Below are 144,179 nucleotides of genomic sequence, written 5' to 3'. Positions count from 1 at the left end.
CAGTTTGCAGCGATTTTCCCTTGCGAGTCATGTAAACAGGATTAGGGTTGCGGAAATCCTTATTCACTAGACTTAAAATCATTTTATGGCATTTGGATTCAATACACGTACGCGCAGAAGTCTAGGAATAAGGGAGGAAATTAAATTTTAAGGTTCACGTTAGATTTTACGTTACGAAAGAGGAAGAAAAATTGATTAAAGTAAAGCTGGTTTTGTAAAACGACGAAAACAGTTCGGCACATTTACGTGTGAAGACAGTCATAGGAATTGAATGAGGATGCTTCAGATATAAGTTAATGAGTCGTTAACCAGTTAAAGGCACAAAAGACTTTGAATTGCATTGGGCTCCTGATTGGAGTAGAGCAGGAAGATGGTGTGGTTTTTTCCTTAATTAATTAATTAATTCAAGTCAGAGTGTGGCATTTTAATTTTAACGATATTGGAATTAATATTAAATTAATGAAATAAATTAAAAACCAAAGTGCAATTACTATACAATCATTAAATATTTTCTGTTCTACCCGAAAATAGAACTTAGTACCTGACAAATGGTACGAAAATGGATGATTGTGCGTAAAAAGTGTTTCACCGTTTCGCTGAAGGAAGGTTCGTTCAAAGGTTTAAGTACCTGTGTTGTTGGTACCTGAGTTTTACAATGATTTTTATCAGGGGTTCGATAAGCCCATGCGTGTCGTAGAGATGCTGAGCGAGCGCGTTGTGGATAGAGAGACCGTGGCGACGTGGTTAAAGGAAAGCGCTGCAGAGATATGCTAAGCAACTTTTTTTGGCAGTGCCTTGAAGAACTGTGGTGTGCCATGGTTTTGGGGAAACGCTGCACACGTCGGCCATCAAACGACGTTTCTTGTTCCTAGTTCGTGTAACACTGTGTAAGAAATAAAACCTGGGCTTGGTTAATATTTTGCGAATGGACAGGTTTGAAAACCCGGGCACAAAACACTAATTGATAGAAAGAAAAGGAGGAGTTCGTCAAACACTCAAAAAGGCAAAAGCGCTAATTATTTATATACACAAGGTGGCGCTGTTTGGAAGATATATAATTTTTGTATATGGCGCCGTGCGTCAGTCATATTTGACGCTGGTGAACTAGACAGCTACAGTATACAAACAGACGGAAACGATGGAGCGCACAGAAATAAAAAAAAAAGATGCTCATCACTCAAAGTTACCTTTTTTATTTAGTAAAAAAGTTATTCTAGAGTAAAAAAGCGTTAAAATATGCCCCGGTGGAAAATATGGTGAAAACTTATAGCTGTACGAAATGGAGGATTATACAATACAATTTCGTGGAAGATTTTGACTTATTAGTTTCCATCCAAGAGGGCCTTTTTCACCCTTATTTCAAGAAAGCCCTCTATTCAGAGCGCCGTCGCATAGTTAGGTGGCATCACCTAGTAAATATTTTAGTTTTGCCTATGTATATGTCTTTTATGTTACATTTTACTTACACCAAAAAAAATAAAGCTCATCTACATATAATTTTGTTTGTTTTTTCTTACTATTCTTCGCTTGTGGTTTGGGCGCAAAAATTTTTGCCCGACGACTACACGCACAAAAAAATGAAAACAAATATGGAAAGTAGTTACAGGCTCAAAATGTTCTATCAAATTATTCTTTGGAAGATATTATTAGTGGCCTTCTCAGGTAAAATCTACATGCCACCAACGTCAAGCTGCCACGTTCAATAAACTATAAACTACTACCTTAAATCACCTCTTTCTTCACTCCCCATTTGTCACCAAGCAATAAAGTTCCTCCTTCAAGCCTCCCTACAATCGCCCCAACGGGCAGCGCATTCCAATCGACCTCAACTATACGATCTCCTCCACATGCGCCCAATATAGCACCGCATTTATTGGTTACTAAATCACTTGCGCCTTCAAATAATTTCTAGTCACCATATTTTTATGCGTTCACATTTCTTTGCTACGTTCTGGGTCATAACCAGCGTCATGGCACATATACCACTCTTTTTCAGACAAAATGGCAGGAGATTGAACTTGTTCTAACCACAGCTTAGGTTATATCTTATGGAAAGAGTAGGCAATGCAGTAATAATGCCATAGTACCAATGGCAATTACATACATACGCATACATACATACGCATGCGACAGTCTACATGGTGATTTTGGCGTCACATTTTTATTACAACCACACATCAGCTGTCGGATGAAGTCGCGCATATATTACTTATACATATTTTATATCGTTCGTTGGTTTTATCTGCTCAGCGAGCAACTGCTTACCATTAAAAGCTCTCGATTACTTGAACTCTATGTGAAATATGACCACAAGTTCAACTAGTGTAAAAATGCAATATTGCATTTATTTAAGTACATATTAGGGATGCCAATCTCGTGGAAATCCTGGAATGAGTTCGTATAAATTTCGGGATCCCGAAAGATTGAAATATCGAACTGAATGAAGTGGAAACTTGTTTATTGAAGTGAAACTTCTTAGGCGTCGTTGGACGAGCGAGAAGGGAGAGTAAAATTTCAAGGCCATGCAACGTTTTGGGCATTTTCCTTCCGCGAGAGAGAAAGAAGGTATAACGTAGAGGAAAAGGAGAGACAGAGCTGTACCTTATATATGTAGCGAACGCGTGTGGGCTCTTCGATGTGTCGTCTGAGAAGGTTGCTTTCACATTGCTTTGCCTATCAATAGTTACAATAAATGTCGAGACTCGATAGCGGTAGATCTAATGGAAATATTGAGAGAGCTTTTCTCTCTGTATCATATGATAGTGGCAGGGGGTTGCCACATATATATCTTAGATACACTTTAGGCTATTTTTCATGAGTTTTTCCTTGTGGTTGCTAATTTATACTGAGAAATAACACTGCCTACTTTTTGGCGCTTGTTTGTTGGTGCAAAGTTGTAGGAAATATAGTTTTGGTGCCTATTTTTTGGCGTTATATTTCCTTGGTGCCTACTCTATGGGGCGTTTTTTGCCCCAATTTTTATGGCGTTTTCTTGGTGCCTACTTTTTGGCGCTTTTTTCCGCTTCATGACTAGTGCTTGTGCGTACTATAAAGTGCTATCCACCGGCGGTAATTTCTGCCGTTTCTGCGGTCCTGGAATCGCTGCGTTTGTGCGGGTGGTAGTGCGCGTTGTTACCACGGTTTGTGTCCGGCGTTTACCTACACCGGTCGACCCTTCTCCGTTTTTTGTAAATTTTGTCTATTTGTTTTCTCTGCAAATGTTGTGAATTTATTTAGATTTATATTCTTTCTCTCATTCTCTCTCGGGTCTCTCCCTCTTTCTTTGTCTGCATTGAAAGTTTCACTTCTGTTATGTGTACTACGCTACACGCACTTTTTGATAGAAAATTTTATTACAATAAAAGATTTCAAATTTCTAAGAAAATTTGTTTTAATCTCGTGATCCCGAAATTTTTTTTTAATGGAAAATTTGATTATATTAAAAGGTTTTAAATTTCTAGCAAAATTGGTTTAATCTCGGGATCCGGAAAGTTTTAAGCATCGATCTGAATGAAGTGAAAACTTGTTTGTTAGAAGCTCTGATTATAATAAAAGTTTATACATTTCTAAAAGAACTGTTTTACCCTCGGGAGACCGAAAAGTGGAAATACTGAACTGAATTAAGTGAAAACCGTTTATTATAAAATGTTATTACAATAAAAGGGTTTAAATTTCTAAGAATATTATTATAGTCTCTGGATCCCGAAACTTTTTTCAGGAAGAAAACTTTATTATAATAAAAGGTTTTGTATTTCTATCAAAATTGTTTAAATCTCCGGATCCCGAAATTTTTTTTAATAGAAAATATTATAACTTTGAAAGGTTTTAAATTTCTATGAAAAATTTTTTAATTTCGGGATCCCGAAAAATTGAAATACCGAACTGAAAGAGGTGGAAACTTGTTTATTTGAAAAAAATTTACAATAAAAAAAAAAACGGAAAACGATATTTAAATTTCTTAGGCTTTTTATTTAATTTCTTTGTCATACAGAAATGAAAAAAAAATTTTAATTTTAATAATTTTAAAAATGCCGCTGGAATTGACCCTCCCGAAAAATTGGACCTGGACGGGGTCCATTTTGGCTCTTCTATTTATCTGAAAAAAATTTAACAAAATGGCACGGTTTTGAATTTGACACTCTAAAAAATTACGAAATTATTGAAATAATAATATAATTATAGTACGGCCGATAGCCATTGTGAACAACATCTTAAAATTTCAGACGATTGGGTTGAAAGTTTTTTTTTGACAACACCAGGCCGAAAAAAGTAGTTTTGAGATAATTAAATTTAAAGTTTTGAGAGTGGATAATGCGACCATTGACGCCAGCGCCAGACGAATCGAACTCTACCTGCTAAAACTTCTGTAGAATCGAAAATCATTGGAATATCCATCCAAAAATTTGACAGTATATTTTCAAAGTCCTGTACTTTCGAAATATCAAAAAAATCGATTTTTGAATATTCTATACCATCGTGACCAATTGGCTTAAATTTTGAAAATTGGTTTTTGTTATAGAGTGAAATATATTTTTATAAAAAAGGGATTAAAATTTGTTTGAAAAATAAAATGGGGACAGAATTTATTAATGTTATACCACTCCCCTTATAAACAAAATTTGTTTTGAACTAAATTTGCTCATTCATGCTTAATTTTTCACAAAAATTTAACTTTAAAATATTTTTTAAATTGAAAACAAAATTTTGTTTTGATAAAAATATGAAAAATTTCGAAGTACACATATAGTAAGAAATTTATAAGAAAACTATTTTCAAAAAAAGTTTTTTTCTAATTTCTTAAACCTAATCGAACTGTTAACAAATTTTAAAGATATAAGAAATTTGCCTTTTTTGCTTTCATACAAAACAGATGCCTCGAAAACTACATTGCCAGAAAAAAATTGGTTTAATCTCGGGATCCGGAAAGTTTTAAGCATCGATCTGAATGAAGTGAAAACTTGTTTGTTAGAAGCTCTGATTATAATAAAAGTTTATACATTTCTAAAAGAACTGTTTTACCCTCGGGAGACCGAAAAGTGGAAATACTGAACTGAATTAAGTGAAAACCGTTTATTATAAAATGTTATTACAATAAAAGGGTTTAAATTTCTAAGAATATTATTATAGTCTCTGGATCCCGAAACTTTTTTCAGGAAGAAAACTTTATTATAATAAAAGGTTTTGTATTTCTATCAAAATTGTTTAAATCTCCGGATCCCGAAATTTTTTTTAATAGAAAATATTATAACTTTGAAAGGTTTTAAATTTCTATGAAAAATTTTTTAATTTCGGGATCCCGAAAAATTGAAATACCGAACTGAAAGAGGTGGAAACTTGTTTATTTGAAAAAAATTTACAATAAAAAAAAAAACGGAAAACGATATTTAAATTTCTTAGGCTTTTTATTTAATTTCTTTGTCATACAGAAATGAAAAAAAAATTTTAATTTTAATAATTTTAAAAATGCCGCTGGAATTGACCCTCCCGAAAAATTGGACCTGGACGGGGTCCATTTTGGCTCTTCTATTTATCTGAAAAAAATTTAACAAAATGGCACGGTTTTGAATTTGACACTCTAAAAAATTACGAAATTATTGAAATAATAATATAATTATAGTACGGCCGATAGCCATTGTGAACAACATCTTAAAATTTCAGACGATTGGGTTGAAAGTTTTTTTTTGACAACACCAGGCCGAAAAAAGTAGTTTTGAGATAATTAAATTTAAAGTTTTGAGAGTGGATAATGCGACCATTGACGCCAGCGCCAGACGAATCGAACTCTACCTGCTAAAACTTCTGTAGAATCGAAAATCATTGGAATATCCATCCAAAAATTTGACAGTATATTTTCAAAGTCCTGTACTTTCGAAATATCAAAAAAATCGATTTTTGAATATTCTATACCATCGTGACCAATTGGCTTAAATTTTGAAAATTGGTTTTTGTTATAGAGTGAAATATATTTTTATAAAAAAGGGATTAAAATTTGTTTGAAAAATAAAATGGGGACAGAATTTATTAATGTTATACCACTCCCCTTATAAACAAAATTTGTTTTGAACTAAATTTGCTCATTCATGCTTAATTTTTCACAAAAATTTAACTTTAAAATATTTTTTAAATTGAAAACAAAATTTTGTTTTGATAAAAATATGAAAAATTTCGAAGTACACATATAGTAAGAAATTTATAAGAAAACTATTTTCAAAAAAAGTTTTTTTCTAATTTCTTAAACCTAATCGAACTGTTAACAAATTTTAAAGATATAAGAAATTTGCCTTTTTTGCTTTCATACAAAACAGATGCCTCGAAAACTACATTGCCAGAAAAAAATTAACTAAATTTTTGGATTTATGTATTGATTATACTAAGATATTGAGTGGTCTGGTTCTTGTTTTTTTTATTGTAATGTCTTATTCGGAATACATCGCATTTTAGTTGAATGTATCAAAAAGACGGGAAGTATAAAAAGGCGGGTCTTGGCCCCAAAAAGTGAGCGATTCTAATGAAAGGGAGTTCAAAATTGAAGCTTACAAAGGAAAACAGTCTGACGTAAATGAAAGGACACTTTTTTTAAATAAAGCCTCACAGTCAAGAAAAAATTGTTTAAATATACTTGCAGAAGAAGAGAATAACCAGGTGGCGCCTAACGATTTTGTGATTTTTGTGACGTCACACTAGCTCAATTGGTAATCAGTGTGACCAGATACCATTTTCGTAAATTAATTTAGCATTTTTTTTGTACTGTAGCCTCAAAGTTTTAATTTTTTCTTCCTAACATTTTTCTCGCCTCTTCTTATTAAAATGCATTGTTTATAATTATGTAAAATATAAATTTAAAAAACAAAATGAATTCAATAGTTACTCCAGGACGATAATATTTAGCTTTACTTATTTTTTTGTCATCTGTTCACACTATCGGCGATTGCGATTATTTATTTGGAATTGGTGAAACAAATTGAACCAATCGGTTGAAAATTTGAACTTGAATTTGCAACGATTTTAATTTCATATTACCCGAATGAAATGCAATATAAGAGTTTAGAATGTCTCTCGGGGTTATAGCTTCAGAGCTTATTACAAGAAGCCTATTACAAGGAAACGTAAGGAGCCAGGCCAACCTAATCTAACCTAACCTAATTTCACATTTCTGTCCTTACATTTATCACTCTTAGTTTTCTAGAATTATGGCTGGCAAATATTTAAGTTCTTCAATAAATGGCCATTTTGAATGTTAAGAAGTGTTGTAGAACTTCGTTATTTTTGCAGAACTTCAAGAGGAGCAAAAAATGAGATTTTTATTTTCAAAACATCAAATTTTATAAGAATCAACAAAATTTTAATAGCTCTGAAATATTCTCAGCATAAATTAAATTTACAATTGGTGGCTTCAAAATGAAAAAAAGAAGCAAACACCAAACTCAAAAATGTTTGCATTTCTTAGAAAATACGTTATATATAAAATTAACACATCCATAAGTATGTATTCACCATCCCATTGAGTTGTTGCGCTCTCATAATTTGATTGTATAATTAATTACTGCCTCGCCACAACGAATCAATTAATTAGATCGGTAAACTCTTGTGTTCATTGCACATTTGATAGCTGCTCGCAACACCTAAAATGTCTTGTATGATCAACAAATTGTGTAGGAAAATTTGCTATTTAATCAATTTGCGGAATGTATGTTTACATAATTGGAACAATGAACGCACAAGCCCAAAGAAAATTGAGTGACTATGTCACAGCTAATTAAAAGGAGTGCAAGTAATGTAGCCTCAGAATAGTCCTGCATGTGTGTGTGTATGCTCTTATGACTACACTCATATGTATGTGTGCGTGCATCTCCTGCTATATCAAATATTCTATATGGAAAAATACACACAGCTGGTTGTTGGTTAAGGCACAAAACCTTTCAACAGCTCTGAAGGAAAGTGAAGGCGTGAATAGCAGAAATGGGTATTTGAATATGTTGTAATTGTGTGTTCACAGGACATTTATGGCCACAAAAGGCATATCAGCAACTTGTCATACTTGCATACATGCACACACACGTGCTTAATATACATCCATGGCAACGTATTTGTGTTTGCATTATATGTATGTATGGATGTATGTATGTGCATTTGTAGGAATTTGTATTAAATTTCTTGCCTACTTATGTGAATTGCCATTGAAAACCCCGATAAGAGCTAGCAACAGGAAATTACGAACTGTTTGCTCAGGCAATTAGAAGCACCAATGTGGGTGGGCGTGTGGATGAAGTGTGCTTTAAGGGGTTATGCGAAATACTACTCCTATTTGTGTGAGCGACTAAGCATTAGCTGATGCTTACGAATAAAGGGTGATAAATTTAGAGGTGTCCGATTTTAAATTCAAATAAAACAATGGAAATTGGAATTGATTGGGCGATCTCTGTTATTTTTGTGTACAACCATTCGTGGCATTTATTTTTTAAAGATAATCGCTTACAAATATTGGCCGCAACTGTGCCGAAATTCGGCTATCCGTAAATACGAATTTTGAATGACTAGCAGGAGGACTTCGGTCGGTATCTCGTGAACAAGTTTAGTAATGTTGGCTTCCAATGCCTCAATCGAAGCTGGTTTATCCACAAAGCATTTACACTTTAAATGCCGTAAAATAAAAGTCCAAAGGTGTGATATCACACGATCTTGGTAGTCAACCCATTAGTCCAAGACGAGAGATAAATTTGCTCGCCTAACCTACGACACAGTAAATCCATTGCTTCACGGTCTGTATGGCAGGCAGCGCAGTCCGCCGTCTTGTTGGAAGCAAATGTTGTGGAGATTATGGGCTTTAATTTTCGGCAACTGCCCGCAAAAAAATATTTATCATGGCGCGATAGCATTTGCCATTCCCTCGCCATTACACTGGCGACAGCCTTATCTGAAGAAATATGGGACTATGGTTCTTCCAGCCCATAGGCCGCATCAAACTATGGTTTTCAATGGATGTAATGTCTGTGCTTGAATGGCTTCGAGTTGATCTTCAGCCCAAATATGGCAGTTTTACTTATTGACGTAGCCATTAAGCCAAAAATGGGTCTCATCGCTGAACGAAATTCGAGTCCCAAAATGCGGATTTTCGGCAAGTTTTTCAAGAGCCCGACGAATTGAAATTATGACGCTTTGGTACATCAGCCAGTTTTAAATTTTGGACTAACTGTATTTGATACGCTTTCAAATCAAGATATTTGCGTAAAAGTGCCCTAAAATGTGCCAGGTTGTTGAGATCGACGCCGAATCGATTCTTCTGCGTCCTCGGCAAAACTCCCATTTACAGCCGTAATACTCTCTTCACTTCGGGCTGTAATGTAAAATTATCTTTAATTTCTCGCGATGGTTTACCGAAAAATGCATTCGGTAGGACAGTTATGTGCGCCATAAGTTGGTCTGAGGGCGTGATGAACACTCTTCACAGAGCGCCGATTTTGTCGATTAAATATGATAGCCCGTTACATACATTTGTAAATTCTTTTGTAAAGGGAAACTGTCCGACCTGGTATTAGGCGTTGATTACGTGCATGCTTGTGCTGTGTGGCAAGAAAATCGCTGTGAAACTACAGACTAATCCACATATGGAGGCTTTCACGCGGACAACAATGCATTGCGAGATCTTTGTAAGGGACTGACCTGAATATTTGAGCAGAGTGTGAGACAGTCAGTGCACTCGATGCTGATGGCAGTAAAAGACGTAATAAACGCACAATTCAGTTACCTGCATACTCTGTCGAATAGGTGGCAGTTCTGAGTTCGATAAACTACTGCAGCTGCATTGAAAATTCGTGCTACTGGTGTTTAGTTTTTGTTAGTTGATGGCATTGTTCTGCAGAGGTATTATGCTGCACTAATCTTACTGTTAATTTTTCCGTTTATGTTTATTAATATTTTTGAGTAAGTGGAGTTTCAATAGGATCGCCTTCTATGTGTATTGAAAATATATCGAAAATTTAAATTTGTGAATGAGGTGGTAAGTGAAACAGAATATAATAAGACTACTTTTTAAAAAAAATTTAGTCCCGTGTCTGTTTGTAATCATTAAACTCCGGAACGGAAGAACCAAATTTGATGGGACTTTTACTAGGACTTAGTTTAATATTTACGGCAGGTAATAGGCTACTTTTATTCTTAAAAATATTACTCGCCATTGAGGCGATGGTGACGAAATATTTCTAAAAAACCTATGAAAGGTCCAGTTTGCCTCTCATTTTAAACATGTAAACGTTATATTAAAAAGGTAAAAACAAAAAAAAAAAAACAAAATTACTCGCTAGCTGGCTCTCAGATCGAGTTAGTTCGAAAAATCCTAATTTTTCGCCCTTTTTATTTAAAATTCAAGTTATAGAAAAAACCTTGTTTATGACTGGTTGCGTGTGGACTTCCGAAAGGTAGTCACGCACCAATCCATTCGACTACCGGGGCTCTCTTTTAAAAACTAGAACTTTAGGTTCTTTCTTATCTGTAATCCAAATGTGATCTTGCAGTGCTCGTTTCAATAAGGGTTAGGGGTAGTCACAATTTTCAAGAAATTTGACTTTTTTCGAATTTTCTTAAAGTATAATATCTTAAAAATATTGTGTGAAAATTCGAAGTGAGTCCTACAAATACTTTTCGAGCTAGTCAATAATTAACAAAGGGTGCTCGGGCATTCCGGAACATTCGATTTTAAACAATTAATTGCCGGTGTTTTTCTCAAAAATCTGAAAAATGTTTCCTGAGGCCGTCGTATTGTTAATATTGGAAAAAAGCTGCGATCAGGCGCAAGATTATCTCCAAAGACTTGTGATGATCACCGCAAGGGGCTTCTGAAGAAACGGAGTCCACACAAACAACCATAACTTTTACTATTATCAATTTTGTTTTCTTAAATTTTGCTAAAGTCAAGTCGAAATATGATGTATGTATTAATGCTAAGTTTTTATTTTTGTAAAATAAAGCAATTGACTAGGAAACAAAAATTATTCAAAATCATATTTTTTTCGGGCCTCTGACTACCCCTAAAAAAAAAATTATTTTAAAGAAACCAGGTGCTCCAAAACGATTTTTCTCATTTCCACTTTACCTGAGTTAGACTTTTAATTGCATTAATGTATTGTAATATAATGTTTTAATGTTTTATTACTGACTTTTACCATCAGTCATGTAACTTATTTAACAGAATGTACCTACAAGCGCATTATAAGTACAAAGTAACATTTATCATTATTGCCCAAGAGCTCAGAGGCCGCCCGCGTGTTGGTTATAAACATGAAAATACTGCCTACATCGGAATACTGGACCCTGAGGTGTTGTCCATTTGGCGGCTCATATTTCTTTGCTCAATTTGCAGTACGACGTGGCATAGGAAAAATTATACAAAAACACAAACACCGCAAGCATCCTGCAGGAGTATCTATGGTGGATTTATATATCAGCAGGTCGGAGTAGCGCAAAGGAAGGAAGGAGAAACGTAATAATAATGAGCAACACCTCAAACCTCGTGTTGACTACTTAGAGTCAGACACATTGAGGTTACTCGGCATGTGCCAGGCTGCTGATGGCGCTCTATGACTGCAGAAAACGTATACGTATGCACATGTGTTAGTTTATGTAATCACTTTACTTTTATCATTTTCGGCCATTATTACACTCACATATTGTTACAATATGGCTAAATACATTTAATGCTTTCTCTATAGCCACTTTACACCATTTGTAGGCTTTTCTTACTCCCCCTATTTTGTACTTGTCTGCAATCTGTGCCATATGGCCGGCGGGTGTACAAGCAAACACACATACACTACTTAACACGTGCAAATCGTATCGTCACCTAAAGGAATCTACTTGTGGATGACCATCTGCTCGCTTGGAGGCGTTGGTACAGCAGCGGCTTGTTGCTGCTGGAGGGCTGGCTGCTGGTATTCGAGAATGGTTTATTGTTCGCCTGCGTGCATATCTGGTTGGTATTTTTTTATTTTCTGTTGATGTTGTTTTAATACAGTTTAAGCTGAATGGAGCAATTCTTGTTGCATGATAAGAACCGCCGTACAGCAGGCCTCCTTCACGCCATTCGGAAATCGATCGATGACACCTGCTGGTGATGCCTAATAACACAGAGCTATAGCCAAAAAAGACAAGAATACGATATGGCAATTATGAAGGAGCAAACCCGTAGAATTAGAATATTGGAACATCTGTAGTTTTTTTTTCCTAAACGGTATAATGTGTTTTGGATATGGTTACTACAGATGATATTGCTGCGCAGCTGGTACGAAGTGTATAGTGATGGGCTATATAAATTTATGTGTTATTTTATATAAAATAAATTTGTTTTCAAATTGATTATCATCAAGCTACTGCTCACCACCGCCACTGCTACGCTCTGCATTTCTAATCAAATATGCCTCACCAGCTATCTCGATTAACACTACATGGTAAGGCAGGACTTCTTTTCTTTTTGATTGGCGCGATAACCGCTTATGCGATTTTGGCCGGGTTCAACAAAGCACACCAGTCGTTTCTTTCTCGTGCTAACCGTCGCCAGATGGACGCACCAAGTGAAGCCAAGTCTTTCTCTACCGGGTCTTTCCAACATAGAAAAGGTTTTGAGCAGCGCTTTGTCCATTCGGACGACATTGCCTAACCAACGTAGCTGCTGGATCTTTATTCGCTGCACTATGTCTACGTCGTCGTAAAGCTCATCCAGCTCATTGCTCCATCGCCTGCGATATTCGCCGTTGCCAACGTGCAAAGGTCCAAAAATCTTGTACAGAATTTTTCTCTCAAACACTCCAAGGAACGTCTCAATGGATATCGTCTCCGTCCAGACTTTTACGCCATACGACGGTCATAATGAGAGCCTTATAAAGTGTGTGTTTTGTTCGTCGAGAGAGGATTTTACTACTCAACTGCCTATTTAGTCCAAAGTAGTACTTGTTGGCAAGAGAGGTTCTACATTGGATTTAAAGATTGACATCGTTATCGGTGATAATGCTGGTTCCTAAAAACTCTGGTTCCTAATGCCTCCGCATTATCTGTAAAATATTTTGGCCGAACACCATTAATAGCGATGCGCTGTGGAGGGATACGGTGCACTAGACAGGGCTAGTTTATTGGGGCGGCAGCCCTTGGTCGGGAAAAACCCGAGTCATTCCGGTAATGTAGAATGTTGATTGCCTATGCTCCAAGGTAAACGATTACCTCGCCTGCCTTTCTCAATTCTTCACTGCTAGGAATTTACAACTCTCCCCACTAAATCCACGGCTACCCTTTTCACCACCTGGACAAAGGAGGCCAAGCTACAACTCAAGGTGAAAGTCGATGATACACAAATTCCGACGGTTCACAACCGCTATTGCAACTAAAGTACAGAATCGCAACAAGGTTCTCAAGTCGCTTGCCGGCAGCACTTGGAGCAAGGACAAGAAAATGTTTTTTTTTACAGATTATTATTCTTTATAGCTTTTGGCGTATTTCTGTGGAAGTCGACTGTATTGTAAAAATTCCCCATAGATACAAAGTTATGGTAGAAAATGTAACTGCTCGACGAGAGTTTAATGCGCACAGGCAGCAAAATTAGACTCGTTTTTCTCGAAACTACTTTTTCCGGCACGGTCTGCATGATAACTCATAATATGTGTAATATTGTTTTGATGCGGGGTTTTTTTTTAATATTCGAAAGCGTTTTCTATATATTCTGTCGAGTCGGATTTTTGATATTTTTATTAAAAAATTTTATAAACATAATTAAAGAGTCAGATTTATGACGGAACACGCACTTTTTTTTTAAAATGCCGTAAATTGCAAAATTTTCCAAATTCAAAAATCCGTCTTGACAGAATATAACGACAACTTTATTTTACAAGAAGGAGATGGTTGGTTGGTTGGTTTAAGTGGTGATTCTTTCAAAATCCAACTATCGCTTTCGCACCATTTTGTTGCCACTCTCTCGTTACCAACTTGCTTACCATTATTTACAGCATGACTATATCCAGTACTAGCAAACCCGGCCCCCTTCGCTGGGCACACTAAAATATAATAGATATGGTTTAGAACAGAAAATATATGGTTTTCATATTATTTATTTCTTTACTCTTTATTCAAGCGCTTTGGCATAAACAATATTATTTGTTTTTCTATTTGTTTTTGAGTAAATATAAAATATAAATTGAAAATCAGGAAAAAAGAAGATTGTTTTTAAATTTCAAATCAACGCATATGAATAACTAAGACACAATCGTCTTTTTTCCTGATCATCCATGAATTTTTCGTTTCAATTTATATGTTTTATTAAACATTGGAGCTTTTTTAACCATTATCCATTTATATTTTTCAAAAAAAAAACGAAAAAAAATTTTTTCCCCACGAACACATAATTTCATTCGGATTTCACATTAAATTCTCAAATTTCGTAAGAAATTATTCACTGTTCCGAAATCCACTCCAAAAAAAATCACAAACAATTTTTACATGTTGCACTTACGTTTTTTCCTTATGGCATCCAAATCAGAAAGAAATATTGACACATTGTAACTCACACTGTCAATTTGACAGTTCAGGTCCGCCCCAAGCGTTAAAAAAGTAAGCGACATTATGGCTGGCTCAAAAGAACGCTGTACCCGTTGCCAGTGCTCCGAATTACAACCAAACTTTACGAAACCCATTTTCAATACTTACTTAACAATGTGCGTAAGTTTGGTTTAATTCGGTGCAAAGACACGGCGGGTCCACGTTTTGGCATATATTTCGAGACCCTAGTCATCAATAGGTATGAAAATTACCCTGTATTAAAGCACTTATCAACAGCTTTCATTTGATATCGATATTGTACAAACACATTCTAGGGTCCACGTTTTGGTCTCTATCTCGAGATCCTAGTCACGGAGCGTATGGAAATACTCTGAACTAAAGCATTCACCAACAGCTTCCATTTGATACCCATATTGTACATACACATCCGAAGGTTACCCGGGTCCACGTTTTGACCTATATCCCGAGACCCTATCTACCAATAGGTATCCAAACTATACGGAAACCATCTTCAATACCTCCTTAACAATGTGTGTAAGTTTGGTTTAATTCGGTGCAAAGACACGACGGGTCCACGTTTTGGCATATATTTCCAGACCCTAGTCATCAATAGCTATGAAAATTACCCCGTATTAAAGCACTTATCAACAGCTTTCATTTGATACCCATATTGTACATACACAACCAAAGGTTATCCGGGTCCACGTTTTGACCTATATCTCGAGACCCCAGTCACGGAGCGGCATGAAAAATACTCTGTACTAAAGCATTCACCAACAGCTTCAATTTGATATCCATATTGTACAAACACATTCTAGGGTCCACGTTTTGGTCTCTATCTCGAGACCCTAGTCACGGAGCGGATGGAAATACTCTGAACTAAAGCATTCACCAACAGCTTCCATTTGATACCCATATTGTACATACACATCCGAAGGTTACCCGGGTCCACGTTTTGACCTATATCTCGAGCCCTATCCACCAATAGATATCCAAACTATACGAAAACCATCTTCAATACCTCCTTAACAATGTGTGTAAGTTTGGTTTAATTCGGTGCAAAGACACGGCGGGTCCACGTTTTGGCATATATTTCGAGACCCTAGTCATCAAAGGGTATGAAAATTACCCCGTATTAAAGCACTTATCAACAGCTTTCATTTGATACCCATATTGTACATACACAACCAAAGGTTACCCGGGTCCACGTTTTGACCTATATCTCGAGACCCCAGTCACGGAGCGGCATGAAAAATACTTTGGCCTAAAGCATTCACCAACAGCTTCAATTTGATACCCATATTGTACATACACATCCGAAGGTTACCCGGGTCCACGTTTTGACCTATATCTCGAGCCCTATCCACCAATATGTATCCAAACTATACGGAAACCATCTTCAATACCTTCTTAACAATGTGTGTAAGTTTGGTTTAAGTCGGTGCAGACACGGCCGGTTAGCGAACACACACAAAAAGTTGACTTTATTTTATAATATATATAAGATTTTTTTCAGTTTGTGTCCTAAAAATCCAAATATCTTACGGAACCCTATTTTTTTCCAAAATAAAATGTAATCCATGTTACTCGTGGATAATGTAGTTTTCGAATGGTGAAAGAATTTTTAAAATCGGTCCAGTAGTTTTTGAGCCTATTCGTTACAAACAAACAAACAAACAAAGTTTTCCTCTTTATAATATTAGTATAGATGTGCGGTTCAGGAACCTTATCAGGTTGTTGACATCTCCAGATTCTCGAACAGCAGTTTACCCAGGGTTAACATTTGTCCTTCCATAGGGCAGGGTATTCGCAGAGGAAATGGAAGATTGTTTCCTTTTTCTCCGGTTGTTTACAACTGTGACAGTATGTGTTGCGAGGGATGCCCATTTTGGCTGATTGTTCTCCCACAGACCAAAATCCAGTTATGACTGCCGTTAGTCGCCAGGCGTCCCGTCGTTTTATGTTTATCAATGTTGACGATTGCTTAAGGTTGTAGGTGGGTCATAACGTTCTGCTAATTTTGCATTTCGTCTGGTCTCTCCATCTACAATCTGCGATTCGGAGGTATTTTAGGGAAATTGCACTCTTGACTGCACTTAATGGTGTGAATACCGATTCTGCAAGAGCGTTATTCATGGCAGTTCCCTTTCTTGCCAGTTCATCTGCCTTTTCATTACCTTCGATGCTCCGATGTCCCGGAACCCAGATTAAGGAAACTTTATGGTTTTCGCTCAAGGTGGTAGGACAAGAAGGAGAAATGGAGCAAATTTTTTTTCATTGTACTTTGAGACACGTGATATTTTATAATAAATGAAATTACACTTTTTTTAAATTCTGAATAAATAAAAACAAATAATTTAATTTAAATTATAGATCGACTATAATTGCATTTTTTTATTAGCTCTACAAAATAAATGACACGCTAATTTTTTGTTAGTCTCCATTTTTATGTTTCATCTAAAAACACTTTGCATAATTTTCAATGCAATTTTATATAATTACAACACCGTTAACGAGCTTCCCACAAAAAGTTACTAATTGCCGAAAAAGTGAAAAAACAAAACAAAAACAACAAAAGAAATATAATAATTGGGTTTTCGTCGTTTTCAGGCACATCACTTATCATAAATTACATAAATATGTAAATGAAAAATTAAGTGTAACAAAATTTTCCACAAAGAGAGAAGGAAGACAATTTAATTGTCGGCTTAACCACAAAATGTATTAAAGCAAAAGGAGAACAGGATAAAAATAATTAGTATACATTTTAATGAGCAAGCATCTTGAAAGTGCGCGCATACGATGAGCTTCATACAACCAACAACAGGAATTATATATCATCGGGACGTGCGTGTGTGTGTATGCGTATGCATATGGCTAATAAACGCATGGCGTGGCTTAATATTTGTAAATAACAGCGCGTGTACAATTATACAAGTACGAAAACAAATATGGTTAATTCTAAATATATATTTGCGTGGCAGTTCGTGCGAAAGTATTGCTTTGCTGTATTTCCATTCATCTGATTAGCACGCGAAAAAACATACCAATGCGTACACGCATACGCACTCATTACTACTCTTAATCTGCAGTAAAACGACAAACGCCAAAGAAGTGGTATTTTTTGTGGAAAATGAAACTAGTTCGATAGCGACTAGAATTGGACCAGCTACAAAACTTCCAGTTAGAGCAAATATAGGCATAATAAAAATGTTTATGCTTTTAAATGAAAATATTTAATAACTACCTTATTTCAAATACCTAATTAATCGAAAATCATAATCATATTAAGCCGAATAAAAAATTTAAGGATAACACAGAATTTATTGCAATATTTTAATTCAAACGTCACACGGCTAAAGCAGCACTCCAGTTAAAGAACTGGTATTTTTTTGGAAAAAGTAAGATTAGTTCTAAAACGACTAGAATTGGACCAGTTACAAAATCATCAATTAGAGCAAATATGGGCATACAAATATTTTTGTGCTCTTAAATAATAATATTTAGTAATTTTATATTTGAAATTGTCTTATTTCAAATACCTAATTAAAAAAAAAACAAGGTCATGTTAAGCCGAATAAAAAATTTTAAGGATAACACAGACATTTTCGCAATATTTTAATTCAAACGTCAAAGGGCTCAAGCAGGACTCTAGTTAAAGAACTGGTATTTTTTTTTGGAAAAAGTGAAACTAGTTCTAAAACGACTAGAATTGGACCAGTTACAATACTAACAATTAGAGTAAATGTAGGCATAATAAATATTTTTGTTCTTGTACTGCATCAGTTGCAACATAGCCAATTAGAGATAAATTCGCACCATAACTCTCGACTGCAGCATCGAACTTACTTTAAGGTTAATAAGCGACGCCTTTAAAAACACAACCTGCTGCATGAAATTCGCTTGCAAGGCAAAATAGTCCAGAAACCGAGACTCAAAAATATATTTTATAAATTAATATATAAAGTATAAGGAAAGCCAATAATTTTCAATTATGTTGCCATTTTTATCGTTTTTATGATTCTAAATGGCAAATTTTAATAGTTCTTTTTTTTTTGCTTTTATATTATTTAGATGCAATAATATTTTCAATTATCAAATGAAGTAAGAGATGTTACGATGAGATGTTTGCAATAGTTTAATTCATAATAAAATTTTTCTGTAACACTCATTTAACAATTTAAGTTTCTTCAACTGGTCCGAAACTGGTGGATTTTGTCAAAAGTTGGACGAGAATTGTTACGCACTAATAACGTTCTTCTTGATGTGTTTCCACAAAATGGAGAGACCCACAGTTTTAGGCCGCCTCCGAGCGACAGATGAATTTTCATAAGGAGCTTTTTCATGGTAGAAATACACTCGGAGGCTTAACACCGCTTGGCGAGGAGCATGGCTAATATAAAAAAACTAAAACATGATTTTGGACGAGGTGATAGTCATTTTTGTTGGGCTCCCTCTTAAAAATATTTTTTTGAGGTGAACATCACAACTTTGTGCTGGTGCCTCTAACAAAAATCAAATATTCAAATTTCTTTAGCTCAAAAGTAAGGTAAAGTATTTAATTAAAAATTAAAATTGAAACGTTAAATTGAAAATGAGCAAAACGGCGACTTTTAAAAGGTGAGCAACCGAATTCCCAAGGAAAACATCATAATTTATTGTTTAGAAAATTCAAAAGTTTCAACAAACACAAAAACCCTTCGATCATCTTCATGATAGTCTTATTTTATGTGTTCAATAAAAAATAAAATAAATAATTGGCGCGTACACTTCTGTTAGGTGTTTGGCCGAGCTCCTCCTCCTATTTGTGGTGTGCGTCTTGATGTTGTTCTACAAATGGAGGGACCTACAGTTTTAAGCCGATTCCGAACGGCAGATATTTTTATGAGGAGCTTTTTCATGGCAGAAATACACTCGGAGGTTCGCCAATAATAATAAGCCAATTCAATAAGCTGCATAAATTTCATTTAAATCTATAGAGTAGTACTTCGTCCCTCCTTCAAAATCATTGTTTTTCTTCTCATTTGGCGCTACAACTGTTTCGAGAAAAATGCGCTTAAGCCAAGATCAACTATCGAGGGTTAGAGCGCTGCAAACTAATTGTCGTATATCTCAGAAACTCTTCCTTCAATGCGCTTGACATTTCCAGCGAATATATTTGAAATATTTCTGAATAATCTGACATACTTAGACTCTTAACGACTGCTTTCTTTCTTGCAATTAATTTGAGTTTTATTTCATGTGGTTGGCAAAAGTTTATAAAATAAGCATAATTTTGCAGAATGTGTTAATAGTCAACGACTAAGTTCAAAGTAATTTTCACATTTTACATGCATGCATGGAAAAATGTTGTATCGAATTAAAAAATAAAATAGCCCTACTCAAAGCAGAAAACCAAAATCTGAAATAAAACAATTTCCAAAAAACACGAAATAAATATAGCGTACAAAACAGATGAAGATGAATTTGCCCGCGAAACGGACTGGATATTAAAAAAGAGACCCAGTAAGAAAAGGAAGGCTGAACTATCACCGGAATTATTACCTGGAGCCCTAGGGCCTACTATCTCGAAGGATCTACCTGACGCGCTCGGCGATCAACCAGAAAAGAGGGTTCCACGGCCCCCACCAATAATGATATCGGAAGAATGCGAATACCAAAAAATCTATAGTATTGCCAAAAAAGAGACAAAAAAATCGTTCTCTATTAAACTTCTCAACAATAACGTATACAAAATTAATGCATCAGACTCCGATAATTATAGAAAATTAACAAAAACGTTATCTACCATGAATCTTTCATGGTACTCATACGAAAATAAGCAATCTCGACCTATTAAAGTGATGGTGAAAAATTTACATCACTCAAACGATGCCAAAGTAATAGCCGCTGATCTGCAAAACCAAGGATTAAAGGTCACAAACGCCGTCAATAAATTAAAGTGGAAATCAAAAGAAACTTTAGATATGTTTCATCTCACCTTTGATGAAAGTGAAAGCATTAAAAAAATTTATGAAATAAAAACTATTCTGCACTCCGTAGTTAAGATTGAGGCTGTGAAACAATCGAAACTAATTCCTCAATGTAAATCATGCCAGTCTTATGGTCATACGCAAAATTATTGCGGCAAAACACAAAACAATTGATTGCAATAAGCCTGAAGAAGTACAACCAAAATGCTGCAATTGTGGTGAAGCTCACCCTGCTAGTTATAGAGGCTGTGTTGTTGCTAAGGAGTTGCAAAAGATACGCGATCAAAGATCCGGTAGCAAAAAAAGCGATATCAAAAATAATGATAGTAATGCAAAAAAGCCAGTTATAAAACCCACAGAAAACAATCCAAAATATCTGCACGTAATCCCATTCTTCAAAAAACTGCATCAACAACTAATCGACCAACATACCGCCAAATAGTAAAAGGGAATGATCATTCGGAAGATACAAATATTTTGCATCCAATCCTAGAGAAACTAACAAAACAAAATGAGTTCACGCTAGCACTTGAAAAGCGGCTACTAAAACTTGAAAAAATTTTTGCTCAAGCCCAATGACCAAACTTTTTAAAATTATGCTATGGAATGCAAACGGCTTAATGAAGCATCAAAATGATCTTGAAATAATACTCAATTCTGAAAAAATCGACATCTGTTTGATTTCGGAAACTCATTTTACCAAGGAATCATATTTTAGTTTACCAAATTTTGTGACATACCATACAATACATCCAAATAACTGCACACGTGGAGGTGCTGCAATCATTATAAAAAAAGCATAAAACATTTTGAAGACGGTAGACTCTCTACAAATGAATTTCAAGCGATAACCATTTCGATTAATTGCGGTAAAAATTTATCACTTACAGCAGTCTATAGCCCTCCCAGACATAAGATCACATGTGATCAATACCTGCGGCTAATCAATAACCATAAACATGGATTCATAATGGGCGGGGATTTTAACGCTAAGCATACCCACAGAAGCAGAATTATCACAACAAAAGGCAGAGAATTATACAAGGCGCTCCAAAGTACTGGATGCAGCACACTTTCTACTGGAGCACCAACGTATTAGCCAACAGATCCACAGAAGATTCCTGATCTTATAGACTTCTTCATAACCAGAAATTTTTCTTCAGAATATATGCGCATAGAAAGTGGACTAGATTTAAACTCGGACCATTCTCCAATATACTTAACAGAGTATTGAACTTGTCAAACAGCATACAACGCGCAGCGTGGCGCAGTACCCCAGCTACAAGAACTATCTCAGCGGGACATAAGTACACTAGAGAAATAAAAGAAATGGTTAGAGAAAAACGCAAAGCACGCCGACGTTGGCAGCAATCCAGATCCCCACCTGATAAAATAACTTTAAATAAAATAACAAAAGAACTCTCTAAAAAGATACAGGCTTTTAAAAACCGCTCTCATAGTGACTACCTAAAAAGGCTAACAAATGAACACAGCACCGATTACTCACTTTGGAAATGCGTGAAAAGATTTTCACAATCAGCTATACAATATCCACCAATAAGAAAAACAGATACCACATGGGCAAAAACCAATTTAGAGAAAGCTAATACCTTCTCTGAATACCTTGAAAATATCTTCAAGCCATACGACGTATCAAGAGCGGCTGAAATGGAATCATGTTACTTCAACGATCACGACGAAATTCCTCCAGCAATGGATTCTGAACTATGTGATGAAATAAAAAAAATAAAATCCAAAAAGGCACCTGGCTTTGGCCTCATCACCGGGGAAATCTTAAAACAACTCCCACCAATTACTCTAATTAAATTAACCAAAATTATGAATGCTATCTTCAGATTGATACACATCCCTATATACTGGAAAACTGCCGAGGTGATCATGGTCAACAAGCCAGCACACGACGTCTCATCGTATCGGCCTATATCCCTCCTACTCATTTTGTCAAAACTATTGGAAAAACTACTTGCCAAACGCCTTAACAATATTATTGAGCAGAGGAATCTGATACCAGCGCTTCAATTTGGCTTTCGCCCAAAACATTTGACAATCGATCAAGTTCACAGGCTAACTCATGTTATAGAAAATGCCTTCGAAAAGAAAAAAGGGTGCTCTGCTGTCTTCCTAGATGTATCTAAGGCTTTCGATAAGGTATGTCACGATGGCCTTCTCAACAAAATAAGAGAGCTATTACCAATTCAATATTATAGCATTTTAAAATCCTATCTATCCGATCGTTTCTTTCGAATTAAATACGACGACACGTATTCTGACTTAAAAGAAATTAAAGCTGGTGTCCCACAGGGTAGCGTTCTGGGGCCCATCCTTTTTCTAGTTTTCACATCCGATTTGCCTACCAATCAGAACTGCGTCATAGCAACGTTTGCAGACGACACCGCTATCTTGTCAGTTGGAAATACACAAATTGAGTCAACTGCAAATCTTCAAAAACATTTAAACAGAATCTATGAGTGGACAGTTACTTGGCGAATAAAACTAAATGAAACCAAATCCGTTCATATTGATTTTACTTACAATAAAATCAGATATCTCCCACTATATATAAATGGAGTGCAAATCCCATATCATAACACGGCTAAATACCTGGGTATGACTCTTGACACTAAACTGAGATGGAGTTCTCACGTAAAGAAGAAAAGAGAAGAACTCGATATTAAATTCAGAAACATGTATTGGCTTATGGGTAAAACATCTGCTTTATCCATGTACAATAAAGTACTTCTCTACAAGCAAATACTAAAACCAATTTGGACGTATGGGATAACCAAATTCAAAGGTTCCAGAATAAAATTTTGCGATGCGCTACTAACGCGCCCTGGTATGTACGCATCAGTGATCTCGAACGCGATCTCGGCATAGAACCAGTTCCCGTCGTAATTTAAAAAAGTGCCCTATCTCATATAAATAGGCTATCTCATCATGTCAACAGTGAAGCCTCAGCCCTCACTGACCAACATAAATGGTTTGTAAGGCTGAAACGCAAAAAGCCGCACCACCTCGTGCAGTAGTCAACTCCTTTGCAAATTTGCACCATCATATTAATTGTATTATACAAAAACCGAAGAAAATTTTTCGTTAGTTTAGTTTTGTTAACTAGTTACAATAAAAATGAATACAAAAAAAAAAAAAAAAAAAAAAAAAAAAAAAAAAAAAACATTTTACTGCAATCTGAGTAAACAACATTTTCGCACTAAAGTATTACGAATTCCACTGTATGACTCGTAAAACCATTAAAGGAGGTAATAACCACTCAGAAACTCATTTTTGTATGAGCAGCTAACTAAGCATCGTCAAAGTGGCAGGTGTGGCAGTAGCATTAAACACAAATTATAATGAGTAAAATGTTGTTGTGAAATTCGCACAAAAACTTGTTAACTACGTTTTTATAAATTATCATGAAATTTTCAGATTTTACAAAATGAAATGGAAATAAAGTCGCCAGTTTAATTTGGATTTTAAGATGTAAGATTTCTGCTGGCAGCGCTGTGATGAAACTTGAAGAAAGAATTGGAGTTTGGGAGAATAGGAGTTGGAGGATGGCTGTGTGTGCGAAAGTTCACACAATTGGTGAAAGTTTTTGGCTGCCATTCACCTGGGAAACAATACTTTTTTATACTTTTTAGGGAGCTCGCAACACCCTACCGCGGTGAAATATTCTCTGGTTATCAGTCAACACACGTTTGTGTGACAAGACAAAAGCTGGGGGAGCCACTCCGATGCATACGAGCTCTTCGGGTATGCAGAGTAGAGATTATCGGTAGTTAATTAATTTATTTTAATAATGTGCAGTACAAACATATCTGATGCCTATATGGTTTCCTCCCTTTCTCCTTACTTTCTAGCTGTGTTCAATCGTTTTCCAAGTACAACTACACAGCGATACTTTTAAAAGATTTATTTACTCCATAATATCTAGAACTTCTTTATCCGCTCTATAACTTGCGATTATGCCTTTTACACCAGACCCACATCTTACACCCTGTTGAGTAAAAGGACTATGGTAATCAAATTAGTCGGCGATGAACTACATGCCATTACCTGTTCTATGGCTTTTTGACAATGCTACCCTGGACTCTATGTGGTCTTCTATCATAAGTTGAGGATAAGAAGGGTTGCCCACTAGGCGGTATACTCTCTCCCCTACTTTGGTGCTTTATTTTGGACTCTCTTCTTAGTGATCTGCAGGAAATTGGACACATCCAAGCCTACGAAGACGATGTGTGCGTATTAATCTCAGGACGATCACTTGAAGCTATATGCAATAAAATGCAGGAAGCTCTAAATAAGATTGAGTATTGGTGCGAATGGCATGGTCTTGCGGTGAATCCTACAAAAGGCACCTTAGTGATTTTCACTAGGAAACGCAATATGGAAGGCCTGTTACTACCCACATGGAAACCTGCAACTTCTAGGTCTTCAAATGCGAAAGGAAGCGATGAAGGTGGCGTACAGGCTCAAGTTAAACGGGAGTGATGAAAGCACTGGCCATTGTCAGATATACTACCAGTTGTCGGAGCGGTGCACACTGTTCTCGATGCCAGTGGACAATCGGGTGCCTGTCGTTAGGTTCGGTAGAGAACCTATTAACGGGATATCAGCACACTTTCTACACCGACGGATTTAAAACTAGTGATGGTAGCGGATCTGCATGGTACTTAGACGAAGACACTAAGTACTCCTATGCCACAGGAGAGATGTCCACGTTATTCCTTACGGAAGTCTATGCCATCTTAAATGTGGCATCCTGGTTAATTGAGAAAAAGTGGTGGGATAGCAGTATTGGCATTTGTAGTGACAGTCAAGCTGCACTGAAAACACTTGCTCACCCACGCTGCTCTTCGAAGTTAGTCGGTGAATGTAAGACAAAACTGAACAGTGTTGCAAAACACAACAAAGTAGTCTTATTAGGATGCCTGGACACTGTGGTATTAGCGTGTGTGGTCAGTATATGACTGCCATGGGGGTCGTAGACAGCTCGACATGCCTATCTTGTCTTGAGAATGACGACACTGCGGAGCATTTTCTCAGACTTGGAATATTGGTTTGCGATATACTGACTACGGATAAAGTTTATATTCTTCCTCTTCCGGATCTCTTAAGGTTCATCAACGAATCGAAAAGATTTGTGGAAGAGTGACTTCAAACTAATTTATTCGCCTTACCACCCACTTTTTATCTTTGCTATCTATCTATCCGGGTGTAGTACAATGGTCCCCTGATTGAGCGCTTGGACTTGTCCAACCCCCCACAAATTTAATCTAATTTAACCTGTTCTATGGCTAAGGATAAAGGTTTGTACCTCCCAGCTATCGCACGCCAGTTCAGCGCTACTTCATATATTGCCACAAAGGAATTTAATTTGAAAACTTTCTGATCTATGCATGCCAATAATTTGCTTTTATGCCATTTAAGAACTGACTTTCTTAAAATTATTATCAAGCGAAAAGAGATGCCTGCATTACACCGCAGCAAAATCACATATTTTGCCTACAATTTCATATATTACATACTTCCTGCATGGGCCAAAGCACGTCGTATGCCCGGAAAAACCGGAAAGTTGGTGCGCTCACTTGAGTTTGTTGCATACTTTATGGCGCTAAAATGTAAATACCACACAATCGCTCCGGCCTTAAGCTCACTTGCACTATTTTCCAGCAACCAGCTAAACGACAAACTTTTTCTATTTAAGTATTTACTAACATTCCCACTTACTCCTTCACGCCGTGCCGTGTCTTCAGTGTCGCCGTGCCGCCAGTTCATTGATAGCCAAGAAAATGGTCATGATTATCGTGTGTAAAGTAGCAAAATTCCAATTCTTGATTATTATTGTTTGGAATTTTTGTAAAAGTTTGCAAAGTTTACCAGCCAGAAGCGAGTCGAAGTTGCTAACGAAACTAGCGTACGGAGATGTGTATATATATGTGTGTGCGGGTGCAAGTAAATTAGTTTCGATGGCGGAAATATAAATATTGATTTTATTGCTGCATAAAAAATGAATTGCATTTTCGACTGCGAATGCAGGTATATAACGGATAAGCAAGTGTGTATGTGTGCGTGCAAGCAGATGTTGAAAGATGAAAAGTTTTCAAATAACATTAAATATTCTTCAGTTAAAAATTGTGATTTCTCTGGAAAAGCATACGAAATGGAGAGAGTGCAACATGAAAACTTCTTAAAGTGCTTTTTACTTAAGTCTAAAGTAATATATTTTCACTTTTTAACTTGAGTTTAGATGGTAAACAGTTTTCAAAAGTAAAAAATTAATTTTTGTAAATCTGAAATGAGTTTCCCCCAAAACTACAAATAATGCGGCATTCGGAAATAACAAAGCGGCATGAAATATTACAAAACTTGTTTCATTTCCCGCCGTTTAGCCTTTTTAGTGTATAACTGAAATCTAGTAACTGAAACCTAATTAAGCGCCTTTACTACTTTCACGGCGGGTGTGCTTTTGTGCAAAATAACAGAGCAATGGGCGTAATTGCTACTAAGCTTCTGAAAAATAGAAATTCGACCGATTTGAGTGAAGTTTGTAATTGAATTTGTATATATTTTCATTATTATTTAGTTTTAGTAGTCTGAAATTATGTTTTCTTCAGTTCTTCAAATAAAATAAATAAATAAAATCTATTGCCGTGGAAATGTTCAATATTTTTGGAACTTAATGCTAGGAAGATGCAGCACTTCTTGATCACTTCTGCCTCTTCGCACTAATACTACCAATATGAGTGGCGATATCATCAAAAAGTTCTGCAACTTTAGCTTAGCTATTGGCCCCACTCTTTCTGGGGTTGAATCGTGACAGTCGTTAACGAAACGACAATCGTTCGAACACAAATTACGTGAGTCGATAATCGAATGAGCGAGTTGGGATCATAACAGTCGAAAGAAGACGTATCGTAATTGTAACTTTGTTTATCGATTATTTTTCTCATCTTCTTTTTTTAAGTCACAATAGAATTTGAAGTGTCAAAATAAACCGCAGAAAGTAACGAAAATATAAAAAGTTTAAATGGATCCGAGTATTTTCTTTTATTTAAGTTCCAGCGATGAAGAAAATAATGAAAGAGTTGTGCGAAAACAACTTCGAGACAAAAGCAATGCGCTAGCATTATCAAACAATGCGTAAGTACTTTATATATGACGAAAAATAGGTAATAAAATATCCTTCGCTTACAGGTTTATCAAAAGGTTTCGCTTAAGCAAAGAAGCATTTAATTATGTTTTAAATAACATAAATATAAATTGCCAAGACACAAAAGCTGTTCCGGCGGTGCTCCAACTGGCTGCGTGTCTCAGCCTACTCGCAAGTGGTGGCTATCAGCATGCAATAGGCAATGACTATTTGATAGGAATGTGCCAGAGCACTGTCTCGAAATTAACGGGCAATGTTTTGGAAGAAATTGAAGCCAAATTGTGTCCTAAACATATTAAATTTGAGCCAGATGATTCGAGAAGGTGCAAAGAGTGGTTTGTTGAGAACTATCAAATTCCAGGGGGTAAATTCAATCCATGTTTTAGCTGTGAAAAATTTATTTAATGTTCGTTTTTTAATAATAGTGGTTGGATGCATTGATGGCACCCACATTGGACTACAAAAGCCCACGGTCAACGAGCATATGTATTGTATTTCAACAGGAAGGGTTTTCATAGCATAAATGCGATGTTGGTGAGTTTTTTAATAAAGAGATGGAATGTTACTTTAAGGTTGTTTCTGTTAGATTTGCGACCACACTACGAAAATTCTCGCAATAAACTGCCAATATGGGGGTGCAGCCCACGACTCATTCATATGGAAGCATTCAAACGAACGAATGGTTATAGAACATCGTTTTTTGCACAATAGGAGTGACAATGCCTGGCTGCTAGGTATGTGTTATACATATATAATTACAATTGATTTAGATTGTGCTAAATAACGTGTTGTTTGTTTTTAATAGGGGACTCTGGATATCCACTTGAGCCGTGGTGCATAACACCGTACAGAAATCCATCGGACGGATCAGGTGAAGCAAGTTTCAATGAAATTCATTCCAAGGCACGGTGCATCATTGAACGAACTAATGGTGTACTGAAAGGTCGGTGGAGAATCCTAGAACACAACAAAAGAGGAAGATATGATCCTATAAAAGAGGCTAGGTTTGCGAATGTGTGTGCAGCGCTTCACAACATTTGTATACAATTTAATGTGAGCTTTACAGCAACAAATTCAGAGAGTCAAACCGCATCTGACATAGTGTCTGGAGAAGGCCAGTATACTAGAATCGGCCAAACAATCAGAGATCAAATTAAAATCTCGTTGATGAACTCGACATAACCATCTTGCTTTCATATTGTACTATTATGCTTTTGAAGTATAATGCTAACCGACCTAAATAAAATAAAATAACTCGAAACACTAATGGATACTTATTCAAAATCAATTTCATTTAATGCTTTTTTTTACTCCACTTAAAAACGTAAAATTTAGTTAATTTAAACTTGAACAAAACTTCAGGTATAGTTATTTAAAAATAACTGAAATAAATATTCAAATGCATATATACATATTTACAAAAACCTTAAATAAAACTTAAATATATACATACTTACAAAAACTTAAACAAAACTTCAATTACATATATACATATTTACATAAAACTTGAATAAAAATTTGGAATATATACATATTTACAAAGAGGATTTTAATTCAGAAGGAGGGACACTATTTTTTTCTTTTTCATTGACCTTCAATTGGTTTAATTCAATACTCTTTATTTTCAAATCAAGTTCTTTTACAGCTATTATAACTCGGTGCTTCTCCTCCTTCATCGCCAAAATCCTCCTAGAGACAGCTAGCTGTCGTTCACTTATTTCAAGCTGCCTCTCGTCAATCTCTAGTTGCCTCTCCTTAATTTGAAGCAGCCTATCGATTTTCTGCCCCATAGCTTTATGGTGATCTGCTGTCAATTTTATGTTTTCTTGCAGCAGCGAAGCTTTATTTATTGTTCTTCTTCGTGGAGTTGGAGTGACTGGACGAGAAGGCGTACAGGAAGCAGGGCTGTTGGAGGAGGAACGACTTGGAACACTACTAGTTGAATGGTTCGAATTACGTCCACTGCTCCTGCTTGAGGCCGAAGCACTTGATGCTGGTCTTGAAGCAACTGCGACTGGTGCAGGTTGTGAACTACAATGTGTTTGCACCATGCTGTTTCCTGAAACAGATGCTTCAAGACCAGCAGCTTCAACTATTACCTCCTCAGCTGGAGTTAAAGCCCTCTGCTGGTAAGGTCCTCCGCCTGTTTGCCTTTTTGAAATTTTGTTGAAGGACAACTTTCTTTTCGCATTGTACTTCTGATCTGTGTATACCTAGAAAGAAACTAATAAGTTTCATTTTGATAACATGATTATAATATATGTACTAACTTTTTTCCATAACTTTGCATTTTTTATTGGCGGTACTTCCGCATTTAACTGCTTGCTGAGCTCTTCCCAAAGTCGGTTGGCAGTCGACCTTCCTTGTGCACAATTCGGCAAGGAATTTTTGGCCAAATCTGTGTGCTCACTCATGAAATGTGCCATTATATCCTTCTGCTTCTTGTTTAATTTATTACAGTTTGTCCTGAAATTATAAAACTTCATTTAAAGTTACACAATTTACATATATTTTAGTTATTCTTACATTTTTCGTTAATACTTTGAAATTCTGCGCAATTACGTTTATAAATAACCGATCGAATGACAATTCGAACGAACCAGTTGTTCGATTACTCGATGACGTTTGTCATCATACCGAATTACGATAGCGATAACACGTTCACGATAGTTATAATCCGATTTGCGTTCTTTTACGTGACGAATTGCTCCTTCACGACTGTCACGATTCGACCCCTGATCTCCTGTTAAGGAATAACAGAAAATGACGAGGGTGAATTTATAAGTGTTTTTTTAAATTTTGAAAAAAATTTTCCAGCAGTTTATTATTGGCAAGAAAGTACGGCATTTAAAATGTTTGTACTCTATAAAAATGTTATGAAAGCGTTAAACAACTCAAATATTTTTTCTCTGCGAATATAGAAAAATACTCATTTTGCTGCTCACATTTAAATTTCTCTTTACTCTCAATTTCTCTTCATTTAAATTTTTTGCTGCATCTTTTCTCTACACTCACACACGTTTAGTTGTTTTCAAGTATGCTTATCACTGTCCACCATCGATAGCGCTTAACAACTTCCCACATCTGTCTGAATGTTAGAAATTGATAACAGCTGTTATAGGCAACGCCCTACCCATAGCTGCCCACATTTCCTCTACAGTTGTTGTTATCTTTTTTACACAAACAACCGGCGCGCAATGTTCGGCTATATGTGAAAAATAACCTGTTGGTTTTTGTTTGTTGTTATTTTCGTAAATGCATATACCTATATAGCTTGTAGCGCAGGCCCCCTAAAGAGGCAGATAAATGTTAGTTAACAGCGGCAGAGAAATGTTAAAATATTAATGAGTAATTACTGTGAGTTCACGAACGAATTGTAGCATATGTGGCAGGCGCCTCTGTTGCCATGAAGAATACTTGAGTTAAGATATCTACTTGTATGTAGGTTTTCAATTATGTGAAATAAATAATTTAATGGTGAAAATTGAATATATTTAGCATGCTAATTTCATATTTTACTTAGTAGTGGTAGTAATAATTTTTCTTTATTTATTTAGAAATATTGCATCTTACATTTCAGTAATTTATGCAATAATTCATTTAAATATATTATATAATATAAGTAAATACACAAAGAAGTAAATAATAAACTTGTGGCAAATACCGGCTACAATAACAAATGTAAACATGTTTTTGATAGCTCCATCTTTTTAACAAGTTAGTTAGAAGTTACAGCGAGTGCGTTAGAAGTTACAGCCCTAGTTGACTTCCAGTGAAAGCTTGGTAACATTTGGTTCAGTGCAAGCGAAGTTATTGCGTCTAAATTGTCAGTATGCTTGCGTCATAGGTACAAAAATGAGTTCCGAACAAAGTGCTAATATCAAATTTTGTTTTAAAATCGGTACAATGTTTACCGAAATGTTTGAATTGATGAAAAAAGTTTATGGTGATGATTGTCTATCTCGCGCCAGAGTGCATGAGTGGTTGAGTTTCAGAAATGGTTGTGAGGACATAAATGAAAATGAATATACGGGTCTCATAAAATCAATAATCTCCGAAAACTTTATCGAAATTGTTTGTAAATTTATCAAAAATCAACCGAAATCATCGTTGAAATTCATGGAGTCGGAGTTTAATATCTCCGAAACATCGATTTATCGCATTTTAACTGATCATTTGGGCTCACGAAAGGTCTGTGCACGTTTCATTGCATTCGTCGAATTCGCCCTGAACACCGTGAAGGAGGAAACTGGCGCTTATTGCATGATAATGCTCCAACTCTTCGATCCACTCTTGTGACTGATTTTTCGACTAGAAATCGCATTTTACCCAGTAATCACTCACCGTATTCGCCTGATATGGCTCCCTGTGACTTCTACCTATTCGGAAAATTGCTTTTGGCCATGAAAGGAAAACGTTTTGTGGCCGTAGAGGACATTCAAAAGGCTTGCACCGACATTCTGAAGGACATTTCAGTCAATGACCTGAAACACTCTTTCAAAAAGCTTTTAGATCGCGCAAAACAGTGTATCGAGGCCAGAGGGGGCTGTTTTGAATAAATAAACTAGAAGTTATCAGAACAAAGCTACTGCCATTTCTATTTTGGCTCAGTCTTGTTTATTTTGAACTTCACCTTGTGTATCTATTATTTCCACTTTATTAAGCTTCACCGCGTTTAGGTATCTTGTTCTGATTCCCTTCAGTACCGGACTAAGTGCTGCATGTTTCTTCTTCGTTTAAATTGCTAAGGGCATACATTTTCTAAGCATTTCCATACGTAGTTGCATTTAACCTTAGTAAGCCACATCTTGCCTTGAAAATTCTGTATTTGATTCACCTTTTGAGTAGTCTAAGTATTTGTAAATTCGGGTCGCGCTTGACTTTTTGCCTTGCCATGTTCAGATCTTTTAACTGCAGGAAGAAGAAGAAGCTGGTAAGAAGCTGCACACAGCGATTTTGCCTGACTGTAGCGGTGATGTTTTCTTTAAACTTCAGGTCGAACTCCATTCCCATCTCGTTCAGATGCTTAAGCCAAAATACATTTTTATTTAAGATGCTTTGTATTAGTTTGCGTGGGATTTTGTTTTATTTAATATAAGGGAACAATGAGAGTTAAAGTAAACGCAAATTATGTTTTTGATATATAAATAATTTTAACATTTTTTTAAAGAAGAAGAGTTGATTAAAATTGAAAATATGAGTGCCGTTTGAAAAGTCCGTGCAAAGTCAGAGAGGCACTACTGGCGCGTTTCGAGGTTATGTTTAGTTAGTAGCATCTCTTGGAAGAACACACACCAAATATCGGCCAGATTGGTCTATTTCTTTGGGTTTAGCATTCGTTTCAATTGAGGTAGTCGAGTGCCTTTAATTTTCCATCACTACAACGCACTAGCTCACGCCCTAGCACTTGTGGTCGCAAAACTAATGGAAATAGGGTGCCAACTCGTTTTACATCACCCCTATTATTAATTAAACATGACTCCCTTCGATCTCTCGAACTACTATTTGTTTCTCAACTTGAGGAAATGCCTGGCGGGAAGAAGATTTTATTCGAACGAGGAGGTGATTGCAAAAAACGAAATTAGTCTTGTTAACTAAACACAGATTTTTGTCTTAACTGTTAAGCTAATTTAGAATCTTTCATTGTCATTATAAATGTGGCACAAGTAAAATAAATTGATTTATTACACCATCAACAACCGATGAAAATGTTGACAAAGTTAAAAAAATTGTTATTGGAGAATCGTCGATTCACAATTAGAGAAGCTGCTGAGGATGTTAGTATATGAATTAGCTCAGGCCATGCAATCTTTTCGGAAGTTTTCGGCATGAAGCGTGTGGCAGCGCAGTTCGTTCCAAAATTCCTGAATTTCGACCAAAAAAAACGTTGCGTGAGCATCGCTCAGGAATTGTTGAATGACGTCAACGGTGATCCAGATTTGCTTAAAAGGGTCATAACTGGCGACGACTCATGGGTATATGGTTATGATATCGAAACCAAAGCCCAATCGTCCCAATGGAAGAGTCAAGGAGAACGAAAACCAAAAAAAAAAAAAAAATACCAGTCTAACGGTTAGACGCGATAGAAGTGAAACCTTCCGTAAAACAAACTGAGAGAGAATAAGACGAAAGCAGCATTAGGAGCGGTATAATTATAGGTTCATTATAATATTGCTATAAAGTTCATATTTTATCTTCTTCATTTTATTATTATTCATCCTCAATGTTTTCAATTTCAACAAATGATACGAGTGGCTTATGATAGATAAAATATGATACAAATGCTTTGGTTTCGGATGTTGTCAAAAAAAAAAATACCCAAACGGACCGAAGAAACAGACTTACAAATTTCTTCCATTTTCGTCTACTTGTATTCATATAAAAATTTATGTCTCTTCCCACCAAAGCTAAATGTATTAGTATATTTCTTCTTGTATTTATTCAAGGCCAAAATCCCGGCGGTACTGTAATACCGGGCCAACCCGTGGCAGAGGTGGAGCAAGCGCCTAAAACACTCCGCCCATTTCCAAAAATCAGTTTAAGGGGGGAAGCTGGTCTAGAGCGCAAAAAATGGGCATATTTTATGAATTTATTTTGACTCAACAAAGGAATCAATCGAAAATCTGTGAAATAGGTTTAATAATATAGTTTTCATGGTACAAATACAAAATTTTTCGTCTGAATTAATTTCAAAATGGCCGCTGTCCAGCAGTTCTCCTAAGGCGCCTTTTTTTCTAGTGGGTCCATTGCCGAAGACGTAAACTCCTTAATTTTTGTCCTGGATCAAAAAATAAAATTTTTTTAGTTTCTATATAACAACAGAAAGAGACGTACGTAGGATTTTTTCGATATTTTGTTTTTTCGCGAAATGGTGCACGTTTGAACAAAAAGTTACAATTTTCACTATAAAGAACGACATAAAATTGTTGATTAAAAAAAAAACTATGTAATATAAATAAAAAATCCTACGTACGTCTCCGGAGAAAGGTATTTCGAATGTATTGTCAAAATTTCGTAAGAATCGGTAAAGATTTGTTCGAGTTATGTCTTCGGCCAGTTTAAAAAAAGTGATTTCGAGAAAAACGCGTTTAAAGTTGTAAATAGCGTTCGGGGCATACCTGCGAGGCACTGCCGTCGAATGAAAAATTTGGGCATTTAGACATTTTTGCTGGCATCCCTCATTTGGTATATTATTTCTAAGACCCTAAAGCACCTTTTAAGACAAAAAAAAATTTTTCGATTTTTTCAAAATTCTAGACCAGCTTCCCCCCTTAACATTTGTTGTCCTCGGATGGAGGATCTATCAGATGTTAAGCTGATAAGAACAGATACCACACTTTGATCTTAGCCATAAGGCCGAGAAGCGATAACCATACACAACCAACAAACTACCTTGTCAATACATTTTCTAATAAACCTTTTGAGAATTATACGCTCACAAAAATTAATGTACGAAATATTTATACCGATTCACTTAAACTGACTTTCATTATCTAAACCAAAAATAGAAAAGCCAAAAACCTGTTTTCAATAAATAATCAGAAATGTCCTAGAATGCAAATTTCAAAAAAAAAAAATTTTTTTTTTTTTCTTGTGATTCGAACCAAGAATTTTGGATCGGAAGCTCACATTGCCAGCCGCTCGGCTATCGCGCCATGCTGTCGGCGCTGGCCTAAAAGTTATTTAGTTCGTCGCTACGTTTATATCAACATATAATATAACGCTTCGTAACTAAATAACTTTTAGGCCAGCACCGACAGCATGGCGCGGTAGCCGAGCGACTAGCAATGTGAGCTTCCGATCCAAAATCCTTGGTTCGAAGCACAAGAAAATATATAAGCTATTTAGTTCATCGCTACGTTTATATCAACATATAATATAACGCTTCGTAGCCAAGAGGGTCGCTTTTTCGTTTCACTTTTTCTCAAATCACTCCCAACGATTCTAAAGAAGTTTTCACTTCAAAAAAAAAATACGCCAAGTTCGATCAAATGTCAAGGTTTTGCTCACTCTTTTCTTCGATTACCATGGCGTAGTGCATCAACAGTTCTTACTGCAGGGTCGTACGGTAAATAAGGAGTATGCCATTGAAGTTATGCGCCTTTTGCGTGAAGCAATAGGCAAAAACGCCCGGAATTGTGAAAAAAAAATCATGACTTTTGCATAATGATAATGCACCTGCTCACCGATCTTTGCTTGTGAGGGACTATTTGGCCAAAACCACACTGTGACGATGCCTCAGTCAACGTATTCATCAGATTTCGCCTTCTGCGATCTTTTCCTGTTCCCAAGATTGAAGATACCCATGAAAGAACGGCGTTTTGCGACGATTGAGGAGATAAAAACCGAATCGCTGAGAGAGCTCAAGGACATACCAAAAAGTGCATATCAGAACTGCTTCGAGTATTGCAAAAAACGTTATCAAAAGTGTTTAATATCTGAGAGGGACTACTTTCAAAGAGATTATATTAAATACAAATTCATGAATAAATATATATTTTTTGAGAAAAATGAAAGTTCACTTTATTTTTTAAACACACCTCGTATTATGCCATTATACTCCTATTAACAAATAAATTACTAATTTCCTCGTCACTGCTCATTTTGTTACCTTTTCTTTAGTTTCTTCCCTTTCGTAATGAGCAAATAAATGATAGTAAAAGCCCTATATGTATATATAAATATCAGTTGCTTATGGCTATGGCAGTAACAAGAAATGACAATAAATATAGTTATGGTTAAGACAACGGTTATGGCATTATGATATAACCTTTAATTTAACCATTACTCTGGTCTGCATTATCCAAAAGTTGAATGAATTATATAAGTAATTTACGCAATTTTCAATTCCAAATAAGCTTAATTAATTTTCATGATTAACTACTAATAATTATCTTTCCCTTACGATCTAGTAATTTTTCGTTGACTTATTCTTCTAGTGACATCAGTTGTTGACATCTGAATTGGAAGCATCTCAAAGCACATCAATAATTTTTGCCAAATATTATAGGTATAATATAATTCTAGAAACTTTGCTGTAACAATTTTTGCCAAAAAGTACATATATATAATATAATTCGCTGTTAACTCAATGCAAACGTTTTCACCCCATTTCCTCATTACCCGGCATTCTGTAGGAGTTTTACAGTGAATAATACCAGAGAATGTTAATGAAATGTTAATGCAATGGCAATACTGCTACCCCTAGCCTTAATGGTGTTCTGTTATCAATAGCTACTGCTACGAGAAAATGTTAATAAGAATGTAAACGCTCTGCTGCTACTGTGTAGAGGCACTGCTGTAAATAGGTGTTATAGTGAATAAGCACTGCTGCTAATAGGTACTGTTGTAAATACGTTCTACTGTTAACATTTTCAGTTATTGCATTGCTGTTATATTTCTGTGCTGATGCTGCTTTTCACGCCATCAACGATTGCATAGCTGCGCTGCTCTACTCATAGCTTATATTCTGCTACTCTATATTACACTGTACAGTTAAGCATTGCAATGCCACCCACCATCTGCTGTAACGAGACATACACTTGGCAAATATGTTAGAACTTGTACTGTGCGCCGACTTCAATTTAGTTGCCTACGAAACTTTGAAGTCGACGGTTGCTGTTGACGGATTTTGAAATACATATAAAAGTGTTGATTAAAGCATTTTCTATTGTTGTGTGTAATAATAAAAATAAAAAACAAAAAACTGACTCAGGTGTTGCTTAAGGGAAGAAGCAGACGAGACAGTGCACGGTAGTAGGAATATACAAAACTAAGCTATTAAAGGAAAAAGTGTGTCGTGGAAGGCGTATGCGCGTGTGTGTATGTCCGTGCGCATTTTTATGCAATTTTTTAAAGCACGCGCGTGTGTGTGTGGCTTGTGAGTGGTTTCTGTTGTGACAGGATTTGCTTAAACCTTATCATAAAGGAGTAAAGTTTTGCTGCTGAACTGTAGCAACTGGCCATAAAGGCTTTGTATTTATTTAATTTAGCGGACTTTGCTTCAACGGTGTCGACGACTTTGGATTTTAATGCAGCTGCTTTGTTATGATTTTTATGTGCACAACCAACTTTTCACACACACAGCGAATGTGGCATATTCGTATATTCGTAAGTGTTGAAACGTGCTCGAGTGGTAACAGCTGCTTGTGTCACACAGCCACACAGCCGTCAATAGGGTCTTTAGACGTGCGCGTGCATGCATAAATTTCGCGGCCCAAAGTGGTCGTGAGGCCTAAAGTCCATGCGCGTAAAATTTTATTGAGTGTGTTTGGTTATAAAACGTAAAATTGACAAATTTACTGCATGACATGATAATAAAATTGTAAAAGTGATGATGGTGAAGTGTAAAAAGTGTACGAATTAAATGCGAAATGTATTTTTGGAGGCAATAAAAAGTCATTTATTGTAAATAAAAACGAAAATTTATGGGCGATCTTGAGCCGACTCCATCAGAGCAAAAAATCGCGACGTCACATAAAATTATTTTACAGGAGGTGCCCCAAAGAGGTATGTAACGATTGTCTTCATGCGATATCGCTACGTTCTGCTTAAAGAAAAGTTCTTACTGTTACAATCAATTTTACATATATTTTACAAGTATCTACTGTGTACTTACATATGTGTATGTATTTGACGTAAGTCACCAATAGAAACTTCAACGAAAGTTTTTGTTATATGTATTTTTTCCCACCAGCTCAAGAATAAACTTTTGAGTTAAATAGCAACAATGTTAGTTGTTATAAACAAACTTTTATATAAACAAACTTACTTGTATATGCATGTAAATATTTATTTTGTATATGTGTATACACACACATGCATGCAGCACAAATTGTTTAGCAAAGTTGCACCACAAGTCAAGAAGTGTCACTTTGCTTACGCTTTGATTGCCATCTAACCTCATTGTTAATATGACATCAGACGCCTTTGACAGTTTGTGGCACACTTCCTGCCAACTAACAAAATTGAAACACAATTGACTGCTAATAAAAGTTGAGTTTTTCCCTCATATTCAATTAGCTCGTAGGTAAACTATTGATTGTACAGCTACACTGCAATCAGGCGAAGTTTTGCAATATCTTGTTTTTCCAAGATTTGTTTTTAGAAGTTATTAGTTTGAACATTCGTCTGTATGTTTTTTAAGAGTATTTCCAATAAGGCAAAACTCTCACTTGATTCCTTTACTTGCTTACTGTTTGTTGCTTCATAAAGCAAGGACATACCTATAGCGGAGTAGCTTTCACAGAATGCGGAAATTTATTTCCACATTTAGTGCCTAGAGGTGTTGGTAGAAAAATGCTGTCCAAAATCAATCAAGTGCAGTAAAAGTTTTCACAAAAAAAAAAATTAAATAAAATAAAATACAGTCAAGTCGCTTGATTGAAGCAATAAGTAAATAGTATTTTTTCTATTCTTTTTATTAGTTTTTTCTTATCATTTTGATAAATTAAACAAAAAAAAAAAATATTTAAAATCCAATCTAGTCAAAAATTCAAAATTTAATGCAATTTCAGTAAATTTGATTGCTAAATTGAAATGGGGCTTTTTATAAGCTATGAAACCATATTTCTTACCATTTTGGCAAATTAAAGAAATAGTAATTACTTAAAGTTGTTCAAAAATCAATCTAGTAAAGTAAAACTCTTCAAAAAAAAAAAAAAAATAAATTAAAAATTTATTACAGCGTCAGTTTGATGGATAAATTGCTGAACTAGGGCTTTTTGTAATCTATATTTCTTATCACTTTGGTAAATTAAATAAATAATACAATAAATATTTAAAATCGTTTCAAAAATTAATCAAGTTAAGACAAAATATTCAAAACAAAAAACAGAAAAAAAATTAAATTTAATAAAATACAGCGTCAGTGCGTCTGATCAGAAAATGGGTCATATAGCGTTTTTTTTCATTAAGACATTCTTAACATTTTGACAAATTAAACAAATAATCATTATTTAATCATTTACTATATGAATTAAGGGAAAAAAATGGTTTTGAGAAAACGTGTTTCAAAGTTTTCAGAAGGTAAACAGTATACTCACACGAGGGACGGTACAAAGGCCTGTAACTCCGAAATCGCTTTGAATTCCGCTATAAAATTTTGAGAGCATATTTTCCTATAATATATCTAACGATTGCAGTAAAAAACGATTTTTTGAAGCTGACTGATAAAAGGCCCTCTTTAATAAAGCGTTGAAAAAAATGTTTGGTGGTGGAAATAGCTTTATTTAATTATCAATAAGACATACTAAAAGAAAAATAATGAAAAAATTGTATGTATTTGTTTTTTACGGAACCATAAATTAAAACTACATAGTTGTAAAGTACAGAAAACAATAAAAAAGTGGAAAAATCATTATCCGACGAGAAGAATCCATCTATCCACTCAAAAAGTACTTACGTTTTACTCTATTATCGTTTGTTGCAAATGAACCACTCGCACTTCAATTCTACTTTTTCACCCACTTACACAAAAGTGACATTATTTCGAAATGTCATAAAATCATAGGCAAATTTTTGGCTAAATATATATTTGATGAATTAAACTAGTTTGAATTATTTTATAATACTTAATTTGAAAATAAAATTGAATCAAAACTTCAATACCATACAAGGTATATATGCTCATATGCGGTAAAGGGTTTAAATCGTTTCGAAAGCCAATCAAGTAAAGAAAACATTTTCACAAAAAAAAAAAAAAAAAAAAAAAAATGGTTGAGAAAACTGTCAAATACCGTTTATTAAAATTTTGTAATATATTTTTTTTCTCATCTTAATTATTTAAAATAATTTAGATTTTTAAGACAAGAATTGGCAAAAAAATATATTTTTATTTCAACCTCTACTTTTTTATGACCCAAATTTTCCTCCAACAGGAACAACATTTTTGAAAATTGTGAATTTCACCCAAATACTTGAAACCCCAAGTATGTTTTGAACAAACAAATGTAGGAAAATTTGGTTCTATAGCAGTTTTACCCCAAAACCTTGGCATATAACGGCTCACATTTCCCTACAAAAATATTTGTTATTTATTTCACAAAATAAGAAAAAATTGAAAACGTTGGATGATGCTAGAGCTGAAGAATGAAATCATTTGCGTTAAAAATAATATACAGTCCAAACTAGCCCAAAAAATATGGAAGTTTTTTATGCCTTAGATGAAGAAAAACAAATAAATAAAAAATTTTTAATTTCAAAACAATTAGTTTTCTTTATAAAAGAAAAGCTGCGATCTCATTGAATCACCCTGTACACATACAAATATTTAATTTTCAAAGAATTTGGTTGTGTTTTCTGTGTTAAAAAAATCTGAAGTTGGGCATAGCTGCTTTAAAGTAATAAATTGTTTTAAAGTGGTCCATTTTGGGACTATTTGTGTCAATTAGGAATGAATTTGGACTATAACGCACTATGTGTCCTCAGTAGACCGCGTCACAATTTGTTGACAAATATTTTCGTAAAACATTTTAGTCATAAAATATTCTGTTAAAAATGAGCTTTCGACTTGTCTTATAAAAGCGCTCAAATTTATTGAAACGGGAAGGTAGAGGGTTAAAATGTTCCACAAAAAATATTTTTCTGAAATTTTGTTGGGGATAAAATTTCTCAGAAATATATTATACTTATAACCCTTCTTACACGCAACAAAAATATATCTATGGCCGATATTTGGAAATCTACTTTAGAAAAAGATTGGAACACCTTGGACATGATTTTATTCTACAAAAGTATTCTACTTGCAACGTATTTGCAAACTGATATTGTCTTCAGATTAGTCTGAAAATGCAGATTTGTATATGCTAAAGTCAGCAACACTTTTTCCTCCAAACCATTTTCAGATTATTTATTCGAATTGCCTGCCAGATTTGCTGACAGATTATTTTTGATTTCACAGATCACACAAAACAAAAACAAAATTATGGCGATCCAATGCTCGCGGAACCGCACGACTTGGTAAGAAGTATTCGTTAATTTGGTTCAATAATGTTATTGTGGCCTGAAGTTCAAAATCTGTAATTTAGTGTAAATTTACCGCCAACTTCATCAGAAATCAAAAAATCTGAAAAGTAAATCTAAAGGAGCTGACACAATGGAAGCTGGTGGATTATAAAGGGTAGGTTAAAAGTAAGGTTTACATTTATTTCCCTACTCTCGGGAGCAGAGGGCCTCGTCAAGACTCAGTCTTGCGTTGATTTCGTTAATCTATTTTCATTTCTCGTCGTGATTTTTTTGGTGGAAATAATTAATGAGTCGACAATTCACAAATTTCAAGAAACTGGTTCTGTCGAGGATAGAAAAAGGAGTGACAGGTCAACAACTAGATGGTCTGTTAAGAATATTGTTGTTGTTGCATCATATTTATATGTATATGAAAACCATGTATCTATTGAAGGAAACATGGGGTGATGATCTAAGTTGACATATTCGGACCGACTTTTGTGTGACTAGTAGAATGAGACGTGCATAGAGTGAGACTGAGTAGCAGAAAAGAAAAATATTCAGATGTAGATGAGAGTCCTACAGATAAACTTGAACTGCGAAAAATTAAATACAAATAAAAACATACCAGATGAGCTCTTACCCGCACTGGATGCAGGTGTATGCGAACTCTCATTGCCAGCTTTGCCCTTTATGACAAATAACGCAAAATGCCGAAGGATGCTAAGAACTAATACAATTTAAACCAATTCGCTAATATATGAACTTGTAGCTGCTTTTCTGTGCTTTAGCCAGTCTAAAACAACGAAAAATAGAACATTTCATTACAAGGCAAAAAATGCTGAAGCCAAATTTTTTCATACTTATTGGTTTTCATTTGTTGCAAGTAACGAGTGAGCGCCAAATAAGATTTTACTGTATCCAGATTATAGCTGCAAAACTTTAACTTCCATTCAGCATCTGTTCTTGGAAATAAAATTTAATCTTTTTACAATGTTTTTCGTTGGAATGAATTTCTGTGCTCTGGTGCGTTGGCGGGCAACCGTCAAATACATTAAAAGTTTACGGAAATTTTTACGCGAAACTTGCTTGGCTTTAAGTTTAGAGCTGATGTGGTGCGCAAATTCGCTATTTAGGCTGCTTAGTGTGAAGTGTTGTATTTTTTTAACTAAGTATTTGCATAAGCAAGTTCAGGCAAGCAACAAATTTGCGTTGGCACTTAATTGATTTCAATTAAACTTTTAAGGCATTCAAATAGCTGAGAAATCTGGTTCAACTGTCATTGACAGCATAAGCGAGGGTACTTTTGCGTGCATTTATTAAGCTATCAAGCGAGATAATCACTAATGAGTAGCCGAACAGTCATAGTACTGGTTGGGTTCGATGGCATGTATACTTTTTGCCGTATTTAAGGAAGAGGTAATAACTTTAGAACGAAAGGTGCTGAAATTTGCTGTTCTGTATTTCTACAGGGAAAAGTTGCATACGATTATTAAAATTTCAATAGGTTTTACAGTCTGTGCCAGAAAAAAGGAATCGCGATTATTCATGAAGTAAAAAAGATATGATTTAATATTTTTCTACACAAAAGTATGTACAAAACTACGAGTTGCAATTACTCAATAAACCGTGTAGCCTCCATCGTTGTCGAGTATAGCCTGGCATCTTCTAGGCATGCTTTGAATCAGATTTTCTGCGAAGCTCGGGAAAAGAGGACCACATTTTACGAGCTTGACACACGAGTTGCTTTAAATCGTAGACTGGCTTTCTGGCGTCTGGGGAATTGGAAGGCCAGTCCAATACTGTGACGCCATTTTCTTGTTTTGTTGTTTCTCAATGTGTTTTTCTGAGAGCAGTGGTTTTGATGATGTGGGGCGTTAGCATATGTTCACCTCCTTCAGTCGACGTTCGATGGTATTAATACTCACATCTAATCCTTTCTTAGCAAGAACTGATTGGGCTTAGCGTAGTCACAAAGAAGGGACCCGCTTAAAAAGTTGGACGACCACTTTATCCTGCCACTTTTTCAGCCACGGCGTAAGATAATTTCGGCCCTTTCGAGTGCGTGCATAAAAATACCGCCTCAAAACGCTTCGCGTACTTCTCACTCATTTTTATTTGGTTGCGTTTACGGGAAAGTTTCAAAGAACACAAACCTGAGTTAGCACTGGCGTCGTAGCCTTTGAGTGGGACTATTATACAGCAAAAAGCAGAACGAAATATATCTTGACGTTATAAGAAAAAAATCGGTTCGTTTCTTCTGTCACAGACTCTAAGTAGTGAAATAAGCTATTTTTTAATTAATGTTTTAATTTTGTTTTTTTTGTTTTTTTGTTTCTTAATTTAATTTTTAAAGGGCTTTTTTAAGTTAAATATTTATTTATTGAGATATCAAACGAAAGAATATCTATCCGGCCATTATAAAAAGTGTTCCAGGAAATACTGTTCTTCAAGAAATTATTGCTTAAATAACCCTGAAATTTTCAAATGAATTATTTTGAAAAATATATGTTTTAAAGGTATATGTAAGAATACATACAATATTAGTCCAAAATACACAAAACTAGTCCAAAATACACAAAAAAAAGTACTAAATACCTTAAAATTTTAAAAATTATAAATAAATAGTTGATCTTTTTTAAATCTCTGTATATTTTTGGTTTTTTTTTTAATAAAATGGAATGAGCGGAGGACTTTTTTGTATTTTATGTTGAAAAATGAAATTAAACAAAATAAATAAAATATCTTCTTTATATATAAAAATGAATGTTTGTCTGTATGCCATCGATGAACTCAAAAACTACTGTAGCGATTATTATAAAAATTGGCATATATATGTATTTTTCCACATTGATGCCACTCGCCACCAGGTATTGCTGCAGAGTAGCAACTTCTGCCCCGTTCAACCGATTGTCATGAAACGGTTACACAGAGGAAACGAATATGACATGTTCATAGATGTAACTTTTGATTGAAGATATATGTTTGATAATCGCTAACAAGGCACTGGTGCAACTGGGAATGCCTGCTTCAAACCGAGCTGAAAAACCACCTTTCCGATCGTGATTTGCAACGAGAAACGCACTATGATTCTGATTGCAGAACAACGCATTGCGTTTGACAGAATTATGCGTGCAATCACAGAACAAAGCGGTGGACTGTTTTTCATAGATGCGCCAGGTAGCGCAGTCTAGACTTTTCTTCTTTCACTAATTTCGGCAACCATAAGACCACAAAATAATATTGCACTCGCTATTGCATCATCTGGAATTGCGGCAACTCTTTTGGATGGTGGCCAAACAGCGCATTCCGCATTGAAACTGCCGTTGAATTTGCAAAACACTGAGGCACCAACATGTAACATCAGCAAAAACTCTGGATGGGAAAAGTACCCCAAACGTGTCAAATTATCATATGGGACGAATGTGCAATGTTTCATAAGAAAGCATTGGAAGCGCTTGATCGTATACTGCGAGATTTGAGAGGATACAGACGAATCTTCGTTGGCGCACTCATTTTATTCTCTGGTGATTTTCGACAAATACTGCCCATTATACCACGTTCAACAACCGCTGATGAACTTAATGCATATCGTAAATCATCAGTTCTATGGCGTCATTTACAGTAATTGACTTTGAAACATACGTGTGCACCTACAACGGGATGCATTGGCGGGAAATTTTGCAAAAAATTGGATATTGGATATTATTGGATATTGGAAATGGGTGAATGGAAATTGATGAATCTACACAATGTATCACACTGCCAGCAAACTTCTGTAAGGTCACAGAAAGCATCGACGAAATGGTGCAAAAAGTTTTCCCAACCATTGCACAAAACTATAAAAACCATCAATGGCTCAGTACGCGTGCTATATTAGCATCCAAAAACATCGACGTTAATACCATCAACTTCACCATTCAGCATGGAATACCCGGTGAAACGACAACATACATGTAAGTCCATCGATACCGTGGAGAATCAAGACGAGGTTGTCAACTATCCAACTGAATTCTTGAATTCGCTTGATTTGCCAGGCATGCCGCCGCACGTTCTTACATTGAAAATTGGAGTACCCATCATTCTTCTTCGAAACATAAATCCACCGTAACTTTGCAACGGAACCAGACTCTCAGTCAAGAAAATGATGAACAATGTTATCGAGGCAACAATTTTGACTGGAAAATTCAAAGGTGAAGACGTACTGTTGCCACGTATCCCAATGATCCCGACAGATATGCCATTCGAATTCAAACGTTTACAGTTCCCGGTGCGACTCGTATTCGCAATGACTATTAACAAAGCACATTGGACCATTGTTACAAGATTAAATTTGGAGAATCCATGCTCCTCTCATGGACAGCTCTATGTGGCTTGCTCACGTGTCGGAAAACCTTCTGATTTATTCGTCCACGCACCAGATGGAAAAACAAGAAATATTGTGTATCCCAAACATCGAATTGAAACTAAACTTTGTAGTTTCGAAATAAACAAAATCAATAAAATGGTTTAGAATGAATTGAATATTTGTGTACTGATTTTTCTTTACAGTTATTTTTCTTAAATTTATTTTAGTTGTTGGCGTAGCAACGCGCGCCGGGTACAGCTAGTTTATTATAAAACACTTTACAAAAAATTCGTATCTGCATCAAATAAGGTGTGAGTGACTATACAAATATTTATTTTATTTTATAAGATGTGGAAATTTAGCGTGTTTTTGTGCACTAATAGAAAAAACGTAAAAAAAGTACTAAAATACTAACAAAATGGCTGATGTAGTAATTTATAGATAAATCGCTTCTACTAAAAACGCTTTATATGTAAGTGTGCATGTGTTTATAAATATGTTTATTTTGCGTACAAATATTTTCCTTTTTATATGCCATATGTTAAGCAACGCAAAATACTTGAATGGCTTAAAAAAAGCTATAAGGGGGCAGGCAATACCTTCCTGAGCGCATGATTTTTTTGTTCACTTACGCCAGCAAACTAGCATAACAAAGCCATTCTGTATAATTTTCGGTAATTATGCTGATACATTCACACAAATATTCCCTTTACCTACCATATGATTATAAGCACTCACATGAGCTTAGATATCTATCGATTTTTTTGTATGCCCTTTATCAATAGGCGCAATTTTAGCAATCGATTGAAGGAGTATTCAGCAAAACTTTCCATTGCCCTTCAAGCTAAAAAAATGAGTAAACCGAGTATATTTACATGAAAAACTCGTACAAGTTTATTTTTGTAGGTATCTGCAGTTCGTTAGTTCATCTGCAGTCAATTAGTTAGCTGAGTGCGCGTACAAGTGTACGTCCAACTAATCGGTGCCTAAATTATGCATGCAAGCACAGTTAGTTTCATAGGTACACCGCTCATACGTATGTGTGTGTGTATATCAAGTTATACATGTAGCATGTTCGTAAGCTAATATATGCATGTCTTTGGTTCTAATACGCCTTTATGTATTATGAGTGTTTGTGTGCGTGTTGATTTTCAGTTTTATTTGCCAGCTGTCTGTGGAAACATGTGTTTGCATATAATTAATTATTCATACCTCAAATAAGTGCACACACACGCATGCATATTCATACGCATATATTCCCTGCAGGAAAAAATACTACCAATTCACTTTTCAGATCAACCAGTTCGTGTTCAAACCTTTTTCCTGGTAGTATTTTGAACACGACGATATCCTACCAAATGCCAATAGTGTAGCCATGCATCAGAAAAATATCAGTTCATTGTAACCAAAAAATATCTAGTAACCAAAAAATACCAGTTCTAGACCAGTTGAAACATAAAAGAAACAACCAACCATTCCTTTCCATTCCAGCACTTTGAAATATTTACATTATGTCAAAAAAGTACCGGGAATTGTTCAATAAAAAGCGAAATAATTGTTTAATCATCAAAATTTGTTTTGCCCCCTTCGGAATATGCTCCATTCGAAACACATATGCCAATGATTAGTCCAGTCATCAAAGCACCTTTTAAATGAGTTTGAAGAGATTTCGGCAGCTCCTTCAGCGAACTCTCCTTAATGGCCTCTATCGACTCAAAGCGACGTCTGCAGAGTGGCAATTTAAGTTTAGGGAGAAGGAAAAAGTCACAGGAGAAAAATCGGGTGAATATTGTGGTTGTTCGATGATATTTGTCGAGTTTTTGGCCAAAAAAGTGTTCACAATATGAGCCTTGTGAGACGATGATTTATCATGGTGCAAGACTTTTGTCCGTTTCCTTCGCATATTCTCTCTTGAACGTCGCATACCTTCCAAATACCATTATTTATATACCGTGGAACCATTGGGAACGAATTCTGGCAAAAACGAGTACCGTGACTTTCACTTTCGAAAATTGAGTTTAATAAAAGAAAATTAATAATAAATTAAGTAGCTAATAAATAAAATATGTAAATGTAAATTATATTTAAGCTTAATATTAAGTTATTTTCTATTCTGTTTCTCGCTTTCGCTACCTTCTTTACCTGTTTCTATTTACTTTCGATCATTGACTCTATTTCTACAGCTATACTTACCGTTCTCCTTATTTCTATTTACTTAACTACATACTCTCTCTAACTCGCCACGTACTGTTCTTCCATTTCCGCTATTTCTTTATCTTAGTTTAAAGCATAAGGACAGAACATAATAAAATAATCTCACTTTTGAATTGTTAATCGGATGAGTGCGGTTTAATTTTTTAATTTCGGTTCCACAGGCAATATTCGTTTTATTTCGCGCTTCCCTAAGTAAAGTTTTTTTTTTGTTTTTAAATATTTAAAATATCTTCACAAACTAGTGAAGAATTTTCACCGACTTTGACGTGGTTTTTTGGCTTTCGACTCATATGGATAACGCCATTCAGCCGCCTGTTGACAGGTTTGCATGTCAAACTCATATACGCACGTCTCATCACCTGTTATGATGCACTGTATAAACGTTGAGCCCGAATTCACTTGCTCAAGCATGCCTGCAGCTACCTTCTTCCGATTAATTTTTTGAAAAAAGTTCAGCTCTGTTGGAACAAGCCGAACAGCCACTCGTCTCCTGCCCAATTGATGGTGTAAAATGTTTGCGAATTGATACGTGAGACACGCTAAGGTCACGAGCTACTTCCCTCAAAGCACAGTGAAATAATAATGAAAATGGCTTTACTGTTTCTCTAAATTATCTCTCACACAAGCTCATGCACTTCTGCATTAGATTGAACCAATTTTCAAAACACTTGTGCCACTCAGAAATAGATATTTTCGAAATAAGCTATTTGAAGACTTCAACAGTTCCTTCAAGTGTCTAAAAACGTTGACCTACCATTTTATTTTCTAAAAGCTTAAATTGCAATGAAATTGTTTGAAAAATCTCAAGCTTTTTTGAGATGATAAATTATTTTTCGTGGGACATGCGCGAACACAATTGCCTGTTTAAATAATATGCGAGCGCGTTCGGTGGTAACTTCACAAGTGATTTATTTATTTCTGAATTCGAGTTTTTATAATGTTTTAGCCTAACGGATTAAGTTCAAATTTATGTAATTATAGTAAATATGTATTGCTCTGTTACGTTTATGTAATATAGGTGTTTATACATATATAGTGCTATTTTTATGTACGGAAATTGAACAGTATTTTTAGAAAACAGTAAACTTAATTTGAAACGTTACAAGAAATTATGGAATTTAACAAATTCTAATAATAATGATTAAAATTAAATTAAATATATAAAATTAAATTAGTAATTAAAATTCTAAGCCATTTGGCGTAACATTGTTAAATAAATAAAGAGAAACGCAGCGCTAGCAATGAAGGCTTTTAGCTGGGCCTCGCATATTATTTTTGATATTCGGGAACAAAAAAAGAAATACATTAGGTCCCAAATTAGGGCAGTAAGGTGGGGGCTCCAACCCTGCTGTTGATTGCTGTTTCGTTCCCGGCTCAAGTTCATAGGTCCAAGTTTCGTCACCTATTACGATGTCATAGACGTGATTTGTGGCTCCGCGGCTGAGTTTCTTCAACATTCCTTTACACCAACTGGCAGGAGCCCTTTTTCGAGAATTTTCAAATCATACGGCTTCCAATGTAAGCAAAGTTTTTTGGTGACTAAACGTTCATGCAATATTCAATATGCAAGGCTGCCGTTCTTGAGTTATCGAAGGACGCCCAGCATCGATTGTTTCTTGCACAGCAACAGTTTTTGGATGACCTTCCTTATATTCATCCTGCGAGTATTGACAATCACATTAGAATTCATTGTACCAGCGTTTCACCGTGGCTAAGTGTGATGTTTCAACACCACAAATCGAAGTAAGTTTTTCAATGCATTTCTATCGCAATAATTCACGTCGCAAATCATAATAAATAATGGCACGAATCCCTCTTTTGGGCGAGATGACTTTGTTAACTCATTGAAAAGAGAACAAAGAAAACTCGTAAGCGAAAAAGTTATATGTAAATTTAGGCTAGAAAATAATAGGACTATGAATAACTTGATTATTATTCCATCGATCCACATTTCCAAACATTCATTGGAGAGCTACTGTCGTAAGGCACAAACGTCAGTATAAGTTTTTTATTTGAAGCGTAAACAACAATATTTTTACCACACTTGAAAATGTCGAATTTCGTGCCAAATAAGGTGTTTTTGCGGGGAATTCTTCTTCATTATTTTAATATGAAGAAAAAAGCAGCCGAAAGTCATCGTATCTTGGTGGAAGTTTATGGTGAGCATGCTCTAGCTGAGCGAACGTGCCAGAAGTGGTTTGCACGCTTTAAAAGTGGTGATTTTGGCTTGGAAGACGAAGAACGCGAGGGTGCGCCGCCAAAGTTCATGGATACCGAATTGGAGGAATTGCTCGATCAAGATCCGGCTCAAACGCAAGAAGAGGTTGCAAAAACTTTGGGAGTTGATCAATCAACCATTTCCAAACGTTTAAAAGCCATGGGAATGATCCGAAAGGTAGGCCATTGGGTGCCGTATGAATTGAAGCCAAGAGACGTTGAACGCCGTTTTATGGCATGCGAACAACTGCTTCAACGGCACAAAAGAAAGGGTTTTTTGCATCGAATTGTGACTGGCGATGAAAAGTGGGTCCATTACGACAATCCAAAACGTCGGGCAACGTATGGATACCCTGGCCATGCTTCAACATCGACGTCGGCGCAGAATATTCATGGCCTGAAGGTTATGCTGTGTATCTGGTGGGACCAGCTGGGTGTTGTGTATTATGAGCTACTGAAACCGAATGAAACGATTACGGGGGATGTCTACCGACGACAATTGATGCGTTTGAGCCGAGCACTGCGAGAAAAACGGCCGCAATACGCCGATAGACACGACAAAGTTATTTTGCAACATGACAATGCTCGGCCACATGTTGCACAAGTGGTCAAAACATACTTAGAAACGCTCAAATGGGATGTCCTACCCCACCCGCCGTATAGTCCAGACCTTGCGCCATCCGATTACTATTTCTTCCGATCGATGCAACATGGCCTGGCTGACCAGCACTTCCGTAATTACGATGAAGTCAAAAAATGGATCGATTCGTGGATTGCGGCAAAACCGACCGAATTTTTCACAAAGGGAATCCGTGAACTGCCAGAAAGATGGGAAAAAGTAGTAGTAAGCGATGGACAATACTTTGAATATTAAATTTGTAACCATTTTACGTCAATAAAGTTTCAAATTTCGAAAAAAACCGCACGAACTTATTCATAGTCCTATTACTAAAATTTTAGAAAGCCCAAAATATATAAGGTGACCTTTTTTTGTGGGTATATATGTAGAAATACTTCTTACGTAAGTGGTGTGAAATAAATATTTATTTTATCATTATAAAGCTCAAACAGTGTTAGTGTTACAATATTATAAGCCTGCTCGGATACGAGGCTACAAATGAAGTGAATAAATTTTATGCAAATATTAAGTAGGTAGGTGAAATGGTTGAAGTGCCAGTCTGGCCCTCCTGAAGCGCCATTTTGATACTTCCAACAGGCAGATACCTACAGATCTGTTGATATAATGGAGAATATTGATGTGATTTAGGTTGGCGCACTGCCCTAGGCTGTCGAAGGAAAGAGCACCCAGTGACCTTAACCGTCTAACTGCCAAACCCGGACACTCGCAAAGAAAGTGCTCAACAGCCCCCACAGCTTCTGCAATGGGGGTTAAATGGTAACCCTAGATTTTCCCGTGAAGTTCTCCTTTAACAACTATCAGGGCGATGCCGATGACCGCGTAGGAGGTCTCTGAGATCAATTCAGTCCCCTTCCTGGCAAGGTCATCAGCAATTTCATTTCCTTCTGCATTCCTATGTCCTGGAACCAAGATCAGAGAAATGTTACCTGATCACCCAAGTGATTTGATCTCTTCCTTACAAGTGTTTACTAATTTCCTTTTGCATCATGGCGTCGTCAGGGACTTGATGGCGGCTGACTAAATATTAAATATTAATAAAATATTAATTGTTGCCTACGTTTGATAGACTTGGATAGAGAGTTTTTGAAATAAATGTGTTGATTGGTAACTACATTTCTTTCGAAACGTAAACTTTCTTAAATTTTCTTGTCTAAAATAAATCTACTAATTTGCCTACTCGTGTTATTCTAGACAATGACGAACTAGCACGATTTCTTCCATTAAATGCCAGTATCAGTTTAACTTATCCCTACAGGGTTGTGCATTTATATGTGCGTATGTATGTGTGATAATCACAAGTACACGTACTTTGCGTGGCACAAATTCATGTCGGCATTAGCGGAAAAAGTACCTAGAGACATCTTGCGCCACAAACAGACAGAGATATACAAGTTTTGGCTGATTGGTTGGCGCGCAGCTCTTTTGATGGAGCGTAAATTTGATAGTTATTTGCGTAAGCAATAAATGTTGATGTTGATCGATGGCCAATGCTTGGACTGAAATAGTTCCGTGAAATATTGCTGCAGACGCTTTTGCGTAATTCTTTCTGTGATCTATTTTGATAAAATTGGACAAAAATGAAAAGAAAAAAAAAATCGATATTCAGACACCGATTTTATTTACGCAATAAAACGATATGGGATTGGTTTATGCCGTGTATGCAAATATAATACAATGCAATAATAATAAATATTAAAATAAATAGGAATAAATGTAATTCGAGAATAATGAATAAAAATATGCATAAATACAGAGTGCCACAAAAAATGTACATGTACAAACTTCGCGTGATTATAAAAATAGTATGTACGTATACAGATTACATATTAATAGTCCCATCTTTACACGGTCACAAAATTCAACTCAATCACAACTGAAATTTTGATCAAAAATAGTGGTTTTGGTATTCTTACAAAAATTTAAAGGCCTAAACTGTTTCAGTAGAAAAAAAAATTGTAGTATTCTTACAAAAGGCTCAGTAAATATCAATTGATAGAAGAAAAGTTCAACCCTTCTTATTAGAAAGTGAGTACCAGACAAGCAGCTCAAAAGTGAAAATAGGAAAAAATGGTAAATGTTGTTAAAAAAAATAAAATGAAATAAATAAATCGTGAAGGTATTTTTGCGTTATATTCTAAAATAAAGTGTCTACGAAATTGTTTCAGATAACTTAGAACAGTATCTGGAACGAAAAAAGCTTTTATATCCAAAAAGTGTATTTGAAAATTTTCATTTTTCCCAAATGATTTGTCAGAAGCTAATTCAGCAATACGAACAGCTTGACAGCGCAACACCTTCTATTTAACTTTTTTTTGTGTTTCATAATTTTGACACAATTTTCAAATTGAAGTGGATATACAGTCATAGACAATAAAATAGGTTCGCGACATTTTGACCAGTTTTGAATATTTTACTACTGTTTATTTTATTTTTTTGTTTATTTAATGTATAATATATTAACCTCTTATAGAAAGCTGAACTCATTATACAATAAAAAACATATAAAGTGCTTTTTCAAAGTTTTTGAAATTATGATATTTTTATTATGAAAATTAAAAAATTTTTTTTTTTTATAAAGTTGAACTCATTATACAACAAAAGCCGTATATGTAAATCGTTTTTTCAAACTTTACTATTCAATCATAATTTTTTGTGATATTTGAAAGTACGGATTTTAATTTATTAATTTTTGAAATTATGATTTTTTTAATTATGATTTTTTTTTTAGTTTTTGAGATTATGAATTTTTTTAATTATAGACAAAACCGACATTAATCGATTTTTCAAACTTCATGATGAAATTATGATTCTTTTTTAATATTTGATGTTACGTGTTTTGGCTTATTTATTTTTGAAATTATGATTGTTTTTTCAATTATAATTGTTTTTTGTTGTTTTAGTTTTTTTTTTACTTTATAAATCGTATTTTCAATTTTTTTTTTTAATTTTTCCAATTATGAATTTTATTGAATTATATAATACAAATTTTGGAAATTTGCTTTTACAAAAGTTTAATTTCTTACACAACAAAAGCCACATAAATCTATTATTAATTATGAAAATTTTGGAACCTATTAAGCCAAACATTTTTCAAACTATGATGAATCATGAATCTTGTAATGATGAATTTTGATTTTTTAATTTTGTAAATGTTAAGTTTTTTTGTTTGATTTTGTCAAATGATGTATTTTTATTTTTTATTTTTTGAAATTATAAAATTTGTTTTGATTTTTGAAATGATGAACTTTCTTTTATTAATTTTCTAAATTATGAATTTTTTTTTATAAACTGTTGTTTTGTTTACAAAATTTTAACTTATTGTATCACAAAAACCATGTAAATCGTTTTTTCAAGTTTTATGATGAAAGTATGCTTTTTTTTTCATTCTTAAAATTATGACTTTTTTTTAAATTATGAGAATCCTATCGAAAATTTCTAACTTTTTAATAAAAAGTTTTAGAATAAGTTTTGGTAGGCCTTTTAATTTTACTGCATCAAACTGGCACCCATTTTCTTCCACACAATGTAAATTCGACAATTTTTTTGAATGGAAGAAAATGTCAACAAAAAAAAAAAAAAAAAAAATGTCAAAAATCAACGTTAATTTGTGGCCGCTTGCAACTTCCAACGCATAATTGTCAGAATAACGACACATTCACGACAAGAAGTGAGGGTGGATTTACTCTTCGTTTCTCTGCAGCATTCTTGATTTATTTCTGCTTACACAAAAAGAAGAAGCTTCTGCCAAATTAGAGCCTGGTACTTCTCAATCTGCTATGGTGAAGCTCGTAGGCGTATATATTGAAGAAGAGTCTTCAAGACAGAAATGAGAAAGAATTATCACAAGAGGAGTATGAAAATTGAGAAGATTTTCAACTATGATATGAGCAAAGCGCCTGTATAAGTACAATTTTGCTAGTGAATATGTTCAAGTTGCTTTCAATTTTTATCCAAATACTGTTGATAACGCGAAGTAATGGAATCGCAAGCGTGGCAAGTCATTCCATTAGAAATTCCATTCCATGCTCTACCAATTTCCGCCTTCAATTTATCTAAACTTGACGGTTTTGATAGCCAAACCTTGTCTTTGATGAGCCGAGTGGCGTGAGGTGGAAGCTTAGCTCAAAATTAAATGCCATATTAAATTAATATTTATCTACTATGAAGGCACAGATAAGAATGGTTTCGAAATTTTCAATTGTATAGATATGTCTAAATGTCAAGTTTTTTATAATACACAAATGCGACTTTAAACACTGACTGAATTCCTAATTTCGCGTAAATATGTATCTTAGCCTATACGCAAAAGTTCAGATTAATTCAAGAAATAAAGCCATTTGATTATTTAATCCACCGAAACTTCATGACGTTTTGTATTGAGGAGCCCAGGAACAATATCAGAAACGAAGTTGCCAGCATGAAAGCCGAAACAAGCGGAAGGGTGGTGAAAAATTTTCTCAAAGAATGATTCACGGCAAATGTACGCTCGGTTGCCATATGCCAAATGTCGATTTTTATATGTGAATTTTGTATATGTAATATATATGAGCATGCGGCATATAACGGGAATAAATTTCAGTCCGATGTCTCGATTATAACTGTTATGGTCCTATTGAAAAACTCTTTACATACACACTTACCTCTACTTGTATATCCTCTAAGTGTCCTACTGATTACCAGCAGCTGTTGCCAAGCATTCAAACATTTTCATTTGCTCCTTTGTGCCATTGTTTTATTGCCAGCTTTAGAATTGTCAACAGCTCCATGTTTTCTTGGTGTACGCTTTGTTTCTACTTTATTTCCCATTGCTTTGGCACGCATTCAATATTTATAGCTAACGCAGTGTGGATTTGACATTTCGCCAGTTACTGACTTCTCCTTTGTATTTTGCATAATTTATGCAAACCACTAACAATTTTAGGCACACACTCGTACACTCGTACGTATAGTAAATTGCTAGCGGTTCACACAAGTCTCGATTGTTGTTGTTGTTGATGTTCGCATGTAATGGAAATGTTTTTGTGTTCGTTCAAACAACTTTGGCAGGTGACAGTTTTATATTACTAGTGTAATACAAGAATGTGGCATTCTGGTTTTTACGCCGCAAAGTATGCTATATATTTGCTTAGTGTTGTTTAGGGCAAATTGGTGAAATAAAATCGTCACTTGCAGTAACTTTACCTGCGCAAATATACAACAAATGTTTGTTTCATTGCTTGGTTTTATGCTGGCTGATGTTATACAGGGTCTTGCAAGCTCGAGTTTCTTTTTTTGCATAGTTTTGGTGTAACTGTTGTTACAGTGCGATGGCATCTCTTTTGCTAAAAGCTTAGTAGGAATTTACTAAGTTGAACGTGATTTTGCTCGAGAGCTGCATAAAAATATTGGAAATCTATTACAGAATTGGTTGATCTGTGAAAATTCGCAAGTTTTCACAATTGTGTATATTTTCGGGTATGCGAAATCCTTCAACAGAGTACGGAATAAAAAATGTGTATCGACTGGTTCTATACAAGGCACTAAAACGGCAATACATGCGCGTCCTTGGAGCTATTTCATGGATGAGGTAGCTTAGATTCGATTAGATTTATGGGGGACTGGACAAGTCCAAGCACTCAGTCAGAAAGACCATTGTACTACACCCGTATAGATTAGAGTAGAAGGAATAGAGAGACAGCGTAGATACAGTATGGTTGGTAAGTAGGAAAAATTGGTTGATGTCACTCTTCCGCGAACCTTTTGAATGATTCCATGATGAATCTTAAGAGATTCGCAAGAAGAAGAGTATGAACTTAATTCATACTCAGTTTATCGCACCTCAACAGCATAAGTTTGATTCTAGAAAACCTCGGACAGTGACAGAGAAAATGCTCCGCAGCGTCCTCATTCTCACAATAGGATAGGCATATTGGGTCGTCAATGATTACCATGATAGCCATATGCTGATCACAGGGGTTGTGCGCTGTTATTGCACCCAACAGTACTCTCAGCCTCATCCTACTAAATTTTAGGAGGAAGGTCGCTAATTTCCCGATTGATTCTTTCACATTCTTGAACAGCCCGGCACACTTTTCGGTGCTTATTACCCGAAAATTGTCAAGCGTCGGTTCGTTTTAATGTCAGTACTACTTTGGACTAAGTAAGCAATTCAGAAGTTAAGTCCTTTCCCGATGGACAAAATTAAAACTTTATAAGTGTCTTATCATGTCCGTTCTATCGTATGGCTCAGAAGCTTGTTGACAACTTCCGACGAGGCGTCACTTGGAGTGTTTGAGAGAAAGATATTTGGGGACGATTTTGAACCTTTGCACGTCGACGACGGCGAGTATGGTAAGCGATTGAGTCAAAAGCTATATAAGCTCTAAGGCGACATGAATTTGGGTAGCGAATAAAGATCCAGTGGCTTCGAAGGTCTGAAAGTACTCGATGCGGTACTGGCTGGTGGCAGCAGAGGAAGAGTAAAGCCTCCACTGCGTTGGAAAGATCAGATGGATAGAAGGCCTTGCCTTCACTTAGTGTGCTCAACTGGCGCCGATGAGCACGAGAAAGGAACGACTAGCTCGCTTTGTTAAACTCGGCCAAAATCGTTCAAACCCTCAAAATATCGAACAAACATTTGAGTTGAGTATCGACCTAGTCGTACTGCTCGAGTGCTGAGTATCTAGAGCTCTAGTACAAATCACACCCACAATGAAGTAATCAATTTATTCCCAGGAGGAAGAGTTTTACGATATTGAGCAGCAATTTTGACGTCAAGAAAACCCATTCTCTCGTGCGCCGCCACTGAGCCAAGAAGACTTTTAAAAGTATTAAGGTTTTTTTTTAATAGTTTTATTTACTTTAATAGTTTAATAGTTGGTCTTTCGTTGCATTGTGGTAGTTGTAGAAAGCCTTAGAAGAGTTCCACTGTGTTTTATTTGCTTGTAATTGTGGTTGTAGTCCACACAGTGTTGGTCCAGTAAGAGGCAATTTTTTACTTAACTTTATTAAGAGGGTTTCCCGTAGTCAGCTCTTTAAAATTAGCAGCAAAATTTTCTACAGGGTGTATGTATTCGTATTTAGCTGCTCAATTTGCGTTATCCTTTCCCGGGATAGGTTTTGGAATTCCATAATATCAGTTTTCCTTTATTGTCATATAGTTTCATGTACAGTGTCATTTTTTAACTGCCCCGAATACTGATTTGCTATTTGTGCAGATAATTTGTTTCTCCTAGGTGTTTTGGCATAGATGTAATGCACAAAGGACATGCTTTTACCCCTGCATGAATTTTCATCTACAACCACGAATATGTGATAATCGTTGGATGAGGATACGTCATATATAGAACTGAAATTTTCACTTTTAAAGGGTTGTATTGCTTCCAATAAGTGTTGGGCGAATGATGATGTAGAATTTTTTTTTTGGTTTTTTTTGTTTATGTTTTTTTTTCGTGGTTTAGTCTAGTGAAAACTTTGATGGCTGAGCTATCAGTTAATTTCCAGGCTGTCTTTTTAACTGATTGCGAGCAAGACGAATTTCAAACTCAGCCGAACACCTTTGTTGTAGCACTGCTAAGAAATTATTTTTCAAATTGTTGTATCAATTATTACACAATTATTTATAAAATAAAAAGAAAAAATAGAAAAAAAAAATTCAGAATTTTCTAGCAGTTGATATGAGGATGGAGACTGCTGAATGTTTTTTTCATGCGGCTGGTTCTTTTCTTAGTAGTGGTGACCAAGTTATGGAGAAGACTTGTAGTGCGGCATGTTAGTTTGTATACAAAGTGGTATGTATTTTTTGTTTTTGTGCTGTTCTGAAGTGATTCAATACCACTGTCCGTCCACATGAACGCATATAGCTTAGTGAGGAAAATGTAAATAGTAGATGTAAATAAAATGAAGCAGAGAAAAGGGTGCTGATATATTTTCTCACGGATATTGTTTATAGTCAATAGGTAGACGACGCTTCAATACTTATGAAGCTTTGACATGTATCCCTTTTGAAGTTGCTTCTATTCAGTCCAGTTTTGTCAGACTCAGGAATAAATTTTCACAGTCTTTTGGCGTTTACGAAAAAAAGTCGGCTGAAAGTAAGAGAAATCTATTTAGGAATAACCAGATGGTTATGACTCAGTGACTTAGTTGGTTGATGCTTGTAATACAGATATTTTAGAACCTTCTACTCTAGTAATTTAACCATGTACATGCAGTTTCTTGCAACCTAAAAATTCAAAATAATGCATGCAAGCATTGCATCTTTCCTAGGCGATATGTGAGCATAACGACAAATGCTATTGAGTCTGGCTGAAAACGCCACAAGTGAAAATAAAAAAATATTTAAGTCAAAGCAAAAAAGTCGGGGTTGAAAATTTTAACCCCCCCGTTGGACACCTTTTGCAAAACCTGCGGTTGGGCATCCGAGTCCGGCCTTTTTTTTGTCCTATTCGATGATTTTTTTTAAAAGGTTGCATTCCTTAATCGATGGGAAATCAAATTTTAGGAAGCTACTTGGAAGTTCAATACGTTAGCTATAATAGAAATACGTTAAATTCATGTCCAAAGTCCAAAAAGTCTGGTCAGACTCGGTGCCCAATGGACAGTTAACATCCGTCTGACTGTTTCGGATCTATTATATTAAAAAAAAAACGTTTACAAAATTTTTTTAGGTTTTAAAGTATGACGTATAAGCCTATTACTTCCCAATGTTTGGGAAAAGTTGAAACAACACTTGCATATTGCTTACTTTTCGACTTAGTCTTACCAGTCATTTATCATTCATTAACTGCAGAATCTGTGCTACGTGCGTGTATGTCAATAAACATGTCACGGATTCCCATTCCAGTTTGGGCTTAAAATGCAAACTCTAAGTTGGAGAACCCTGTACCTTCTTACATTCTTAAATGTGTGCATACCTTAAGACTTTTGATAAAATAGCTTAAGTTGACTTAGCACTTTTTCGCCCCGTCAGGCACTAAATTGCTTGGTTTTCACGCAACTTGGAATCAACTAAACATTTATAGAAGTAGCTTAAGTTCTCATCTTAATAAAAAAAAATTAAAAATAATTTTTCTACCACCCGTCTAAATGTACAGACCTTAAAACCACACCTGTTAAAGTCACATAAGTTGTTTTGCCAAAAGGCCTGTACGCATACAAAAGTTGGTTTGATATTTATTTGCAACAGCGCGCATGAAAATCGAAAACCGCGCTCATATACCTGTGCCACGCTGCTGCTCCTTGGACATGTGGCTAAATGCAGGCAAGTACATACTTATGTATGGATGTGTGTATGCACAATTGCAAATGTACTTTCATATACATACATATATATATGTATATACACACACATACATGTTGGGAATTTTGTAATTTACTTAGCGCTCTTAGCTGAATTTACGAGTCTTACGTGTCCCTTTGGCATTTTATTATTTCCTTTGGTTTTGTGAAGAAAAAAAGTAGTTCTTTATAAGCCATTTGATATTCTCGGCAGGTATTGTAATCTTGCATTGCAGCATAAAAATTGCCTTTAACTCATATAAGAGAGCGAATCAATGCAAGTAGCATTATTGTGAGGGAATTTCGATGTATTTGCACGAATAGGTTTACGCACCAATGTGCAGGTAATTGCTTTAAGTTGATGAAATTTTTATGGCTTTCTGCTGAGGATTTGTTATTTAATTTTTTCTGGTTTCGAGGAAAAGTTTAAAAAAGTATGCAAGCACTTTCATGATTTACAAATCAGGTTTTAAATTTGTGATCTGAAAATTTAATCAACTAAAAATGTGGGTAAGGACAGACCTAAAAGCTGCTTCAGCATTAAGGCGTGCAAAAAAACAACTCCAACCACAATTACTAATGCGTGCGTTTAAGAGTTGCAGGATTATCTGTGTTTGTGTGGTTTGACGGATATAAAAACAAGTTTAAGGAAGCGCATAATTTCAGTTTGAACTCTACTTTTTATACCCGCTGCATATTTTAAATGCAAGTTTACATATAAGGATCATCATCAACTAAGAAACATGCCGAAGCCTAATTAAATTTTATATTACATCGTAAAAGATCTGCCCTGTGGCTTTAAAACACCAATATCAAATGTTAGTTGTTGTTGTTTTTGCTGGAGCAGTAAACTAGTGCGGTATAGCCACTGGCCATCATCGTCTAACTCATCTAACAATAGGCCCAGGAAACGTGCTGTTTCGATAGGTTGAGTCCAATGGCGGAGAGGTGTTAGATGAGTGGGTTTGAGAGGGCATGCTTTCGAGAGGAGTGAACAAGGAAAAACAAAAAATTTTCCCAAGTTTTTAGGGGGTTCTCGTGAGGCAGACGAAGATCTTCATTTGCAATAGGAGGTGGTTGGCCTCCGATAACGACATTCGGGAATCGGGCTTTTAGGAAGGTCTGCCTATTTAATGTCCGCTTAAGTAGTTGCAATGGTATTTTCTGGTGGATCTCGTCATTGTAGTTCAAGAGACGCTTCTTGACTCGCTCTGGAAGATGGCTTAGGCTCTAAGAAATGTCTGCAGGGATGATTCCTACGTTAACATCCAAGCAGAAATTGCTTGATGAGCATTTCGCAGTGGCCCTTAACCGGGGGCATGAAAGCCTCGTTGTGAAGTTATTGTAGGGCGGACATCAGGGGAAATTCCGTGGCTGCCCTGATTTCACTATTTTGAGAGGTCTGAAGCTTGGTCCACGGCGACCTCTATTAGAAACCACCTTTTCTATCTTCTTGGTGTTTCTACCACGGAGATTCGAATCTACGCTCTTTCGTATTGTAGTCACGCAACAACTCATTCGGCCACGGTGGCCAACTAATAATATTTAGTTAAGTATTGTTTTATTATTTGATTTATTGAGCCTTTTGTTACAATCCTATTATTTTGAACAGTGAAGTATTGAAATTTTGTATTCAATTATTTATATTAATAAAAAGTTGAAATGTATGTAGAGACTGTATGAAATGAACAATTTGTGGTAAAAAAATAGGTAGGTACTGAATAAAATTCAATTATTTGCTCAATAAATAACCAGCATTTTTTGTTTCATGTTGAGGTCCCCCTATTATTTTGAACACAACTGCACATACCCCTTCGCAGCTTGGATGAAAATTTACTTATCACTATGCCAGTTAAGGGTTACTAGATTATGAAAAATTATTTGCCCACTTCTCTTAAAATTTATTTGTGCGTATTTCAATGTAAATTTAGTAATTTAAATGCAGGACAGGTAAAATTTCAAGAATAATCCCAAAAAGGGATAACAGCGGGAGAAGTTGTATATATAAATTTACTTAAACTAGCGAAAAGTTGTGTACTATAAATGAATAACCGCATACATACGTAATGAGTTTTTAGTTTTGGATGAGTAGATGAACAAATATGAAAACAGACATTTGTATTCTTTGCACCCTTTCATATCCCAAGAGTCAATGAGAAATATGCGACTAATATTATGAAAGTGGAAATTTGGGCTCCGGTGTCGGCCTTTGTCACCAAAGTTTGACCGCTCCATGCCTAGAAAAAACACTGAAAAGGAGTAGTGAAAAAGAAAGAAAAAGAAATGTAATCAAAAGCGGGAGAGTGGAAAATGGCACACGCTTTTACAAACAATTCAATTGTTATTCAGATTAAGGCACGTCCAGAAGGTGGAGAAGAGGAACAGAAATTATTTTTGCCTTTGTGGGAAGTGGACGGATGTGCTTGCTAAAATAAAACTAAACTATGTTCAAAATGAATAGCTGCTTCAATGTGTGTTCTTTTTCGGATAACTATTTAGTTTTATAACTAACATATTTTGCGGCGAATTAAAAAAAAAAAAACGTTGGTGCACTTTAGTTTCTTCAGAGGGAGATTGCTTTGAAGAGGATGAAGTGGATTTAGAAAAATTAATAAAATGTGTAAATAAAAATTTAATTTGGCCATAATATTTATCAAATTTATTTTTAGTATTTTGTTTAAAGGTACGCAGGCCAATCCGCAAGAACTCATTTTTTTATTTCAATATCCAATTGTCGTTAAACGTTCATAATAAATTATTTATTTAGCAGCATTCGGTTTTTATGCAAATTTTATGTTTTTTAATATATATTTTTTTAATATGTTTTTTCATCCCACGAATACCTTTTTCATGTTTAAGTGGTTATGACTAACTGAGCTTTGCACAGTGTTGGCACTTATATGGATTAGTGTGAGAATTATTATTAATTAGAATGAATATTTTGCGCTATTCAAGATTTTTGCTAATATTTTTGCAAAGTATTTCTAAAAATAATTAAATTTGAAATTTATGCTTTTTATTAGAATAATAAAATGAAGATTATATTTCTTAAAGCCGATAGCCCTAATTCGCTAAAATATTTACTAAATGAATTTATAACAATTAATTTTTGTAGGTATAAATTTTATTATTTGATGTAGGTAGGTAAAATGGTTGAAGTGTACCTGCCACTCCTCAAGTAGCACTAAAGCGCCGTTTTTATACCATTATGAGACCTTCAACAGGTAGATATCTACAGCGAGCCAGAGCTGTTGATATAATGGAGAATATTGTTTGGATTTAGGTTGGCGCACTGCCCCAGGCTGTCGAAGAAAGGAGCTCTCAGTAACCTTAGTCGTCTAGCTGCCAAACCCAGACATTTACAGAGAAAATTCTCTACAGTCTCCATCTCTGAAAGGTCCCCACAGCTTCTGCAAAGTGGGTTAAATGGAAGCCCTAGCTTTTCCGCGTGTGTGCCGATCGTCCAGTGACCGGTAAACACAGCTATGAGTTTGGAAATTGAATGGCGAGGAGTCCAAAGAACTTTCTGAGTCCTTCGTATATCGTATTGAGGCCAAAGGGTTTTCGAATTAGCACTTGAAGAAATGGAGCTCCATCTTATCTGCACTTTCATGAGAAATAACAAAAGTCATGGGGATGCCGATGACCGGGTAGAAGGTCTGTGAGGCCAATTCAGTCCCCTTACTGGCAAGCTCATCAGCAATTTCATTTCCCTCTATGTTCCTATGTCCTGGAACCCAGATCAGAGAAATGTTACCTGCAGACCCAAGATATTTGATCTCTTCTTTACGTGAGTTTACTAATTTCGTTCTGCACCATGGTGTCGTCAGAGCCTTAATCGCGGCTTGACTATCGGAGAAAATGTTAATATCTCCCTCGCTCCCGCGTTCCCTAAGCATTTTGCATGCCTGCAAGATTGCAAAGACTTTTGCTTGAAAAACACTAGCAGTGTTTGGTAGTTTAAAGGAGATAGATAAATTGGCTGATTTAGAGAAAACCCCCGCGCCGACTCCCGATTTCTTATTTGAACCGTCAGTGAAGACAGAGGTGTAAGCTTCGGTGCAGATTTTCCCCTCGATCCAATCCTGCCTATTTGGAAAGACTGCTCTAGCACGACCGTCAAACTCTAGTTTGCGGATAGAGAGATCTATTCGAAGTTCGGAGAAATACGGTGTTAACTGCCCGAAAATGCTACCATGTCTCTTGAGAGATTGTCTCCAGAGGCCAATCTCCTTTAACCTGACTGCCTGTGAGCTGCGATGAAAATAATGTAAAAGTCGATGAAAAGTAAATGCAGAACGAGATTCAGGGCAGCACTGGGGTAAGTTTTACATGCCCCGCATGCAATGCACTCTCCCCAGTTTAGTGATATTATAGCCCTTCCGAAGAGCTTCCCACCAAACCAGGCATCCATACGTTAAAGTTGGGAAAACCACTGCGTTATACATTCATAGCACGATCTTTGGCTTGAGTCCCCATTTTTTACCGAATATAGATTCGTAGGAGTTGAAGGCTATAGTGGCTTTCTTTACGCGATTTTCAATGTGTAGCTTTCAATGGAGTTTGAAGTCAAGTATCACTCCAAGATACTTAACTTCCCATGATAGCGGGAGAGCGTGGTTGTTTAATTTGGGAAGTCGAAAGGGTGGAGGCTTATATTTTATGGTAAATACCTCCAGCTCCGTTTTTATCAGAGTTGACTCGGAGGCCACAAGTGGCAAGTGGACTGAGTACAGTCTCTCCAAAATCTCAGCCATTATTATGTCCTTTAATTTAAAAACAATTTTGTATTAATTTTTGTAATGTATTTTGGATTGCTGCTTTATTCTTTTTCTTCTTGATTGCCATGAACTTCTTCTTCTTCTTGAGTGTTACTTATATTCGTGGAGGGAGGGAGGATTTTACGTCTAAGTTGCTTACTTAGTTCAAAGTAGCACTTGTGGGTAAGAGAGATTATTCGCTGGGTTTCAAGGCTGACATTATTATCGCTGTTAGTGCTGGTTCCGAGATAAACGTAGTCTTTTGCAACCTTTTTGCTTTATATAATATGTAGTTAGTATTATGGATATACAATTGTGTTTCCTTAATTTATTTTGATTATTGCTTATGGGTAAGACTCCGTCAGAAAATATGAGATTTGCAAGTGGTCATTCGATTTCTTTGAAACTTTGGGAAATATTAGTTCTAGGTAAGATACATTCGAGCCTAAAAGGATTTTGAAAAATTTTCAAAATTGAGTCATCTACGCCATGTTGAAAATCGGGACCGTGTTTTTTTCAAAAATCAATATTTCTTGAACCGTTGGATGGATTTCAATGCAATTTACAGACAATATAGAAACAAATAAGTAGTTTAAATTAGTATTATGTTAAAAAAAAAATTTCGAAATTTTGACCAAAAAAAAAGTCAAAAAAATTTTTTGAATCAATTTTTAGTTGATTTGGCCAGTTTTTTAGATTTTCTGTTATACACGTAACGATTCCTTATGATTAAACCTTTATTTTGAAAAAAAAAATTTTATGGTGTCTATAATAGTTCTCGAGATATTGCGATTTTAGTGGAAGCGCGCACGCACGGTTCGCGGACGCACGCACGGTTCGCGCTGCGTTATGTGTTCCTGTATGAAGTGACTGGAGCAGACTGCTGCAGGTCTGTGCGCGTTTTTCTACTCCCGCGCTGCGTAACCGCGAACTAAAGCTAGGGCAGCTAAAATGGCGTCTTGGAGAGATTTCTGTCAAAAGATAGATAGTACCTCTGAGACAAGTATACTCAGGAAAGTTATATCAATGAGCCACAGCAACCCTAGTTACCTCATCAAAGAGGACGGCAATTGGACAACTAATAGTGAAGAAACACTAGAATTACTATTGCAGACACACTTCCCAGGTTGTCTATGCAATGAAGATGGTAGAACTCATCCTACAGTTCTCAATGGGGGTCCTCCAATAGATTTTATTACGGAGGACAATATAAAATCTGCCATTGGCAGTTTCAAACCTTATAAATCGCCGGGACCAGATGGAATCATCCCCGCCGACCTGCAACACACAATTAGTATGATTGCACCTAGACTCGTCTCAATTTTTGAGGCAGTAGTACGACTTAGTTATATCCCCAAGAAATGGGCGGAAGTAAAAGTGGTCTTCATTCCCAAAGCAGGAAAAACCACACATACGAGACCGAAGGACTACAGGCCGATCAGCCTATCATCCTTCCTGTTAAAAACTTTAGAGCGATTGCTAGATGGGCACATCAAGGGGAAGATTGGCAACAAGCTATCACCTTCCCAACATGCATACAGCAAAGGCAAATCAGTAGAGACGGCACTTCACTCGCTGGTTGACACGATTGAGAAATCACTTCACTATAAGGAATACACCCTTGCTGTCTTTCTAGACATCGAGGGTGCTTTCAATAACATACACCCGGAAGCAATTACCAAATCGCTAACAGAAATGGGAGTAAACAGAGCGCTCGTCTCGCTCATAGAGCGAATGCTAGTCGGGCGGACGATTCGCGCAGATTTGGGTGAAACATCCACCAAGAAATTTCCGATCAGGGGCACACCGCAGGGTGGGGTAATCTCTCCACTTCTATGGAACCTGACCGTCAATAATCTCCTTCAGGAGCTAGAAAAAATGGGAGGTAAGGTAATCTCATACGCAGATGATATTGTAATAGCAATCTCTGGCAAACACCTTCCAACTATGTGTGATCTTCAACAAAGAGCTCTCAACAGACTATCACTATGGTGCAAAAGTCGAGGACTATAAGTAAATCCGGGAAAAACGGAACTGATACTGTTTAGCAGGAAACACAAAACACCTGCTCTTCAACAAATTCTTTTGGGGGGAAAACCCCTTAAAGTAACAGAAAACGCTAAATACCTAGGACTTGTACTAGATAGGAAGCTAAACTGGGGACTCACAGTCGCAGACAGAGTACGCAAAGCTACGACGGCGCTATACTCCTGTGGAAGGCTCGTTGGGAAAAAATGGGGTTTGAAGCCCAGTATGATACACTGGCTGTACACAGCAGTAATTAGGCCAATTCTCTACTACGGCATTGCAATATGGTGGAATGCCCTGGAGAAGGGCGTGAACATCAAAAGGGTTGACAGGGTCCAAAGACTTGCATCTGTTCTTATCACCGGTGCAATGTCAACCACACCGTCGAAAGCACTAAATGTGATACTAAACTTCCTTCCGGTAGACCTGCAGGCAAAGTACATGGCGCGCAGTGCAGCAATAAGGCTGAGCACTTTAAGTAAGTGGTCAAACACAATTTATGGCCACGGCAAAATCCTGGATGGCACGTTGGGACTTCCCAGACAGGTGGACTACACAATTCCGCCTATACTTGCCACTACAACGTTCGTGACCCTCCTACCCACGAGGGAAGAGTGGGAGCGTGACGTGGTAAGACAGGGCGAGTCCATCCATGTATACACAGATGGCTCAAAGCTCGATGGCAGGGTGGGCGGGGGTGTGTATTCCGAGCATCTGGGGATTTCCTTCAGTTTTCGGCTCCCCAACTACTGTAGTGTCTTTCAGGCTGAACTGATGGCAATAATGAAAGCCGTGACACTGGTACAGTGTGATGCGATATCTGGTGATGATATCTACATTTTCACTGATAGCCAGGCGGCGATAAAACAGTCGACAACCTCTAAGGTAGCCATGAAATGCCGCACATCTCTTAACGAGATGGCTGAGTCATTTCACCTAACTATAGCATGGGTTCCTGGCCATTGCGACATAGAGGGGAACTGCAGAGCTGATGAACTTGCGAAAATCGGCACCAAACTGACTGATGAGCACATAGACACTGATATAGGTATACCCTTGCAAACATGTAGACTACATATCCACGAGGAAATTGTAAGAATAGCGAATGAAAGACGGCGAAACGAAGCCACTTGCAAAATAGCCCGACAGATGTGGCCGACTCTCAATGCTAAACGCACAGAACTTCTACTAAGGAGAGACAAACATAGTCTCAACATACTGACTTCAGTCATAACGGGGCACTGCCTAATTGGTAGGCACGCCCAGAGAATGGGTGTGCAAACACATGACTTCTGCAGAAGTTGTCTAGACGAGGAAGAGGAAGAGACAATTCCGCACCTTCTGTGCCATTGTCCTGCTCTATCCAGACGTAGACTCGCCAATTTGGGCAAACATTTCTTTAATGAATTAGAAGATCTCGGCTCTGTCGAAATTAAGGATCTAGCAAAATTTTTGAATAGTACACTGTGGTTTCAGGAGGGATAAGGGCTAGTTTCCCCATGCGGTGTTACATTTTATACTTTTTTATATTTTTGTAATTTTTTTCCATTGATTTATTTATAAGCTTGTTGTTTAAATATACGCAAATTTATTTTTTTCTGTTTTCATTTTTCTGACTGCCTTTCTTTTAATAATAATAAACAAATATAACGGTCTTTCTTTTCCTCTCATTTGCTCCAACCAAAAAAACCTAATAATTGTAAAAATTATCGCTGTTTGTGTGGAGTCCGTTTCTCCAGAAGTCCCTTGCGGTGATTATCACAAGTCCTGGAGATTCATATAAAATCAATCGGACAAGAAAAATTAGTTTTATTAATACATGATCTTGTGTCTGATCGAAGCTTTTTTTCAAAATTAACAGGAATTAGTTTTCAGTTTTTTATGTTTTTCAAAATTAGTATAAATTTTATTGAAATCTACCAAGTGGGTTTTAAGTTACAATTATCCACAGTTCAAAAAACATAGTTTTGAGAAAAACGCATTTTTTTCTTTGTTTTTGCTTTTGCCCGAGCGCCTTTTGCTAATTCTTAAACAACTAAAAAAGTTTTTGCCAGATTCACTTTAAATTTTCACACTTTAATTTTAAGATATACTTTAAGAAAATGAAAAAAATCTAATTTTTTGAAAATTCTGGCTACTTCCAACTCCTTAAATTCTTTAGATTTTTTTTCAATAAGTATTAAAATTTTTGTTGTTGTCTCTTTAGTTTTAATTTGTGCTTCATTTTATATTTGAGTAATTTTTTTAATATTTTTTTTCTTCCCCTTATTTTAATTTTAATATTTTTGGATTTATTTCTACTTTTTGTCTTTTTTTGGAAATTTTTGTTAATTTTGTTTCCTGATTTTTTTTAATTTTTTAAAATACAATTTCAATTCTTTCGACTTTTTTTAAGTCATTAGTCAATTAGTTAGTGCTCCATAAAGGCAATATCAGCGATCCATTCACTACCAACGCAGATGTAAGGCAAGGTTGTCCCCTGTCGCTCCTTCTCATCGTCATCGTCCTTGATAACATCATGAGCCAACTGACCCTTCACAAAAAAGGCACTGTGTGAATTTCTCCAGACATCTTGGGGACCTGGACTTCGCCGATGACATCTGCCTCCTCTCTCACAAACTCTCTGGCATGCAAGCGAAGGCGGACAAACTAGTCGCGCTGGCACGCACTGTCGGATTGGAGGTCAACATCGCCAAGACCAAGGCTATAAGAGTTAACCACAATAACGCAAATTTATGCTTATTTTTATGTTGTTGGAATTTGTTTTTAAATTTACATTTATATTTATTTTCTTTCATTTGTTTTAATTTTAAAATCTTTTGATTTTCTTCTCAATATTTTTAGTATTCATTCTAGTTTTTTTTTCTTAATTGTTTCAATTCTTTAGTATTGTTTTAGAATGTTTAACTTTAATGTTTAAATTTTTTTTAAACTATTTATTATTAACTCTTTGGTTATTTTTCTCTTTCTAGTTTTACTTTTAGAACTTATTTTTTATAGTTTCTACCGTTTCCTTGTTTTACTTATTTTATGCTTTTTTGTGCTTATTTCTATACTTTTGTAATTTTTTTTAATATAATATATTCGTCTTTATTCTTTCATCTGTTTTAGTTGTTTTTTTCTACTTTTTGGTATGCATGCTAATTTTCTCTGTCAATTTTGTAAATTTTGTAATGCTTATTTTTTAGAAAATTTGTTTTCTTAAGTTTTCAAGTTTTTTTATGTTTCATATTAATTTTTGTTTTTCTTTATTTTTTTTGATGCTTGTTTAGAATATTTATGTTTACTATTCTTTTTATCTCTTTAGCTTTAATTTTTGTACCTGATTCTTTTGTTCTCTGTCTTGTTTTCTGTTTTGAGATATTTATCCTTTTTTTTCTTTTCCTCTTATTAATTTAAATTTTTTTTAAATGATTTTGTCTTTATATTTTATACTTTCGTAATTTTTAGCATTCGTACGTATTCCTTTTCATTTGGTTTAATATTTAAATGCTTTTTCTCCTCTTCACCTAGGAACCACGGGGATATATATGTATATCCGATGTAAAAACAATGTATTACATAAATGAATATGCAAATGCGTGGCCATTCGCATGTGTTCGAGTTCATGCGAACATTTTCGTTTTGTTTTTATAAATTCATTTATGTCTACGGCCCATTGAACTCGCGCACAGTCACTGCTGTCATTTCTATTCAATTTTGTCGCCGCTCGATTGTTTTTTTATGCAAACTCAGTTTCTGCTCAGTTTCACAATATGAATTGCAATTTGAAGTGGAAACATTTTCACAAATCGTTTGTTGACTTTTTTATGCGATTTTGTTTTTGTTTTTCATAAACGTGTCAAGCACATATACACATATAAGGGCGTACAAAACTGCAATGTTGTGTGCCATTTCTAAGAGAGAGTACTCGTATAGATTTGCCAATAAGTATGCGAGTATACAAGGAATGAATTATATATGGAATTCACTAGGGCTTGAATAAGATAACGGTTGCTAAAATGAAAAGTGTTGTACAATGATACAGTTTTGCACGTCACTGCAGTTGCATATGTATGACTATGTAAATCATGGCGCAGGCACGCAATTCTTTTAGGTTTTTTTGTTGTCAAAACACGCTTGACATTCTGTGATAAGCCTTTACATAGCGACACACCAATTTGCTAACAATTTTAATTTAATTAAATTTGCTTTATCCAAAAACGAGTATTTATGTGTGTTGGTGTAGGAATTTTTATATATTTCTTGTTGCGACGGGTGGTCAATCGACTGGTTTCTTTCTAAATCTTGCGTTTTTTCACCATGAATGCCATTTCGCACTCAAAAAATCTGAATCAAATTACTTCGGTTTATGAAATTGATCGTTCGATGCTTAAACAAAATTAAATCTGAAATGAAATAATAAAAGTAGATAATACTCTATTTAGCTAGCATAAGGGCATTGCAGTTGATGGGGCGCTAATATCGCTTTTGAGGAATAAACTTGCATTTTGAATATCTTCACAGAACTTTTTGATCAAGGTAGTAGCTGACCGCAAAAAAATGGTAACCAAAGAACTACTTGGGTAGTGATTATTTTGTATTTGGCCTAGCCACTACGCACACCCATGATCTCACTGTGAAGAGGGAAAGAGTTATTGTTGTTGTTGTAAGAGCATAAACATTCTCCACACATTTTTGGAAATGCGGTTGAAGTGACTATCCTTCGGCAACTATACAAACCCGAACCACTATGAATTAGTGCCCTTACGATTTCTTCACATATAAACCCTGTTGCAAAGTTTTAAGATCACCACAATTTTTTTTTTATAAAAATATAGTTCATCCTACAATAAAAACTTTGTAACGTAAAGTTTGAAACTGGGTAAAAAATGTTTTAAAGTTTTTAAAATTTCATAAAAACTTTTAACTGTTAAAGCAGAGTTTCTAAAATTTTTCTAATTTTCTAAAATTCGATAATTTTATGTGAGTAAAATATACCGTTGCTTTTTGGCAAATTTTTTTTTTTGTTGACAGTTGTAGGCTTTTCCGTCCATATAAAAAAATTGGAGCATGTGCAAAGTGGCGCAAAAATAATCATCGTATTCTGTTTTTGAATAGCTTAAATAAAAAAAAATTATTTTGAGCGATGAAAATTTTATTTTGATTTTTACATATAAAAATTGGAGCATGTACAAGGTGGATCAAAACTAGTCATCCTTTGAATAACTGAAGTAAATAAAAAATGTGTTTGAGTGAGGGAAATCTTTATTTTGACCTTTACCGCAAGGTAAACAATTTTAATTTAAATAAAAAAATATCACATAAAAAATTGGAGATTGAACAAGGTGGCGCAAAGTTAATCATCGTTTGAATAACTGTAATAAACAAAAAATGTTTTTGAGTGATGGAAATCTTTATCTTTACTTTTACCTTCCACATAAACAAATGAGAGCACTTACAAGGTGGCACAAAATGGATCGTCATTTAAATAACTGTAATAAAAAAGAAATATATTTTAGTGATGGAAATCTTTATTTTGACTGTACCTTCCATACGAAAAAATGAAGCAATTACAAGGTGGCGTAAAACTAGTCACCCTTTGAATAACTATAATAAATAAAAAATATTTTATCGTGATGGAAATCTTTATTTAGATCTTTACCTATCATATAAAAAACAAATTGGAGCGCGTACCAGGTGGCGCAAAATTAATCATCTTTTAAATAACAATAATAAAAAACAAATATTTTTAGCGAAGGAAATTTTTATTTTGCCCTTTGCTTGTCGGTATGTATACTGCAGCCACCTATTTCACTGATATCAAATATGTCTGACGTACAACGCCATTTGCAAAAATTATAAACCTTCCCAGAGGGTGATTAATTTTGCGCCACTTTTTATTTTGTGTTTTGTTTGCGCTCATTTTACGGAATCGTAGAAATATTACTTCTATTTTAAGGCGCTCATATTCTTTCATATTTTGATGTGGAGTATTCAAAAGAAAAGTCACGCTAACCGCAGATGAAATGACTTTCGTGCTCATCAATTTCATCATCAGTGTATAAAGGCGGCGAACGTTATTTAGTATTTGGTATTTTGTATTTTATATTGAAATTACTTTATGTAACATTTTTCTACAATTACTGTTGGCTTAGTAATAATTATTCCCGTGATCCAACCAGCAGTTACTTTATTGATTAATGGCCACTATAAGTGACTAAAACCTGCTCTCTGAATTCCGACATTAGACTAACCGACTTTTCTACTATAATTAGTTGCTAGAAATTGCATTATAAATACCTCGAGTACACTTCATTAATATTCCATGCTTATTGATGAAGTGCTCGTAAATTCCTCTCATTAATATTTTTAGCTTTCACATCACATTAATCATAAACGAGATTGTATGAATTTATCATTTTCACCGATAAGCTCTAACAAGGCTTTGCAATCTCATGCATGGCTGCGCAAACTAAACAACCAACACATGCATATGTACGTATGTATGCATGTATGCTGGAAATATTGACGGGGAAACGTCAGCAACCAGAGTGCACAAATACATAAATAATTGATAAGGCTGTCAGATGCCAAAAGCAAAAAAAAAAAACAAAAACTAACAAACAGGAAAGTCAAAATAAATGAATAGAAAGTGGAAAAGTTCGGTAAAATTGGGAAATAAGTAAAATATGCAGGCGTAAATGTATAAACATTGATAAGGCATAGGAATAACTTGAAGTAGTAGTTATAAATCGAATGAAACAGAGCCAAAAAAAAGAACGAAAATACAACAAAAAAAGTAAAAAAGCGAATTCGTAATCGATAGTTATTTTTTTATTTTTGCAAAAACAAAAAAAAAAAAAAAAAAAACGCGGCAATGCTGCAGAAGCACATGTGCACGTGCATACATTTATATGAATAAATAAATCCAGTTATAGCTTCATTCATACTGCGTGTGGCGAGCAGAGATACACAATTTTTTTTTGCACGAAATTTCCGCAAAGTCAGCAATTTATTCCAACTTAGGCAAATACAGTTGTGATCGGAGAGAGGTTATGGAGAATAATTGCTAACAGTAATGAAATATTTATATAATTTTTTTGCGATGCTTAGCTGTTAGGCTTAAAGCTTTATTTGGCTTACAGCAAACAATTAAACAAATTCGTATCTATCCCTACTATAAGAAAACTATAGAGCCGTCATGTCTTTACAGTACAAATATTATTAAGAAATCATGTAGAGTATTCAACGGAGTAAACTTTTTCTGTCCGCTTGTTCAAGCTTATCTCTTTTATGGATAAACCAAATTTGGCGAGCCTTTCACTGATAGGTAGACATATTTTCTGAACAGGATATATGTAGGCTATTGCTCATCTTGGAAATGTTACCCTATAGGTGCCGCTGGTGTCGAAATATTTCAAAATTTTATTTTTATGTTCCAATTAGCCTCATATACAAAACATCACCTGCTGAGATGATTCCATCTCATCCTCCGGACAGCTTCTGCAGAAAGGTCTTTAAGCAATCCCAAGCCTCGTCGGAGGAGTGAGCTCGCAGAGCCAGCGTGGGAAATCCAGCACCATGAGGATGAACTCAAAGTTTTTAAGAATACTAGAATGTCCGCAGTTTAAGTCGAGATTATGACCCGAACACCTCAATCTGATTGTGGTGCTTACAGCGGTACTTTCCACATTCGGTATGAACAATATTTAATAATATAAATAAATAATAAATAATATCAAAAAATAATTGAAATTACAAAATAATAAATAAATCGGAATTTCGATGATATATTTTTGTTGAAGTAATGTGTCAATCACGACTTGAACTTTAAGAAATTGACATATTATATGAGCGTTGATATTCATTTGCTGCAAAATTTAAACTTCAGATGTCCGAGAAAACCTAATCCACTTCTGCTTTGCGATGCACTACACCTCAAAATCTATAAGCACACCTTGGGCTTCAACGTTTAATTCCATTTGAGAGACCTCACCTGTTAGTGTAGTGCATAGAGATTTGCTAGTGGCACCCTGGAAAAATCTCTATTTGTGTATAGATTCCCAAAAGAAGCTTCATATGCCTCTTTAGAACAGGGTGGAGAGATAAAGAAGGGGCCGTCAACATCAGGCCATTAACCGGCTTATAATAGTAATTTTGAAGAAATCAGCTGATTTTTGCCGTAATACCTCTTACAGGTGACAGGTGTTTGTTTACGAAAAACTAAGATTATTCGAGTCATAAATCAATGCAGTCACTATTCATATTACGTTAAGCCATCTGAGCTACGATGTACAGAATGTAAAGGTGTGACCAACATCAGATTATTCTCTCGCTCTCACTCTCGCTCTCTTAGCGATTTTTCAGGAATCAGCTGATTTGCTGACGTAACAGAGCAAGTTACAGCTGTTTGTTGACGAAAAAATTGAGATTCTGTTGGTGATATATGGAAAAATGGCCTTCATAAATGGCAGGTACAGCTGCATTCACTCTCATAATTTTATTTCGGATCGGCAAGCCAATTAAGTGAGTGTCATCGATTATCGTTTTCCTTGGAGCACATCAGTTATACAATTTTGCATATATGATAATCTCTCAATAGTCACGAATGTATCCTTCTATACGGGTGATCAGTTTAAGCATACTTTTTCAATGCGACATGTGGAAAAAATGGTATTTCAAGGAGAAACTGTGGCATTCACCTGCGTTACTATTTCATTCAGTTATTTTCTCAATATATAGACAAAAATATAAATGGATATATGCACATATACATACTCGTATATATGGATATTATCTTTTTCCGTCGCCACTATCGAACTTTTTCTTATCACTTCTGATAACGGGTATATGTGCCATTTAACTGAAAGGTACTCTCGACGCCAACCCGCCAATCCGCAATAACACAATTTTCCTATTATAATAACTCTCGAATTGGCGCCTGTCGCATAAATTCCAATCAAATTGCGGTTAACGTACGTCATAAATTATTAAGCAGCTTTCGGTTTTTGTGGAAATTTTATATTTTTTAATATCCTTTTTTTTATTTGTTTCTTCATGCCATCACTCGAATGGTTTTTTCCTGTTCAAGTGTGTATGACAAAGTGGGCGTCATTATTGGCTTTGCAATGGCTTGTGTTGGGACTTATATGGATCAGTGGTAGAATTAGTGTTTTTTATAGCAAAGTGCTTTCACTGTGATAGCAGCTGACTTTTGCTATCAGTCTTGCCAATAGTAACCATTGAAAGCGGTTTAAGTTTGAATTTCATTTTATTTATCATTCGAACGATGAAACCAATATTTTATTATTCGATCTGTTCATGCTGTTGTAGTTGTAGTTAAAAATAGTGGAAGTATTGCGCATTCTTCCTTGAGTGTAGTAAGCACCACGATTCTGCAGGAAATGTAATGAGCCGAGTACAAGGGAAACCGTGAAGCCTCTCCTATGCTACAGTCTCTCTCGGAAACTAGACTATACCACCTAGGTGCTCTCAGCTAGAAAGGCTAGAATTTATCCCTGAACAGGAGCTTGGGCGACTCTTAAAATTCGCGAACAGTCCTCGCATCTTGAATGAAAAAAATTATCCTGATCTGATATCGCTATGAACCAAAATGATCGTTGCGTTGCTTCGGCCAGCCAGTATACTCTAACCTAGTAAGTGCCAGGAGGTTAGGGAAGCTTGTAAATGGTTGCCACCGGACAACTGGTGTTTATTTAATTTTTTAGTTAGTTTTATTTTTGCTGTAACGTTTTTAAATGCTTTAAACGCCCTTGGACAGGCAATGGCAAACGTCCGAGTGTATTTCTGCCAAAAAAAACTACTCATAAAAAATATCTGTCGTTCGATGTCGACTTAAAACTGTAGGCCACTCCATTTGTGAAGAACAGCGCCAAGGCGCACGCCATAAATAAGAGGAGGAGCTCGGCCAAACACCCAAAAAAGGTGTAAGCGCCAATAATATTTTTATTTTTTTTGTTTCTTCTTCTTTCATTTAGTTTAATTATTTGAAACATTTTTTTTGTTTTTCAAATTTCAATTAATATGAATATTTAAATCTTTTTATATTGTAACAATTTCTAATTTGTTTTTAATTATGTTTTTAATTTGTATTAGCAAAGCATTTGTTTTTTAAGCTCTTTAAGCTTTTTTCAAGCATTTTTAATTCTGTTCACTTTCTTTTATTAGGTGCACAACTAAGTTCCCGCTGTTTTTTTATGGAAATACAACTTTATGCTGAAAAATGGTTACAAGTGAAAAGTATTGCCCATCGTTGGCTACTAGTTTTTCCCATCTTTTTGGTAGATCTCATTGATGTCATTTTTTGATGTCTTCATATGAATGGAACTGCTGGCCAGCTAGACCATGTGCCATCAATCAGAACAGGTGATAATCGGAAGGCGGGTGGGGTAAGATTTCCCACTTCAGTATTTCCAGGTAGGATTTAACGGGTTTGGAAACGTGAGGACGAGCGTTGTCATGCTGTAGAATCTCTTTTTCATGCCTCAATTGCATCAATTGAAGTCGATACCGATCCCCAGTGATGGTTTCGCTTGGTTCTAACAGTTCATAGTAAATAACACCAATTTGGTCCCATCACATACATAGCATAACCTTCGCAGCGTGAATATTCGGCCGATGTGACGACATAGAAGCATGACTGGGTAGTCCCCATGACTTTATTTTATTTGGATTGCTGCAATGAATATATTTATCCATTTTTCATCACCCGTCACGATGCGATGAAGAAAACTCTTCCTTTTTTGTCGCTGGAGCAGTTGTTCATAGGCGAAACGTCGAAAAAACGACATTCAACATCCCTCGGTTTTAACTCATAAGGAACCCAAGTCCCCTGTTTTTGAATAATCCCCAAAGCATGCAATCGCTTGGAAATGGATTAGCGGGTAACTTCTAACATTGAAGAAAGCTCTTCTTGCGTGTGACACGGATCCCCATTGAGCAATGCTTTCAATTCAGGGTCTTCGAAGGTTTTTGGCCTTCCTTCACCCGAACGGTCGTCAACATTAAAATCACCGTCTTTGAAGCGACGGAACCAATCTCGGCACGTTATTTCACTTAAAGCAGCATCTCCATAAACTCTTTGTAACTCTCGATGCGCTTCAGCCGCCGTTTTTTTGAATGAAAGAGGAAAATCAACACTTCCAGCAAATGACGATTATTCGGCACAAAATCAGACATTTTCACAAAACCAGCAGTATATGATACCAAAACAAAATCACTAATGTGTCGAAACAGTTTGCTTACCATATGTCTAAGCTTGGCTTATGACGTTTAGGTTATGTTAGAATCGACTAGTACACACTGCTGGCGGCATCTATTAACAAACAGCGGGAACTTAGTTGCGCACGTAATAGTTTTTTATATATACATTTTTTGTGTTTTTCATTAGATTTTATTTTAATATTTTCTATGTTGATAATTATTATTAATTATTGTTTATTTGATTAATTTTTATAATTATGTATATTCATTTTACTTAAATTTGCTTACAAATTTTCAATCTGTTTTAGAATTTTTGGCATTTTAATTTAATATTTCAATGGTTTTTATAATCTCCTCGATAATCCCTTTCTATTTTTGGTGTATATATACTGTGACACTTATTATAATTCAATCAACTAATTGCTAAATTAGTTGGCCCTAACTTTTAGTTTATTTGAAATAAATTATCAATGAGTCAATAATATTATGCCTGAAATTGAAGTCAAATGATCAATACTTAGTAATTTCGAAGTAAGTATGTAAATACGTAATATTTTCAATCTCATAGCAAAATTAAATTGCCTCACATTTCTCTTTTTTGGCGCTCATCTCTGTTTTGTTTTTTCAATTATTCAATTATTTAATCTTTCACACACTGCAATTATAGCAATTAGAGCAGAACACAAATGTTTTATTTCAATTATTGACAACATTGTGTGGCATTAAAGTTAAAAATAGCACCCAACGCACTTGCGTTTTTTTCGACGTATACTTTGCAAGTCCATTAAATAAATTTTATGAAGCGGAGAATGCCAAAAAACGCACCATGAACAGCTTCAAATAATAAAAAATATTCATTTCATAAATTAGATGATTTATTTTTATAAATATTTTATTTCAACACTGAGCTCTAATAAAATTTGTGCACTGGGAAATATTTTTCGAATTTCGACGTAAGTGCCTTGGCGTGCTGTCGCGATTATTTTTGCTATTTTACTCTTCTCAGTTTATTTTTTGTAGCTCTAATATATTTTTGTTGTTGAAGCGGCAGCTATATTCGTCGTCGCTTTTCTCATTTTCCTCAAATGTAGTCGCACGTGGTAGTTGCAACTGTTCTGCTTGGGTGCGTATGTGGGATGGTTTTTTTATGCTCTTCGCTGATGTCAAGGTTGCGTATACGACACGCAGTACATTTTATTGATGGTTTGTTAAGTGCGCTTTCTTCTCTATGTTTGCCAAATTCATGACACATTTTTGTTTATTTTTGCTTTAATATCCTATGAAATAAAGTGTATAGTTTCAAAATATTGCAAATACAAGCAGAGGCTTCTATTTTTATCTATTAATTTTAAATTGTATATGTTGTAAAAATAGTTTTGTAGTGCTGTTGAGCTCAAAGGTCAGTGTAGTGAAGGGTGTGTGTGTGTGTGTAATTTAACACAAGCATGTAATTTATAAATAACTGCCTTTTGAACTTTATTTGTTCGCGCAAAGTCATGAGTTATTATATAATAAAATTTGGTAGTAAAGAAGTTGAAGTTGAAAGGAGATATTTCAAAATAGCTTATCATTTACTTGAGTAGAAAAATTTACGTGTTTAACAAAAATGTGTGTAATTTAAGTTTTTCTTACCTTCCGGAGTTCTCACTGTCAACATTCTGTCCCAGACATACTGTCTTCTGCTATGTATTTTAGCTCAAAAAAGTAAAAATGTAGTTGTTCCACCCATACTCGTAAATAGAAGCCTTCTGGGCTTCACGAACATGCAAAATAGCTTCGACGCCATGGTCGGTCTTGGACTCATGAATGTCTCATATATGACCGGCACTCTGTGGTTTAGATCGTTTCTTGTCCCAAGGCGATCTGTGTGTCCCAAGGCGATCTGTGTTAAGCTTAAGAAAACTCTGCTAATTCTGATCTAGTAATAAATGTACAGAAATATAATAAATAATGTATTGTACATAAAATGATTTTTAAAAATTAATTTTTTTAAATTTTCTAAACATCTTTCCATTTGTTATCATTTCATAATTCTATATTTTTCAATTTTTCTGAATTTCATCTAATTTATTTCATTTTTAATTTGTCAACTTAATTTTTAAATTTTTCTCAGTGACATTGTTTTGTTCATAATATTATATTTTTCAGTTAAATACCTAACTTTTCCGACCTTTGTTCACAGTTTTCTTTTTTGCTTAATTTCATTTTAATGTTATAATTTCATATCCTTACAGCTACTAAATTTAATTTGTTCAATTCTTTTTTTAATTGTTCTATATTTCAGTTATTTTTTTTAAATTCTCAATTATTTTCCAATTTCTAAACCTAATGTTTAAATTTTTTTTTTAATTCCTGAATTTCGTTTAATTTGTTACAATTTTATATTATTTTATTACTTAACCTTTTTTTTATATTTTATGTGTTCACTTTTCTAATTCCATTAATTTTTTTTATTTCATATTTTTTTTAATTTCTAAATTTAAATTTAACATACTTTATTTTGAAATTTTATTAATTTCTATTAATATTTTATAATTTCATATTTTTTAAATTCTAAGCTCAATTTTTAAATTTACATAGTTTCCTAAATTTTATAAAATTTTTTTATTTTAGATATTCTTAATTCCTAAATTTCATGTTTTAAATTTTTTATATTTAAATTTGGCTTAATAGTGACAAATTTTTTATAACTTCGTAGTTTTTAATTTCTAAGCGCAATTTTTAGAGTTAATTTCAGTATCTGAATTTTCTTAAATTTCGACTATATAATCATATTTTGGCGTTTTAAATTTTTTAACTTAATTTTTAAAATTTTTTTATTTTTTGAAATTTCGATTAATATTTTATAATTTTTCTTATTTCTAAACTTTATGTTGTTAATATTTAATTTATATACTTTTTTGAATTTCATTACATTTTGTTTTTTATTTCATTTCTCTTCAATTCTTTAAATTCATTTAACATTTTTTTCAATTTTTCAATTTTTCTAAACTTCGCTAAATCTATTATGACTTTATATTTGATTTTTGTGTTTTACTTTACTTTTTTTTTAATTTTTCTAAATTTCGATTAACTTTTTATAATTTCGCTTCGATATCCCTTTTTATAGCTTCTTTTGAGGAGTAGTTCTTGTTACACATATGGGATTGAAGTCCACGGAAAAGGTGATAATCACAAGGTGCAATATCCGGAGAGTATGGTGGATGTGGCATTAGCTCCCATCCGAGCTCGGTCAGCTTGCGTGATGTTTGCCTTGCGGTATCAGGTCTTGCGTTGTCGTGGTGAAACAAAACTTTGCGTCTATTCACTAAAGACGGTCGATTTTTGTTCAGTGCCTCATTCAGGTGTGATAGCTGATGGGAATAATAATCAGCAGTTATCGTCTGGTTTGGTTCCAGAAGTTCATATAAACAATACCGGCCATATCCCACCAAATAGACAAGAGAATCTTCTTGGGGTGAAGGCCCTCCCTAGGGGTCGGTTCTGGTGTTTCATCTTTATCTAACCATTGACGTTTGCGAACAAGATTATTGTAAAAAAACCATTTTTTATCACCAGTAACGATACGGTTCAAAAAAATATTCATTTTCAAGCCGTTGCAGCAGGTTAGAACACACATTCACTCTCTGCTGAAAGTTGGCGCCGGAAAGTCTATGCGGAACCCATTTTCCCAGCTTAGAAACCTTTCCCAACTGAACCAGGTGCCTGTTTATTTCTGTGTTTATTTCTGCAGCAGCAGTTGTTGCATTTTTACCACTTTAATAAAAAAATACAAAATATGCCTCTTATACGCGTTCGAAGATTCCATTTTATTTTTTAACAACACGTCGTTCTATCCGTGATTAAAATCACTTGTTGAATGCACAATATATCAAAGAAAATATAAATAGTTCCGTTATATTCCACGAATAATTGTTTGTATACAAAAATCGTACAAAAGTGAAATTATAGGTAAAATACGCACAAGCTTATGGACTGACCTGATATTTTCATAAATTAATAAAATATGATTTACATTTTTTTTTACTTTTAAACTTCTCTAAATTTTTTTCATGCTTAACCAATTCTTATTTTTCACGGCGGTCGCCGTGGCCGAATGGGTTGGTGCGTGACTACCATTCGGAATACAGAGAGAGAACGAATCTCGGTGTAAGGTCAAAAAATTAAGAAAAAGTTTTTTCTACACCTGCGATTTCTGCCATGAAAAGCTCCTCATAAAAATATTTGCCGTTCGGAGTCGGCTTGAAACTTGTAGAACAACATCAAGACGCACACCACAAATAGGAGGAGGAGCTCGGCCAAACACCCAAAAGGGGTGTACGCGCCAATTATATATATACATATATATAAATCTATTTTTTTCGACTATTTTATTTTTCTGAATTTTAATTAAATTTTTTTTCATATTTTTTCAAATCTTAAATATCTTTTTTTTTAACTCTTGTTTTCAAGCCCTAAATTTCATATATTTTTAATTTTTTATTCTTAAACTTTTCTAAATCTCATTTTATAGTTATTAATTCGTATTTTTCAACTACCAAATTTATATTTTTCCACTATTTTATTTTTGACATTTTTTTACATCCTAAATTTTGTTTTCAAATTCAATTTCATTTGTTTAGTTGTGTATTTTTAAGTTTTGCTAAATTTCACTTAATTTTTTATATCTTTTATTTCTGAATTTAAATTTTTTGAACTATTTTATTCCGAAACTTTTCTAAATTTCATTTTTGTCATATTTTTGAGCTACTAAATTTATTATTTTTAAATTTTTGTTAATGCATTTTTATATTAATTTTTTATAATTGCATATCATTTGATTTCCAAATTTAGTTGTTAAAAGTTTTTTATTATTGTTGTTTTTTTTAATTAATATTATTTTCTAAATTATTATATTATAGTACTTTCTAAAGTTTTTCTAAATTAATTTGCTTTTTCGTAATGTATTTATTTTTTTATTTATAACTTTAATTTTTCCAATTTTTTACTTGTGTTTTTAATTTCATTTCAGTTCTTATAATTAAAATTACAATTACACACATCTTATCAAAATTATCACCAGGGTAGACATACCCCAATTAGTTTTCCATAGTTAATCAGTTCTTTTGAATATTTAACCAGATTACATTTTTCGATGGTTTCCATGACATAAAATTCTGAAAATGCAATATAAAGAAAATCCTTCGGATATAGTCCCATTGTATTTGTTGAAGTGAGGATAATTACATTAGTAATGCTTGGAAACTAATAATATTTTATGTATATTTGTATGTAAGTCAAAACTGAAATGGATATTTTTTTTCTAATTCATTCCAAAATTCATTGCTCACTGCATAAATATAACTTAAAAATTACAATTTTAATAAATTTTAAGCTAAGAACTTTAATTTGTCACTCACATACGTATTAAGTTGATAATTTTGCTCACCTGCATCCTACCACACAATCGCATAAAAGCGAACACAAGTGCACTTAATGACCAGCGCAAGCACTCAAAGCAATTTTCTATGTAATCACGGGCGCATTTTTCACAGCGTACACACACGCACACACACATTCGCAAGCACCAAACGTCCGCGATTCGCGCCACGCTTTCTTCGTTTATGTGTCAAAATACAATTTCACACCTTTTTCACCTCACTCTCATTCTAAGCCGCCGCACCTTATACAAAATTACTTTTGACTTTGCAACCACGAAGTCATTACAATAAATGTGGCTGTGATGGCTGTGACGACGGTAATGTTTTTTTGTTGTTGTTATAATTTTGATACGCCCGCTGCTTTGCTGATGACCCACTCACAATAACGGCTCTTTTCACGTCACATCCTTACATTAAAATGAAATCCCATTAAATTTTTCACATTTGCGTCTTTATTTAATACAGCGAGTGCTGGGCGGTAAAGGCGCGGATGGAAGCAAACCCAGGCAGCCGGAGCTTTAGAATTTTATAATTGTATGCAGCTGTTGTTAATAAATGTGCCTTTGCTAAAAAAAACCCGACAGGAATACAAGGAATGCGGCTACTTTTTAGTACATTCTAATTTCGATTCCCACTGTGGACATGGAGAAATAAATGGTAGAAAATTATTTTTTTATATTTTATATTTTTTGGCGCCCAACTATTGAAAGGCAATGTTAAGACTCAAAGTGTGGTTTGAAGTGATTTTCTATAAAAAGATCAACTAGTTCGACTTTTTCCAGCAACTCTATGTTGTTCGATTGTGTCGCGCGTGACAGAGGCTTGCGTTCAGGAGTAAAAGTCAATCATGAAATTTTGTCTTTGTATAAGAAATTAGGTATCATTTTAAAGGTAAAACGTATATAAGCCAAGTGTTTTGAAAACCATTTTCACCTCTATGTCCTCGTTGCGTACGTACTAGGACTGGTTTCCTATGGATCTGGTAACCTTGTTCTGAAACGTTAAAATTTGCTGTGACAGTGAAACCCCATAGCGTATCAGTAGAAAAATTTGTGGAACAGCATCAAGACGTTCACTACATATTGAAGGAGGAGCTGCGCCAAACACCAATTAAAGGGTCAAAGTGCCAATATTATTATAACTGTATAGGGTGGGCCATGTAAAATTTGCTTTTTGAATCGGCTATAAAAAAAAACTGATCAATATTTTTTTTCAAACTTTTTTTTTTATTTTAAAGATTGAATATTGTCATTTATGAATAAAAAATAATATCGTTCAAATGACTGCCACGACTGGCTTTACGGTAGGCCATTTGATCAACCCAATTTTTAAGCACATTTTCGATTGTTTGGGATCCAATTTCATGAATGGCAACTTCGATTTCGTGTTTTAAAGCATCAATCGTCTCTGGATGGTTCGCATAGCATTTGTCTTTAACGGTTCCCCACAAAAAATAGTCCAACGGGCTTAAGTCACAGTTCTGAGGCGGCCAATTGATATCGGAATTTCGGCTGGTTATTCGGTTTTCAAAAACGGTAGCCAAAAGTTCGAGTGTAACTTTGGCAGTGTGACAATGTCCATGTCATCCTCTTCAATTTTTGGAAACAAAAACTCGTTGAGCATGTCACGGTAACGTTCGCCATTTACTGTAACCTCGGAAGAAGAATAGGTTTTCAATATTTCCCAATTTTGTTCAAGCGTATAGTGTCCCATTTCGTAAATGTCAAACCTTTAGGTAAATTATCAACACATTTGACATGTCATTTGTGTTATCATTCTCAAAAAAATAGGCAAACGCTATATGGCCCACCCTGTATATATAAGCGCGAAAACTTCAAAAAGTTAATTTTTTATCGGTAAGTCTAGATTTTTGAGGCATTTTGCAAAATTTATATTTCGATTCTTGTTTTACTCGACAAGACCTATAAGAAAAATATATTCACTTCACAGGTATTTTTGAGCGTAGAATTTGATTTTTTTACTTTGTTTTGGATCAATTCCACATTTTCAATTTAGATCCAGTTTAGATTATAATAAAATTATAAATTGTTGTCGCTATGAAATTCTGCATCATTTGACCAACATAAGTCAGCGAGTATTACATCCAAGTTTTCTTCTCTGTGCCTAGTCTCCGTCTTCAACATCACTATTTCCATTAAGTGACCTTGCTTGACTTATTCAGAGGGTAACGTCTTCGGGTCGTAACCCATATGAAGACGGATTTTCAATAACATTTTTATAATAATTCTTTCGTCGATTTTCACTTCGTTTAATTTCTAAAGCTCCAGGACTTAAGAACTTTATTGGGTCCCATGCAGCCTGCTGTTCGCTAAAAGATTTATTACCAAAATGAGCGGTTTTCATTAATCGTCCCATGTATGAGTCATTGAACAGTCCCTTAAGAAATATTTTGATTAACATGGATTTTTCATATATAAAAGGTGGTACATTATATATACAAGGCGATACATTAACCGTCAAATTAGTCATCCAATTTCAATAACTTTTTTAAGTTAGGTTAGGTTATGGGGGTAGTTGGTCCGTATGACCAACTCACTTAGACTTCACAGGTCCGTTGTGATACCACTGTGCGACACGGGAACCTTGTTTATTTACTTTCATGAAACCATTTTGAGGCTCTTATGAAGCGTAGCATTGGTATAATCTCCGCGCCAGATAGTTCTGTAAGAGAATTGAAAAAGTGTTTACCTAGACAACCTGCTCTGATTTTAGCTAAAGCTGGACAATTGCAAAGGAAGTGCTCTACTGTTTCTTCCTCCTCTTCATCTCTACAGCTTCTACAATATTCATGGGAGAATACTCCTAGTCTCAAGGAATGCCTTCCAAATAGCCAGTGGCCGGTGACACAAGCCACGACCTTCGAGATATCTTCTCTTGAGAGGCTAAACATTTCCTTTGTCCTTTTCTTATTTATGTGCGGCCATAGTACGCATGTATCTTCTTCTTCCCATGACCTATTGGCCTCTTGGGTAATGTTGTTTTTTTTATTATTAATTTATTCGTGGCCAAAGGTATTCCAATGGTACTTTTATCACAGAACAGTTGAAGAGCAGTATCTTTTCTGGCTAGCTCATCAGCTTTACAGTTTCCCTCAATATCTCTTTGTCCCGGAACCCAAATAAGGCTGACCTTGAATACGACGCTAATATCATTTAGGGCTGATCGGCATTCCTGTGCAACCTTTGATCTTAGTATAGTCGCATTCATTGATTTAATGGCCGCTTGGCTATCCGAGAATATATTTATAGTCGTTTTTGTTACGGCATGCACATTTAGGTATGTAGCCACTTCTTTTATGGCTAGAACCTCTGCCTGATATACGCTGCAGTAGTATGGTAGTCGAACGGATAGTTCCAGTCCTAATTCTTTCGAAAATACTCCATAGCCAACTTTATCGTCTAGCTTAGAACCATCTGTATAAAAATTTAATTTCCCCCTTCTCCATGGCCTTGTGAGGGGTGTTTGCCACTCCCTTCTTGACGGTATACTTGTCTTGATGAGCTTGTCGAAGGTAAGTCTAGGAGTAGAAAAAATACAGGCGTGGCCAAACCGCCGTTCTTTCCATAGCGTCATACTTTTGAGTCTAATCGCCGAGGCGGCGGCCACGTTGTCCCCTACGAGATTTAGTGCAGGCAAATTGATTAGCACTTCTAGCGCTTTGTTTGGGGTAGTCCTTAAAGCACCAGAGATGCATAAAAGAGCTGTTCTTTGGAATAACTTTTTTACTAAATAAACAAATTTGAGTGATTTGATTTTTGCTTGTCTGCTCGTAAATAGCATCTGACTAGTTCACAAGTGTCAAATAGGATTGACTTATAACTCCATTTGCGAAAATTATAAATCTTCCAATTTTCTTCTTCTTAATTGGCGGGATAATCGCTTACGTGATTTTGCCCGAGTTTAACAAAGTGCACCAGTCGTTTATTTCTCGTGCTAACCGGCGCGAGTTGGAAACACCAAGTGAACCCCAGTCCTTCTCCATCGAATACTTTCAGATCTGGAGCGTTTGTAGCCATTCGGGCGACATTAGCTGCGGTAGCCGCTAGACCTTATTCGCTGCGCTATGTCTGTGCCGTCGTAAAGCTCATAGAACCTATTGTTCCATCGCCTCCGATATTCGCCGTCATCAAGGAGCAAAGGTCCAAGAATCTTTCGCAGGATCTTTCTCTCAAACACTCTAAGCGACGCTTCATCGGATATTGTCATCGTCTGCACTTCTGTGCCATACGTTAGGACGGGCAAGAAGAGAGTGTTAGTTCTGTTCGTCGAGAGAGGAACTGCTGCCTACTTAGTCCAAAGTAGCACATGTTGGCAAGAGATATTCTACGTTGGATTCTAAATTCTTCCAATACGGTGATTATTTTGCGCCACCTTGTAGTGTGAGGGAACATTTTAACTACACTACTTTTATTTTTAGTTCCACCCAGGCTTCTTACAAAATTCTTCAATAGAGTTATTTTAGGACCTAAAGACTTCTAAAAAAAGGGAAAAGAAATTGAAACTTATTTTTATATTTTTCCAGAATTTGCTGGACTTTGTGAAATATACGGGGAAGTGGTTTTTTACAGATTTATAAGTGCAGTGCAAAGTATTATAATTCATTGAAGAAGATACTGAGTGCGATAGCTTTGACAGTGTTAAAAATCAATTAATGTTGCACATTTATCCATTACCGCACCCTGTTTTCTTCTGTAAGGAGCCCCATTGAAAATTGTACTCATATAAATATTTTAGTGGAACATTTTAGCTCCTCATCGACCCCACAAACACAATATTTTTCCGATTGCTAATAATTTTTTATGTTGTTCTATATTTTCAGGCCGGTTATCAAAAACTCAAGCGCAGCTAACGGTGGCAGCAACACACTTCAAATGCGAATATTGAATTTTTGAGTCATCGAATTTGAAGGCGCTGTTTTCGCTTCCTATTTCTACCACCAAAAACCTACACGCATAATGCGACTGAATATTGCCTATGTTGACACATAAATCAATTGCCAAATCACTAATTAAATCCTTTCAGTCCGCCGAGTAAAATCAACGACACACAATTTGCGCTGATTTATTGCGGCACATGTACTCGAACTAGAGCTAAAATTCTGGTGGCGCCACCACTCAAAGCAACGCAACACAATGACAACGATTCGGGTATCAGAACGAACAAACATAAATATGGCAACGATGAACGCAACGAGCACCACAAATAGAGCAGCAATTGTTTGGCGACGCAAAGCAACAACAGCTTTGACGCCTTACAACTCAGCAACTTTGACTGTAATAATACTGATGTTCAACATCACCTCAGCCGCATTAACCTTAGCTGCAGCGGTGTCACTGAAAACAACAGAAACGACTAAAGCGTCGGCATCGGCGTCCGCGTCATCGCTGAATACTACAATCGGCTCAACATTGAATAGCGCAGTATTCATTAGTGGCGGTGGCCATATAAATACAACAACAAAAACCACTATAACGACGCCTAACTCGGTCACAGACTTAGAAAGGGATGCTTTCCTTGTTGCCACTACCATGCCATATGCAGATGGTGGCAACAGCGTAGGCACGAGCACCAGCGTGAACGCGCGTATTAGTGGTAACGTCGGCGGTGGTGTCGATGTGCGCGAAGAAGAACAAAGAAGCGATTTGATCAACAACAAATGGGTGCAAATTATCTTTTGTCTCATTTATGCGACGGTATTCGTATTGGGCATATTCGGCAATGTGCTCGTATGTTATGTGGTGTTACGCAATCGCGCCATGCAAACCGTTACCAATATCTTCATTACGAATCTCGCGCTCTCGGACATACTCCTTTGCGTGCTGGCGGTGCCATTTACGCCGCTCTACACTTTCATGGGCCGCTGGGCGTTCGGACACACACTGTGCCACCTAGTGTCGTTTGCGCAAGGATGCAGCATTTACATTTCGACACTGACACTCATGTCAATTGCCATTGATCGGGTTTTTGTAATTGTATTTCCCTTTCGGCCGCGCATGAAACTATCCACCTGCATATTGATCATTGTGAGCATTTGGGTATTTTCATTGCTGTGCACTATGCCCTATGGTATATTCATGAAGGTGGTTATAGCAGAGGAGAGCAATTCCAACGAGTTCCAGTCTAATAGTACCTTCAAGCCACTTGGGGATGTGAATGATAGTAGTGCAGCATATAGCGCTTATGCCATCACGTCAGCTGTCACATCAATCTCAGCAAGAGTTCTAGAGGTGGCGACCAATGCGCCTGAAAATGTGACTGAGCTGCTTGCCAGCAGCACTGCCGCTAGCATTACCACTTATTGTGAAGAGAATTGGCCTTCGGAGTCAACGCGCCAAGCTTTCGGTTTTGTAACTAGCACTCTGCAGTTTGGTTGTCCCTTGGCCGTGATCACCGTCTGCTACATTTGGGTCTCGATAAAGTTAACTATGCGCGGTGCAAAGCCTGGTTGCAGATCTGTGCAGCGCGAGGAGGCCGATCGCGATCGTAAAAAGCGTACAAACTATATGTTAATCTCGATGGTTGCAGTATTTGCTATTTCTTGGCTGCCTCTAAATATGGTGAATATGATGGATGATTTCTATGAGAAATCGAATGAGTGGCCCTACTATACATTCTTCTTCTTCGTGTCGCACTCGATTGCCATGTCATCTACTTGTTACAATCCCTTCCTTTATGCTTGGTTGAACGAAAACTTTCGTAAAGAGTTCAAACATGTGTTGCCCTGCTTCAATCCTTCGAATCGTAATGGCATGAATTGGCGTGGTGGTTTCAATCGCTCGGATCGCAACACGTGCGGGCCGCGACTATATCATGGCAATGGCTGTGGCAAGGGTAGTATGGACATCGATGATGGTGACGAAAATGGCATTACACAGGAGACCTCGTTGGCCAGACCCAGGGACAGGCTTACGATTATACCACGAGAGCCGACTTACGGCAATGGCAGCGGTTGTGCTGCTTTATCTCCTAGTAAGGTTCTTAACTCAGCGCTGGTGCATAATTCCCATGTGGTGGATATAGTACTGAATGATAAGACTCAACATCGGCAGCATAGAAATACGACGGATGATGATTGTATCTCGGGTGATGAACATACGGTAGAGATGCGTTTCTCGGAGACACCATTTTTGAGTTCGGACAATGCGACGGGCACTAGCATGTTGCAGGTGACCAGCAGTAATGAGGTGGGCGAGCGAGGGTGTAACTGAGGAAGGGTGAGTTTAGTGAGTAAGTTGGGGAAAGAGAGAGGGGGAGTGAGAGAGAAAGATAATGAGATATAGAGAGAGAAAAAGCGAGAGGTGAAGGAATTAGGGAGAGTTAAAAGAAGAAAGTAGTAGAGGAAAAAAGTGGAGAACGGAAGTGGTGAACGTGAGAGTAAAAGTGAGAATTTCGTTTTGTTGTTTTTTTTGTTTTGTTTTGTTTTTGGTGGAGAGCTCGAACGATGAGTTTGACATTACCATTACCTGGTTTGGTGATGATGTTTCGGCCACGACGGTCTGTTGTTGCGAGTCTGCCATTTCTATTTATTCATAAAAGTTTAAAATCGCTCATAAAAGTCAGAAGATTTTTAGTTACGATTATTTTTTACTTAAAATTTTTTATTTGTTTATTAGTTCTTATTATTGTTTATTATTTTTTGGGATAGAGGATGCAAAAACTGCTTTCATTCTTTGTCGTCCAAAAAGAGTATTTGTGCCTTACAATTCTGTATTAATTCAATATTTATACTATGCGTGGGCTTACCCTTCAGTCACTGATCCGGGTGTAGGTTAAACATTTGTATAGAAAAAATGTATCCGGCATTTTTGTAAGCTACAATTGAGGAAGTAAGCAGATTAGGATATAGACCCGCAGGCATAATACAAACAATATAGAAAGAATGTGCACATGACAAAAGGTCTGCATGCCATCGAGTCTTACATACATACACTTGTACAAATATGTATATAATACGCACTTTTTGTATGCACTCATACATTTATATGTATGTATGCACATTTGAGTAAAGTCATGCCTTTTTCTATACTTACACGCAAAATCCTGTTTTTCTTTCATCCTTTGCACTTCACTCCAAGAGCACTTACGGACATACGGCTACTAGTAGTTGTTGGCAAATATTGAGAAGGAGATACAGAAATATGAAAAAAAATCCATAATCTAGGAAAAGTTTTGCCATTCTCTTCTACTTTTCTTGGCCAGCAAGCTCCTTGGCTGTCTACCGGGGCAAATGCCAACAATTGCTCGTCAAACACAAAAAAGGCAGACACAACACAAAGTTTTCCAAGCACTTTAAATTTTAATAGGCGAGCACTGCAGTGCATCGTTACAGTGTTTGCTTTGCAACTTTTTTCCAGTCTACGGCTTACAGTTAACAATTTGTTTGTGTTTGCTTTATTTTTGCCTTTCTCTCTCTGTCTCCTGGTCCACGTGCATGCCGGCACTTGGCATAGCGTCCTTTGGATGTATCAAATGTAAATGTCCTTTTTACCTATCATTGCATGCTGTTTAGTTGTTGAATAAAACATTAACTCGAAATAAATATTGTTATTTTTTTTTGTAATTTTTTTGTTAGACAGCTAATATCGTGGGGTAAAAGTTTAACCAAAACAGAAGAAATATTACACCATGCGACTGTACTTTTCGCTTATTGGAAAATTGATATGTCTGCTATACCAGAGCTCAATTGTAGTACACATGTAAGTGTGTTAGCTTTTCATCAGCATGTCATGATTTTTTGAAAGGACTCCAAAATTTCACTAGGACCCCTAACTCGATGAATTTATTAATTTATATGAAATAGAATTAAAATTGATTATATTACACAATTAAGGTGGCTGACAACAGAGGATATAGACCTCGAAAAATTGGTATAAATCTTTAAAGGTAGATAGAACGTAAGAAGAACTGGAACGGAATTTAAAAATATTTTTATTTAGCATTTTCCACGTAGAAAATTGTCAAACATTTCTTTTCAAATCTATATCCATTAATATCTTAGAAAATATTCAGTGGGCCTATTCTAAAAAAACATACAAGTTAAAAATATTGTTTTTTAATTAATTCTGCCAATATTTTTTGCTTCTGGCGTTGCCAGTTTTTGGTTAAAGGGCCTAAATGTTTACACTTCATCATCATTGCTGGCTGGACAAGCCTGGCTTGCTGTCTACATTTATTAGTAATAAAAAATTTTGTGCATTTGTTATAAGGAGAAGACGCGCAACACTGTCAGTGAAAATATTACCAAAAATCAACGATAATTGTGAGCTACTCTAATCTTCACACTCAATTGTAATAGGCTATCAAATTACGTCAAAATTCTGATTACACTCAAAATTCTGATTTTAAGAAGTGTGAAATGATGATAGAAATTTTTGAAATTTTTATAAAATTTGACCAAAGTTTGGAACTTGGATTCATATGATATTTGCTGTGGAATAAATATTGTTATAAAACATTTATGAAAAGTAAAAACCAAAAAAAGCAACGTAGCAAAAACTAGTCAAAATATGGCTTTTCTAATTAGCTGTAGACAGGCGTAAGTACTCATTGATGGGGCTAAAACTCATTGTCATTTAGCATTTAAAGAAAAATTGAAGAGTAAAATTAAAATAAAAGTAAAAGAAAATTGACGATTTTTATACTTCTTAAGCAGTTTTGGAATTATGAAAATTTTCAAGGGTGATGAAGGATACAAATTTCAAAGGACATTTTAAAGAGAAAATTGGAAGAAATAATTCTTTTAATGAAAGTTTCTTCTTATGAAAGGCTTGAAGGATATTCGAGGCTGCAAAGTTCAAAGGCCAAGAAAATGGAATTTGTTTTTTGAAGAATTTTTAAACTGCCTTCCAATATATTATTTTTACATTTGCATTGCACACTTTTATAGATTTATAAGGTTTTAAAACTAGATTCTTCCAAAAAAAAAAAAAAAATAACAAACACCAGTTGCAGATACATGTCGATATTCTCAGGTCTTATAAAGAAGTAGAATTTTGTTGCACAGTGTTGTAAAAAAAATGTATGTAAAAGTTTCAAAATCTGTTTACTGTGCCTAGTACTTGTAAAACGTGTACAAAGCAGCATTAAAAAAATATTACAAAATTTTCGTAGAACTCAGTTATTATAAAAATTCTGGTTCGTTAAAACATATTAAAATTACTAGCATTCAAAAATAATTAAAATATGTTAATATAATCTCAGTTCTTATAAAAATCCTGGCTCTTTAAGGTAACGTTGAAGTCTTAAAAACTATTGGTTGGCTGGTGTAAAAACAAAGGTGCAGACGCACTACAATTAAGCACCAAAAGCAAGACACATTATTTCAAGTGTTAAAGAAAAAAGTTTCTTGCACAGTGTTAGAAAAAAAGGTTTCAAATTGGTAAAGGCGTTGCATAGCGTTACATAAAAAGGTGTAAAATAAGAAAAACTATTTTTGTAAAAGTGTTAAAACAAAATGTTTGTTACACAGTGTTATAAAAAAAAGATGTAAAGTTGTTGAACATTATTCAACAGAGAAGAAGTTTTTATAGAAAGTCTGATGTGTTATAAAAAACTTTAATTTTGTTGCATAGTGTTACAAAAGAAATGCAAAGTTTGTAAACATTGTAAAAACATAAATAAAAAAATGCTTGTAGAAAGTCATATGTTTTATAAAGAGTTGAATTTTGTTGCATAGTGTTCCAAATGAAAGACGTAAAGCTGGTTAACATTATAGAAAAAGAAAGAAATAATTTTTGTAGGTAGTCTTATGTTTTATGGAAAGTTGAATTTTGTTGCACAGTGTTACAAAAAAAGATGTAAAATTGGCAAATATTATAGAAAAAGAAAGAAAAAACTGTTTCTAGAAAGTCTCATGTGTTATAAAAAGTGGAGTTTTGTTGCATAGTGTTGTGTTCCAACTGTTACAGTTTAATATATTTATAATCAAGTATAAAAAAATTCAAATTTTCAAGCTTAAATTTATTCGCGGCTGCGGTGACAATTTAGCCAACGCTATCAGTTTAGGGTTAAGACTAGCAGACAAAGCTGTAGCGATAAACAACAATTCCCTTTCAGCTTTTTGTAGCTATAAATTAGAGCGGCCCTTTGAGATCATTTAAACATAACAGGCACTAAGTATTTGGCATTTAAGGTTCATTTCTTTCTCTTGAATATGGGTCCCTGTGGGAGGTTTGATCATTTTTCATTTCTGTCTTTGATATAGTAAGAAAAAGTTTGAAACTTGAATTTATGTAGTTTTTCTTAAAATCTAAATTGAAAAAAAGAAGAAAATAGTCAAAACTTATCAGTACCTTGTCATTATGTCAATCTTTTTATATATTTTTACCATTAATTTTTATTGTTATAAAAATCCGCTTTGCCTGTTTTCTCAAGGATTTTTTGCAAATCCAACAAGGACTTCTAAATGAGATTTTCGTTCTCAGTGCACTTGTGTTTTAAGTTCCAATTGCCTCCATTTTTGTCTCTGAATGCATCAATTTTTCAATTTACACTCACACACGCACACTGCCATAATTTTCCAAATTTTAAAAGATATTTAAATTTCCCTGCATATTTTCACACTCCTCGGATCTCCTTGCGGCTTGCTGGCAGCTTAATACAAAACGTTAAATGTCAAAGCCATTTTACCGCTACGCATATCAAGTGGGGAATTTTTATAGCCCCTAGCAAGAGCGGTGTGAGAGCACTGCAAACTGTTTACACTTACTATGTACAAGTACAACAAAATGGAAGCAACAACAAATTTGTTAAAAAACATTATTCTTTCATGAGTTTCCACTACACAGTCTCGAATAGCCATTTGTGGTAAAGTGAATGGATACACTAACAATAAGTGAAACCAAAAAATAAGAATGAAAACAAAAATAAAAAGGAGTGAAAAAGTAAGCTTCTTCAATGCAAAGTGACGAAAAATGTAAAGTGAAACGGATTATTTTGCGTAAAAGAAAATAAGAAACTGAAAAAAAGAAAGCCCAAAAGTAATAAACTAGGTCAAGTTTGTTTAAAGTGGTGAGTGGTGAGCGGTAGAGTGGTGAGCGCCTTGAATGCTGTTGCTTATCTGCTCTAGAGCGATGTTGGCTTCTTGTGAAGAGTGAATGCATAGTGACAACTCGGTATAAAGATAGCAAAGCTATAAGGACGTTCACGTACATATTCAATGAAAATTTTCCAGCCATACTCATACATCTGTCAATGGCGCTTACTGTTCTATTTAGTAGGTAATATTATACTCATGCAACCACAATAACGGTACATTTGAATATTTGTATAGACTCCAGTTTATGTATTACATTTTGTCTCACTGGTATGTGTGTGTATGTCTTAATAGTATGCGGGCTATCCTTGTAAGATTTAGTCAATCTGTTTCTTTTCGCCGCCTTTGCATACAAAAGGATTCGTTTCATTACTGACATAACATTTAATGCAGCGATAAGAATAGGGACAGTGATCCCTTTCGCATAAATTCTGCTATTTCATTTTGCTTGGTTCGTTAATGGCCTGCACATTGTGTGCGTGAGAATTTTCGCAGTTCAGTGAGACAGATAACTAGACTTGAGAAATTTTGCACAAAAAAAGATGTAAAAAGGTTAAAGTTATTTCTGAAAAGAAGCCATCCTCGCTTCTATGTTTATGTAGAAAAATATACTAATATTGAGTGCTTTTCAAAGATGTTCTTGACACGTGTCACGTTGATGTAGTTAATATTGGGTAACCAGTATTAAAGGAACACTGTTCAGATTAAAGGTCTATAAGGAAAACAACAAAAGAACTGTATCTCCATATAATGCTGAGTGTTACAACACGTAGCGTTTTTTCCCAATCAGATTTTTCAAGACTTGTTTAAGTTTGAAATTTTTATGAAAACTTCTTAATTTTTTTGTAAAAAAATGAAAGTGAAGGCAAATTAACGACTTTTATGCTTCTTAAGCAGTCTTCTGCTTATAAAAATTTTCAAGGCTGAAGAAAGATACAACTTTCAAAGGACATTTTAAAGAGACAATTATGAACAAATAATTTTTAGAACGCAATTTTCTTCTGACAAAGGCTTCAGGGATATTCGAGGGTACAAATTTCGAAGGTCAAAAAAATGGAATTTGTTTTTCGTGTGCAAAAAGAATTTTTAAACTGCCTTTCAATGCATTATTTTTGCATCCCATAATACCGTATTGCATCATTTTTTAGATTTATAAGTTGTTAAAACTAGATTCCTCGCAAATAACAAAACACCAGTTGCAAGTGCATGCCCTGTTATAAAAAAGTATAATTTTGTTGCACAGTGTTATAAAAAAAATATATATGTAAACATTGCAAAATCTGTTTAATGTACTTGTTGATTTTTTTTCCTAATTTGTTCAAAATTTGAAGCTTGGACTTGTACGGTTTTTTGCAGAATAATGAATTATAACTTCGTAAAAATGATATTAAAATTAAATAAGAAACAATTAAATTATCAAAACTTGCCAATAAGTCCCTGTGCTGTAGTTATTGAACTCACTGAATATTTGAAACTATTTTAAAGAATATAAAAGCGTGTTTGTCTAAGGTAATTTCGGAAAGTTTATGTACTATAAAAATCTAATATCGAATCAATGGGTTGCTTGTAGGTGGGTTGGTTGGTGGGTCCTTATTGCTTGTTTCCCATATTAAGCCTGTTGCCCTGAGAGCTGATGCTAAATTGATTATAATTTTAATTGTGATTAATTTTAATAAATAAAAGTTCCTGTATTTTGAAGTTCTCGCCTCGTCTTGATCAGGTGCCGTGGCATGAAATTCTGTTCTCGTCAAAAGAAAGTTTTCATTTGTTCTTTATTTTCTTCTTCATCTTTTTTAGGAATTTTATGTCCCTTACAAAATAATGAATATTTAATACGAAACATTGAGTAAAAAAACTTGAGTTAAATTTAATTTTTTTTGTATGTTTATGTGTTAAGTGAAATCATCTTGCGAGCTCGATGCCCAGCATTCGTTCCAACTCCTGGGCGGTCGTGTGTGCGGTCTTATGGCGTTTGGCATAGCTTTCATCACTATTTTCACTATTATATCGGAGTTTATCCTTTGGACATGGTTTAACCAATTTCCCCTTCGTTTTGCAGTGACCTTCTTGATATCATCGATTCCATAAACCTCACAGATCTCCGCATTAGTGTTTCTATCTAACAGAGCGAGGCTGGCGATAGCTCTGTAAGTATGCATAGCAACAGTTGTTGCTTGTTGTGTCTAGCCTCGTGTACGTTAGAATTGGTCGCACACATGATTTATACACTAGGTTGTTTAATAAGTTTTGCGGTTCGAAAAGAGAATGCATTGCTACTAGCCTCAATATTTTGTGTTATGCTGGTGCATTCTTCATATGAACGCATGTGAAGTTTCGGGTGGAAAAAATCCAGTATCGCGTAATGATTGAATTTCTGCTTTTGGAAGGTTTAAAAGCAAAGGAAGTTTAAGAAGAAATCAACTTTTCGCCATCATTTAGTAGAGTAGAAAGATAAGTTGCTGAATTTAAAGGTCGTCGTACAAGCTTTGAAGACGACCCACGTCCAAAAACAGCAACAACACCAGTAGTCGTAGAAGAAGTACTGGATATTGTACTGGAAAAACGTGAAAGAAAGCAATATTTTGGCTAAAGTATTTGGTTTCTGAAAGCTTTGCACTTTCTGAAAGTGCACTACGGGTGCCGCATTTAACTTTCTCAGTAACATTTAGAGCGTTTTCGAAAGAAGTGGATCTTGTACGTCGATTCATAACTTTGGATGAGACTTAGGTCTATTACCATAAGCCTAAATGAAAATAAGAGGCTAAAGAGTGGGGTGAACCTTATTCTTCTGCTCCGAAATGATTTCGTGTCCAGAAATCGCCCAAGCAGGTGTTGTCATCAGTTTTTTGGGATGCGAAAGAAATTTTAATTGTGGATTACTTGCAAACTGCTATAACAATAAATTATATTTATTATTGTAACCTTTTAGGCCAGGTGTAGGAAAAAATTCGTGGAAAAGACCCAGTTTGCAAAGGAAAACCTTTTTTCATCAGGACAATTAAGATATAATGTCACAAGACCATTTTGAGAATGGCTAAAATCCAAGAATTAAAGTTTGAATCGTTGGAGCAGCCACTGTATTCAACAGATTTGGCCGCTTGTGACTTCCAGCTGTTGGCAGACCTAAAAAAATGCATGCGTGGGAAGCCATTTTCATCCAATGATAAGGTCATAACAGCTGTGGAAGCGTATTTTGTAGCCCTGGAAGCTTATTTTGCAGAATTCATAAATAGAAATCTATACTGAATAAAAAAGTGTATTTAAAACCATAAAACTATGTTTTTTCCATTGAACCGTAAAACTTATTGAACAATCTAGTATTACGTCACATCATATTTTTCAGGCCTTCTTATATTGTAGTCACTTTAGTTACTTGGATTTTCGTCTGTGCTGCTGGCAATTAGTGTTCCAAAGTAGTTGAATTCAATCACCTGTTCGATTGCTCTATTATAACCTATGGCAATTGCCCTTCCTACACAGTATAGTGTGAATATAGCCTCTTATCGTTTCACTTGCCCTAACCTCCTTTTTTTCGATTATTGTTACCACAATGATAAGATTGCCAGCTATACTATCAAGACAGTCTTTTTCCAGAAAGTATTTTTGTAAACCTCTCTAGGACATCCATCTAATCCAACCTAACTTAACACATTTACATATCAACGAAAGTCGAATTTCCCTGCTTGTGAAGGCTCCTCGGTTTGGCTCAACAATTTCGGGCTCAGTTTTATGTCCTGATAAAAACTAGCACTAAGAAATATTTACTTTTTATTTATTTATTTTTGAGCCGAGGGACGTAATAGTCAGCATCGTTTTTAGTGTATCGGTTATTTATAATTATTATTCTTACAAAAAAAGAAACATAAATAAAAATAAAATTTATTTATTTATTTGGTGTCGATTTACATACAGAGACATCTGGAAGGGAGACACTGGAAATTTTCTTTTGCTGTTTCATTGGTGGTCATACGGGCTTATTTTCGGCCATATTCGTTGCTTTTGACGTTCATTTCTTTAGCATCTTCTGATATATTCTACTGGTGCGCCATCTTTTATGTCGATATGAAAACAATGAACAACTTAAAAAAAAAAGAAAACAACTGATTTGTATAAGTGAGGTATTTTTATTTGGTTTGGTTATTTACAATTCATTAAAACTATTTTTTGAATACAATATCAATCAAGTGGCCATAGATCTCGTGTGGATTCTCAATTCCACAAATTCGGCAATTTGGTTTATTCACGCTGCCAGAGAGGTTAAAATGTGCCTGTCAGTCATTAAAGTTTGCTGCCAAAGATTGGGTTCAGTGTCAACCATTCGAGCGACTGTTTGGCCGTATTCCAAGCGGCGTGAATGGTCTGTCGGCAATATTCTTTGTGTCAATTGCACTTTATACGGAAACAATTTAAATCCTCCTTTAAAATGCGCCACATTGTGATTTCACTGACGGGAAAATGCTGCGCGCGACGACGATACGACACTGTTGACTCCTGGGCAACGTTCTCCCTCACTGCTTCAACAAATTTATTGGAACGTCTTGGTCGTTGATGAACGGCAGCTTGACGTTCTCCTATTGTTCCGTGCTCAAAAAAATTCGACACCAAACGACGAATAGTATTGTCAGACGGTGCCTGTTTGCCGCGATACTTTTTGTAAGATGCGCGTATAGTAGAACGACTATTTTCGATGTATTGCGTGACTATTTCAGCGCGTTGTTTCGGTGTAAAGCCATCCATGGTTGAAATTGCACTGAATTGACGTATCGAAAACATATATGTTGAAGTCGATCGGTTGGTAAATGACAAAGTTATTCAGCGTTTACATACCGACATAAAAGATAGGGCACCCTATATAATCCGTGAAAATGTAAACCGGAGAACGTTCGTCAATAGTTTGTTAAATATTTAAATGAAGAAGGTAAATTAGATTGGTTAAAAAATAAATATTTAATTTTTTATTTTCATATTTTTTATTTTGAAATTTTTGTACTTCAATTTAAAAAACAATTAAAATAAAAATACTTAATTCATAAATACTTAACTTAAAATTAACTCGTGTATCTAAAAATGGGGAAAACTAGAATTCAACATAACCACGTCCCATAAGTTTTTTAAATAATAACTACTTTACCTTAATTTCCCAAAAAGCGCTCTGATGTTTGCTATCATTGATTTCTTCCATTTGATTGGAAACCAACAGAGAACTCAGAAATTTCTTCCACAAAAGAAGAAAACGAATGAAGCAACTGTCAAACTGCAAATCGTTTTGCAGCTAACTTCAAGTTTGACACTATGAAAAAGAAGCTCAAAGGAGACAAAATGTCTTCTCATTCTCACTGCTGTCGGGTCTACGTTACAGGAACAGCCCAGATTTATACCCGATTAAGGACTGTCACTCGAGCAGCGTTCCTCGTACATGTATGGGGAATACTTATGCTGCTACAACCACAACAAAAAAAAAATCCTCTTTCTCTTTCGCGTCCCTCCTTCTCCCACAAACAAAATATTTCCCTTCCAAATGTTTCCCTGTGTCAATCGGCACTTACAAGAATAATAATTGCGAATAATTATTTCGTAAAGTGTAATAGGAGAATTGCCTACTGAGGCCTTCGTCTCATCTAATAAATATCTATATGAGTATTTAAATCATCATCATCATTATCACCGTCATAATGAACTTAACATTAACAGTTGTTCGTTGCAGCACTTAGAATATTCCTCCATTCACCTATAATATAAGTATGTATGTATGTGCAAATTGGTAAATAAGTGTGCGGCAAATATACATATGCATACCTGCTTACAGTTAATGCAGGCTTATTATGGCCAACCAACGCACAAAGTACATACATACACATATACTTGTATGTTAATACGAATGTTCGCCCCAACACCTGCCAGCAGCTATCATCCGATATGATGTAGCCAATTATATTTTTTTACCTAATTTGTTTTTGTTTGTATGCCAGTAACTCTCAGCATTATCTAGCAGTTAATCAGATTAATTATACAAGTAAATATACGTACAGACATAGCTTACGGTAATGCTGGAAGCGTGTCGGTGAATGGGGGTGCAGCAAAGTAGCTAAGGGCCAAGTGTAACAGCAACGCATGCGAATACCTGCTGGTGCTTTTATTTCCACATCAATTAACCAATTAAGCGCATCTGCCGGCGAAAGCAGTGGTGTAGCAGTGGAGTGGCAGGAGGCAGGCGAAGAGCAGTGGCACCACTGACTGTGATTGGAGCAAAGAGAGAAAGGAGAAAGTTTTTCATTCTTGTTGCCTTTTTTCTTGTGATTTATTAACGGCATTTTTGCTCTTGCTTTCTCTGATATACTGAAGGCAACATTTTGCTCATCTTTCGTTTCCTTTAGGATTTTTATGGAGAATTTGCTGAAATCGTTTTATTATGGATTTATTTATGGTATTACTATCTTTTGACTCTTATAGTCAAATTTTATTATTATTATTATTATTATTACTGTGCGGGATTTATCACTGCGAGCTGAAATATCTATTGTGTCCCCTAAGGTGGATTCAGAGTATTTCTCTGAACTCAGCTTCCTCAAAAAATTTTAGTATTTGGGCAGTTCTTTTGAGTTTTATTTCCTGGGCGGAATGCCAGCACATATTTGGTGGTTTGTCTTTCTTCCAACAGTACCTGCAAGTTCCATTGAAGTAATGGAATGCCGGGGCAAACTCTTTAAATTTTCGAAAAGTATGGTAACTTATGCGTTAAAAACTTTAATGAAACTTTCTCGGTGGAATGAAGGCCTGGCAGTAAAAAAAAAGGATTTTGGTTGGAAATAAAAGCCAAAGATGGAGCGTTTACCAGAAACATTTGCTGCCATTCATAAGGTAGATTTTGTCAAAATCTTCACGGAATCTAGCCATGAAATAGGAAGTGTAAAAAAATTTGTTGATATTTAAAAAAATATTTCAACTTTGGTGAAAAGTGTTAGCGAATTGTTCAAAAAAAAAACATTAAAAACAATTTTTCTTCGGCCCCCTTGACTTAAAGCCCCACCAGAATTTGCAGCGTTTTCCACCCGATAGATGGTTCTGAAAATATGTATCTGCAATGGAATAAGGGTGGTAGTGCAATGGTCTACTGACTGAGTGCTTGGACTTGTCCAACCCCCCACAAATCTAATCTAATCTAAGGAGTTGACGGTCACAGATCCTATATTTCGTCTCTATTATGTCCAAGATAGAGTTCTATTTAAAGATGACTTCTATTCATTCGCCTTTTGCCGCTTGTTAGATTTCTTCATTCCTAAACAGTCTTGGCTGTAGAGCACTTTAAATATATTTATGTATAGATGAGAAATGTCCAGAAGCCTCTGCAATAGCTGCTCTTTGATATAGACTTGCTAGGGTTTAAGATATTTATACTTGTTTTAGCTGAATGCGTAATATCTCAATAATATTTGGTAAACATTTCAAGAAAATCGTTTATGGTAGGGGCTCGTCTATTTAGTACTTCATTTAGTTGTAGGTGATTTGGTCTCATTTTTGTTTTATAAAAAGTAAGTAAATCAGGTTAATAAAAACAATGCGTTTACAAGTGTTTCATTTCAACACACACCTTAGTATTTCAAGTTGCCAATAATGCCATTTATTATTTTCATATCTCTGTTCTTCCTTATTATTTTCATAGAAAGTAAAAGAATGTAGACTTCCTTTTACATTTCCTGCATTTAAGTTCAATAAAATTATACCATATTTTTCCAAACTTCTACATTACCCAACACAAAATAGCCAATTTTCATTACAGTCCCTTCAATGTAAAGCGAAATATGTTTGAAATAAAAAATATAAGCAACTCAAGCAATATTTTCACTTGATTAGTCACGTACAAAAGTGCACGAGAAGTTTTGGCGAATTATGGACACAATCAAATATATAAAAAGCACGAAATATGACCTCTAAGAGATTGTTAGCAGTAGGTTAATGTTGAATTCAATGCAACAAATTGACTCAATACACCAAATTGACATTATTGACAACTTGCAATACGAAAACTTTTAGACAGCGAGGAAATCGAAAGTTGCAAGTTGTCTAAACTGTCAAAAACTCGTAAAATGGGGCACGTTTCCCAAGCAAATTACCCTTAAAATGTCCATAAATACGTTGACAAAAAAATGGTTAGGAAAATTAGTATGTAAGTATGAGCAGGAGTTTGTTTCTATTTCCTTATCTCACTGCCTTCGCCGGGGTAGCATTCACGAATAACTTTTCTCTTATATGGGAATATTTGTATACGTCATTATTCCAGGAAGCAGGAAAGCAGCATAAGTTCATGCCCGTATATTCAAATTTGTCACACAACCAATTTGGTATAAACTATATTGTAATAAAATTGTATGATAGTAATTTCTGTGCGTTGAAAATATTAACACAATAAAGGAAGAATGATTATGAAAATTGTGTGCTTGTAGGGCAATAAAACAGAATAAAGAATTTTTAAAAACTTTGCCCACCTGCTAACGCTAGCCTCCGGCAAGGTTGGACTGAATTTGATAGGATGAAAATTATAGGTAACCAGTTGTGGGCTACTCTCCAAGTGGAGCTAGAATCAGAATATTTTTAAGTATCTTACTTATGGTCCCATTCAGCTCATATTCGGAACAAATACACTCTAGGTTGAAAAAAAATACTTAAAAAAATATTTCGTAAAATCGTATTTCTACTTTGTTTTAAAATACTTTGTACATGTAAGGAAAACGGAACTCTGTCAAAATTTACGCACTAAGAGGCACTCGTGTATAAGAAGTGCGTCATTAAAAATTGGTTCTCTAAAGAACATTATGGTTTTAAATCCCAAATCCCCACTCGACCAGATGTTTGCAATATGCCAAGTCTTGAAAAATACCAATGAAATGAGAATCGACACATACAATATTTTCCCCCATTTCAAAGCCGCATCCGACAGTACCAAAAGGAGTTGCCTATATGCAGCGATGCCTGAATTTGGTATCCCCGCACAACTAATATGGCTATGCAAATACGAGCAGCATCGTCAAACTTGGAAAGGACCGTTTGATACCAAACGAGGCTTTAGACAGAGTGACCATGTGTTGTGTGACTTCTTTAACTGGATGCTGGAAAAGATCACGTGGACCGCAGAACTTAATCGCTCAGGCACAATTTGTGATAAGAGCGTACAATGTTTGGCGTATGCCGATGAAGAGAAGTCCATGGAACACTTAACCACCAGCTGTGAAGTATTATGCTACATCAGAAATAGAATCCTGGGCTCGTACCTACTAGAGGATGAAAATTTACGAATGCTCTCTCCTAAGGCGCTGTTTTGATTCCTCGCAATACTAAATAATTAAAATTTAAGCCCTTAGGGGCGCACAATAGATCAATCTGGACGAGGTGCATAAAGGCCTTAGCCTAGCCCGTACAACCATTACCATCCCGATGATATTGACATTATCGACCAAAAAACCGCGCTAAGTAGAGAAGTCCTGCCTGCGCAGAAACTTGGCCGATGACAACGTCCGATGAGGCGTTACTTGAAGTGGTTTAGAGAAAGATTTTTGGACCTTTGCACATTAGTGTCGGCAAGTATCGTAGATGATGGGTAATGAGCTGTATGAGTTGTACAACGACGACATAGATACGACATAAACATGGCACAGTGAAAGAGATACCCCTTTTAAGGCCGTAACAGTAAAGTCTTGCATTTTCCGACTCGCAGCATATCACTTCCTGGGCATTGCTACTGAATTTCGTCTGCCAAATGAGACATTTTTTGGGAAACTTCTTCTTTTTTTTGGGACATTTCCTCTATATTTTTTTTAGCGTCACAGTCCTTGGTGAATCATTGCTTAATTTCTTCCTCTAGCATCGGCAACATAAAACTTTTGGCCAGGAAGTTAAAAAAATTCAGAAAGGAAGTACACTTCATCGTTCATTACACACCAGTCATATTTCTACATAAAATCCATGTGGAACTTTTTGGCACGTAGTTTAGCCATATAATTCTTCGCTACATTGCGATCCGGTAGTTTTTGCAATTTGTACGTCTTCAGACCAAGATTCTGAAACCCAAGTGAAATTTTTTAACTAATTTCTGGCTTACCAGTAAAAAACTGAGAGCTCAGACTTACTACTTATATATGTAAATTCAGTACGTACAATATATAAGTACAGAACACTTCTACTTAGAGGCGCATAGTAAATTAAAATTTTTGTTACTGTTTCTTTTGAAATTTTGTTATTTTGAGTTACGACGTTCTTCCAGCAAAAGAGCGATATTCGCCTTGCCACTTACCACAGGTTACCTCAACTCATTCATAATGAATGTTAATTTGTTTCTTTGCCGCTCATTGTGCTTCTACCGCGCTCACTCGTTTGTCTGGGGATTTTTAATAAGCGGTGGCGTATGAGTGACATTCATATGTGCCGCCTTGGCAATAAACACCGCGGCGACAAGAGACATCGAACAATAAAAGCAACAAGGTGAACAAGAATGTTTGAGTAATTACTATCACACTGCCATAAGTGAATATCTGTACATATTTACATACATATGTGCTAACTTTACATTTATATATACATATACCTATATGTACAGTCAACGTCAAAAGTAAGTGTAAACCACATATTGATAAGTTTTGCTTATTTATTTTTGTTTTAATATATTTGTTTTTAATATTGCAATTTAAACTTTCTTTTATAAAAATATAGTTTATTTTACAACAAGAACCATGTAAAGAGAAGTTTCGAGCTTAGTATACAGTTTGTAAAAAAAGCAGAAAAAAATGTTAAAAATCAAACCAATTTTTTAATTAGTTGAAACTTGAACTTTACCAAAATTCAGCGATCTATGAAACTTCATAACCTAAAATTATTTAAAATTGCTGAGTAAAAAGTTTGAAATTTCAAAAGATGGAAATTTGCCGAATTTTTACAGATTTTATACGAAGCACGAAAATTTGATTTATATGGCCTACAGGCCTAATTTTACTCATACTACTGACCGCGGCAGGCTAATCACCTACACTGTCAGAAATCAAATAGATTAACGAAATAAACACAAGACAAGTCTTGTCGACGCCCTATGCTACCGAGAGTAGCAAACAAGGAAAAACAATTTTACTCATTATTGTCTATATTTATGAACGGTAAGAATTTGTATTTTATTTTTTTAAATTAACAAAAAATATTAAATACCATTGCAACAGCTTTTCTCCATATTTCTACTCTATAAATAAGGATTTATCGTGAATTTTGTTTCAAATAATTTTTCCTAGAAATAAAAAACGTTTGATTTTGTTCATATTGTGATGAGTTTTAAAACTTTCGAGTCGGTTTTTTTCAGAAATAAATTTTTTTTTTGGTAAACGAAATTTTAAACATTTATTTGTTGTTTAATTTTAAGGACAAGCATAATTATTTTTGTTTCAAACAAGTATCTTTTAGCTTTGATGATGTTTTTTTTTTTTAATTTTCTAAGCATTTGAAGTATTATTGTAGACACAAATTATTTGTGATTACCGTGTTTTAGGTGATATATAAATATTTTTTTAATTATAAGGAAGGTCAAAGATTTGATAGTATTTTTCGTTTAAAGCAATAATTTTGCTCATTCCATTTAGAATTTTTAAATAATTTAGAACAAATTTTGGTAGACAAAAATTATTTTTTCCCAAAAATAGTTTTTCTAAAAATACTTTTTAAAATTTTAGAATATATTTTTTTTTAAGTCTAGTGAACAGTTTTCTATAGAAAAACAAAAATTAGTCGAATGGACTGCTCGAAATTTCTAATTTTGAAAAAAAGCCGTTTAAAGCTTTGAGTGCTGAAAGAATTTTCTATAGAAAAAAATCGGTCAAAAATTGGTCCTTTGGGTAGCTCGTAGTTTCTGATGTTAAGAAAAATCTATTTAAGAATTTGGATACTGAAAAAAGGGTATAAATTCGACATACATACCTTTAATCCACAATACTATCACTAACATCTGAGGCGTTCATTTCTACCAGAGCCGACTGCGTTATGGCAAATACTCTTAAATGTAGAATATTTTTTATGGAAAATGTTTCTCCTATTACACACCCAGTTTCTTCGAGTAAGGCTTGTTCCATACACCAGAGATTTTACTTAAGCATTCATTAAATTTTAAACGAAATTGCGCTTTTGTTAGTTTCATGCTTGGTTCCATTAGTTAAAGTTTTGGGCAGTATAAGGAGTTGGCGCTCATATCTGAGATTTATTTCACCGCTAATTTTTGTAGCAGAAAATAAAGGTAAAAAATTTGTCTTACCACAAGTACTTTCTTAATTTCATAAAAACCAGCTGGAAAAGGTTAAAGCGAAAGTGACAACATTTTATGAATATGCGGAAAGCGCTTGCCGAGTGAAGAAGTGAGTCTTAGTAGCGCTATGGTCGCATTAGTGGTTGCTACATTTGTACATTTTTTGTATGTGTGCGAATTATTTATTGTATTTTGAGAAGAACTCGCTCCGTGGAATTTATGATCCCTTTATTATCATATAATACAATAAATTTTGTTAAAGAAAATGGAAGAAAAATTTTCTGATAATTTAAGTGAATACTGTATTTTGCTTGAAAATAAACAAGCATCAAAGTATTATTCCATCCAGCGTCCTCGGTAGTGTAGCGTAAGTGCACTAACCTGCCATCCCAGAAAGCAAAGTAGCAAAGCAACGCAAGACTGAGTCTTGTCGAGGCTCTATACTCCCGACAGGAGTGAACAAGGAAAAAAAAAAATTATTCCATTTAACGGTATTTCACAGCAGTAAAATTTCAGCAGTTGTAATGTTGTGCTTGATACCAGTAGGCTTACTTTAATATTAGAGCCACTAACCAAATAAGAAAAAATAATAATAAATAAATAATTTTTTTTTTTGCTTTTTGTATCCAAACCTGAATAGTTTGTGCTGCCGCTTTGTTTCTAAACTACTTCGCAAATACGTTGATGAGTGGATTTGTACTAATTCTCTAGATAGTCGAACGCAGACCAGGTCGTTTTAATGATTCGAACTAAAGCATTTTTGTTTTCAAATTGTTGCCCATTCTCATAAAACTTACAAGCAAGCTATCCCCATAGATCTTCAATAATGTTCAGATCTTTTAACACAGTGGCCATGCTAAAGTTCCAACGTTTAGGGACTAAACCCAAGTTTTTGCCACATCTGAAATGTGTACAGCTGCATTATCCTGTTAAAAGATTCAATTAATAGGTCCAAATGTTTCACGAAACTCGGGAAAAGATGACTCCAACAGAACTTTGTATCTGTTTTACGTCATTTACGTAGTCTACAATTTTCAATTCGAACGCGCCATAGTACGATTTTGCTCACCATACAATTACACCACCTTGACGGCTGTGATGTCGACTAAAGTACATTTCCTCCTGCTTTAAGTCATGGAAATAGTAATTGTGTTTCATTTTCGATGTTCATATTACAAGCACAGAATTTATACAACCACCTTCTTGATAATATGTTTCAACTTGTATTTTGACCATTAAAATTACTTTTGGGCAGCTGCTCCAAGTTTTCACTTTAGTCGTAGTCTACTGAATAATGTATTCAGTATTCAACCCTATTTAATTTGCAGCTTAGAACCCTGCAACTCATACGTTTTTTTTTGTCCTTGTTCACTTTTCTCGGGAGCATAGGGCCTCGGAAAGACTCTTCCATCGTAAAACCGTGTATGCGCTCGGCACCTTTTGCTTCGCCTAATAGTTGCAATTATGAGGAATGAAAGTATAAGTACGCTTGTAATGAACCAAAACTATTACATGGGTAACATTTTTGAGCTCTGTAATTAAAAAATTAAAGTAAAACCCTAAATTCAGGAATAAGTGACCTGTATAAGGATATTACAGCAAAAAGGAGGTGCAGTCCATTTCGAAAACAAATTTTCATGGTTTCATGGTCTACGTGTTTTTGTTTGTGCATTAAACTGCGTGAAATACTTCAAGTTTGTTTTCATGAAGTTCATAGTGTGGCTGGCAAAGTGTTGGTGCAGAAAGTTTTCAACATAGCATTTAAATAGTTTTAGTGACGCACACAACAGAGTTAATGGCAAAGACTTAACAAAAAATAACAATACTAATCGCTAAAGCATTTAAAGTCTGAAAAACTGTTGCACAGATGAACGAGTTCGGTGGTGGTTTGTGAATTTGTGAAAGTGTGAAAAGCATTCGCAGCTGGTGAAAACAAGCAAACAAAAACATGAATTTCACATGAGCAATAGTAATTACATCCAAAGCATAGAAAATCACAACAATAAGTGGCAGGAAAATGTGCGCAGAAGCATGAAAGCCAAAATTTTCTATGTTGAATAAAAGGCGAAATATGCAAAGCACGAACTCTTGCATGAAAATAAAGGAAAATCAACTACCAAAAGTGGGTCAATGCCAAAAGCGGGAAGCTGGCAAACTAATAACTGCACAAAAGTGCGTATGTATGCAGCATCCACAGATATGCAGCCTGAGGCAACTAACTAGGCTTGATTGGAATGCAACGAAAAACCAGTTTACAACATTTTTTATGCGTACATTGCGCTGAGACTTTCTAAAAATTCGCTTAGCGTTATTGACAAAGACTCAATCTTTTTTTTCGAGAAAGCTGAATGTGCGTGAATTTCTGAAGACCTATTAGGATGCTTGTTTACAGACACGGACAACAAAGTAACAAATTTCCGCCAATGAATTCTGAAAACCGAGACGAATAAAAAATTATTATATGTATGCGTGTATTGAAATTAAAATTTGAAAGGCGTGCCAAGAAGCACCGAGAGATTGGTAACTTCTAAAACACTCAGGCTGAAAAGTCCATTGTATTCGAAGCTATGGAGTAAAAGGGTGGATGGGTAAAGAGGAAAGGAGAGAATTGAGAGCCAGAGAGAAAAGGATAGGATAGAATAGATAGGGAGACAAAGCCAACTAGTCCTGTGAGAATTTTCCAGGTTCTTTGACAAATCTGAAAATATCCTCCAGTTTGATAGAACGCATTTGACTCATCCGCATGACATCGGAACCTAAAATCCGTAGCTTTGGCAGGACACTCACAGAGAAAATGCTCAGTGCTATCCGGTCTCTTTAAGCAACACAGGCAAACTGGGTCCTCAAAGATTCCCATGGTGGTCATATGCTAACCTTCTGGGTTGGCCGCCATAATAATACCGACCATCAAACGAACGACTATCTAAAAACTTTAATTTCGAATCGATGTTGCCGTTGTTGAGATAAATTCGAAACTCGCAATAATGTATGGATTGGTGAAATGGACCAGCCGGACAGCTGCGTATTTAATGAGAGAATTTCTTCCTTCATATCAGAAAAAAAATAAACGAACAAAAAAGCAAATAACAAAACCAAATCCGATGTTCTCTCTAAACTAAATTCCAAACATTAGATGGACCAACCTCTATATGTCTATCTTTCTAGCTCAGCTGGCAAATTCGTTATTAACATACAAAAACAAAATGCGAAAAAGCCAGAAACTGACAGAAAAAGAGCTAAAATCAAACAAAAAATAAATCACCATCACGTGCCACAATCAGTAGTCAAGGGATTTTACTGCCAAAGCTGGCATTCCCAACAGGCGCAATAACTTCAAACACCTTTACAGCACAGGCGAACATGCATTAAAAGCGACAGCGTCCCTCACTTGCCCATAGACAAATACGCACACCATTAAGAAGCTCGCATGACTGCAAGTGAAAGGAAGAAGAAGTGTGACACAACACTTTTACCCCTCGCCTAATGGCTCTTATGGCGAGTGGTGAATGCTTGAAGGGCACGTACGAAGGATGATCGCCGTAGTTGCACTCCCAGCACATGACTTTGTTGCTGTGATTGGTTGTGGTTTATCAGTGGTGATTCTATGTTTGAGGTTGATGTTTTTTCTTTAACTCCATTTTTTCTCCGTTTTGCTACATTTTTTCCTCATTCTTGTTAAAGCTCCCTCATTTTTTTTTGTGGCGATGCTGTCAGAGGTCGTGACTGATGATTATAGTCATCACACTTGCAATGTATTGTAGTATACACATACATATACCTATATGGACTCCACGAAGCAGCTGCTGATTTGTGCAAAAAGGGTTTGATGAAAGCGGAGTGAAATATGCGCTATCAGCGCAGGCAGATTGATGAAGCATAACAGCATACGCGATAGCATGAAGTTCAACTAAAAAAATATTAAAAAAAAGTTCGGTTGATTTCTTTGTAAATTGCATGCTGTATTGATACTGGCAGCTCAAAGGGGACTCAATAATATAGAACTCAATAATATACGAGCGGCCACTGTAGCCAAATTATTTTGTTTGTAACTACGATTCCATAGGGCCACCATTTAAAACTCACTGGGAGTGTGAAACACCAAATGATAGAAGCGGTTTTTTTTGCTCTTCGGCAGGAAATGGAAAACCTCCGAGTGTATTTCTGAAGTGAAAAAAGCTTCTGATAATAACCATTAGGAAATAGTATCAAAGCGCACATCACAAATTGAATGAGGAGCTTAGTCAAACACCCAAGCATGTATTTATAAGGACTACATGGTGCGTGCCTACCATTCGGAATTCAGAGAGAACGTGGGTTCGAATCTCGGTGAAAGACCGAAATGCAGGAAAAATTTTTCTAACAACGGTCGCCCATTTGCAGGCAATGGCTTCCGAGTGTAGTTATGCCATGAAAAATCTCCTCATAAAAAATACCTGCTATTCAGAGTCGGTTTGAAATTGTAAGTCCCTCCATTTGGGGAACCACGCCACAAGTAGGAGGAGGAGCTCGGCCAAACACCCAAAAGTGGTGTAAACGTGTTAAAATTTCAAGTCGATCGGAGCAAAACTGATGAAGTAATGACCATTTGATCATCACTTGCTCTAGGCCGGATTTCTGTACTTATGAGACTCTAAAGTGTTTTTTCGAAACTTTTTGTTTTGGGGACCTAGTATGCCATAACTCAAAATCTACTGGGAAATATCTTCCAAACTGGGCCACTTTTGAAATTCTGCACAGTACTTCATAACCTGATTCTCCAGGTGTCTTAGGTTATTTTATCCTCTTTTTTTTAATAAATATTTGACAATAGCAAACGAACCAATTTTTGAGCCAACATCTGTTTTAAAGCTTCCAAGCACTACGAAAAATGTTAAAACTGAAAAAAAACCTACAACAGTACTTCGAGGTACATCTGCTCCATGTTTCAACATTAAAAGGTTGTGTAAAGTTCGAGAACTGATTTCGGGTGTTACTTAATCCATTGATGCATTTTGGAAGTAAGAGAGAAAGGGGCATAAGTTCTGAAAAGGTGCTAAAAAGTTGGAAAAGTTCGATGTAAACCATAGAATAGAAGAATAATTTTATGTTATTTTATGGATGGTACTTAAGACGTGGATCCATAAAGAAAGGCGAAAGTTACTAAACTGGGGGCAAAAAAAATTAAGTTCGGAAACATTACGCGAGTCGAAATAAGAAATTAATTTAATAAGCTATGAGCGACAAGCATAGAAAGTCACGGTACTACCATGAAATTTTTAAGCCACAATACGATTAATTATTTAGATTTTTCAGTTCATCATTCCCGTGAATCTTTCACATATACCCATATGGATAACACAAGAGGCTTCTATGTGTGCCCAGTTACCGAGTTCTTTATATATTATATTTCATAGCATTTTTATTGTAAGGTTTTAATTTAGCAATTCTTCCCAGATTAGCTAAGATTTTTTTCAAGTTTTATAAAGATGAATAGTCTTTAAATATACACTTTTAAATATACAAATATAAAAGGATTTACTCTGTTTACATAGAATCGTTAACCAAAGGATGTGCCGTCTTGGGATCATGCCAGCAATGCGAAATTTCGATAGCATCGCAAGAGCATCGCTAGGCAGCTTCGCCCCATTCCGATCTGACTCTATCTCGAAATCCGTTGCCAAAAAGTGATGCACGCGAACTCCGTCGCTTGATTTCAATGAAACGCGATGAACATTTTACCCAATCTTTTCTTTTTATTTTGTGTTTTGGGAAATGAACCTGACATGAGCTTAACGCCCTTATTTGCTTACGTTTTGTGGCACAACAAAAACTTGTTAGTAAAAGTTTTAATTTCGTATCATTTTGAGTACTTTTAATTTAGAATTTGCTTTAAAATAAAAAAAAATGTTCTTCGAAGACGTCATTCCAGTTTTTTATTCCAGAACTTTTTTTCGAGGCTGACTGCATAAATTAATATCATCTTTTTCATAGAAACAAAATTATAAAAACTAGCCTTATTTTTACCGAATTAATCGTACCATCCCTCCCTAAACTCACATTATCTATGAGTGAAACTGAGCTCACTAAAGGCTCTGCTCAACAATAAAAATGATGGAGAAAAAAATGTATTTTTGTAATATACATTTTTTATGTATTACTTAATTGGAGAAGTGGCTACATTTTTCTTTAAAAAACAAAAGGTTTGCGCGTGTATTTTTTTATTCAGCCGCCTAACTACTTTTGAAGTGTCAAATATTTAATAAATATTATAAGAGTAGTCCTTAAAAATCCAGTCCGTAAAAGGATATTTTTTTAGGTTTAATATTTGTGCGTTGAAAAATACTACTTAATGGCTATTTATTGCATTTGCTTTAAACTCACACATAAATGCTTACACTCGAGCAAACCTGACAAATGATCAGAAACATGTTGATTAAATTTATTGCCGCGAGGTGACTTTCATTGTCGCCATTAATTGATATGATGTATTAATACGAGCACACTCAAATATGCTTCTATAAATGCAAGTGTGTATGTATATGTATATACGCGGTTGCACTAAGGTATTTAATTATTAATGCATTTTAATAACATATGAAATTACAGCCGCATATTCATGTCGTCGATTATTAAAATGCTTTCAGAAAAATGTGCTTATAAATGTTTGCGTTTTCGCAATTAACTTTGTGTCATCACACATTTTTTATTAAATCTACACAGTTCTACACATAAGCGCAATGTTATGGCTTTTTCGCATTTTTATTAAAATTATAGAAAGGACTAGTAACTCATTTTAATTTTAATGAAAAAACAAAACGGGGAAGTTATTCATGATCTCACATCCACACACAAAACTTGTAATGTAATTATCACTACCACTGAAGTTTAAAAGATATCCGATGAAATAATTAAATTGAAAAGCAAGGTCTATACCTCAATCCTTCGTCTGGTATAAAACTCTGGTAATATTGTTCGCATATTTTTTCACCAACTTCTTCATTTTACCATGGTTACAGTGCTGGTTTTCCAAAGATTATCAGAAAAATTATTCAAATTTTGCACAAGGAAGCTTATTTGGTAGTGAATATACACATTTTTCATACGTTATCAGTTCAATCGCCACACTTGTCAACTGTCAAAAAAGAAAAATAATAATAATAATAAAAAATAAAATGTGCGGCCGATACATAAAACGTTGATAAAATCACAAAAGGCGTTGTTTAGGGAACGGCCAATATTATCAAAGCACATTGCCAGAAGGCTCGAGCAGCTGTTTTGTAAAGGCAATAAACCTTAACTGACTGAAATGTTAAATATGACTTATTTGCATAGAATGGGGAGCGCATAGCGAATATGCAATCAGCACGGAGTTCAGCACTTTCGGCAAGAAAAGGTCTCGGGGCAGACCGCAATGTTTGTTTGCAAGCACATGTTGAATGCTGTCAAAAAAGTACTGAAAAAAAAAAAATATTTATTTTGTCATTCAAATTTAAGGGGTTAAAATAGTTAGAAGGCCGAAAAAAGCGAATTTTGCAGAATTTTCCTGAGAAACTTTTAAATTGTATTCATCTAAAAATTTGTACACATATTATATTATCTTTTAGTTGTATTTTAAGACATAGTATTAGTAAAAATATTTATTTGGAAAAGAGCTACAGCTGATCTCCAGGAGCTCCTCTCAAAAAAGAACAGATTTCGTTAAAATAGTGTTAAATCTAGTAATTAGTCGAAGGAATAAGCAACATAAAATTTTTTGACAAAATGGCGGTTTCACAAAAAAAAATTGATTTTTGATCAAAATTTCGGCCTTAAATTATTTATAAAAAAAATATTTATCGGTGAAAAAAAGTCGATTATCTACTAAAAAATATATTTAAGAAGCTAGTATTAAAATTTGAGACTAATCGGTTTAGCCGTTTTGGAGTTTGAAAATACCATTTTGAGAAAAAGTTTAAAATTTGCCTTGTACTTTCAACAACTCTGAAACGCCTTTTCAAATTTGCGTGTAACTTCGAAAATATTCACCGGAACGATATTAAATTTTCTGTGTGTATTCTTAATGTACAAGAAAATAAAGTAAAATCAATCGATTTTTTTTTAATTCTCACTGTATATAACCTCTTAAGTTATCGGCTTCAAACAGGAATAACCCATTGATCCAACAATCCGATCATCAAAATAAATTTTAGACACTTTTTTCGGCAACCTCTTCGGTCATCCCTTAACTTGTTTCAACTGGGAAGCGTTGCTTCGAAGTGATTATTTGAGTTTTGGATAGTGGAAAATAAGCTAACAAGTGCAATGTTTATCGACTCATCTTAGTTTGGGGAAAAATAAATCCATTACTTTTGCGTAAAACTGTTTTACGGTCGATCTTTAGCTACTGGGCGATGCTACGACTACTAACATGCCGATGAACTTCGATTATTTCTATGATTTTATGGGCATTTGCGGTATTATCTATAATGTCTTTAACATAAAAAATGCCTGAACAGAATCGACAAAAAAAAAAAACGTTAGTTTGTTTAGCTGTAACTGTATCGGCACCATAAACACTATTCATAATTCAAGCGGCATGGCCTGCCTATCCGCTTTTATCAGAGAAAAGCTGTAAAATGTTACGAATTTTCTCTTTGTTGACTTCCATTGCAAACACTCTGTAAGTCACAACTGAATAGAACAAATGAAAAACAGGAAACGAATTTTTTCAGTGTGAAATGTCACCTTGACAACGAGCATAAATTTTAATTTGTTTGATCTATGCTTTACGAGATATCGATCACTATAGCTATCTACCGATAAAATAATGGATTTCTTTTTTCTAATATTTTCCGCATTTGGCGTAGATAACAGTGTTAGTGGGTTGGTTTTGGTAAATTATCTGGTTCAATGTGTTCGGAAAAGTGAGCAAACTGTCAATTATAGTTGGAGAGTTGCAGGGATGATAGTGTTGTGATGGACAATTTTTAAGGAGATAACATTGCGTAACGGTTCGAATTTGATTAGATCAAGTCTGGCATATGCGTGAGAATGTGGTGGATGAAGATTTGTATATTTGGTTGGTAACTGATTCATTGGGACCACACAGAAGTTTGTAAAAATCAGTTTTTGTGTATTTATGTGTAGCGATAAGTTAAGTCTGTTTTTATAACTTTAGTGTTCCAATTTTGTGTGGCATTCAGCGAAGCCAGAAGCGCTCGTTTTGCAGTGTGACTGGCTAGTTCAGTTCCTTGAATGCAAGCGTGCAAGGTCATCCATACTAAGAGAAATTTTGGAAAATGTTCAGTCAATGAATTTCGAATTTAATGGGGAGATTGAGTCGGTACATAGTGCACGTTACATCAGGGTCATGGGAATTAAAAATAGCTATAATCACAGCTGAATGCTTTTGCAAATGTTAAGCTCTGGTGCACTTTCAGTGTTAAGATTTCTCATGCATAAATCTGTGAAAAATCGGCATCAGCAAAATTTCCTTTTGAAATCCTATTATCATAATTAATTGTGTTCGTTGAATGTTTCTGCATCCGAAAATGTATGAAATAGGTATATATCGTTTGAATTATTGAATTATTTTGAAAAAAGCTCTGTTCGTTACTGCCCTCGGTCATAATTTTCGATAGAAAGCTTCGACTCCTTGATTTTATATTTTTGTTTTAATACTTTAGTAACAAGAAAATGTCACTGCTTTCTGAGTTCTCCACTGATAAATGTATCAAAAAATTAAAAAAAAAATTTATTGTTATTATTTTTTAATTTTAATTTTTTGTTATTTATTGAAATTTTAATTCGAATGCAAACTGCTTAAAATATTCCCAAGATTTAGTTTTAATATCAGCTGAGTATCAATAGAGCAGCAATTGTTAACTAACTTCTAGGTGGCATAAAATTAATTACCCTACCGGAAAATTTGTAATTTTTGCAAATGACGCCGTACGTCAATTTGATTTGACACTTGTGAAGCAGACAGCTGCAGCATACAAACAAACAAGCAATGGAGCGCGCAAAGGTAAAAAAAGATTTCCAACGCTGAAAATAATTTTTTTTAATTTAGTAACAATATTGAAAAACAAAATTGGATGATTAATTTAGCGCCACTCTATAAAACAGGCCTATTTTCTTTAAGAATCTTGGCAAGCACTTCAAACACGCTTCTTAAATAATCAACTCTAGGGACTTTTTTGACAAAATGTGCTTTCATTTTATCCGCCTTTATCATTACTTCTCTATCACAGGAGTATTGGTCCCCTTATCGGGCGAACAACCCAACTGTCAGCTTGTTTATTATGCCATCACAGCAATAATACAAACCGCATTCGCAGATATACAACCCCATATTTTTCACTTGTGCGTATGTGTGTATGTAAATCTCTTATTCTTGCGGTTAAGGAAAGACAATCGCGCACAAATATAGACATATCTGCTAGCACGCATACATACATATGCATATGTAGATGTATGCTAAGGGTAGAGAGCTGCTGCTGCTGCTGTGCTTTATGAGCCGCTTGGTTGGTTTGCTTTTGTGGCCTGCCTTTTACGCTGCTGCCTGTAGGCTGTTGTTTGTTAATACTGAACTCCTGTATGTTCGCATGTATATATGGTTGTATTGGTGTGTATTTATAAGCGCCTTCATCGTTTTGTAAACTTCATCACTCGGCGGATTAAGTTGACTGGCATCCCTTTTCGCTTATTGTAGGTATCATGTTGGCTTACAGCTGACTTTGCTTTGTGACTTCTGTCGGTACGCATTGTCACAGATAGAATAAGAGAGACGAGTGAATTCGTCGTATGTGGATAAATATTTGTGTAATCAGATGAGGCCTTTTGTATGAGTGGCACCAAATACCCTGCAGTCGAAGCTACTAACTCTGAACTGTCTTAAACCTCGTTGTTGCACGAGTTTGTCTTCCATATTTTTTCAAAGCTAGTAACTGGAATTTTGAGTATCGCTATGTCCTGCGAAATGTCAATTGCCAGTTCAGGTACTAGCATTTAATGAACTATTAAGCTGATACATCAGTTTTATAGTCGCTAACGAGGTAGTACCAGTTGACATAAAATTAATCACTCTTTCGGAAGTTTTGTAATTTGTGCCAATGGCGTCGTACGTCGATCATATTTGACATTTGTGAACATCAATCAGAATCGTTTTTTGTTATTTGGCACAAAAAGTTATTCAAAAACAGAATCGGTCTTATGCTAGTGCCTACGGCGTATTCTATGCATCTAGTGGTCCAAAGCAATTACCAACACTGATCTTTGGGATCAGGGCAAGGAACTACCCATCCAGTTGTGTGCAGCTGAGGCACTTTATGTTATGCTCTACCTGTTACAATAGACTTCCAACTAGACTTACAAAATATAGAGGTTTTTGTAATGCTAGGATGTTTGGTTATAGTCTTATCTTAGACAACAAAAGGCCTAGTAGCAACTCATCAGATTTTATTAAAAGTAAAGTACCCCACGTGAAAGTAATGGGATTTGAATTCAGTAGTCAAAGAAAAAACAACTGAATTTTACACTGACGGATCTAAGAAGGACCCGCTCGGCACCCTCGAAAGCCCTTGAAACCTCCAAGTCTTGTCACCTAGGAAATTGGAATAGTATTTTTCAAGCGGAAGTTTTCGGGATAAGCCAAACTTGCAGAATAATTATAAACCCTCCACAACAACTTTCGGAGGCATGTAGTTTTTTCAGCTATAGCCACCTACAACCAATTCAAAAATCGTCAGACCATGAAAAGAAAAACGTAAAGCTTTAGCGCGCACGACAGACATCACTCTCATCTGGGTACTTGGCCACAGGAGTATAGAAGGAAATGAGAATGCTGATGACCTAATAAGACAGGGGACATCTTCTAACGAATCTGAAGCGGTAGAAATTCTTTGTCCACAAGGCGGGCTCAAAAGGGAGACCTTCAATGTATTCCAAAAACAGGCCGCTGACATATGGAGGAATGGACGGTTACCTGCAAAATAAGTAAATAGACGTGATCCAATTTCAACAAATCCAGCTCTGACGAGCTATTAAGGGAGCCGTGAACAGACATATTCAGAATTACGTCAACAATAACCGCCACTGGCCTTTGGGAGGCTATGCCGGGAAGATGTGGTGACCGTGCAACGATAGATATAGGAGCCCAAATCAAGAAGAATCTAAGGAAATAAATATATGACATAGGCAGATTCACAGTCAAATCAAGATGGCTCGATTAATAAAAAGCAGCGGTTCTACAAGTGGAGTATCAAAATTGCATCTTTTGTGCTTTTAGGTCTGAGTTGTGCCAACATCTCCACAGCCACCACGCATCCAGTCTTAGAAAAAACTTAGAATATAACTGATTTCTGCAGACAGGCGCTGAAATGGAAGGAGCAGACGGGAAGGCCGAGGCTGCATAGAGAAGAGAAGGCTTAAGGAAATTAAAGTTATTGTTAAGAATCTTACGCGATGGAAACGATTTGTGGAGGCCCTATGCTCCATTTAAGATAAAAAAGAAGAACAAAAATGAAAAATAAATGGTTTTCATAAATTGTGTGTTTTTTTAGCTGAATGAGAACTATAGATATAGATAACTATGGTTTGACAACTGAAAATAGCAAACTGTGTTGACATTTCTGTTTAGTAAGGTTTGGCAGGTCATCCTGACGTCATTATTTAACGCCAGAACAACCATTTCAAGTTGTGGAAATTTATTTGTATAAAATAAAATAAAATAAAAAATAAATTAAATAAAATTAACTGTTATGTTCATAGAACAGTAGCGGCACCATAGGTCCTTATTTTTTCCGAAATTAAGAAGAAGAGGTGAATGGCAATCGCCAACGAGTCATACTGACTGAATTTTTTTTGCAAAAAGTAATCAGCTAAACATGGACGACATTTGGTTTCAACAAGATAGTGAAATTTGCCATACAGTGCGCTAACAATCGATTTATTGCAATATCCAATCACCATATTAATTGGTGTAAGTATTTAAAAATTGGACTAATCAAATGGACGATGTAACTCGTAGCCACGTCGGGCATATGCCAGATATAATATTCAGGAAATAGATGCCATAAAATTATCTGCAAGATTATGATAAAAATAAAAAAAAATCATTCCAACAATATTTCTATTCTTATAATCGGTCACTTTTCAACTGGTACAATTCCGGTGCTTCTCGTACTACTCGTAGTAAGATTTCTTAAATCAGATACCAACTCTGGAAGTTTTACTCGTTTTGCTTCTTACTGCAGGGTACTCAACTTGGCGCACAGCATTCATATATACACACACATATACATATACCCACATACACTCAACCACATGCAAAAATTCGTAAATTTTTGTTAGCCGCAGCAGCTGCTTTTATAAGCATTAAATACATATAATTGCTTGTTGGATCTGTTTTTCGTGTATTTGTGCCTGTCCTTTTGGGGAAATTTCTGTCAACGACATTTGGTGCGTTGTGGTGGAAACTCTTTTCAGAAATTACAGCATTTCCTATTATTTTTATACAAATGCCATTTACTTTGCGGGCAGCTGAGTTTTTATGTATTTTTGCTTATTTTTGAGGATAAGTTTTTTTATTTAGGTATATGGATGTTATTTAAGGATGAGGATTTTATAGACATATATACTTCCACATATGTATGTAGAGCATCATATGTAGGGGTATATGTAAAGTAGCATCTTTTTTCTTTGTATAAGGAAGATTTTCAAAAATTATATTGCCAAATAAGTAATGAATGTGCGTAAAGAGGGAGAAAAATGCAAAATACCTGCATCATTGGTTTTTAAAAATATTAATGTCAAATAATTTTTTTTTTTAATTTTTCGAAAACTTATTTTTGTATTTGTGTAAAAATATGGGTAATGGATCGAACTGATAAAAGGCAGTTAATGTGTGAACTAAAATGCAGCCATTCCATACGAAATGTAACAAAAAGTGGTCAAGTAGTTGATGTCAAAATCCCATTACGTGAACAATGGAATAAACCAGAGATCATTCAATGACTGATATTTTCTTTACCGTTGAGCCCAAGAAATAAATAGGTTCTGGAGCGAATGATAATAAGTATCATGGGTGGAATGGCAACTGCGGAAATTTTGGCGAATCCGAAGTTGCAGAATGGATAAATGAGAGGAGATGGAGCGGGAAACAGATGGGAGTTTTTAGTGACAGTCAGGTTGCACTAAAGACTCTGAAGAACGCAAAGAAAACTTCAAAGATTGGTCAAGAATGTAAGAATGTCATGTTGAAACAGAATAAGCTTTTACTTATATGGGTACCAAGACACCGCGGTTTTCAAGGGAATGAAATTGCCCATAGCTCAACTGGGCATCATGTATTATATGCAATTTACCTAAAGACCGATGGTCCAGTTTAGACCGCTGCAGAGCTGCAAAGTATTTTGTGACAATCCCGAAGAGAAAACTGTCGAACTTTCTTCTAAAACTGGGAAGAATAGACGTTTGTTTTATTGTCGATATTATTGCAGGACACAATCTATGGGATCAGCATATGAACGCCATTGGAATCATTGAGGACCCAATTTGCTTGTCTGTCACTTTCATGTCTATATTTTATCCTATCTCTTTCCTTATTTTACTTTTAGCTGATATTTAAGTACGTGCGATGTGACGTTAAAGCATAAGTCGGATATTTTACTCAATTGTTAAATTTGTCTTTGCGCTCAGACTCTCTACCCACTTAATATTTGCATTTAAATTCTGTTAAGGAAACTTTTTTTCATTTGCTAAAATATAAATATCGCATTGTTATTAAATCGTCAAAAATAACGAATGGCAGTGAAGATAAATCCACATTTTATTAAAATTTCCATCGAGTTTAAAATTCTTTTTCGAAGGCAAGAAGTAATTTTTCATTCATGCGCAACTGAGAAACCATTTCACATCATAAGCCACCATCTCAAGTGCATGATAATCATATTTCTACTCCACTTTTCCTGCTGCGTAATTCATATACTCATATATGCATCCCAGTAAACAAATGTTTAAGTTTTTTTAAGACAAAATTTTTTTATGAAATATATTTTAAGAGAATTTAAAAGAAAATCGATCGATTGTTTATGAAAATTTGCAGTTCTTTTGGAATATATATATATTGAATTCATCGAAGAATTTTTTCTTAATGCGTTATTTTTTTTAAGAAAACTTTCAAAGAAAATTGGTCGAGAATTTGCAGTTTCTATGCTTTGAAAAATATATTGAATCGATCGTTTAAAGTAATTAAGAAGAGTGGATTAATTATAATTCGCTCTGTGTTCGAATTGCTCCCGAAAATGCGCAACTCTAAGTGCGAAAGAGTAATAAATCTGATTTTCAGATATTGTTAGAGGGTCTGGCTGGATTTCAAGCGCATTTTCTCCACTTTTGCTGTCTATAATTTTGATGAACTGGTAAAAGGATTAAAAAAAATAAACGACCAGTTTAAACGAAGCCAAGCACGTTTTGTCCTTACTTTTCTATAGGAAATAAAAAATATTAAAAATATATAAATAAAATAAATATTCAATTTTATTTTAGAAATAATTTTTTGCTATAAATCTTCAAAATTAAATTTACCATTTTTCGGGGTTTTCTTGGTTCCCATAGAAGGTAGGTGAAATGGTTGAAGTCCCAGTCTGAAGCGCTAGTTTGATACCGTTATGAGACCACCAACAGACAGATATCTACAACCAGCCAGAGCTGTTTATGTAATGGAAAAGATTGATGGGATTTAGGTTGGCACACTGCTCCAGGCTGTCGAAGAAAGGAGTGCCCGGTGAGCTTAATTGCCTAGCTGCCAAACCCGGATATTTACAGGAAAACTGCTCAACAGTCTCGTTCTCTGAAAGGTCCCCACAGCTTCTGCAATGGGAGTAGAAGACAAATGTTTGAAATTTATTATTCTTTTAGAATTCACATGAAGATAAATGTTTAAAATTGAAAATTATTTTAGAATTTTTGCTTCGAAAAAGAGTTGTCATTGCAATTTTGCTTGCAGTATTTTCGTTGGATTTGAGATGCTCCAGTTTTCTACGAGTACAGTTTAGCTATGCAACAATTTGTAGATAAAATATATTTTGCGTAATATTTCCAGCACCGAAACTTATTGACAAGATTAAAAATTCTTTTTTTATATTTTTTTCTGACGCTATTGGGTGTTTTCTTCCATATGAAAAAATGTCGAGCGTTCGTTATAGGCAAAAAATGCACAAGAGCACGAAACAAAAGTTAAACAATTTTTAAAATTGTTTTTTAATTTTAATTTCTTGAAATTTATCAAAAATACCAAAATTCATTGGCCTACAACTTTGTATACTCAACATTTTGAAAAAAAAAAACATTTTATTCAAAATTTGAATATTTACAATTTTATAAATTTTAAAATTTATATTTAAAAAATTTATAAAAAAAAAACTAATTTTCAAATTTCTGTAACCCTACATGCTCAACATTAAAAAAAAGAACTTAATATTTCAACATTTACAGATTTATAAATTTTAAAATTTATTTATAAAAATTTTAAAGTTATTTTTGTTATTTTACACATTTTTATAAATAAATTTAATCAGTTTTTATTTATATGAAAGTTTTTAAATTTTTATTATTTTATAGGTTTCTTATTGTAAATAAATTTTCAAACTTATAAATTTTCAAATTTCAAATTCAAAAGTTTTTGTTTTTAAAATATTGAGTATGGCGAATTATAGGCCATTGAGTTTTGGTGTGTTTGGTGCAAGTTTCAAGTAGTTAAAATGTCGCGTTGATTTTTGAAGAAAATTTGTTTTGGTTGTGTTTAAATTGTTAAATTTACTTGTCTGATAAATTTCTTCCTTGCTAGAGTTCAAAATTTAGTGTGAAATCTGACTCAGTGCCTTATAAAATTTAAAAAATTTTAAATTTACTTATCTGACAAATTTCTTCTGTGCTAGAATTAAAAATTTAGTACAAAATCTCACTCAGTGTCTTATAAAATTTTAAAACTTACTTGTCTGATAATTTTCTTCCTTGCTAGAGTTCAAAATTTAGTACGAAATCTGATTCAGTGCGCTATAATATATACATATAACCGCATACTAAAACCACTAAAAAATTTCTAAATTATTACGGAAAGTAGCTTTCAAGCATCATTTAAAACAGCATTAAATTTTTATATTTCATATCTGAATATGTATTAAATTTTTGAAATTTTTTCAAAACTTTTGTAACTAGTTGAAAGGTTTAAATTTTTTTTTAATTTCGCAAATTTTCGCTTAGTGGGTTTTCATTCATCATTCGGCAGGCTGTGTTGTTTCGCGTTCCGTATATGCACCGTTGTACTCATTATGATGAAGTGGCTCGAAGCAACATTTGTCATTATTGTTCGGTAGCAGGCGTTCGCTGTTCATGCGGCACGTGACAAGCCATGATGCTTGTACTAATAAATTTCAAGTGTACGCAGTGCTTGTTTTTCACTAAATTTTGTTGTTGTTTGCTGACAGCTCATTCTGTTCTTGCTAAACATATCAATTCATACAGACATACGTACATACAATACAAGCCATTTGTTTAACCAAATAATCGTTGAAGTGCCAACTTTTGCTTCACTTTTTAGTTTCGCTTTCAATGGCCATCAATTTTGTTAGTAGATTCTGGCGGAGTATGGGTCAAAAGGCTCCTTTGGGTGCACTTATCTGAAATTACACTTTCAATTTCGTAATTTCCCACATTTTTTTGTAGAAAAACGTGATGTTTCTCATAATCGTAACTTTGGTTAAATTTCATGTGAAAAATGTCTGGAATTTAGTTGGTGTTAGAAAAATTAAAAACATTGTTTATGCCGTAAAAGAAAAAAATGTAAATAGAAAAAACGCAAGACGAGCAAACTGTGTCGAGTTGAGTTTGCTATAGCGAGACTGTCAAAGTCTCTCTGAAATTAAAAAAAAAATTTTTTTGTTAACTTCAAATCTACTCTGTATGCTTTTTGCTCCAGCTTACATGCACATTTTTACTCAAATTAACATACAAACATTCACTTGATGCTTGCTTAGACCTCAAAACACATCCTCGCATTCTCCCGCATGCTTTCATTTGAATCTGAAGTTTTCGTGGAAAAAAATTCGAATCCAAAAATCCGCAAGCTAATGAAGACATCATCGTATGTTGGTTACACGGCAATTTGCAGAGGAAAACACCTGCATTCATACACCTGGACACATATCTACTCATGTATGCGTCTCCATGCCTGCTAAAGATAATCAGTGCGTTGCTGAGAATACGGCAATATGTCACAATGAAAAGCTTGTCAAATCCAGTGGCCACTTATCACACTTACCTTACATGGTATGCTCTTAAGCAAATGACTCTAGATGTATGTATTTGTGTGTATTTATGTGTAATATCAGATTTGCTGCTTTTAGCTCAGCTTACTTACTCATACTTTGCAAACAACCTCTTCCACTCGTCAATCTTATTTTTGCGTTGACTTTTGTTTTTAGGAAAAATTTAGCAAAATGATGGCATTTTCAGTCAGTCTGAATGGTTAAATATTCATACCTGCAATTTAGTGGCTGGAAATTTATTTAGGCAGGTACGCTTATGTAGTAATTCAAAAGTAGCTTTTAATATTAGAGAGACATTTCAAACAGTTTGAATGCAAATAAATTGACGTTGTGTCTATACGTATTTGTAGGTACAGTTAGCGCCAAAAGATAATTTTTGACTACTTATTTATTTACGTTGTAAATCAGTTTTTTTACGAATATTTAGTTCATACTACAACAGAAACCATAGAAATCAAAGTTTTGAACTTTGCATAAAATTTGTAAAAATTTTTAGAAAAATTTCGGGTATGTAGTTTTATAGATTATGAAATTTTGGTATAACAAAGTGCAAGTTTTAACTGGTTAAAAATTTCGTTGATTTTTCACCATTTTTTCTAGTGACGGGGTTGGGTGTTTTCTTCCACATAAAAAAATGTCGAGCGGTTGTTAAATGAAGAAAATGCACAAGACTGCGCTTCACGTTGTCGTAAGCGACCCACTTTTCATCGCCAGTCACCATCCGCTTCAAAAACGGGTCGATTTTGTTGCGATTCAGAAGCGATTCGCATACATCCATACGGGCAAAAAAGTTATTTTGCGTCAAGTCGTGTGGCACCCATACATCGAGCTTCTTTTTGAATCCAAGCTTCTTCAAATGGTTTATAACGGTTTGATGACTCATGCCCAGCTCTTCTCCGATGCTACGGCTGCTACTGTGCCGGTCTCTTTCGATCAATTCAGCGATTTTATCGCAATTTTTGACGACAGGCCTTCCGGAACGTAGCGCATCTTCGATCACCTCTGCACCAGAACGAAAACGTTGAAACCATCGTTGTGCGGTGGAAATGGAAACTGTATCGGGTCCATAAACTGAAAGTTGAAGCCAAACAAGATCTAAATATTTCAGCAACCGAAATTTTGTTACCATAGACAACGCTATTTCTTCACTGGCTGGGTTTTGAAACATTTGGAAAGGTTTACCGATTGGCTGAAAAATAATATTTACCAAAAAAATGCGTCTTTGGATAGAATGCTATGTTTAAGAGCATGTAAGTAAATTTGCAACCTCCTTTAAGAGGATAAATCATCGCTTAACTACCTAGAAACTTAAAAACTAATTTTTTCAAGAACAAATCTGTAATACTAACCAGAAAAATTTCAAAAAATTTATATACACATACATTTTTGGGGTTGCCGAATCCGAATTTTATTATATCGGATGACTTCAAGCCATACGAGCTATAGTTTGGTGCGACTTACTATTTGCTGTGGATTTTGAGCGTCATTGGTTCATAGTTTTTTGAAAAGGACTTCAATGGCGAATGTTTCAGATCGTCAGTCCGAACTTATTTCATTCGAATTTCTTATTTTCAATTGTCCTTAGACGGTCTGTAACCGTTGTTAACTGTCTTTCTGTGCGTAAAGCTGGGAAACATCGATATATCTAGGCTCTGGTTGTAATTAGATGGCGTCACCTATCGTACGTAGCGACTCGGCGAGATGTGAAATTCGTGTAAGTGTTCTGCAATTGGCGGCTGCGATCATGCAACTTGTCACCTCTCGCTTATTTTCTGTAACGTTTTGCTTCTCTACGTTTTATTCTCCTCTAACAAGCTAACCATTTTGGTTAAACTCAAGTCCAACATTTGAGATGCTATTGCTGGCCCACATATCGGGCCATAAAACAAATGCCAACTCGAGTTTGAATATATACAATTTTTTATTTCTTCAATTTTTCTGAATTTTTCATAAAAATACCCCTATTTAAGGATGTGCGTGGATATAATAAAAAAAACTTAACTCAGGCCCAAGCAATGGATTTTGCATTTTCTTAAAGTTAATATGTTAAAAATATTGTGAGAAAATTTTAAGTTAATCCGAAAAATACTTTTCGAGTTATTCAACAATTAACAAAGGACGCTCGGGCGCTCCGGAGCAAATAGCAACATTTTAAATGTGTTTTTCTCAAAACTAGATTTTTTGAATTGATGATCACTGTAACTTGAAACGAGCTTGGTAGATTTCAACAAAATTTATACTGCCTTTCACAAACATAAAAAACTTCGGCCTGATCGAAATTTTTTGTCCAAGTTTTCGATTTTTTAAACTATTAATTGTCGGTTTTTTCTCGAAATTCTGAAAAATATTTCCTGTGCCTGCCATATTGTTAATCTTGAAAAAAAGCTTCGATCAGGCACAAGGATATTTATTAATAAAACTAATTTCTCTTATCCGATTAATTTTAGATGAATCTCCAAGGGCTTGTGATGATCACTGCAAAGGACTTTTGGAGAAACGGGTTCCACACAAACAGTGATAACTTGTAGAAGTAATAATTTTTAGTTTTGAAATTTTGTTAAAGTCAAGTCGAAACATGATGTATTAATGCCATGTTTTTATTTTTGTAAAATAAAGCAACTGACTAGCAAAAAACTAAATTGAAAGCCATCATTTATTCGGGCCTCTGACTACCATTAACCCCTTAACTTTTAATTTCTCTCAAAATTTTCGTAAATTATTTGAAATTTTAAATTTAAAATTTTAAATTGTGTATTAAAATTATATTTTTTTATATTAGTTATTTAAAATGTTTAGCGAATTTTTCAGTTCTTTATAATGTAGCTCAAAAAAAATTCTATTTACAAAAAATCAGCTTAATAAAATCAATTAGCGAAGTAAAATGAAATAACTGGCAGCAGCTATTCGATAGTAGGAAGTAATAAATGAAAATAAATTCCTTATTTTTAAATGGTTCATATTTACATTGTCTATTTTTCTTCAATTATTTCACAAACTCATTTTTATTCTACTTCTTCTTGTTTTTTTAGCTCACCACAATTTGTGCTATAAATTTCGTATTCCAGTTTCAATGCAAGTTACTCAAAGGATAGCTTTTCTTTATTGTATGTGCGAGTATGTTAACATTTCTACTTTCATTGTTTTGATTTAATTCTCTTCATTAAATTAATTACGGTCGATGGCCTTAGGTTGACAGGCAGACTACACAAGGCCGGCTTTACCAAGCAACCGACTTTAGGTCAGCCAAAGAGTTTGCACTTTTCTTTTTCTACGTATTTATTAAAGGTCTATAGAAAGAGGGCAGAAAGCTGCAGAAAAAGGACGCCTTAATTGTCTTTGTCATTATTCGCATATATAAATGTATGCGTGTACGCATTGCGGTTGTCTGCCCGAAGAAGTGCCTGCCTCTTGATAATAAATTCGAATAATTTGCATTAATATCTAAGTCGGACAATGGAATAAATTGTGGTGAAGAAAGAACAAAATTGTGGGCCTGTAATTGTTTTTGACCACAATACATTTAAATACATGCAATTTATTTAGGTTTGAAGTGTTCTGCGGTTTTTGATTTTGATTGTAATAAAAAAATATATATATTTTTTTTCATGAAATCCGGATTTTTTAGGTGTAAAGAAGTATTCGGGTTGAAGAGGGACAGTACTTATATTCCATTTAGTGCCACCTTCTCAACTCCGCATTAAAATCTATCTTCTCTTCGAACACATTTTCATTTTCTTTCGTTTGTATACATCCAACAACTGGTCAGGTTGATAGGCAGACGGACAAACAGATAGATCTGACTACATCCATTCCCTTTGTTATTCCTCTTGTCGTTTAGTATACATCTACATACTATATACCTATGTATGTGTGTGCATCTGTCTTGTTAACTTCGGGCTGCTACAAACTGCGGTAATGAACGAATCGCATGACTGTAAAAAAAATCCAAAAAAATGTAAAATGTGGTTTAGGCGAAGGTGGTCGTAACGAGGCAAATGTAAACTGATTCTTAATTTTGAACTGTTTTCACACATTTTTTACTTTGAATTGAATAAAAGTAATTTTCCGAACTAAATGTATGGCCTTTTTAATTGGTTCCACTTCGAGTGCCGGACCCTTTATAGACGAATTTATATATTTAATTTATTTTTGTAAATAAAATTTCTGCTAAAAATTTATACTTCTCACCCAAAAATTTCTTCTTATTCTTTTTTATTTGCAGGTAATTGAAACGCACTTCTAAAATTTGGAATACGCTTTGGCGGCCGAAAACGAAAAAGTTGTCAACTATTAAATTGGTTATTTGAGTAAACTATAAGTTAAATATAAGAGAAAATCGTAAATGAATAAGAAATGAATAAGTGAATTAGAAATGTAAGTATTATACAATAAAATAAAAATAAGCTAATTTAAATACACTGAGAATGATTGATAAATAAATAAAAAAGCAGCACAGTTAGCTTGCAGAAGTCCGCAGCACCAGCAGCCAAAGTATACACTATGAGTAGTACCCCCTGGATAATACTTCCCCTAGCACTATAATTTGTATGCGTACGCTTGCTTGTCATGTACACCCCCCGAATTATAAGCACAGCACTTGTTTTTTATAAAAATACATACTACAGCAAAACCCATATAATGCAAGGTTTAAAATTTTACACTCAATTTTCAAAGTTTTACATTTTTTAATCAGAATTTTTAGAACTTTTCTGGGTATGTAGTTTGATGAATGAATTTCAGCTTAACAAAGCACACGTTTCCATCGAAATTTCACACTTCTTATTAAGAACTCTCCATAGAGAAGAAGATAATGTTTTCAAAACGGCTTATCAATGGAATCCGCAAGGAAGTGCACGCAGCGGTCGCCCATGCAAAACATGGCCAAGCATGGGTGCGCATAATCACCTATGATGTTCCACCTGGAACCAAATCAGACGCATAAAGACTGAGAGAAATCGTTGGAGAACATTTGTTTCCGCCCTACAAGGTCCGGCACTGGAAGTGTAACCAATTAAAATGGTATAAATTTAATGTGGAAAATTACTTTTATTCAATTCAAAACAAAAAATGTGTGAAAATAATAAAAATTAAGAATCAATTCACTTTTGCTTGATATGACCACCTTTTGTCTTGACTATGGCCTTGAGACGGTCCAGCAACGAGTCGCAACCTGCCCGAATATGACTTGCAGGTATTTTGGCCACTCGAGGACAATGGCTTTTTCAGCACCTTGGGATTGGTGAATCTGGTAGTACGGACCTTGCTCTCCAAAATAACCCAAAGAGAATAATCCATCGAATTCGCGTCTGGTGAATTTCAGAGCCATTGTATGGACGTTATGAAGTTCGGAACGTTATTTTTTACCCATTCCTGGTTCACTCGAGCCTTGTGGGACGGTGCCGAGTCCTGTTGAAACGTATATGGTCTGCCACCGAAATGCTTGTCTGCCTACGGCTTCAAAGCAACCTACAGAATATTTTCTCGATAATATTCGGCATTTACCTTCACACCAGGCTCGATAAAAATGATTGGCGACCGCCCGTCTGCGGTTACAAATAAACCCTATCGTTTTGGGAGCTTACAAATTGAAAAATTTTCTCGTCAGAAAACACATTATTCGGAAATTGACCGCTTTCGGCCAATCGAAGCAACTCTTTCGCTCTCTTAAGTCTGACTTGTTGCTGCTTTGATGTGCATGATGCCTTGGCTTGACTTTAAGATCATTTTCCAGAACGCAGCGGATGCTACGGTCAGATATTTTCAGTTCTTTCGCCATTTGATTGGCACTTCGTCGGGGATTTCGCTCAAGTCGCTTCTACACTTTTTGAACCATTTCACGTGACGCTGCAGTCTTTTGATGACCACCTCCATGACGTTTCGCGAAGCCACCAGTATCATTGTAACGAGTAATGGTGATGCCCGTACATCAGCCGCGCGAGCGGTCTGAAGTTGATTCCACTTCGAGTGCCGGACCCTGTATGTTCCGACTACAAGCAATAAAATATGCTTTGGGATGATTTTCGTATACAGGTTGTTTATTTTGAATTGAGAATGTCATTGAAATGCATTTATAATTTATCAAGGGCGGAAAAAATTGGTTTTTTCAGAAAAACTGTGTGGTTGCAGTTTCATAGCCCTGGAATTTCAGTATAATAAAGTTTAAATTTCAAGTGGCCCAAAAATAACCCTGATTTTCAACAATTTTTTTTTCCTGGCGCTCTTGTGCTTTTTCACCATATAACGAATGCTTCTTTTTTTATATGGAGTTAACATCAATTTTTGTGACTTCATCTCTATTTTCACAATTTGTTTACGATACATTTTTATATTTTCGTACCATTTTTTTTTTAAATTGTTCACTCTCCTCTCACAACTAACTTCTTTAATTAATATTTAATAAAAAAAAAACATAAAGGCATAGTTTACGTTTCACCGCAGATTTATTGTCAAACAATCATAGGTTAGGTTTGGCAGCCGCATCACACCTAGAAACAGCGATGCTACTTAGACCACGAAATGGGTCCGTTGTGAGCCGCAGGGGCTGGGCTCCATTTCCCTCTCCATATTGAACCATCCTGAACTTTTGACAAAGCGTAAAAGGTTCTTGATACCTAAAGCGTATATATTCTCTATACTCATTAAGAAGTAGGATCTTAAATATCGATCCCTGCTTCTGGCTAGAGCCGTGTATGTGCAAAACAGGTGTTGAATTGTTTTCATTCATGCAGCTACGACAGAAATTGTGCATGTAAACGCCTAATCTCCTTGCATGATTTCTTATGGGACAATATCCTGTGAGGGCCCCTACTAAGGCCCTAATTTGAAGTCAACTCAATTTTATAATATTGATGGACAGACGTAGATTTAGCCTTGGCCATGTTTGCCTAGCAATATCACAGGTATTAACACCAATCCATCTTTGATTTACAGCATAATAAGAAGCTTACAAGTTGCAAGAGGTACCCCCATAAAATTTCTTACGTTTGGCATACCTTCCAGGTACCTTTTCTAGCAAGTTGGTCAGCCCAACCCAGCATAAGATGATACGATATTGTTTGGACATCTTCATGTTCTGGATTTGGAATGCATCCAGGGCCTGTATGGCAGCTTGGCTGTCTGATAGAATGCAGATATCTGTTGATGATATTCTCTTTATCTCTAACCATTGTAAGGCTTCATGAATAGCGTTTATTTCCGCTTGAAAAACCCCACAGTGATCCGGTAGATTCACTGGTAGAAAGCTCTTCGCAATATAATGCTGATCCATGTAGATCTTAACGGGTGTGTTGGGTGATGAATCTTCTTCAAGCCATTCCAGTCTAGAAGGGATTTTCACTAAGAAATTCCTCTCGAAGCAGAGACTGGGAGGGCGATAATCACAATCACTGGGTATATCCGTATAGGAGTCTAAAATGGTTGAATGTCCATGTGTGACAGTCTTCCATTGTGAGCTCTTTCCAAGCCTTAAAGCGGAACAGGCCGCTGAGTATTTGCAGAAGAGATCTAGGGGTGACAGATGTAGTAAGATATCCAAAGCCAAGGATGACGTGATTTTCATGACGCCTTCACAGGGGGCAAAAAATCATAAAAAGTGTTGGCACTTGATCAGCGCCTGTGTGGACTGCCACTATTCGCTTTGGCAACTAAATAATCTCTTTGCGCTATTTTCCTTTGCGGAAAGGGCGTTTTTGTTTTAAAATATTTTCAACACCCCGATTCAACTCAAACGAGCTTGCTAAAATGTATACTTTTTCAAGTTGGCGTAAAACTAATCATCCTTTTGGAAGATTTTAAATTTTTGTAAATGGCGTCAGGCGTCAGTTATATTTGACGCTTGTGAACTAGACAACTGGACAGTAAACAAACAGACAAGCCGTGGAGCACGTAAAGGTCAAAATGAAGATTTCCATTACTCAAAACCATTTTCTTGTTTTTATTTAGTAAAAAAGGGGTTGGTGTCGAAATTCTGTCTGTACAAAATTCTAAAAACAAAATTCTGCTTTTTAAAATTCTGCTTTTTTAAAATTCTGCTTTTTTAAAATTCTGCTTTCTAAAATTCTGCTTTGAAAATTCTGTATTACAAAATTCTGTATTACAAAATTCTGTATTAAAATACAATGTTAACAATGTTAAAGAGGTAATGTAATTATTTAATTTATTATTATTATTATTTTTTATTATTATTCGAGATATTAAATAAAAAATAATAATAATAATTTTTTCTTCAGTTTCGATAGAATCCACAGTATTTTTGCGTAGAACTCCTTTTCACGTGGGCGGCCTTCGGCCGCGCTTCAAAAAATTAACCCTCATCAGTCCAACTCCGGCTACACAATCCACAGTATTTTTGCGTAGAACTCTTCTAAAAAAAAACGAACAGCTGCGAAGAATTATTAAAAAAAGAAATGAATTAAGTCGCACTACATATTTAAAAAGAATTGCAAAAAATATTGTACCTGGCTAAACTACTATGTATATTTATGAATTAAATGTTTATTTTGTTACTTCTTGTATGACGAAAATCACAAAACTTGAATAAAGCAGAATTTTGCACATTAAACATGCAGAATTTTAGAAAGCAGAATTTTAAAAAGCAGAATTTTAGAAAGCAGAATTTTAAAAAGCAGAATTTTTTTGCAATTTACAGAATTTTGTAAAACAGAACAATGACACGCTCCCGTAAAAAAGTTATTCTAAAGCAAAGCCGGATGATTAATTTTGAGCCATTATTTTTCACATGTAAAAAATTCACTTCAACATTCAAATTATGCACTTCCTTATTTATTTTACATATATTTTGTTAATTTTTTATTTATGCATAATTGGCCCTTACAGCTTTTTTGGTTGTTTGGCTTCCTAATGGAGGGACCTACAAATGCCGTGCAAAAATTAAGTATACTTAATGGTTTGGAGTAAATTTTTTTTACCTTTCGATGTAGTCTCCTCTTAGGCTTATACACATCGTCCATCGCTGCTCTAGTTTTTTGATCGCTTCCGAATAATAGGATTTGTCCAAGTCCGAAAAATTGTCATGCGTTTCTTCAATTACCTCCACCTTTGAATGAAATCGTTTCTCGGCCAGCCATTTCTTCCATTTGGCGAACCAATAATAGCGCGTCGGATCATAGAGAGCCAAGTTTGCATATTAGTGGGGATGTGATAAAAGCTGAAACCCTGTTCCCATTCATTTCGCGACCATAACTGCTGACTCGTGAGCTGATGCATTGTCGAGATGGAAAAGGCAAATCACTCAACTTCCTCCATTCAAAATGATGCGAAACAAAAAAAATCACAAAGAAATAGACCGATCTGGCTGCAAATTGGGGTGTGTGCTTGCAAGAGATGCTACTAACTAAACTTAATCTCGATACGCGCCAGTAGTGCCATCTTTCTGACTTTACATGGTCTGTTCAAACGACCCTCATACAGTTTTATGCCGCCTACAAACGGCAGCTGGTTTATATGAGGAACTTGGAGCAACTGGGAGATTTGCCATTGTCTGTCGGGTGTTAAATTATATATATATATATATAATTGGCGCATACACCCACCGTTTTTGGGTGTTTGGCCGAGCTCCTTCTCCTATTTGTGTTGAGCGTCTTGATGTTGTTCCACAAATGGAGTGACCTACAGTTTCAAGCCGACTCCGAACGGCAGATATTTTAATGAGGAGCCTTTTCATGGCAGAAATACACTCGGAGGTTTGCCATTGCCTGCCGAGGGGCAACTGCTATTAGAAAACGTTTTTCTTTATTCTGATCTTCTACCGAGATTGGAACCTACGTTCTCTCTGGATTCCGAATGGTAGTCACGCATGAACCCATTCGGCTACGGCGGCCCACGTATTGTCTTGAGTTATTTGCCAATATTGCGCGGCAACTTGATTTGGTATTCACAAGTTTACGTTATTTCGCTCTAATTTACTAAAACTTCCATGTTGAGGTTAACTTGAGCTCCTTACGTTTGAATTTGAACAATACGAACGCCAAAATTTATGCTTTATATTCTTTATTTTAATTATTTTCTGTACTTCACAAACAACCCACCAACTCTTGTTCTTGCTTGAGAGCACGCATTCTTTTCAATTGTGACAGATTTAATTGTTTTCAGCAACCAAACCAACCACCCATCCACCAACGCCAACAAGTATGCAACAAATGTGACATACACGTAATTTGAAGGAGAATATAAATACGAGCGCTTTCATATTTTAAGGGTGTGCGTGCGTGCAACTGTGGTATTTTAATGTTAACAAGCACTCGTAGGCGGAAAAGAATTATACAGGTAAATTTGTTGCGCTCTAATGCTGCCAACTGTGTTGCGAATGCTGAAATGAGTTGTAAAATATGAATTAGAATATAAAGCCAAATAATTTAATGCTGTTTAAAGTTTACATTTAGGCGTAAATTTAAGTAGTTGCATAGCGCAAATTATGAAATGTTGTTTGTTAGCAAAGAATGCGTGACAATTATTGTAAGTAGTAGTAGAATTTGTGTGTATTCGAGCTGTATTTAAAATAAATATATTTGTAATTTGACTGTAGTTAGGCTTCCAACAACAGCAACAACAACTTTTGTGTTCGTACAGCCTAAAAGTTGCAAAGTAGCGTACACGATGAGCCCCAACTTTGGTGGCTTAAAATAAATGCATAAAATAAAAATAACCAAAACCCGTTATCCACGTCTTGCAGGCTACCAACACAGAAACATGAAAAGAAATTAAAATAATGTTAAATGCGCACCAAACCCTAAACATAAATGCATTCAATATTAAGCTGCCAAAAGATTAACGTACATATATTTGCATACTTTTGGGCACGCACGAGTACAGAAGACAAAACACACGCACACTTGTAAATAAGCAGTAGTCAAGGACTATGACATTCGGTTAGTAAATTGCAGCAGGAAAAGTTAATTAACGCAGCGCTGAAACGATAGGAGTAGAAAAATACAAATTTGTTTCATGAAATAAATACTCACGAGACATAAATATAACTATATATATTAGAATTAAATGCAAAAGCTTTTAGGCGCAAAAGCATGCGTTTCAGTTGAAAACTATTTCATAAGGGTTTCATATATCGATAAATTAGAAACTAAAAATGTTGGCTGTTATGCAAATAGAATTCATGGAAAATACATAAATTTTAAGCCGCTAAAATAATGCGATTGGAACTATGCAGGCGTGACGTGCAATGCAGCATTTTAGGCGTGCATGCATTTTATACAAAAACTTACGGTGTATTTTAGTGTAGTTAATGCAGTTATTGATGTATTTTAATATGAAATAATGGGAGTGAAAATATATTAAAAACAAAATTAAAAAATTATAAAAATAAATAATTTAGCACAAATTCAATGCCGTAAAATATGCAACTTTTGTTTAGAAAATGACTTACTGTTTGTAAACCAAACAACTTTTATGGTAATCGTTATTATTTAAGTGCACGATTACCAAGCAAATTTTGTGTTACCGGTGTTGCGAAATAAGCGCATGCCGAAAAGTGGATTTTTGTTTTAAAATTTATTTCAGACTTTGAAACTACAGCAATGATGCAGTGCCTCATTTTCGTTGACTGAACTTTAAACGCCAGCAGCTGTTAAATGCATAAAATGTGCGCTTACTTTATAATTCTGAGTTTGAAAAATTATTTATGCACCAACCACACACGGTACTAGCTCACAAGCGTTATTGCATAATTTCAGGCATTTCGCTACTTAAAAAGTCATTAAATTTTAACGCAGACCGAGCGACATTCTAATTTTACACCGACACCGGAATTTTCAGTTAATAAAACTACAACAACGGTTGAGCACCTAAAAGTAAGCGCAATTATTTGAGGTGGCAAATTTAAGGACTGTGGCATATTTGTAGGCGTGCTTTAGCTGCTACAGTTAGACTTGTAGGGTGTATGTATATATCATTTATTTGTAAATATATATATGAATGCACATATGGGTGTGTGTATGTCTGCATGTAGTTTAAACTAGAATTAGCTAAAAACCTACGTTAGAATATATTAGTTGAGTGTGTGTCTGCAGCTTAAGACCGGTTATTTATCAAATTTTGCCATCTTTGTATTTGGTGACAAATGTAGAGTTTAAGTAAAAAAAAATCAGGAAAATAAACTCTCATTTATTTATTTTTTGCTTTCAGTTCGCTTAATCATAAGTGTATATACATATATTACATACTTACCTGCTCTGTATGTATGTATAAATATATAATTTTCATACATTTTATAAAATGTTTTCTATGTAAATGAGAAAAAAATATTCAAATAAAATATATATATAAATAAAAATGAGTACATAAAAGTAAATGGAATGAGGTATTGGCCATGTCCTAAGTGTTTCAAATTGTAATTAAGTCTGAGTGTTTGCATTGCGCTTTTAGAATTACCTACTTATGCATACCTACTTGGGCGCATATGACGTTTGGTAAAATATACATATACATTTACATATATACATATGCATATAAGTGAATAATGTTTGTTATGAAAGTGTAAAAAATTTATAAAATTCATATGAGATTAGAAATTTTTGAAAAATTCAAAAAAAAAAAACAACAAATTTACGTATAATAGATGAAAATATTGTAAAACTCAATTATGCAGCAGAAATAAATAAATGTTGAGTAACAGAAAGCGTTTCAGAGCTTTTTTAATTAACTTTCGAATACCGAAGCGCTGGTTGGATTCTGGATGAAACACCACTTCAACCAACCAATCAAAGAACCCGTTATACCATCTTATTTCGCTCCCTTCGTCTATTCCAGCAAACTTATTTATTTATTTATTAGAAATAATAACTAGTTTAATTGGCTGCCCTTGCGAGGCGGCCACTTCAACAAAAAATTCAAATTTGTCCGTTGTGATACCATACAGGCGGAGGGGAGGGGAAGGAACTAGACATAATCCAGGACTTGGATTAGGAGATTTGAGGATGGCGACCAACGGACGAGGACAACGACCGAAGAAGAGATAGTTTCGGAATGAATATTCTCTTGAAATTTTCCTGAATATCTTTTGAAAAATCGTGCATACTTCACAGAATTCGGGGTTCTTATTGATCGAATGAGTCTTTTTGGTAAGTAAAAACAAGTCAAAATGTTAAAGTATATCTTGTTCAGCAAACGTAATCTGGCACAAAGCTATTTAAAGTTCTATGACTATTTCCAAGAAAAATGAAATTTGTTGAAGAAAATTCCATTCCAGCAGAAGTATCATAAGGCCACTTCGATATCGACTACTTTTAACGAAGAAAACTCGATTCAAATTTCATCAAATTTCATCAAAATTTCAAATTTTCTTTTCAAATTTCAAACAAAAACTATAAAAAATATATAAATACCGAATACATTTCTAGCCTCTACTCCACCAGTGCCACAGAATAAGATTGTCTCAACCCAAATCGTGCGATTTTCTTACAGGTGGCGCTGTGGTCGGGATATCTGTTTATGGTTTGATTTAGCCTAAAATTTCTAACATATGTACGGGTTCGGGTGGCACTCGAAGTGTAACCCAATTCAGACCGCTCGCGCAGCTGATACACAGGCATCAGCTGTCTGTTAGTTGGCTAAAAGACAGTCCAGAGTGTTGTTTACAAGCACGCGGCGCATTTTGCCGAGAGTAAACGCGAAAAAAGAAAATCAGTAATGAATTTCAAACGTAATAGTGCGATTGCATTATATTTGGCTGAAAAATCACAACCAGCGATTGTTCGTGAGCTCGAGCACTTTAAAGTAAATAAAGTTTTTATTTATCGCACCATTGCTCGTTACACTAATACTGGTAGCATCGCGAAACGTCATGGAGGTGGTCATAAAAGACTGCAACGTCACTTGAAATGGTTCAAGAAGGAACTTGAGCTAAATCCTTGACGAAGTTTCAATCAAATGGCGAAAGAACTGAAAATATCTGACCGTAGAGTCCGCCGCATATTGAAAAATGATCTCAAAGTCAAGCCTTACAAGATCGAAAAGGCGCATGATCTCACACCAAAGCAGCAACAAGTCAGACTTGAGAGAGCGAAGGAGTTGCTTCGGTTGGCTGAAAGCGGTAAATTTCCGAACAAAATTTTTCAAATTGTGTAATTCGTAGACTCCCAAAACGATGGGCTTATTTCATCAACCATTCACACAAGAATTTGAGTCATCGATTGGCCACCAGGAGGTGGCTAAAAGCTTCACCAGTCTCGAGGCGCTGAAAAACGCCAGTGTCCGCGAGTGAGCCAAAATACTTGCAAGTCATATTCGATTTTGCGATTTTTTTACGATTTTCTGGACCACCTCAAGGCCATAGTTAAGACAAATGGTGTTCATATCGAGCAATAGTAAATTTATTCGTAATTTTCACATATTCTTTAATTTGAATTATTCACCAACTTACCGCCTTTGTTTTTTTTTTAATGCAGGCTGTTCTCAAATTTTTGTACACAATTAGTTATGCAAAGTATTAAAAAAATAATATTAGGTGCGCAAATAAGTTCTCGCTTTTTTTTTGATGAAAATGCAACTTTATTCTGAAAAAAAAAATGGTTACACGTGAATCATTGAAATCATTGCCCATCGCTGGCTACTACTTTTTCCCATCTTTCTGGTAGATCTCGCATATCGTCGCGGTAAAAATGTTCATCTTTTGAGCCCATTTTTTGATGTCTTCATATGAGTGGAACTGCTAGTCAGCTAGACCATGTGCCATCGATCGGAACAGGTGATAATCGCACGGCGCAATATCTGGAGAATATGGCGGGTGGTGTAGGATTTCCCATTTCAGTGTTTCCAGGTAGGATTTAACGGGTTGGCAACGTGAGGACGACTTTTTTTTGCCTCTCCGCGTATTGCGGCCGCTTCTCGTGGAGTGCTCAGCTCAATCGCATCAATTGAAGTCGATACCGATCCCCAGTGATGGTTTCGCTTGGTTTTAACAGTTCATAATAAATAACACCAATTTGGTCCCATCACATACATAGCATAACTTTCGGAGCGTGAATATTCGGCCGAGGCGACGACGTAGAAGCATGACCGGGCAGTCTCCATGACTTTCCTCTCTTTGGATTGCTGTAATAAATCCATTTTTCATCACCCGTTACGATGCGATGAAGAAACCCCTTCCTTTTTTGTCGCTGGAGCAGTTGGTCACAGGCGAAAAAACGACGTTCGACATCCCTTGGTTTTAACTCATAAGGAACCCAAGTCCCCCGGTTTCTGAATCATTCCCAAAGCATTCAATCGCTTGGAAAAGAATAAGCGGGTAACTCCTAATATTGAAACAAGCTCTTCTTGCGTTTCTTCGAGTCTTCGAAGGTTTTTGGCCTTCCTTCACGCGAACGGTCGTCAACATTATAATCACCGTCATGAAGTGACGAAACCAATCTCGGCACGTTATTTCACTTAAATCAGCATCTCCATAAACTTTTTGTAGCTCTCGATGCGCTTCAGCCGCCGTTGTTTTCGAATGAAAGAGGAAAATCAACACTTCCCGCAAATGTCGATTATTCGGCTCAAAATCAGACAATTTCACAAAACCAAAAGTATATGATACCAAAACAAAATCACTAATGTGTCGAAGCAGTTTGTTTTCCATATGTCTAAGCTTGGTTTATGACGTTTAGATTATATTAGAATCGACTAGGACACACTGCTGGCGGCATCTATTGGCAACTTGGTTGCTCATCTAAACTAAAAATTAAAAAACAAATTAGTGACTCCGTTTTTTGCGTGTAATCTCAAATATTTAACACTTAATTAAAAAAAAATGGGAGAGCAACTAAATTCCGTCAACTAAATTTAATATTTTTGACACCAACTCTGATGGTCTTAAACTTTAGCGCAGTTTTCACAGTGAAAACTGGAATTTTCTGACAGCATAATAATAAAGGGTTGAAAGCGCACTTTCATTGTTGTGTTAAACCGCACCGCGCCAGTTTAGAGAAACTGTAAGTTGCAAGTTTTGCAAGTTTACACGACCTCCGATACTTTGCAACGGCACTCGAAATTGTCAAATTGCAACAAAACTGAACTTTTGGTGCATTAAACTGCCGAATTTAATGCGGGGCAGAAAAGATAGTCCACCCCTATGCGGAAAGAAGCGGCAGTTTGGCAACAACCACTAAGCAACGTAGCAGTGCAAAAGATAAAAAATATAAAAAAATATTTTCAGAAAAAATGTATCTTCTCTTTTCATGCAATAACAAAGTTACTATAAATACTTTTATCAGCACCGCAGTAAACGTAGGTCAGATGCCTTTGTGTTGAATTTGTATACAAAAATTCATTTTACTTTCCATAAATACGAAATACCTTATCTATAAATATGCGAGGAAACGTGTGCATATGTATGGATATGTACATCCATCGTTGGCTGAAAGAACGTCATAACTCGAAAAAACACAGAATTCGAGAAAAACAGCTGGAAAGTTTTCAATTTACGCTTACTCGCTGAGTAAATGCGTAAAGTAATGAGATAAATTTATTATTATTATTTTTTTTAATTTGAATGTAATTTTTTGCACAGCATAAAGAAAAGCTGGTGACCAAAATTGCATACTAATCTAAAAAAATTAGATTTTCAGTTACGACCTTTTCTAGCAAGCGAACGATATGCGTTGCTCCATTATACCTCTCAAATCACTATCGACTGGCAGGCAGGTTTGTTCGTGATTTTTTGTTGCATTTCAATTTCAGTGCATTGTGTGCTACTCCAATACGAAAGCTGAAGTGCCTTGCCCGATTTTATGCGCTCTTTTTTCGTGCTTTTGCAACAATTTAATGCATGTTTTGTGTTTGGAGTAACCTTCTCTTCTTCTTAATTGGCGCGATAACCGCTTACGCGATTTTGGCCGAGTTTAACAAAGCGCGCCAGTCGTTTCTTTCTCGTGCTAACCGGCGCCAATTGGACACACCAAGTGAAGCCAAGTCCTTCTCCACCTGATCTTTCCAACGCAGAGGAGGCCTTCCTCTTCCTCTACTACCACCAGCTGGTACCGCATCGAATACTTTCAGTGCCGGAGCGTTTGTATCCATTCGGACGACATGACCCAGCCAACGTAGCCGCTGGATCTTTATTCGCTGTGCTATGTCTATGTCGTCGTAAAGCTCATACAGCTCATCGTTCCATCGTCTGCGATATTCGCCGTTGCCAACGTGCAAAGGTCCAAAAATCTTGCGCAGAATCTTTCTCTCAAACACTCCAAGCGTCGCTTCATCGGATGTTGTCATCGTCCAAGCTTCTGCGCCATACGTAAGGACGGGCATGATGAGAGTCTTGTAGAGTGTTAGTTTTGTTCGACGAGAGAGGACTTTACTGCTCAGTTGCCTACTTAGTCCAAAGTAGCACTTGTTGGCAAGAGAGATTCTACGTTGGATTTCAAGGCTGACATTGTTATAGGTGTTAATGCTGGTTCCCAAATACACGAAGTCTTTTACAACCTCAAAATTATAACTGTCTACAGTGACGTGGGTGCCGATACGCGAGTGCGCCGACTGTTTGTTTGAAGACAGGAGGTACTTCGTTTTGTCCTCATTCACCACCAGACCCATTCGCTTTGCCTCTTTATCCAGTTTGGAGAAGGCAGAACTAACAGCGCGGTTGTTAAGGCCGATGATGTCAATATCATCGGCATACGCCAACAATTGTACGCTCTTATAAAAAATTGTGCCTGAGCGATTAAGTTCTGCGGCTCGTACGATGCTCTCCAACATCAGGTTAAAGAAGTCACACGACAGCGAGTCACCCTGTCTGAAACCTCGTTTGGTATCAAACGGCTCGGAGAGGTCCTTCCCAATTCTGACGGCGCTGCTGGTGTTGAGCAACGTCATCCTACATAGCCGTATTAGTTTTGCGGGGATA

At 35.3% G+C, this 144,179-nt stretch overlaps 1 protein-coding gene and 1 non-coding gene across 2 annotated transcripts; one reads left to right on the top strand and one right to left on the bottom strand.

The window, feature by feature from the left end:
- Positions 1-34,847: 34,847 nt before the first annotated feature.
- On the bottom strand, positions 34,848-35,049 carry LOC129243185 (U2 spliceosomal RNA). Its single transcript, XR_008582259.1, has one exon. It is a non-coding gene; the product is annotated as a U2 spliceosomal RNA (small nuclear RNA).
- A 2,296-nt stretch (positions 35,050-37,345) lies between these two features.
- LOC129241127 (neuropeptide SIFamide receptor) lies at positions 37,346-130,618 on the top strand. The gene is made up of 3 exons (XM_054877308.1): positions 37,346-38,190; positions 88,556-90,950; positions 130,548-130,618. Exon 2 carries the CDS (start codon positions 88,869-88,871, stop codon positions 90,942-90,944), a length of 2,076 nt encoding a protein of 691 aa, XP_054733283.1. The 5' UTR covers positions 37,346-38,190; positions 88,556-88,868; the 3' UTR covers positions 90,945-90,950; positions 130,548-130,618.
- Positions 130,619-144,179: the final 13,561 nt, after the last annotated feature.

This window comes from Anastrepha obliqua, chromosome 3 (genome assembly GCF_027943255.1).
Source record: "Anastrepha obliqua isolate idAnaObli1 chromosome 3, idAnaObli1_1.0, whole genome shotgun sequence".
Classification (NCBI taxonomy): Eukaryota; Metazoa; Arthropoda; class Insecta; order Diptera; family Tephritidae; genus Anastrepha; species Anastrepha obliqua.
The sequence above is the reverse complement of the archived record's forward strand: the minus strand, read 5'-3'. Positions and strand labels throughout refer to the sequence as shown.

Excerpts from the sequence above, each read along its gene's own strand:
- LOC129241127 (XM_054877308.1), top strand. The coding sequence starts at position 88,869 with ATGACAACGATTCGGGTATCAGAACGAACAAACATAAATATGGCAACG.